At 43.9% G+C, this 143,544-nt stretch overlaps 4 protein-coding genes and 1 long non-coding RNA gene across 8 annotated transcripts in view; 3 read left to right on the forward strand and 2 right to left on the reverse strand.

The window, feature by feature from the left end:
• Nucleotides 1-32,458: 32,458 nt before the first annotated feature.
• Nucleotides 32,459-36,324, reverse strand: LOC107310358 (cytochrome b-c1 complex subunit 7). The gene is made up of 4 exons (XM_015855911.2): nucleotides 36,220-36,324; nucleotides 35,160-35,231; nucleotides 33,808-33,974; nucleotides 32,459-32,691 (listed from the first exon to the last, which is right to left on the reverse strand). The coding sequence occupies exons 1-4, from the start codon at nucleotides 36,236-36,238 to the stop codon at nucleotides 32,614-32,616; spliced, it is 336 nt and encodes a 111-aa protein (XP_015711397.1). The 5' UTR covers nucleotides 36,239-36,324; the 3' UTR covers nucleotides 32,459-32,613.
• Nucleotides 36,325-36,421: 97 nt separating this feature from the next.
• On the reverse strand, nucleotides 36,422-50,219 carry MTERF3 (mitochondrial transcription termination factor 3). Its single transcript, XM_015855910.1, has 7 exons — nucleotides 49,774-50,219; nucleotides 47,678-47,830; nucleotides 46,509-46,698; nucleotides 41,674-41,821; nucleotides 40,380-40,451; nucleotides 38,004-38,165; nucleotides 36,422-36,681 (listed from the first exon to the last, which is right to left on the reverse strand). The coding sequence occupies exons 1-7, from the start codon at nucleotides 50,066-50,068 to the stop codon at nucleotides 36,487-36,489; spliced, it is 1,215 nt and encodes a 404-aa protein (XP_015711396.1). The 5' UTR covers nucleotides 50,069-50,219; the 3' UTR covers nucleotides 36,422-36,486.
• Nucleotides 50,220-50,322: 103 nt separating this feature from the next.
• Nucleotides 50,323-77,082, forward strand: PTDSS1 (phosphatidylserine synthase 1). Of its 2 annotated transcripts, none has more exons than XM_015855908.2 (13): nucleotides 50,323-50,604; nucleotides 55,554-55,645; nucleotides 57,074-57,118; nucleotides 59,122-59,246; nucleotides 60,526-60,684; nucleotides 64,269-64,420; nucleotides 65,874-66,015; nucleotides 67,089-67,201; nucleotides 68,056-68,121; nucleotides 70,834-70,933; nucleotides 71,905-71,973; nucleotides 72,477-72,546; nucleotides 73,780-77,082. In XM_015855908.2, exons 1-13 carry the CDS (start codon nucleotides 50,426-50,428, stop codon nucleotides 73,890-73,892), a joined length of 1,425 nt encoding a protein of 474 aa, XP_015711394.1. In that variant the 5' UTR covers nucleotides 50,323-50,425; the 3' UTR covers nucleotides 73,893-77,082. The 2 variants fall into 2 exon arrangements, with proteins under 2 accessions (XP_015711394.1, XP_015711395.1); XM_015855909.1 differs by having other exon boundaries at nucleotides 50,341-50,604; nucleotides 73,783-77,081.
• Nucleotides 77,083-79,149: 2,067 nt separating this feature from the next.
• Nucleotides 79,150-98,113, forward strand: LOC107310399. Of its 3 annotated transcripts, XR_001553581.2 has the most exons (4): nucleotides 79,150-84,161; nucleotides 91,968-92,117; nucleotides 94,765-95,175; nucleotides 95,541-98,113. It is a non-coding gene; the product is annotated as an uncharacterized LOC107310399 (long non-coding RNA). The 3 variants fall into 3 exon arrangements; XR_004306271.1 differs by lacking the exon at nucleotides 91,968-92,117; XR_004306272.1 differs by lacking the exon at nucleotides 91,968-92,117 and having other exon boundaries at nucleotides 95,580-98,113.
• Nucleotides 98,114-121,336: 23,223 nt separating this feature from the next.
• Nucleotides 121,337-143,544, forward strand: part of SDC2 (syndecan 2) — a 52,174-nt gene continuing 29,966 nt past the window's right edge. Inside the window, exon 1 of the mRNA XM_015855925.2 lies at nucleotides 121,337-121,660. Within this exon, the coding sequence (XP_015711411.1) occupies nucleotides 121,601-121,660 (60 nt within the window). The 5' untranslated portion in view covers nucleotides 121,337-121,600. The remainder of the gene's footprint in view (nucleotides 121,661-143,544) is intronic.

The raw sequence follows: 143,544 nt of genomic DNA on the forward strand, positions 1-143,544 counted from the left end.
ACCGCCTTCGAGAAGAATTTTCTCATTCCTAATTCTCTTTCAAACCGTATTTGAACTCTCAAACCAAAAGCACGTTGGCAGTTTAAGGACCTTTCACAGACGGTAACGTGGAAACGGGCGCATCCATCCCGCTGGGGCTGCGGGTGTTCCCCGGGCGCTGCCGATCCCCGCGGGCCGGGCTCTGTGCTCCCGCATGGGTATTTTGCCGGCTCTCGGCTCACCCCACCGAACGGGCGGCATCGTCTCCGCTTTCTCTTAAGCGGTAATCTCTCTCCCGGTGAGATTTCAATATTTCGTTCCCTTCTCTATCGAGTAACCGGGAGAGACAGCATCTTCCTCGGATCTAACGCTGCCAAAGCCTCGAGAAACGAAAGGAGGGTTTCTTCCATTCCCCCTCCGACTGCAATGTACCTTTGCTCCCCGCTTTCCCGGCCCCTCTCCGGAACGGCCGCCTCCGTTGTACGACGCCCCCCCCCGCCCCGCTGCCCTCCCGCCGGGCTCCGGGGATGCGCCGGGCGGAGAGCGGCCGTACGGGGACTGCTAAGTGCCGCAAGGAGCCGTGAGAGCCGTGCCCTTCCCCTCCACCGTTTGCGGCTGTTTCGCTATGAGAAACCTACGAGAAATCATCGTGCTCCCCCCTCTCTCTCAAATAATAATAATAATAAATAATTGTAGAGATAGAGATATATAGATGTTCGCAATTCGGAATCCCGGAGTTCGGAGCTAAGAGAAGGAGCAAAGGGGACGATTCGAAGCAGATTTCTGAACGTTGTAAGAGTAAGAGCCGGGAACTCAAAACACACAGAGCTGCCTTCAACCAACGAGGGCTGGGACGGCCCCTTACGCCCAGAAGCACGCAGGGGCTCCCGGCTTCACTTTGCAGCGCTGGGATCGCAGGGAAACGAGCGCTTCGCCGGCAACAGCTCCTTTTTTATTGTTGTTTTTCTATTTCTGTTTTTATTTCTTTCTTTATTTGTTTGTTTATAGGTAGGACTGAAGAGCGAGGATGGAAATGAGATCAACGAGGCTCTCCGTGCCCGAGCCCGCAACCGGGTTTGGACTCCTCGGGCTACGTGCAGCCGGTGGAACTGAGCAGCCCTGGAGCGGTGAGCTCTCTTTCCTCTCTCTAAATAAAAGACATTTAAAAACCAACAACAACATAAAAACCCCAAAAACTAAAAATAAACCCACAGACCCTTTCAGTCTCACCGGAGGGAATCCTGGATTTAAAATAATAATGATAAAAAAATAATAATAATTAAAAATAATTAAAAAGGGAGAGAGAAATTAAGAACCGAGCAAACGACCGCTCGTAAGACGCGGATCGAAAGGGGCCACGGGGCAGCTTTGCCCCCCCCCCCCTCATCTCCTCCCTTCCAGTCCCTTCGGGGCGAGGATTCCCGCGGAGGAAAATAGGGGGGGGGGGGGGGGGGAAGAAAAAGAGAAGAATCCTCTCCCGAAATCAGTGTTTTTCACAAAGTTTGCTCTCGTAGCGGCTTTGGAGACGTTCTGCCCCCTCCCCAGCCCCGAGCACGCCCTGCTACCTCTGCTCCGCTTCGGCAGAGCGGTAGCAGCACGGCCGAGCCGGGCCGGGCCGGGCCGGGCCGATCCGGGCCGCTCTCTCCTTCCCCCGGCTCTCTGCTCTGTTTGGAAGCGGCTGCCGCAGCGCTCTCCGGCCGTCTGGTCTGCATTAGTGTTTTTATAAGGGGCTCAAACAAATCGAATACAAGGTCACCAAATAATTAACAGTTGTGAATTCCCTCCTTCCCCATTAAAATGCTTCCCCGCTTATATTTCATTTTCCTCTTGCCAACGACAACACCGCCTGGGCAAAGGCGCTGCGCAGATTGCGGTGCGCTGCAGCTCTCGGTCCACCCAGAAAGCCGCTGTTTTGCATAAACACTCCGCACGGGCGAACTGCGAGCGGGATTTGCTCTCTCCTTTCTGCCGCCGATTGCAGCTCCCGAGCGGGTCTCTCCGCTTCCTCCCACCCCCCGACAGCAGCGGTAAAACACCGCACATCGGACCCTCCCCCCCACCCCCTCCCCATCTCCCGTCCCCATCAGCTGCGCACGAAAAGCGGACGAACGAACTGGGGAGAACGAGACAATTTCGCCCTATTCCCCTTTTCCGTTTCCCCCGCTGCGGGAGCCTTTAGGACACACGCACGAAGCCCCGTAGCCCGCCCTATGGCACCCGCTCCCTTCGGGGCACCCCCAGAACTGCCCTCCTCTTCCCCTCGTTCTGTTTTCGGTTCGCCCCGAGCTTTTCGGGGTTCGCTGTTCGCAGCCGCCTCTTCCCTTTATTTCTGCCCTGCCCGGTTCAGTCCCGCAGCCCCTAATTGTACAGCGGAGTGGCAGTGCTGGGGGTCCCGGGGCCAACGAGAGCACCATCTGCGTTTTAATGAGTTACTTCATGTGCCAACAGCAATTTTCCTACATTCAGAGAGGTCCTGTCTGATCTTGCGACCGTAACAAAGGGGGTGGGGGGGGGGAATCGCGGAGTTTTTCCCGTCTTTCTGCGCTCTTTACACTGAAAACACACACACTGATATATATATGTAACGCAGCGGAGCGGCTTTCCTCCCTCCCGATGCAGCCTGAAAGGGATCCTGTGAGCTTCGGGAGGAAGGAAAGAAAGGAAGAGGAGCCGAGGGCTCCCTCGGTGCCCCCCAGCAGCGGGGGCGACGCTGCGATGTCCCGCGGTGCCCCACTCCCGTGCAGCCCCAGCGGCTCCGTCCCCGCGCAGCGCTGCGCGGCCGCTCCGTCGGTGAAGCGCAGCCCGTCCGTCTAATTGGGTCAATTTGGGCGGCTCTGCCGTCTGCAAATGAATGGAGAGAACCTTCCCCCCGCTTCCCCCGAGCAAAGGCCGTTCATCAGCAGCAGCGCTCCAATTAAGCGGGCTGGGAGCGCACGGGGAGGTGGGCAGGAACGCGGCTCCCACTTCAGAGGAACGGAAGCTCTCTTGAAGTTTTTGGTGATGTGCCATTGGCTGGTCCGCTTCATTATGGGAGACCAGACAATATTCGCTATGTTATGACATGAACACTCAATTAGATCACTGAGTTGAAATACTCCAATCAGTGGCTTGATGCTAAGCAACCCTCGGAAGGTCCAGCAGAAGGTCACAGCCCGTGACACATCAAATCAAAATCAATGGGGAAAAGTGAAGCTTTTCCTTCATCAGAGCAGGACTTCTGGTAGAGAATCGCCTCTATCGGAGCAGATTCTCTCGTGCAGCGCAACGAGCTGAGGTTGTTACATTATCTTTCTTCTGGCGAGGACGATCCCGAGCGTGGCTCCATCCCCACCAGCCCCCAGATTTTCTTCTGGGGAAGCGGCTGAGGTCGTTTTTAGGGCTGAACTTCGAAAACAGCGCGCCTAGAGAGCCTCCCCCCGCACGAACCCTTCCTACAACGGCGCAAAAAACCGCTCCCATCGGGGAGGGCGGAAAGCAAAACCCTTCGTTCCCCTCCGTCCATCGGAAGCACCGCGGCACTGCAGCCCCCGACGGCGCCCCGAGCACTGAGTGGGACGGTGGGACGGGGGGAGAAGGAGAGAACGCGCGACCTTCGTTAGGAACCACCGAGTTAGTTTGCAATCAACAAGGATAATGTAATAATAATAAAACCCTAATAAATAAGGAGAGGCATTTTGAGGGAAGGGAGTTTCTCTTTCCTACAGATCCGCACTCCATCTCCTCCCTCGAGCTATAAAGCAACGAGGGAAAAGTGAAGTGGGGACCCCGCAGGTGGTGGAGAGTTCCCGGGAATCCCGCTGTAACATTGCTGCCCGCAGGGAGAGGGGATACCAACCAGACCCCGCCGCCCACCCCGTCCTACCTGCGTCCCTCCCGGCCCCGGAATGGATGGGGCGGCTCCCGCGACCGGGAGTTATAAAGGGCTCGAGTGCGGCACCGAGCCACGCTCCGTCGAGGCACGTCGGGGCGCGGCGGTACCCGAGCTCCGGAGGCTCAGGAACGACGGTGTCCCTGCCCTGTCCGGTCGGGCCGGACCTTTCCAGGTGACCCAGACGGCGCAGCCCCACGCGCAGCGAGTGTGTGCCCTCGGTCAGTTCGAGCTTTCTATTTGCCTTCCAGCCGAAGCGATAAGAGAGATTCTTTCTCTCAGGCGGAAATAAAGCAGAAGAGCGGTGTTTCCGAGGCTGCACTTCCACCCGAGCTGCTCTTGCAGAGCGGGGGTTGCATTTCCCCACTCAGTGAGGGCTCGGAAGAGCCACGAGTGTTTCCCGCACCACCACCTACGGCCGCCGCAGCGCAGCTTTGCTATGAAAAAACACAACGCGATGCGCCGATAACCACCAGATCCACCTTTCTGCGCCCCGAAGGGATATAAGAAAGAAAAAGAATTAAAGAAAGAAAAGGAAAGGAAAAAAGAAACAGTGAGCGGAGCGGCTCCGGCTCCGCGGATCGGCAGCTCTGCGGACGGGGCTCCAGCCACGGGGTGCGACGGGACGGGCGGGGGCACAGCACCTACCTTGTCCTCTGTCTACGAAACTCGTGATGGTGTTGGCCGACTTGGAGGACTGAAAGAAGCTGGCGTTGATACCCAGTTTCTCGGCGACGGAGTAGGTCCTGAAGAGGGACAGCATGTACTCGTGGGGCTCCGCCCGCGGGGGCGTCCGGCCCCCGGGTTGTGCCCCCTGCCGCGGCCGGCTCTCCCGGGGGGATCGCGGAGCCCTGCGGCCCCGCCCGCCCTTGGCCAGCTCTGCGGCTGCGGGGAGGGAAGCCGGGCGGCAGCAAGGTAAATCCCAGAGGAGGCCGGCGAGCAAGGCGGCGGAGAGCAGGGCCCGGCGCGCATTCATAGCGATCGCGGTGGGGCGGCGGCGGCCCGACGTGAGGCTCCGGCGGCGGCCCGACGTGCGGCGGGGACTGCGCGGCGGAGCGGCGCGGAACGGGGACTGCACCCGGGCGGGCCCGGCCCGGAGCAGCCCGCCCCGCCCCGCCGCCGCCCGGACCGCCCCGCCGCGGACCGCCCCGCGGGGCGGGCTGGGTGCCCGCGACGGCCGGGGGCGGCGGGGGATCGGCCGGGACGAGGAGTGCGGTTGTGCCCTTCGCTCCTCATGGATGGGAGCAGCGAGTCGGGGTCTGGGGTATCGGGTGTGGCTGCGCTCAGACAACACTCATGGGCTCGGTCCTATTGCCGTGGTTATGTTCTCAGAAGCAGTTTGTCACAAATGAGGGTCTCTCAAGGAGATGTAACCCACGAGTAGGCAGCTCCAAGACAGGGCTCAAGCTCTTGGAGCAAAGGGAAAGTGCATGCGTGACGAGCTGCGTGCTGTTGTCTTTGCCTTAGAATTGACCTCAAAGGGAACAACCCCAGGAAGAGCGTGGTGCTGGCCTGTGGGCTGGGAAAGGTGCTGGCATATTGGCGGCACCTGGGGAGATCAACAGAGCAAGCAGGGTGCAGCAGGCCCCTGTGCCATCAGAAGGACTCACCCATCCCTTTGCTTTTGGGTTCTCAGAGAGATTCATCCCACAACGTAAGACTTGCCTTCCAAATGGTTGCATCCAGCTGCAGAGCTCCGAGCTATAGACAAAGTGGACAGATTGGCATTATTGCATCCATACTGCTCGCCCACTTCTCAACCTCCTTCTTGTCATCCTCTCCAAACCACTGCACTCTTGCTGCCTGCAACCCCATCCCTACTCATCTGCTCCACCGCATCATTGCCATCTGTCCCACACTGAGCTTTCTGCTCTCCTCATCTTCTCCTGCTGTCTTCCATTCCCCACTTCTTCTCACCTATCTGCCTCAGTTCTGTCACTGGTTGATTTTCCCCTCCTTCCAGTGGAAGATACTGTAGCCCCAAGGACACGTGTATTTAGCAGCAAATGCTCAGTCTATAGCAAATAAAGGGAACGTGTAATAATAAATAAAAACAACTTGATGTACCTGACCACTCTCCTCTATCAGCAGCAGTACTTCATGGGCCACATCATCTTACCTTGGACTTTCTTTTTCTCACTGCTTCTCATTTTCCACCCAGGGATGGCAGCTTGTGCTCTGGCACTGCTCCCAGAGCAGGACACGCACACAGTGTGGGGTGAGGCACAGGGGGCAGGCACCTGTCCCTGTAGGTCCCAATTTGCCATGGGGACCTCAGTGTCATCACTGGACAGATCCTGGGAAGGGTGCCAGGGGAGATGGGGACAGCATCGGGATCTCCACAGCCAATGAGAAGCTCAGGTTTCAAGTTCCTGAGACGTATCCACCAAGAATCAAATTGGTGTCGGGGGCAGGGGCTCACTGGGGCTAGCAAGGGCTGGCCCTTGGCTTGGCTGCTTTATAGTAGGATAGATGTACTGTGAGATGATGGCAGATAAATTGTGAAGAAATCAGGGTACAAAAGAGTATCAATAGCAGTGCAGAAATGAAGCAACGGTTCTGTAGAATCAATTCCTGCACTGCTCCATCCTGTTTTTTTCACCCCCTTTTATTTATTGTCCTTTAGCTCCTCATGCCTTTTCCCTGTCTTCCCATCCTCCCTCCAACCATTCCCCTTCTTTTCATCCTCTGTTCCTTGCTCTGGGACCCTCGCACCTCCCTTCCCATCAGCTCCACTTCTCTGCTGCCTCACTTTTGTTTCCTCTGCTCCTCTCTGCTGTTCCCATCCTTTCCGCCCCTCACTTTGCATTTTGGCTGTTTTTTCTGGCTGTGACCCAGTTCCTTCCGGAGCCTTATCGCTCCTCTTTTTGTTTCCTTCTGCCCCCTTGGTGCCCTTTCCGCTCTTTCCACGCTCCTGGCTGCTATCTCCCATCAGTTGCCCAGCTCCAGTTTCTTCTCTGCCAACCAACTTCTGCCCAACCCGAGCCCCCAAGGCTCTTTCTTTTCTCTGGTGCTGCATTTCATTGTCCTATTTTCCCTTTTCTGATATTGTTCCATTCCCACATCCCCTCCTTGTGGTCCCCTTGTGCTGCACGGCTCCCGCCCCACTGCATCACAGGGTCCCCTACAGCTCCCCGGGTGCCCAGCCCTTCCTGTCTTTGTGCTCACTGCTGTCTCTCCATTCCCTGTTTGTTCTCTGTGTTTCCCCCCACCGGCCTCCTCTCCTCCCAGGGGAAGGTGGTTTCATACTAACTCAAAGCTGCAGGGGTCGAGTGGTCCCGAGAGCCACCTTCATTGCTCTGACTTTATTCCTACCTGCACTACTGCTGCCCGTGCTGCTCTTTGGTTTATGGCACCATCAGGCCCCGCTGCTCAGGGTGTCCTATTGACATCACTGAAGACAATGCCATTGTTCAGGAGCATGCAGTTAATTGTCCTGACAGTGAGCTAAGTGCATGGCGGACTGAGAGCACACAGTGGGAGCGGGGCTCCGGGCTCTGCTGGGGGCCGGGATGTGGCCAGTGCCCGACGTCTGGATGTGGGATGGTGTGGGGCAGATGGGGGCACCGGGCCTGGAGAGCAGAGCCAGTGGCATGCGGTGGCCCCAGGGCTCAGTGCACAGCACAGTGGCTGCAGCGGCACAATGAGCGGTGGAGTAACAGCAGCAGCCGGAGAAGAATAATGGCATTTTTTAAACAGATTTCCTTTCCGGTTTTCTCAACAATAAAAGTTGGCCACTGTTCAGTTTATAATTGCATTATAGATCTTGTGTAACCGTTTTCTATTCGATATACTTCTCTCCGAACAGAAGAGATGGGGTGAAGCCCTCCAAACTGTAGTTTTATGAAGAGCTTCCCCTGTTCCTTTGCACCAGAAGACACCACTTTCACACATCCCAAGTTTTTTTGCTTCCTGTCAGTTTGTTCTTCTTGGAAAATAAAAATAAAACTGAAATACCAAAAGCAACATTTGAAAAGCAGGAGCTAATTACAAGCAAAGGTAAATTTCTTTTGCCCTTGGAAAGTCAACGGAGATTTCTCTTGCTATAGTCATAAACTGAGCAGCAATGCTCGGGGTCGGTGCTAGAGGCTGAAATTCAGCCCTGCACAAGTGGTGCCCTGATCAGTACTCAGTGCATCTCTGCTTTGTGGGCTTTTGTGAGAGCAGCGTTTGCATAGAGATGTGTGGATGGCGTTGGAGCTGATCCATTTGGATCCCTCTTACTCCCTATGAATATTATTTTTTGACCGAGAGGCTGTGGTTTATTCTGACATGAACAATCCATGAACTATCCACCACATATTTTTATTTCTATACAGTAAAATCCACCTCTACCAGGATGACCAGCAAACCTACCCAGGTGAAAGATGTGCTCTTTGCCCCTCCACCATAAAGAGCTGTTCTGGAATCACATGGTGAGGATGCAGGGATTCCTATGGGCACAGAGTGGGTGCAATGTTTCCATGTGGTCCCCGTGTGTTTCATTGGTCCTGGCCAGCCCCAACGTGTAAATGGGATTCCTCTTCCAGAGACCCAGAGCTGAGGCATTGGACTCCCATTGCTTTCAGCTAAAACATATTGAACACCTCTGCTTCCTTGTGGCAGTGCTGCTGCTCAATGCCCTGCACTTGCAGGGCTATTTGCACTGCATGGGATCACAGTGCGGTTAGGGCTTGCTGGGGACCTCATGATGTGGGACTGCCATAGAGCTGCTCCTTTTACTTCTGCTTCTGAGTTGGTATTTTACAAGAAAAGCTGCGGAAGGAACAGGGTAACCCATCATAACGCTGCTGCTCTTTACAGCTCTTTATTTTGCCACAAAGCAGTGGCAGCGGCGTTTCTCTGCAAGCTCTCTGCATTTCTACCCTAGATTGGAACCACATTGTCTCTCACTCTCAGTTAACAGTGTAATATCTGGACACGAGGAAGGGAGCAGCTCCTGCCTTCCTGGAGCATCCAAACAGATCCCAGAGTCGGGAACCAAATTGCGGCATGAGAAAGCGAGGGTGTTTGTAGCATCGGAGCGGTCCTCACTGCACTCGATCTGGGGCAGAAAATGAAAATGCTATAGGAAATTGTCTTTCCTGTTTAGGATCAGATTTGTTTTCGAGAAATTACTGCTAACTTTGTAAACATTAAAATAGAAGCAATAAAGATGTGAAATTTCACACAGGGGATCTACAATGTTTGTATAATTATAAGCATATGGTTCCTTTACATGAGGTCTCTGTTAGACTTTTATTTACTGCTGCTTTGGGAAAACAGAGGTTCTCAAATTCACTGTTTATTTACATGTATAGGGAATGTCACAATCCCCATTAACCTGTCATAATCCGTAGTTCTGTTTCGGAGCTCCAGCTCTATAAACTCAACCACCGCTTTTATGATGGTTTCTGATTTCTCGGTGGTGCCATTAGCTCAGAGCATCCCTGTTCCATTCTGTTGTGCCACCGCCGTGGGATGTATGCGATGCCATTGCAGTGCCCAGGCAGAGCCAGCTGCCACTGCCAGGGGCATAAAGGAAAAGCTTTGGTGCAGCTCCGTCTCGCTGAGGAGCTCAGTGGTACTCGCAGTCATTGTTTGCTTTCAGTCTGACTTTCTGCTAAGCCACGAACACAGCCCAGAGGAGATCGGCACTTCTGCTTTGGTGCTGAGTGCCCGCAGCTCCGAATGCTGCGGGACACAAAAGGAGCTCAGCCTCCATTTGTGGGCTGAGTTATGCTATTTGTTGTCTTTAATGCTCAGTGGCCATATGTCCAAGACTGCTCTTTGTCTCCGTGCAATGTGTGCAGTAACATATGAGCAGCAGCTTCTGATCTTAGGAAAAAAAAGGGAAATAGTTGACAGAGATGTATTGGACTTTTTCATTCTACACTGGGATACTTACAGGTTTGATAAATTGGATTTAACTCTGCATGTGTGTGTTCTTTATTTCATTATTTTTTGTTGGTGAACACCCAGCCGAGGCTCCCGGCACTGGCTGCAGAATGATGCTCAGTGCCATGCAAAATCCCAGCCACAGTTTTGCCTGCAGATTAATGTGGACATAGAGCAAAGTCCTGTCTTAAAAACAGATGAGGGACTCTTTGTGAAGAAACACATCACTGCAGTTTGACTGAACAGCACAAGGGGGTTTCTTTGCATCCTTTTATTTCACAGTCCCTTACTCACTCCTCTGATTTCCGCTGCTCCACTTTCATCACTTCAGCCATGTGCAGACACACTGAGGAGTGCAGCAGCTGGGTTCTCTCTCAGGCCCTGCCCATAGTGGGGACTTAGAGCTGCCCAGTTACCACTCTGTTACCAGGACAAGTTGCTTTGCCCTGTGGATGTTGGAATGCAGGTGAGTAGCTGAAGATGGGAAGATGGGAACCAGCTCCAGCCACAACCACACAGCAACCATAATTTCCTTGAATCTTTCCTTTTGCTGTTTCTGCCCCATCACTTGGTGAAAACGAACAGCCCCACCCAAGGTGTAGGAGGGAGCCCTTGGGGAGCATGTCTTCACAGAGCAGAATCCCCATCAAGTCAGTGGCAACAGCAGGGGGTGATACTATCCCTGAGCTGGGGGACAGGGGCAGGCATAGACGAAACAAGCCCTGTGCTACTGACAGCTGTTATGGGAATTCAGTTTCTTTCTCTGTTTCTTTTTTTTTGTTGGACTCCATCTCACAAACATACTCATATGCTGAGAAGGTTGCCCTTCCCTTCCCTTCCCTTCCCTTCCCTTCCCTTCCCTTCCCTTCCCTTCCCTTCCCTTCCCTTCCCTTCCCTTCCCTTCCTTCCCTTCCCTTCCCTTCCCTTCCCTTCCCTTCCCTTCCCTTCCCTTCCCTTCCCTTCCTTCCTTCCCTTCCCTTCCCTTCCCTTCCTTCCCTTCCCTTCCTTCCCTCCCTTCCCTTCCCTTCCCTTCCCTTCCCTTCCCTTCCCTTCCCTTGGATCCATTCTGCCCATTGAGGCTGTTCCATCCCAAGCCAGTCCTGGCATCCTTGTTCCTCCTCCTTCCCAAATTATCTCTGTTATTTTGCAGAGTAAAAGAGTATTAAACAAGTAGTAAGATGTTATCATTAGAAGCTTCCTATTAAACTATTACTATAAATACTGGCACAGGGAGGACACGGCTTCCTCAAGCTCCACACATTAACAGCTGATGTTTCCTTAAACACTGTCCGCAAAGCATGTTGGCTGACCCCAATGTTTATCAGTGCTCCTTCACAAACCCAGACCCATTTATTTTAAGTTACTCCCATATTTAGTGCAGTAGTACATTACCTTCTACATAAAACTGCCCGTTAACTGGGTTCCCCAAATGATTTTCAATATTACAAAAGCAAAAGGATGAAACTGAAGACAACTGAGGCTCAGTAGGAAGCTCTCACACAGCAGCACTCAGCAAGCCCCTCTGCCCCATAGTGTGTCCTGGTGCCTTTTGCAGTTTAATTATCATTTTGAGATGCTGAGCTGCTCTGCTGCTTTGCACGGGGATGACACAAACACGGGACTCCCATCTGTAGGAGCTCTCTGTGTGCCATGCAGCCCACAGGCAGTGGCCACGTGTGTGTCTGGGGATCAGTTCTGGGCTCCACGTTGTAGAAAAGGAGCAGGCACGTTGTGACTGCTAAGAACAGGCTGTCCGAAAGGTGTTTTATTAACTGAAGCCGGGGGAGAAAATGAAACTGAAAAGAATACGACCGCATATTAAACTACACGAAGTGGTCGTGACAACTGGGGATCTCTGTATTGTAAAACTTTAACAGCTGGATGCAATCAATGGGGATTTTCCTTTTTTTTTCTTCTTCTTTTTTTTCTTACTTTCTTTTTTGGTTAAGCTTCGGAAAGAAAAAGGGAAAACAAGAAAGCTTCGTCATACCCAAGCAAGCTGGTGGTGCGGCTCAGCATTCTGTGCTCACCAGCAGCAGCTGTCATTGCTGCCCTATAAACCCCATCCCTCCCACACCCTCCCCACACTGTCCCATCCTGGGGCAGCAATCTTGCAGCAGGAGGTGTTCAATATCCAGCAAGCAGCGCTGTTAGAGACGGAAACCAGAGGGATGTGAGATACAACTGATATTCTCCAGTGGGAGCACCAGTTTCAGATCATACCGAATAATTAAAGAACATCATATATGGTTTTTTTGTTTGTTTGTTTGCTTGCTTTTTGCCTCAGATTTTATTAACTATAATTTAAGCCTAAACTCCCATTGCAAATCCCACAGTATTTCTTCAACAACAGAACTTGATTCAGAGGCAATGAAAACTCGTGGCTGCTCGACTGGGCATCTTCTACTTTGTCAGCTGTAACCACAGCACAGACCTAACTGCATTTCTTTTGGTCCAGCACCACTTCCATCGTGTTGATGTCAACTCTTCCTTTGAGGTAACTTAAGGGATATTTTGCTGTCTGAGATTTATCAGACTGTAGAAAAGAAGTAATGGGATTTTGACAAAAACAAAACAAAACACATATGTTTAGAACACAAGGCCAGGATTGTGTATAGCTTACTGGAATCGTATCCCTTGATAGCTCCATTGAGGTCTCTCTTATTCAGTCAGGGAGTAATGGGACATTATTCAGCACAAGGAAATTTGATGGCTCTCAGTCTGACTCGTATGGAGCTACTCGGGCAGCTTTACAAGCCTCTGCTTCCTCTGTTTGTCATTATTTCTGTGTCTGTTACAATGCAAACCAAACCAGGACTTCTTACTCGATACGCTGAAGGTTGCATTTCAATGTTTGTTTATCAAAATAACTTCACTTCTCATTTACTGATTCCTTGTGAAACCTACCACAGCATGAATACATCAGTGAAAAATCTGCTGCTCGCTTTATCTTCTGCCCATCCAAATCCAACTTGTTCCTGAAGGCAGTTCCCAGAGCAGAGCTTTGCTTCTGGGCAGACTCCAAAAACCCAATCAGGAGGAGCATGGAACACTGTGATCCTGTATCAGGGTTGGGGTGACACCAGAGGGAGCACCAGAGGTTGCCTTAGCAAACAGAGATAAGAATCCCGGAAGCTTTCCAGTTCTGCCTTTCTATTCCTTTTTGAGGTTATCCCCATTCTTGTGTTCCACATTTCTCCACCAAAAGTCATGTGGAAATGCCTGTGGAATACCCAGAACTGGCAGATGGAGGTCGGGAAGGGTCACAGGCTGCCCTTCACTGATTTACCTGGGGAGAGAGAAGGCAGCTCTGTGCCCTGGAGAAGCGTTCTCCTTTAGTGAGGCACTGGAACAGAGAGGTTACCAGAGAGGTGGTGGATGTCTTATCTTTGGAGACACCCAAGGTCAGGCTGGATGGGGCTCTAAGCAGCCTGCTCTAGCTGTAGGTGTTCCTGCTCACTGCAGAGGAGTTGAGCCAGATGGTCTTTAAGGGTCCCTTCCAAATCAGACGATTCTCTGATGATTCTGTGAAAATGCCTGTCAGAAAGTGAAGTGTTGGGATGGAAATCTGCTCTTTGGATTTGGAAAACCGTGTCTGAACAGAGATGGACTTTTGGGTTGGGGACTTGTTATGTATCAAATGTCCCTCAGCTAGAAGGGTGTTGCTGCTGGGTGGCACAGTGACAATGCTGCAGAGTGAAGAGCTGTGAGCCTCCAGTACAACAGGGATTATCGGAGGGGAGAGCCAAGTGACTTGTGCAGCATAAGTGGCCAGCACAAAGCCCCAGGCAGAGAGGAGGCTTCTCCTTCGACTCCAGGACAAACCCCAGCCCTCAAATCTCACGGGAAAAATCACTGCAAGCCACCTAGATCTGACTTACAGACCCCAAGGGGGTGGGTTTCCATAAGGGAATATCTTCGGCTGAAAACAAGAATGATGTTCCAACGTGATGCAAATGCCGGGAGCCCCACGGTCACCCGTGGGATGCGGCCGGGCACAGCGCAGGAGCTCGGAGCCAATTCATCCCCTGTACCCGGGACGGCAGCGACACCTCGCGGCCAAGCCTTTTTATTTTTATTTAATTTCATTGAATTCCATTTTGTATCTATTAAATTTTAAAGTTTACTTTTATTTATTTGTGTTTTTACCGTTACTGTTTCCTTCCTTCCTTCTTTCCTTCGACCAGGATCATTTCTGTGCTCAGAGCAGCGCATTCAGCTTTTTGCACTGCAAGGACAAACCTGCAACAACACCAGGGATGCGAAGCAGCTGCAAAGCACACCAGGGGTGAAGAAACATGAAGGCAATTGGAGAAGCAGTGGGTATCTGGCCTGGAAATCCCAAATGCCATCTCATGGTATGGGGAATGATGAAATTAAGGCTTTTCCCATAATAACAGAGAGAGGAAAAATAGGGCTTTGTAAAACTGAAGTTGTTTTTGTATGCTTAGCATGAAACATAGATTCATGAAGAGTCTGGGTACAAGCGGCTCAGAATTAAGCAGCCTTATGAGGAATGGCAAAGGGAATGGGAATCATTCAGTCTGGAGAAGAGGAGCCTCGAGGGAGACCTTATTGCTCTTTACAGCCACTTGAAAGGAGGCTGTAATGATGTGGGGGTTGGCCTTTTCTCCCAGGTGAAAGCAATAGGATGAGAGAATGGTCTTAAGTTGTGCCAGGGGAGGTTTGTGTTGAATATTAGAAAAATTTCTTCTCAGAATTAGTGGTGAAGCACTGCAATAGGCTGTCCAAGGAGGAGGTGGAGACACCACCCCTAGAGGTGTTTGAGAAAGCTGTGGATGTGGCACTGGAGGTCATGGTTAGTGGGCATGGTGGGTGAGGATGAGTCAGTGATTGGACTAGATTATCTCAATGGTCATTTGAACCCTCACAATTCTCTGATTCTATGAATGTACCAGCCCATGGGTGCTGTCACCCTGCCCAAGGCTGCTGACCCCAGATGGATCTGTAACACACTCAGAGCTGGCCCCCATGTCCACACAGCTGCAGCTCCATGGGTACAGTGTCTGACCGGCCAAGAGATGACACACATTGCATTGCACCTCTGCTTGCCCAGCGGGGACATGTGTGCCTGAGGGATATGTCTCTGAGCCCCACGGTTCTGCACTTTCTGCTCTTTGGAAGGATTTATTCTCGATGCAGAAGGTCCCTTCCGTTATTTCCCTCCGCTAGCATTCACGTTCATTTTGTCCTTTCAGCTTGCAGATAAATGTAGCAATCTGCTTTCCATTTTCACAGTGTGTTTTACCCACAAACTTAATCTTCTCGTCAGATGTTGAGAGCTGCAGACGCACTTGGAGAGCTCTCAGCCCACATGCGCTGCCCCAGACCACACCTTTTCCTTGAGGAATTCCCAGGCTTTCAACTCGAGACTGTGATCTCGGTAAGCTCTAGTCTGTGATATCTGAATATTTGCAATGCTTCTCATTGTTCAGGGTTTAGTGACGGCCAAGTGCATGGGGCAGCTTGCCATCCTCTAGCAAAACAGCTCCAGGACCCTTCCGGCAGCACTCCTTCATCTCTGGGGTCCTCACTGTCTCCCTGTCCCATGACCCACGTCCCCAGGAGTATGCTGATGGTGGGCATTCCCAAGAACCCCAGGGAGCCGTGCTGCTGTCCCCCCTGGAGTAATCTGCAGCAAGGTGTTTGCCTTCAACATGCTCATTCTGCACTTGAGACAGTCCTGAAATGGTGCCTGGAGCCCTCAGTGCTTCCACAACCTTGGTGAGAGGCAAGGCAGGGCCTGGGAGTTCCAGTGAAGGAAAGAAGCCCACGGTACATAAATAAGATTTAAGACTAATGGAGCTGTAAGAACAATAATTGCAGAGCTACATGCTGGTAAATTTTTATCACACAATAATACATATGGCACCAGCAAAGAGAGTCTCTGATTTCTTTGCTTAAGCATATAAAGTACCACACATTTATAAAAGCACCATTCCTATTCTGTTATGCTGTTCGGAATGTGTTTGAAAAGCACATTAAAGTGTGGGGAAGTGTCCAAAAAAGTTGGATTGGTCTGTTTTATGACTGACAGGAAAGGCCAAGCAATTATCTGAACTCCTGATGGGACAATTTTGTTCAGATGTAGTTTGGGGTCAGGAGGCAAAGATTTCAACAGAGAGAGTTCTCCAGATTATGAAACTTACAATGTGTCCAAAACAAGGTCTGAAGCTGATTAGACCTAAGTATTCAAAAGGAAATGATTTACATGACAGCACCAAATGTATTGTCTGCTCCATGAGATCGGACCCAGCAGTGCTGAGATAACTCATTTGTGAAACAGGGCTTGTGGACACGGCAAGGAGACTCTTCTTAGTTTATTTCTTTCATGGCAGTGCTTTGTGTGGAATTAGTGTATGAATCTTCATCGTCGAGCAGGTGAAAATACAGCTGGTATAACTCAGCAGGACCCCACCAGCCAGACTTGTGTTCTTAGGCACAGAAGTGGGGATGTGGTTTCCAGGCAGGCTTAGAGGTGGAATTCTCATGCTATTTCCCAGTGCTCAGAATGAGACATTTTTGGACCTTTTGGTCCCATTCTGAAGTAACTTGCATGGACAAATAGTGGGTTCATGGATTTCCCTTCTCCCTAAGATGGCAAAACAAGCGTGGTTGTGGTTGGCACGTGCTGCTTGCCATGGCCAGAAGGGGCACATTGGGAACACCCACATTTTGCTCCAGTGCCCAGCCAGAGGATGGAGTGGGATCTCTCACCTCCAGGCTGCCTCTTCTTCATCACCCGGAAGGTGCAACCTGTCTTCTTAAGAAAAGATCACATCAAACATATTAATATATACATTTACATATAATATATGTATGTATATATGTAGTTTTCCTGCATTTTTTCCTCTTCCTTCATTTTCCTATGACTTTGTATTTAGCATTCTGATGGACAGAGCAGTCTATTTCTGTTTTATCCTCAGCGTGATGAAATTCTGTTGTTTATTTCCATGCCTTTCTCAGTTTTCACTTCACCTTCCGGTATGCATGGTATATTTATCTGTGAAACACCGAGAACGGGTATTTTATAATTGAAACAGGTTCACTTTTGTGAGCTTTCTCCTTCCAGGTGAGATCCCTTTCTCACACCTTCTTAAAGGGCTTTGCAAAGGTCCCTTATGCTTTTAGTGAAGCGGGCTTGGTTTCTCTGCAGGATTTATGACGAGTCACAACTTAATCACGGAAGGAGAAAGATTCATTTTTCATGCAGCTTGTACAGCATCATCACCTGGGAGACTCAGCACTAGTAAATCTTGCTGGCATGCTGTGAAGGGTGATCCCAGATTTTCAGAGGCTCCCCAAATGCAAATTGAAGGGATACACTGCTTTATGTCTCCTTCCAAGCCCGAAAGAAATATGTTTGTGAAATAAGCCCGCTATATGGTGATTTAATCTGTGGCAGATGTGCCCAGCAGTGCTGACATCATCCCGAAGCAGGTCCTTCTTCCTCCCCCCACGCTCCCACCCAGCTTTACAGGAAAGATGCGGAACGTAAAGGGATTTATCAGGTGTCTCACCATAAATGTGCTTTATATCCCAAAGTGCCTTAGTGAGCTGGTCCTCCTAGGTAAAAACAGCTGTTAGCTCAAAGTTGGGACAGATAAACAGAAAGAAAGGCTGCATGGGAAAGAAAGAATTTCCAGCAATCATGTATGTTATGGAGAGGTGGAATAAAATCCAATATGCATCTCATTTGTCTCTAAGCATGTGTTTTCTTTAGTTGTCAGAACCGTAGGTGAGTTCAGATGAAAGTGAATGAATGCTGAGCTGGATTTACCAGCGAGCAGCAAAGAGACCTTCTCTGGCTCTGGCTGGTGATCCATGGAGTCCCATCCATTCAGTCATCGCCGCTCTGCTGAGACAGCCAGAAAAGCAGGAATGTGTGTCACCTCCTGCAGTGGTTTTGGTTCTCTCCTCTTCTGTTGCACATGGAAAACAACCACACTATACTGCACTCACAGGAGAGAAGCTAGGCCATTCATTGATACAATATGGATGCAATACAGTGATTTAACAAAGTTTAACTGTAACTAACGCAGTGACACAACAAGATTCTTGATGGCTGGACACACTGGATTACTTACCACTTAGAGGGTAGTGGTACAGTAGGCCCTCCTGTTGAGTCACAAAGTACAGAGCAGATCCTCTTGCTTTCTAAACTCCTTGAACCATGGAGGTAAGGAGCCTAGGTGTGGCTGGATCCACTCCTAGTCCCAGACTTGGTCAATGGTTTATGTCTAAGGGATTGTATGTGCACAGTCAACATAAGATACAATCTTAGTGAAGATAATAAAGCTTACAATCAATCAAAGACATGATCCCAGGGTGTCTAACAAAGACTGAAATAATTAGTTGTTTACCAAGGATCTGTATCAGCAAGATGTCTTGATGTCTTGATGTAAGGAATCACTGCACAGATGTAATTTCCACCTGCTGCTAAATTCATACAGCCTTCATTAACACCTGCAATCATGCCTAAGGCAGGCATTGGTTGTAGAGGTTTGTTCTCCCTGCCTCTTGTCCTGACACTGGGCACTACTGAACAGAACCTGGCTCTGTCTGCTTCCTTCTGTCCCTTCATCACAGACATTGATGAGGTTCCCCAGAGCTCCATCTCCTCCGTGCTGAGCAGGTCCAGCTCTCTCTTCCTCTCCCTCTAGGCCTTGCAGCATCTTGGTGGCCTTCTGTTGAGCTCTCACCTGTATGTCCAAATCTTTCTTCCTATTGGGAAGCATGCTGGAAATTTTGCAGTCTTTTATGTTGTTGTCCCACAGACAAAAATTCAGGGATCCCAGCACGGGGCAGTTCTCTAGCCTGGATATATGAGGTCACGTGCAAGGGCAGTGTGTGGGTACTCGCTATCCCGTACATGCTCCCATCCATAGAATGGAAAACACCTGAACTTTCACCACCCAAACCCCACAGCTGTGTGAAAACATTTTTCCTGCAGTGCTTGCTATTTTTGCTCTTGAAGCCTGCAGCCAGCAGTGAGTACAGCATGTGCCAGAGACACGAGATGACTGAGGGAGGGAAGTGCAGGAGGACCAGCTCTGTTGGTGGGTACCAAACCCAACCTCTTTGGGATTCCTTGGGTTTCAGGAGAGTGAGGAGCTGTGCTGACCAGGCTGAGGGCAGAGTTTATGTAGATGTGACAGAAATATGTGAATTTTCAGAAGGGAAAAGAAAAAAGGATAAATAAAAAGGAAGGATAAAATTAATCGTTACTGTAGCCTTTTAGGACTTGGCTTTGTGCAAATCATTTCAAGCCACTGCCATTGCTAGGCAGGTCGGTGGGCCAAATCCGATGATAAATACAAACCTTAGAGATCGTTATTCCCTCTTTGGGCTTTAACTGATGAAAAGCTCTGTTCTGTTTGGCTGGGCTGCACTCCAAAGCCTGGTGACCACCCCGCTGCAGCAAAATGCTGAATTAGAGTATTCTCAGAAACCAAAAACATCGCTGGAGCTTTTACTGATAGGAAAAAGATAATGTCCACTGTGTGTCTTTCTCTGATCTTTTGTGTCCCGTTTTCTTCCAGGCTTGGAAACCCTCTGGCACTGTGGCCCCTCCGGCACAATGGGGCTTCATCCTGGCTCAGCATTAGTTAGGATACAACTCTCTGCTTTTTGAAAGCATCTGCCAAAACCTGGGTTGAGAGCAGAGTCTTCATGGGTGTTAACAGTGAGGGCTGGACTTTGGTTAAACTTATGTTTTACTTCCACAGGTTTTAATTTGGGGCATGAGCTGAGTGTAATTTCAGAGCCAACATTAACAATGAGCCAACATTAACTTGTAGGCTTAATGTTCAGCTCCACCTCGCTTCTGTTTTTACGTGGGAATGAGTATTTCAGGACAAAAAGAAACCCAAGTCCCTCCAACACATCCACCTCCACTGTAGTAGGTGAAACTTGCTTTCCACAAGAATTCCCAAGCACATTATGGCAAATTTCCCCAAACCTGCTGCAGCTGTGCTGGCTGCCGGCCAGTGAACTGAAGGCAGCGTGGAATTGAATATCAAGGTGCAATATACATAGCCCAGAGCTACCAGCACAAATGGCTCTGCCCGAGGTCTGGCGGCAGCTGTGGTCATGGCAGTAGAGAGCATGGGGACAGGGTGAGGCATCTGTAGCAGAGACAGGGACACTGCTGATGTGGGCAGTATGTTCCAGGACATCCTGTCCAGGGCTTGGCTGCACTTGGACTTGAGCACCCTCCAGCGTCAGGAATTGCTTAGGGCAATGAGAACGTATATCAAAAACTGTTTGTTTGCCTCTTACCCTGTGAGGAATGAAAAAACGTTGACCTGGAACAGGTCAGTGCTTGTGTCTGGGGAGCACAGGCAGCCTTCTCTCATGCCTTTGCTTCTTCTCTGTGATACCCAGCACCAGGCTGAGAGGCCATGGGCACCAGCTGGAGCTCTCTCTGAGCATCAGGCAGCACTGCTGTGTTGTACAGTGCTGCAGCACTGGTGTGGGCTGCCCAGAGGCTGTGGGGTCTCCTCCTTGGAGAGAAGGTGCCTGGCCCTGGGCCTGGGCCCCCTGCTCTGGGTGTTGCTGCTGGACCATGGGTGAGCCAGGGGGGTCCAGAGGGCCCTGTCAGTCTCAGTCTGCCTGGGATCCCAGGATTCTCCACCAAGGAAGGTTTCTGTGAACATTACTTCTCTGTAACAGCAACCCCTCTTGGCCTCAGCAAAACAATGTCTCAATTTTCTCTCTTCTCTACAAGGACTGCATGGAAACATTAATCCTTCCTTTACCTGTGAATGCTTTTTTACCTTGACATGGCAACAGTTCCACATCCCTCATCTTTCCCAGGGCTGTAGGTGCTGCTGCTCCCACTTGGCAGCTGCCTGAAGTGTTGGAGTTCAGTTTGGAGGGGGCTGTCAATGAGCCCAGGTGCCCACTAGTGAAGAAGGAACACCAACAAGAAACACTGAATTTTTAAGAGTTTCCAGATATCAGTCACAGGGAATCTCAATACCCAGACTTATTCCTTGAACAGTCTGGACAGCACTTCCCATAGCGGAGCCAAGGTAGATTGGGTTGGGGAGGACAAAGCAGGTGGTCGTGCAACACCTTGACCATAGCAGGACATTGAATCTGTCCCCTGTCACGTTCCTGTAAGGACAGCTGAGGAAATGCAGGCCAGATGAAGTCATTAGTCAGTGGGTGCACAAATGATCAAAAAACATGCTGAACTTATCACAGTTCACCATCGAACTGAAAATTCTTTTTTAATGGGGTCACCCAGGGTCTGTCCAGGGCCTGTTTCTATTTGATATTTTCATTGGTAACTCGGATAATGGAATAAAGTATGCTTATAAAATCTGCCCATCACACTAAGCCAGGAGGATTGTGAGCGTACTGGGGCCCAGGATTAAAATTCAAAATAGCAATGAAAAATCTGAGAGGTTTTCCAGAATCAACAAATGGAACTAAATAGAGACATGTGCAAAGAGCAAAGGGGTCAAAAGGGCTCCTATTGAAACGGAGATAACTGACCAGATGGCAGAGGAACCTGGGAGATGCTGTGGAGCCAGCGCAGATCAGAGACCACATGGCACCCCTGGGTGTGCTCAGGGGGGTGGGAAAGGTGAGAGATGGGGGTTCTGTCACGGAGGGGATGTTGCAGTTTGAGCACTGTGTCTAGCAAAGTGCACCAGCTTTAGAGAATGATGTAAACAATATAGAAAGTCTCAAGAGACCAACAGAGATGTTAAGGGTTTATAAAATCTGATCTGTGACAAGAGATTGAAAGAACTTGGGGTTGTTTGTCTAGAGAAGATGGGGAAGGCAGAAGGGAGTGGGATACTGGCCTTCAGAAATAACCATAAAGAGGAAGAGTTGCCTTGAGCTGCCTGACAGTGGGACAAAGTAGTTTTAATTGGAAGCAGGGGAGATGTAGGTTAGATACGAGGACAAACTTCTCAGCTACAATCAAAGATAAGCTCAGAAGCAGGTAGCCTATATGGGTTGGGGGAGCACAGCCATTATGCCTTTTTAAGAACAGATGAGGCAAAGATCTGTTGGCGATGGTCTGTGACAGCCCATCTCACACCAGGGATCAAACCACCTCATCCTATATTGATGGGATTGCTTTGTTTTCCCCACCGCTATTTTTTGGAGTTTTGCAGGAGCTGAGGGAGCTGTGCCTCTGCTTTTTGGGATGCAAGCAGATGTGGCAGGAGGAGACTGCAAACACCTCTCTGGGGCATGAGCAGCCCGAGCGCATGGTGCTGGTACTGCATGCACCTTTTCCACATCTTTGCCTTTGCTTGCAGAGCAAGCACTCATTTAACTTCCATCTGCCCTCGGGTTTCCTTGTTCAATGGGGTGCTTAAAACATTTCCCAAGGTACTTGTGGGCTGAGTTGAAGTTCTGCTCTGATGCCTCATTCCGGAACAGTACAAGCAGGTTTACTGCTTGGAGAGGCCCTCTGGAGCCAGCCAACTCCATGGTAGAATTATAGAATCATGGAATTATTTGTGTTGGAAGGGATAATTAAAGGTCATCTTGTCCAGCTCCCCTGCAGTGAACAGGGACACCTACAGCTAGGTCAGGTTGTTTAGGGACCCATCCAGCCTGACCCCAAATTTCTCCAGGGGTGGGGCACACACTTCCTCTCTGGTTAACCTGTTCCGATGTTTCACCACACATTTGTGAAAAAAAAATTATCCAATCTAAAGCTCCCTCTTTTAGTTTGAAACAATTTCCCCTTTCCCTATCACATTCTCTACTAAAGTGTCTGTCCCTATCTTTCTTATAGCCCCCCTTTAGATACTGAAAGGCTGCCTTCAGGTCTCCTGAGATTCTCTTCTCCATGCTGAACAGCCCCAGCTCTCTCATCCTATCCTCACAGGAGGTGTTCCATCCCTCAGACAGTTTTAGTGGCTCTCTTCTTGACACGCTCCAACAGGTCCATGTCTCTCCTGTAGTGAGGACTCTCCATCTGGACACAGAACTCCAGGTAAGGCTTCACCAGAACAGAGCAGAGGGGCAGGATCATCTCCCTCACCCTGCTGGCCACACTTCTTTTGATGCAGCCCAGGATATGGTTGGCTCTCTGGGCTGTGAGGGTAAGTTGCTGCTTCATGTCCAGCTCACCACCCTTCAGTAGCCCCATGTCCTTTTTGGCAGGGCTGTGCTCCATCCTTACATCCCCCAGCTTGTATTGATAATGGGTTGCTCCAACTCAGGAACCAGAAATTGCACTTGGATTTGTTGAACCTCATGAGATTCACCTTGGCCCACTGCTCAAGCCTCTCTGGGTCTGGGTGGCATCCCACCCCTCTGGTGTGTCAGCAGCACTATACAGCTTGATGTCATCCATAGACTTGCTGAAGGTGCACTTGGTCCCACTATTGATGTAAATGATGCAGATACTAAAGAGCATTGGTCCCGGTACTGACCACTAGGGAACACCACTCTTCACTCATCTCCACCCACACATGGAGCCACTGACCATCTGTGGACATGAGGTTACAAACTGAGTCAGTCTCCACAATGCTGTTCCTACATGAAGTGCCAAAAAATACCATACCTAAGCTTCAAATGGCAAAGGTAACCATACTACTTTGTACATCAGAACAACTGCTTACTGGGAACTCATTGTCTTTCTACTTCTCTGCTGTGAGACAGCCTGTGATAAAATGTGGTATGAAAAGCACATAGTTAAATAATAAGTGCAATCTGCTTGCTATTACAGATCCTGCTGAGTCATGAATCAGTACCTTTTCTCTACGACAGTCTTGGATTATTCAAGCATATAGGGCTGTGTTCTAGGAAACAGTAAAAATTGTCTCCTCAATGATAAATAATTGTTTCATCTTTAGAAGCACTTGTTATCACCTTCTCATATCGAGTATTTTTAGAACTAGCAAAGTATCTTCTTTTCAGCTCTCTGGAGACATCTGCTCTCCATATGACTGCCTTGCCGCTGCTCCCACAGCCTGTTTCTGAGAAGGAGACTCCTGATATGACAGACTGGAATTATTTCCAGCTCCTCGAACCGTACACTGGTTCCTGACTCATGTAATTGAGCTTAACATATTCTACACGACTCTGTATTTTTTAATCCCTCTCAACAAGGAATTTTGTGTCACATTGCTTCTGTTGTCAACAAGCTGCCCTTGGAGCACTGAGGCTGGTGTGGTGATGAGCCCACCTAGCTTACATCATCTCTTTGAGCCCTTCTGGTCCCCTGCCAAAGCCCATGGGATGTGACAAGGGGCCACCATCCCAATGGTGTGGCTGCTGGCCCAGCGCAGCCCCCATTAAAAGCCCCATTTCTGTGTCCCGTATCAGAAAATCAGGGCCACACCATGGCCACACAGTTGCTTTGGTGGTTTCCAAACCTTATTCTGTACAACAAAGTTTTGTTCTGCGATGATGGAGTGGGAACTGCTTTTTTTTTGTTGGTTTGGCAGTGGATGTTGGAGTACGGATCAAGAGCTAAAAGATAATCACTTGGGTTTGTGTGTTGTGTGCATATCTATAGTTACCTCTTATTCCCCGCTGCACCCTGACACGTGAGCGCACTGCCTGATCTCACACTATAAAACACATGCTCTGTTTGAATATGTTTCCTCATGTCTTATTGCAGGAGCTGTCAGTGTGAATCTTTATGGAAGTTGTTAGAGTAAAAAGAGACACAAAGCTTTGTCGAGTGATGCACTCAGCTCAACAGAATGACATTATGAATACCAGAGGGGAAAAGCCCCACAGATGATATTTTAAGAGCAATACCTTTATAACAACATAGTGGTCAGCGCTGAAGATTAATACCTTTCACTCTTGATGTTTGCATAGAATTATAGAATCATAGAATTACCCAGGCTGGAAAAGACCTTGAAGATCATCAAGTCCAACCAAACTATTAATATATCAAAATATATTTTAATATTGTTCTTGATTATAAATAAGAGAAGTCAATTATATTGGCACATATGTGCCACATACAAAATTCCTGGAGAAAAGCACTCTGGGTTCCACTGACAAAACTAGGGACAAAGTAAAACATCAAACCAGGGGGAAAAACACCAAGTTTCTGCTATATTTTTGGTTAGAGAGAAACTCCTCTGTCTTTTTATCTGCTAACTATGAGATATGAAATACAGATTGATTCTTGCTAATTAAAATAATGTGCACTTACTTGCTCCTTTGAGTTGGTTCAGAGGTCTGTGCTTTATGGCTATGCAAATAAACTCTACATATGAAGCAGCATATAGGGCGAATACAGTAAGCATGAAACTGCTTGGCATTTGCATAGGAGACAATTTCTGCAGCTAAACAATATTAAACACATTAGTAATTCATTGCATCATTAAGGACCTGAAGGACAGAGATATGTCAAGTTCAGTGTGCTGCTTTGTCTCAGTGCTTCCTACATCCTGGGTTAGAGCGGGACAATTCAACAGCATGTTCTCCAGCACTGAGCCACTGCCAACATTTTCTTAATGGGATTAAGTTGCGCCTTGTTACTGTAGAAAGACATATTTTAAGTGTGCTTGGCCGTTCATTTGGAGGATTCTTTTTAGGTCAACTGTTACCCTACATTTGTGAACAGCAAAGTCATTACTCACCAAAATTTTCACCTTGAATTTATCCAATTAATGATAGAAGTATTAATTGCCACTGACTGCCCAAGTAGATGCTGGGACCAAGTCATTCTTGGGCCATGATGCAGGTGGCAGTCACAGCTACAATAGCTCAAACATGCTGAAAACACTTCTGTTTGCTTCATCTTCAGCTAGGAACAACACCTGGGCAGAAGTGCCCAGCTCAAGAGTCAGTGAAGATTATGCTGGGGACTTTCAGTTTGGATATCAGGAAAAAATGTCTTTTTTGGGCATGGTGGGGTTAGGTTGGCAGCTGGAATAGATGATCTTAGAGGTATTTTCCAATCTTAATGATTCTACGATTCTATCATGGACACAAAGTCTTCCTGGAGGCTTGTGAGCCATCACAAAATGTCCCCTACAATATATTTTGAGAATGAAGGACTCTCTAGGAATATATCAAGAATGAGAATCCACATGTTTTGGTTCTTGCGATTGTTCAGTAGTGGAAGTGCTTCACTTGCTTAAACATGAATTTATTAAAGACTTAATTATGATCTTGTTTCACAGCTATATAATTCCGCTGCTATTAAGTTATCCCGAAGGACTTTTAAACACAATAAATGAATGCGGAAAAAAAAAATTAGGAGGATTGCCAAAATGTGGCTGGGGAGAGCATTCGTGCATTTGATTTTGATGTAGAAGGTGGAACACGCCTAATTCTCCTCTCTTGAAGGGTGGTTTCCAAACCAGGAGTGAGTATGTAACAGCTACACTGGTGAAAGGGATGGGAAAGTTAAGACAAAATCTTACCTCAAAGATGGAAGTTTTCTATCTTTGTAGTTATATTCAAAAAGTCTTTCCAGATCTGTGGACCGAGCACTAGCATTGCAACCTGTAATCAAGCAGGGTCACACAGATACTGCTTACAATGGGGCCAGGACAACATTAACAATCTCTGCATCCCTGACAATGGCTGCATCAATTCCAATGCAAAGGGCACTATTGGTAGAATTAGAACAAATTTATGGCAAAAATTAAAACATTTATATTTTAACATCTCCAGACTTTATTAGGTGTTCTTTATACAGTCATCTGGTATGTTTAAAGAGTGAGCAATCATATAAAAGGAAATATGGTCATAACTGATTGAAGTAATAAAACCCTGAAACTAAATAACATCTCATAACTCATTACACAGCATATATTAGATTTCATTACATCAGTATATGACTTAGTAGTAAATTCTCCTGTTGGTCATAAACCTCTAAAGTGTTGTCATCCTGAAAAATGAAATTAAAAAAAGGGAAGAAGACAATGCCAGGATGCTTTGGTGGTGATCGTACTGTTGTGGAACAGCCCCACCTGCTGTTGGGGTGAAGAAGCTTTCATGAGCCATGGGTGATGCTGGGGCGTTTGGCAAAGACCTGAAAGAACCTGGTCACCAAATGTGTTACTTGCAGAAACAGCACTGCTGGGTCCTCCTATCCTCCTCATTCTTGCTAAGGGGTACTTACCAACACTTGGCCAACCGAGTCCTAAGGGCTCCCCAGGACACTAGGGGAGAGGCCTTCTAAGGCCTGAGCACAGCCCATACAGCTGGCGCCTTGCCACAAGGCCTTCTGTGCCCATATCCCCCCCTCCACACCCCTTTAACAGCTTATAATTACACCAAGCAACCGGTCAGCAATCGTGCTGCCTGCAACATCTGGGAGATCTTAAGGCCGATCCCAGTCCAAGCGGCACTGATGTAATTGTTTTGCTGGGTGAAGGATGATAACTCTCCCCACGTGTGTTTATACTCCTTCAAAATAATCCAATGGTTTTTTTGAAGATCACTTATGTCAACACGTGCTTTATTGTGTCTTATGTGTTGTTGAAGTGCTGGGTGGAAGCAGCTGGGAGAGAAGTCCCCTTTCAAAGCATACCTTCTCTTGTTCTTCTCGAAACAGTTTGTTGGATCACTGTAAAGCAGAGAGGCTTTAACGGCTGTTGTGGAGGTGTCCAGGCACACAGCAGATCCGTGGGGTTATAGACATGGATTAAAAGCTAAGTATAAAAATGAATCAAAGAAATCCCCCAAAGCTCTAGGAGTGGAGAGGACTACTCCCCTCCTTTCCACAAAGTTCGCAACCAGTTAAGAATGAGGCTATGCAAAGCCAGGTGCTCCATACCCCAAACCTGTACTGAATCCAGCCCTAGGGAGCAGCCGCAGACTTTCAGGCTCTCCAGCAGGAGCTGCTGCTCCAGCAGAAGCTGTCCTCAGGGCATGGACAGCAGATGGGGCAGGTAACGATGCTCTCTGGATCAAGCCAGGTGAACCTGGGCTGCTACATATAGGCTTTAAACTACAGATAGGAAACATCTGTCATAATTGTATGACCAGCCCTATAATGGGAACAGCAGTCTTTCCTTAAGACAGCTGTACTTCTGAATGAAATATGCTTTGTTAGATTTTTCCACAGAATTTTTTATTCTTTATTTTGTAGGGGAAAAAAAAAAAGAAAATGAACAAAACCAAAAAGCCCACCCATCAATGCTGTCAGTGCAGACTCAGGTTCCGATTTTGCCCTTCTACAGCCTAAGTAGCCTTAGGCAGGGACAAGTGCCATAATAAAGCTCCAAAATGCTGATCTCACTCTCTGGTAACTCAGGTTCTGCAATGCACAGAGCAGAGCTGAGCCAAACCTCACCTGGCAGCAGAATGCACTTTGCTTTTTATCAGAACCACTTTCACACTCCCGCAACAGTCTCATTAGCCCTAATAGGCAAGCTCCAAACATCAGCGCAGCCCTGCCTTTGCACTGATGGAAAATTAAAGGAGTTTCCTTCCATATTCTTCAGTGTGAGAGCTCAGCTGAGAATCTTTCAGGATTTGGAGAAATTTTAGCTAATTGAGGTAAACCAAACATACCTAGCTGCTTTTATGACTCTTTCAGAACAGTATCTTTTTAAGCTAATACTCCACTGGGGAGCACAACTCGCAGACAAAAGCCCTCTGAAGTGCCTTGAAGAGATCTGAGCTCTGGGCTCTGAACTTTGCTGCTTATAAACAATCATTTCAATCTGCCAGGCCACAGCGGGAGTATGAGGCTTCATAAAGGGGCTTAGGTGTTGTAACACTGAACGCATCAGCATTTTGCTGGGTGTCTCGCTATCCAGCCTCCCCACGCAATCCAGAAGACTTAAGACACAAAGAACCAGATCTGCACAAGCCAGCAGGGAACCACTTTAGGAAACGCTGAAGAAAGCACAGCCCAGCTGTGCTGAAGTACCTCTTTCTGATCAGGTTTCAAACCCCAGATCCCTTCCCAAAGTAGGGACTGAAGCAGCACACGCTCATAAAACAGTAATGGCAATTATAACACTCACTTAGGCCTTGGAAGAGAAAGACCTAGGTCTCCTCTTACACTGCAGAGATGTGAATATCCACTCCCAGCCCCAGGCTGTGACTATTGGGATGTCCTCTGGAAGCCCTTCTGCTTTTCATGAGAAGAAGAAGATGGGGTTGGACCAGGGGAAATAGATACTTGGTTATGTCTGGGCACTTTGGCAACAGCACAAGGACAGCTTGGGCCCCTCTCCCAACTCAGTTCAATGAAAGGTATGTATTTTCAGAGAAGAAAAGACTGGAGCCTCAGTGAGCACCATGAACTATGGGGGCAGGGGGCAAAGCTAAAACACACGGGTGCCACCTTCTCTAGCAGCATTCAAAACTTTTCATGAAGGAATAGAGCCCATTGCCTGCCAGCATAAATTAGCTTTGAATCGCTAGTGAGTAGAAGGTATTGATGTGGTCTTCTCAAGGCTTGCTCTGAGAACACCCACACTGCCAGCTAAATAGAAGAGTATGTGATTTCTGGCATCCCAGGCTGTTTTTTGACCAGCCTCTCACCTGGTCCAGCACTGAGGTCTTGGACAAGCCAAGAACTGTTTGACACTGAAGCATTTACAAAACTACACCGGAGGAAACCTGCACCTCTGCATGACTTGCAGTAGAATTTGGGAAACTGAGCTTTGGGATCAGGCCTAGTTCTCCAAGGGCACATAGATCCTAACCCAAACTGTTTGTTTACCACAGATATAGTCGCCTAAGTACTTTCCAGATCTGTCCTTTGGGGACTTAGACTGGCTGGAAAAAAAGAGGCTAAGAAGTGAAGTCACTCAGGGCACCAAAGTCAGCTGCATACCCAGAGGGCCTCCCAGTTCCATCTCTGGCCTTCCCCCAGAGCACTGGTGGTGCAGGTTGCATTTGCCTTCTGTGGGTTGCACAGGCAGCCCTTCCCACAGCTGGAGCTCCAGACCATGAAAGCAAAGGTGCAACAGCATCGTGGTGAAATCCTAAAGATAATCTTTGACTTCTGCTGTCTAGAGAGAGAAAACGCTTCAAGTAGGAATGTGTTTACCATATTAATCCTAAAACAGTTCCATTATAATGACAAGCGTGATGTTTCATCAAAATTCTTATGAGATTTATATCTGCTGTAGCTCTCCTTTGGATGGGAGTTGGATGTAAAACAAGCATATGTTTCTTGTTACAGAGCTGCAAAAAAATATCCATTGTTTCTTGGTTGGCTGATTGAAAATTTAAAGAAATCAGTCTGCCATAACAAATGAGATCTCCACAAAGTGGAATCTTATATTTCACTGTGTATTTAATAAGGGAATTTAAATGATGTAAAGGTTCACTGAAAAACAATTAAAATAATTGAAGCTACAACCGTCATCAAATGGCAGGATTAACAACATTAAGGAAGATTCTCTTAATTTGATGTTTAGATGCGCCCAAAAATGTGAATTCAAACTGAGAAAAATATTCCTGTTTATGGAATCTGTACAGACCTTACATCCAGAAAGCTACATCAGTGAAGATCAAGGTTTCAAAGTCAAGTTTAGATGCTGCCAGTCAAGGTGCTGCTGCCTTTTATATTGTATGACTTAAAATTACAAGTTCTTTCATGGGAGAAGGGCACTACAGAGGGACCTGGATACACTGGACCGATGGGCCAAAGCAAACTGTATGAGTATCAGTAGGGCCAAGTATCACATCCTGCATTTTGGTCACAACAACCCCAGGCAACCCTACAGGCTTGGGGAGGTGTGGCTGGAAAGCTGCCTGATGGAAATGGGCCTTGGTGTGCTGATGGACAATCAGCTGAACATGAGCCCGCAGTGTGCCCAGGTGGCCAAGAAGCATCCTGGCTTGTATCAGGAATGGTGTGGTGAGCAGGACTAGGGAAGTCATCCTGCCCCTGTACTCGGCATTGGTGAGGCTTCACCTCGAGTACTGTGTTCAGTTTTGGGCAACTCAGTACAAAACAGACATTTAGGAGCTGCAGCAGGTCCAAAGAAGAGCAACAAGGCTTGTGAAGGGCTTAGAGAATATGGTCTACCTAGGAGAGACCAAAGGAACTGGGGCTGTTTAGTCTGGGGAAAAGGAGGCTGAGGGGAGACATGATTGCTCTCTTCCAATACCTGAAAGGTGCTTACAGTGAGAGCAGGGTTGGTCTCTTCTCACTGGTGACAGGATGAGGGGAAATGGCCTCAAGTTGCATTACATTTGTATTACATGGAGATTATTGATATTATAATCATGTCTTTAATCTTTACAATTTCATTCTTCCCCATCCCAGGCGTCTTTAATGAAGAAGTTAAGGATTCAAAAATAGGAATCACACTGGGGTACTTCAATACAATGCTGCTTTTACTTGACTCTGACTCTTAAAATGTTAAATACGAATGTTAAGAAGTCAGGGATTTTGGCTGTTATGTCAATTGGAGCATGGATGCTTTGCACTCTGTTCAAAGCTCAGCCTACTTTCAAATGCCTCGTGTCAACAAAACCCTTTTTTCCACCCCATTCTTTTAAAAAGCTTTTGAATCACGTTAACCTTAGATCAAAACTAGGATCAAACAGATACTAACTTATTAATAAAAGTTCCCAAAAATGCATCATCGAATGATGTATGTTTCAATGATCAGGTTTTAAGACAGGAGATGAAAGAAACCTCACATTCTTAATGTAATCTATTTGCAAAGTTTTTAAGGGACATTGGTGATACGGAGATTTTCACACCATTTTGTTTTTACCATGTCAGGTGTGAAATATTGGGATAAATATTTCACCCAGGAATGGCTGTGTCCATTATGGAGATTGTGTTGTGGAATCTCCTTCTCTGGAGATATCTGAGAACCATCTGAACACCTACCTCGTGTGTTCTGCTGTAGGGAATCTGCTACAGCAGAGGGGTTGGACTCAATGATACTTAGAGGTCCCTTCCAACCCCCACAGCCCTGTGATTCTGTGATTCTAGAGATGCAAGCAATGAAAGCATGAACATTAAGATTAGTTAGCATCATGAGCAGCAAAGCTAGAAGCCAGGATCCTGGATTAGAATGGATTTTTGCATTTGTCAGACATAACAAAAAAGACACTTTGTTACTATCACACAAGATTGCGTGTAATAACACAAAACAGGCATCAAATTAACACAGCCATTAAACTCAGGGCCTTCAGCCAGCAAGAGCTGGTATTTCCAGATACACCTGAATCATTCCTGTGTTTAAGCACAGCCTGAATTACACACATCTCTAATGTTAAGTCTGCTAGCACAACTGTTTAAAATATTTGATGCCACTTATTGTAAGCAATATCCTCTAGGCTAATAAAAAATAGAAATGGGAAGTTAATTATACTGCAGAAAGCACATTAGCATAGCACTTCTATCATTTATAAGAATATCATAAGCTGAAATGAGACAGATACTAAGATTTATATGAAAATCATCTTTTATGCTTTAGCATCACATACAGTATAAAAAGCTAGAGAAATATTCCTCGATTTTATGGTTAAGGAACCATTTCCATTTGTCACTACTGCAACACAACACAAGCACTGGCCCTGTATTCTCACCTCCGGGGAGAAGAGATGAAAGAAATAGCACCTCCTTTTTTAAGCTAACAACTTAACCAGCAATTCTGGGTGTTCCCTTCCTAACCCTCCAACTACAGGAAACAGCTGTACTATGAAAGGAGTAAGAATCAAGAAGCTGGAATAAAGTCTACATACCATTAAGCTAATGTGTAATGTATATGCTCATAGGAAAGATCTGAATGTTAGCTTGCTAACATTTTTAAAGAAGTCTTCCCAAGAGATTTTATACTTTGACATGTTTATTTTAGTTGGACGAACAGACTCAGTGAACAAGCTGAAACAAGTATTCCTTCAGCCTTACATGCTCTTCCCTGAAGACTCGAATAACCAAACTTTTAGAAAGATGTGGCTGTTTGCATGAAGTAGTTCAATAGTTATTTCTTGTTCCATGCTTCTCTTTCAAGTCGTTCACGAATTACTTCTTTTAGGTACGGTTCAAGATAAGGCTTATCCTGAAAAAAAGAAAAAAAACCACATTTCAATATGCTTGTATTTAAAAGGGAGGCCCAGAAATGACTCAAACCATTCCTGCAGATCACCTCTCTCTCATTCTTTCTCAGACCTGACTAAAAAGCAATCTATGGAGTGGAAGAGATTGGGGGTTAAAAAAGGAAAAAAGGGAAAAAAAGAATCACATTACTCATTCTGAAATGAGAGACTTAGTATCTGCCAAGTCTTGTCAGGTCTGCAAGACAAATTCCCTAATGTAACCACTTCTAATTCCTAATGCCTCAACAGCATTATCAAATAAAATGATGCTTTCAGCTTCAGAAATAACACGGAGTTGTTTTTGTTTTTTCTTGTTTTGCTTTTTTGACAGGTATCCAAATGAGCAAGATCCACTTTAATTTCATCAGGTCCGCGTAAAATAATATTTGCACGAAAGAAACTTATTTTCTACTTAAGCTTTAAAGAGCACTGCAAACAGATTCAATAGGACACCTGTGTTCAGTGTGACTGTGTTCAGTTGCTAATCAAACTGCTGTTCAATCAACACATGCAATCAAATAGTCAATGCAGCAAAATATGACCAATAACACAAGGAACAGCTTCTGCTTCTAGGAGGAAATTAAAGCTCTTGTGTTATCTTCCAGTCCAAAGTTTAGTGGCAAGATTCCTCTCTGCCCTATACTTGGAGAAAGATGAAATGGACAAACCTGTGAGTTCTCCACAGCAAAGAAACATTCTAGCTACAGCCAAAAAGGCAGATTTTGTTTGATTTGGTTGTCATACTACAAGTAAGACGCTTATTATAATAAAAAGGTTGCTTAAGGGTAATCTAAGCTGTGAGGTAAGGAAATATTTCATCTGAAGACAAGAGTTCTATAGTTTTGAGCTGTAGTTTAAGCTTTTGTCATCTTGAATAAAGCATCTGAATTTCCATTAAGATCCAGACTTTTAATCAGAATATCAACACAATGTTATTCAAAGGTATTTTATAGAACACACACTGATTTACTTATTTTAAATAACATGTAAGCATGCACCTCTTCATAGAGATTCCATGTCCCCAAACCTGATCACAGTCCTGGCATTAAGAGCTATTTGAGAACACTCAGCACACTCACCTCTTCATATTTTACCCACTGTTCTTTCGGAAGGATCCGATGTTTCAAGCTTAAATCAAGTGCTCTCTTTATGCGAAACATTCTTTCATTGTAAAGATCCTCTGGAAGTCTTTTCAGTGCTTCTTTTACATCTTCATCTTCATACAACGTATCATCTCGCATTAATCCTGTATCAAAAATATTTTCACAGTATCACTGAATAGATGCTCCTAAATAAGACTCAAGACCTAACAAAGATGTTCTTTAATTTGGGCATAACACTTCAAATGCAAAAATATAAGGAAAAAACCCAGACAAATCTATGAGAAACACTAATTCCTCATAGAGAATAGAACTGTGAATATTTACTTTCACGTATTTGCTTTTGCTCCTTTGCCTAAGAAAGAATATGGAAAATGGATGTTTGATTCTATGTGTTTCATCAGATATACAGATCTGAGCGTGGATTTCTGCTCTATTTTATATCCTTGCATTTCAGATGGCAGTCTATGTATGAGATTTAAAAGCTGAATCTATCACGATCAGTCACAGCACAGATGCTGAAACAAGCTCCGTAATAACAATGGACAAATTAAGTACGATACTATCAATTTCTTGTAATCTCCTTTACTTATAGGAACATCACTTTTACAGTTACTTGACCATAAATTAGGCTAGAGACTAAATCCTTTTTTGCAGATTGAACACTTTGCACAAATATCCCAGTTAGACTGACTGCTATTAGCATCAATCTCTTCATTTTTAGTGGTAGCATTTGGGAAGCTAATAAGGTTAGCAAATAGCAATGCATGCAATTGACTTTGTAGGAAAAAAAAGAATCAGTCTTTCAGAATTGTTTTCCAGAAGTGACTTCAACAGCTCCAGCCTGACTTTAACTGTTAAGAGGCATTTCACAGAAAAGGAAAGGAAATACAGAAATAAAGGAAGTCATTTTTTTCTAACTTATTTCCACAAATAAATGTAGCAGCTAATACTGATAAAACAACACATCAAAATGCTTACACTGACCGGTTACCAACCATAACCACAGAATCACAGAATGACCTGGGTTGGAAGGGACCGCAAGGATCATGTAGTTCCAACCCCCCTGCCTGGCAGGGCCACCAAACATACACATTTACTAGATCAGGTTGCCCAGGGCCCCGTCCAACCTGGCCTTGAACACCTCCAAGGACGGGGCATCCACAACCTCCCTGGGCAGCCTGTTCCAGGGCCTAACCACTCTCCTAGTGAAGAACTTCCCCCTAACATCCAACCTAAATCTTCCCTCTTTTAACTTAAAACCATTTCCCCATGTCCTGCTATGAGGATTGTTATATTTGAAAAGCTTTAAGGCCCAGTGAAGTACTTACCGTATTTGTTGAATCCAGCTGCATTATAGTACCACTTTCGAAGCCTGTCCATCAGGCGGCCACCTCCTGAAACTAAAAACAACTGTCATCAGTTGGAGAAAAGCATAAAATTCAGCATCCCACACCACTACAAAGGCATGCAAATATGTGTCAACCTCTTTCAGAAGCAGTAAGGCACCACTTGAACTTATAGCTCAAGCTCCACTACTCTTAACTGAGCTAAGAGCAGTGCTCTGCTATCAGGCTTTTCTAATCAGTTATCACACCTCATACTCCCAAGCTTTAGGACCTGAGAATCACAGAATCACACATAATTGTAGGGGTTGGAAGGGATCTCTGGAGATCATCAAGTCCAACCCCCCTGCCAAAGCAGGCTCCCTACATCATGTCACACAGGTAGACGTCCAGGTGGGTCTTGAATATCTCCAGAGAAGGAGACTCCACCATCTCCCTGGGCAGCCTGTTCCAGTGCTCCGTCACCCTCACTGTAAAGAAGTTATTGCGCACATTCGTGCAGAACTTCCTATGCTGTACTTTCAACCCATTACCCCTAGTCCTATCCCCACGCACTACTGAAAAGAGACCAGCCTCACCACTATGGCTCCCACACCTCAGGTATTTATAAACATGGATCAAGTCCCTTCTCAGCCTTCTTTTCTTAAGGCTACACAGACCCAGTTCCCTAAGTCTCTCCTCATAGGGGAAATGCTCCAGGCCCTCCCCTAGAAGAAGAAGAAACATCACTAAGGGACAGAGAGCAACGCCAGCACTCGGGCAGGACAAAGGAGCCCGAGGCCTTACAGAAAGCTCCTTCCTATCGCCTCCGAGCCCCTCAGCCCCACAGAGGCCCGAGCTGAAGGACAAGCTCAGGGAAGGTAGGGACAGAGGTCGCAAAGAGACGACACAAGCCAAGGACACACGGCGCCCAACGCGTCCCTAACACCCCACCCCGGCCTGCAGCCCCTCCACAGCCGCGGGAAGGACGACAGGACGAAGACAAGCCCGATGTGAAGAGCCCTGCGCCGCAGCCGCCCCCATCGCGAACCCCCCGTCTCCTCACCCGTTGCCCTCGCCGCCATCTTGACCTCGGCGCGGCGCACTGCCTGCTGGGGGACGCTGCGTCAATGGCGGCGCAGCGCTGGCGCATGCGCAGAAGGCGCGGCGTGAACGGGGCGGTGATGGGGGCAGGCCTTTACTTATGAAACACCCGTAGGATGTAATTAATTCTTAGACAATAAGGAAGTTGAGACCTTGAAAGGAAGCAGTTTTTAAAAATGTTTATTTTTTCTTTTAACTTGTTTCTATTCCTTTCAACGTGTGTTAAGAATTAAATCGTTTTTAAGAATTTTTCAAAGTCCTGCATAGACGTTTTGGCAATCTCTGTACAAAACACCTCATCAGGTAAAGACACGAGCTGGTCCAGAGAGATGTAGCTGGGTTGTGTTGGGTCATACTGGGCTCTTCCCAAGAATATAAGAAACATGTGTCTCTCTTTGATTCGTAACAGCCTTGAGTTGAAAACCTAAGAAAGGAAGAAAGAAAGAACCCTAAAATCACAGAAGAGAATCTTTTAAGTAGTCTAAATTTCAGACTCAGATGGATCTAAAATAAAACATTCTTCAGACAAACTGGTGCAAGAAAACACATAATTTACATCTTTCCTCGTTGATTTTGTCAACCATCACGTAGTTTGTATCTATATGCAAATGATTTAAATTCTAGATAACTGTTTCAATATTACATACTGAAATACATAAACCAGGGAAATCAGTGATATAACTCTCCAGCATGATACTTAGTATGCTTATTTAAGTTAGCTATATGGTATAATTTGTGCAATCACAATCACAGCCAAAGTGAAGACAGGGAGTCAAAGGGACATGGCCAAGCTCTTCCCAGTGGTCTGTGGGGACAGGACAAGGGGAAATGGCCATTAACTGGAGCATAGAAGCATCATATTTTTAGTATTAGAGAAGCAGTAACAGATGGAGATAAGCATGCACTTGAGAATGCACTAATGGCCATAATATATAGAAACTGAATTGCCCTAGCCCTGTCCTGAAACTCCTGACTTTTGAGGATGGGAGAGAGAAGATGGCTGCTGTTTTGGCTTCCCAAAAACATGGAATGGAAGAAACTCTCCGCTTTCTCTTCCAAACAAAAGGAACAAAAATAACAAGGTGAAGAACCACAAAGCCACAACAACATAACTGAGAAAGTAGTGAACAAGGCTTGTGATCACGTACAGGTCAAGTAAAACAAAAGCGAGATTCAAACTGGAGATACAGCAAGCATCAGTGTTAGGTAATGGTAGATGTAGCTCATAATAAGATAAGTAATCAAAATCCAGAAGAGAAGTCATATTTTGCCCCATACAACTTATGCTTTTTAGTCAATACACAACAATAGTTGACTTGCCAATAGAAGTTAACTCAATTAGAGTAAAAGTCACATATAAATAGAGTATGTCCTGCATACAGTGAGCCTCCACTTTCATCAAACCAGTAGTTCAGAAAACATACATTTGAGAAATCCTTGAGAAACCTTGTCTTCTCTTGCACAGCAACATCTGTCTTGAAGACATCAACCCAGGGAGGTGGTTGAATCACCATCCCTGGATGTGTTTAAGAGCTGTTTGGATGTGGGTGCTCAGGGATATGATTTAGCAGAGGATTGTTAGAGTTAGGGTACTGGTTAGGCTGCGGTTTGACTTGATGATCTTCAAAGTCTTTTCCAACCTTGGTAATTCTATGATTCTATGGTTTGTTACAAAAAGGTGTGAAAATGATGGTGAAATGAATTAGACCGTGCAAATAGCACCTACAGTTTAGGTTAACATCTCACCTGAGGAAAGCGAGTAAGCATGTTGTGGGGAATGCCCATTATGTTGTGCAGGTAGTCAAATGTCCGTCTGAGTCTCTTTTTACTCGCTGTTAAAATCTTGGGGGTTTTAAATGCAATCTGCTGAATTTCATTACGTTGAAAACCAAACTCAACCAGACAAACCTGAAAAAGAGAATAACATTCTAAAGTCAGATACAACAAAGTTAGCTTGTTTTAACATGCCGGTGAAATAAACCAATGTAAAATTATTCTATGTTTTACTACACAGAAATATGAATGCAATCCATAATAATCTAGTCCTTTGAAGTCAGGGAGTGTGAACTGTTTATCACCCTGAATTAAAGTATAATTTGTTTATGGAGCATTCTTGAAATTTAGATCACTGTGTGAATGCTACCTACTTTTCAGTTTGTCTGAGATGTGAACCAAAAAACACTTGTATCTCAGAACGCATGGCAGTTACAAGCATAAAAATTATCCCCTGAGAGTTTTTCATCACTTCCAATACCAGACTTCCAAAAGAGCTTTTTCATTGTGGAGCTGTTGAATCCAGTAAAACACAGTAATCAAAGTGACTACTTTTGTTTATGTGTTATTTCTTTTGCTAATGTATTCAAGTCATATTTCTTTTTATATTAGGGACTATAATTTCAATTCTAAACTGAAGTCTACTGAAAGAGCTGTGCAGAACATGCACTTTGTTCAGTTCATTTTGCAGTTGGTTCACATCTAAAGTAAGATGTCTTTTTCAAAGCCTGCCTTGACTTTAATTATCATTCCTCAACAGGAAAATAAAACACATTTTTTCAATAAAGCTGTGAGAATTTCTCCCAGCATGCAGGCAGCAAGCAGTTCAGAGTTGTTGATAAAGGAGTTTAGCATCCAAGCATCTCATAATTCAGCCACTTCTTCTATCCAAATGTGACATTTACAAGGAGCTTGCTTTCAATCATGAAGTTTTTATGCTTGCCAGTCAACATAAAGCAGACTTTGAAATCCAACTCAGGTTTGTCTTCACAGCTGGCAAAAAGATGATGCTTTTTGTTTGTCCAGTTTGGTGTGACAACACTAAAGCTCTTTTCCAGGACTCCCTGGCAAATGCAGAGTGAAGGGTCTGGAATCTGGGTTTTGAAAATACCTTTTAAGATACTTTTGGCAATTGCTTCCAAAGATGACTGAAATCAGGTCTTCCAACTCCTGATTCTTTTTGATCTGCTTTATAAATATTTGCCTATCATAGAAAAACTAACCAAGTAAGACAGCATTCACATATGAAGAGACGTATTTGCACTACAGAGGTGTTTTCCACAGATCTGAGTTGGCAGGGGAAGCTTATTACATTAAGAATTACAACTCAAACTATGACCTGGTGTTAAACCAATGGAGAAACCAACTCCACTGCAGAGTTAGTTCTGGAATGGAATGCTACACTTTACGCTTCCTTGTAGGTAGACAAAAGATAGTTACCAAGAACTGAAAGTCTCAAAAAACGCATTCATTGTAATATATTGACTTCCCAGCCTGTGGAAACAATGTTCATTAAAAAGAAAGCACTATTAATTGGAACAGTCTGCTACTTTCCAGTCTCCACCCTTGCCACACACACATTTCAGATTGCAAGACTCCCAGCGCTTAATGGCTTCAGAGTGGTGAGTCCATCTGAAAAATTACATATTTTAATTCATAGTTATGCATTATAGGAGAATGGGATTTCTCAAATTGTTAGACTGCATCATGCTGTTTGGCCTAGCCAGCTTTACAGCACAGTAATTAAACCAATACATAGTTCCATTTTCAAAGGGGAAAGGAGTCCCTGTGGGTTTAAAGTTATTTACCCAACAGTTGTTAATAATGACCATCTGCTATCAGACAATAGGTGTCAAATGCACATTTTGGCACACTAGCTACCTGCCAAGAGGAAAATAATCAAAACCACATTTCTTCCTCCTAAATCTTCATAAACAAAATGAGTTAGCAAAAACCCATCGTAATTAAGAAGAAAATAAGAAAAAAAACCCCACAACCAAAGACCTAAAAAGCCCAAGGAACAAACTCTATTTTTCACTCGTTGTAAAGGAATGGGCAACAATTTGTGTCATCGGCTAGCAACTTTTGGCAGGACGGGAGTCAGATGAAGTTTCTAACCTACATCAGAATAGAAGACAGAACAAGACATTGCTCCAAGTATGCTGCATGCTTGCAAACCATAGAGGAAAAGAAGCTGTTTGACAAAACGCTCAATTATTTTCTGTCTCTCCCAAAACTATTTCATGGAACTCTTTTTGTACAGGATTCTTCTCCAGGGAATTTTATTTTCAATCAACTCCTAAGCTATGTGGATAGGGAATATGCTTTCACATCTACTAATAAGCTTACCTGAAGATTCTCTTTTACGGGCTCTAATTTGCCAGTCAGCAGCCTAGGAAAACGAATTACCAGATCCTTTGTCTGCAATTAGGAAAAACCCACAGACAAAAGAAAGATTGTTAATGACAGCATGCCTACAAACCTATCCACGAAGGGAAAAACTTCATTTTGCAATTAGAAAAGAAATGAACTTTCGCTTACATTTCATCAAAACTCTAATACAAAAATGAGTAAATTCTTTGCATTTTGATAAATTAAATCCTCATGCAAAATTAAATGTCACGTTCATTTGGATAACAAAAAATATACCACTACAAAACAGACTGGAAGACACAGTAGCAGCATTCCCCAGGAGAAAGCATACTGAAGAGCCCTTTCTCTCTCTCTGTGCCTGAGTTGTTTCTCTTGTTAAGCAAAACACTACCCGATAGAGGCTATTAATAGAATTTTTCAGCTGCAGTACTTTATCTGTCTACTTTAGGATCTACTAACACCATTGTATTATGGAAACACAAGAAGTTTCTCCACACTTCCTGAGTCATGGGATGACTTGTAATCTGCCCCAAGTACAAGGCAGGGACTAAACTCTTTTCTACATACATCTCTTACCTGAAGCCTGGAAAGGCCAAGAACAGGCACTGTGACAGCTATGACTGTTTAGCTAAAGAAGCCAACAGCAGAACACGAGATTCCACTTGAAAGTTGACATTTATTGCAATCACCAGTTGCTGCAGGAAACAACTAATGCTGCCCACTCATTCTAGGAAGCTTAAAATACTAGTTCTTGTCAAAATCCCGAAGCACGGTGCTAAAGCTTCTAAATAGTAGTAGTAGTGCTCTCAGAAGCGGTCTCAAAGATTACTCTTGGTAATCTGAGCACATGACAGTGTTTAGTTTGATTTGTATTTGGAGAATAGACTATTTTTTGCTGTTAAGTATGTTGCAGTTACAGAAAAGAGAGAATCTGCTCAAAAGTTATAAAGCTGCATGCAGTTTTCAGCAAAGCATTCCGTTCTGTGAATCACCGCAAGTAATAGAACTGCGTACACACATGCTTGTTTGACAATATCCAACCAGCAGATCACCTTCAAGCACTGTATGATTAAAGTCTTCAGGATTTTTGGAATATTAGATGTCCTATTACCTTTTTAGAAGGCTAAAATCACATTATTAGTCCTGTAATTCTCTGCATTACATGGGCAATGTCACTAAGCTTTGTGATGACAAACCTAAGTATTCATGTTTTAAGGCTGTAGAGATGTCACTGACAAGGTACTTAAAGACTTCAGAGTAAAGTTTTTACCTTTTTTACACTGAGGCCAAGTTCATTTTTGAAGAAACCCAGCCTGTTATCCAATCTTTCCACTGAAAACAACAGCAAATATGGAGCTCTTGAGACCATCTGAGTAATTTCTGCATTACCAAATTTTTTTGATTTTAGGTAAGCCACTCTAGAAACAGAACAAAAACAAAATAAAATCCAGTGATGAAAATTTTATTGCCTCCATTTATTCTGCACTTGTTTAAATTCCTCAGTGATATCTTGTAAACGGACAGATGTTCTATCATTAACATGCAACTCTGCCAAAAATAATTAGAAGGAAATCTGCAGTTATGATAAAAGCAAAATACCATCCCTCCCAATTAATTAGAAGTTAAATAAACCTCAGAGCAGAATGTCAATACTGAAGACAGATTTTAATTCCTTCCAGATGTACTTAAGCAGATAACTATGTTAACCTACATTTAACTACCAGCCTGCCTCCTAGATTACAAACACATTAATAGATCATCATAGGACACAGACAAGAAGATATACACAGCTTGTTGCTATTTTAATGAATTCCATTTCTACTGCTGAAAGAACAGAGTAATATACCTCATGCATCTCCGTTTTGCCAATAACATTGCAGAAGAAATATCACACAACGCCACCTATAAAGACACTGTCCAGAGACATTCCTAAATCAGCTGTTCTGTTACAATAGGTCCCCACTTTCAGTCACTGGTCCAAGTATTTTAGTTACAAAACATCTGCTTGTCAGAAAGGTGAAGGAACTGACTAAAGCTTTTATATTTATCAGAACTGTCTTTCTTTCCAACTCAGATTATTTTTTTCCTAACTTCATTGAGTTTGATGCACAGAGTACACTTGGAGGCCTGTAACTAGCCATGATCCCCAGGGATCAGTACTTGGCCTGGTCTTGTTCAACCTCTTTATCAATGACCTGGATGAAGGGATAGAGTCCACCCTCAGCAAGTTTGCTGATGATACAAAGCTGGGAGGAGTGGCTGACACACTGGAAGGCTGTGCTGCCATTCAGCAAGACCTGGATAGACTGGTGAGCTGCGCAGGGCGGAACATGATTATGTATAAGAAGAGCAAGTGTAAAGTCTTGCACATGGAGATGAATAACCACATGCAGTACAGGCTATGGGCTGACCTGCTGGAGGAGCTCTGCAGAGAAGGACCTGGACATTAAGGTGAACATCAGAAGCCAGCAGTGTGCCCTTGTGGCCAAGGCCAATGGTATCCTGGGATGCATTTTTAATGTGGCCAGCAGATCAAGAGAGATGATCCTCCCCCTCTGTTCTGCCCTGGTGAGGTCACATTTAGAACACTGTGTCCAGTTCTGGGCTCCCCAGTTTGAAAAAGACAGGGATCTCCTAGAAGGAGTTCAGCAGAGGGACACAAAAATGATAAAGGGCTTGGAGCATCTCCTGTAAGAAGAAAGGCTGGGTAACCTGGGTTTGTTCAGCCTAGGGAAAGACTGAAAAGAGATCTGATTAATGTTTATAAATATCTAAAGGGAAGCGGGAGGCAAATGGATGAACACTTGGTGAAGGGGCATAGCCAGCCCTGAGCACAGGTGGAAGCAACTCACTTGTCTGGCCAGAAGGGGGAGATCCTGGGTCCACCCCTCCATAACAACCTTTAAGGGATGGCAGCTGCAAGGGAAATATCTCTATTTGGAGACTGCCACCTTTGAAGTGCTGCATGAGCCCTGATCCTTTGAGAGGGATAAAGGATTTCTTCTTTATTACTAGATTGTGACATCTACCTTTCCTGGGTGATCCAAAATTATATATGCTATTGCCTATCCTTACATCACCATTTACAAAGAACCATTTAAAGAGGTCTGCTTTGAATACAGACATTCAGAAATGTCAGGAATTGTTGTTAGATGAAAATTAGTTATATAAGAACTGATTTGATTTGACAGCAATTGAGATACTGTCTAGACTGCAGAATGTTCTGCAGAAGCAGATATTCAGCAAATGATGCTTCCTCTTGGAGTAGGACAAGAAGAGGCTGTATTAAATCTTTTTGAGAGAAGAAGTAAAAATACCTTCCAGTCACTATATCCCTTTCTACAAAGTTTCAGAAATTAGATCACAATGTGCCAAAAATCTCTACAGAACAGACATAAGAACAAGCTCCAGAGAACCAAATCTTCCTAAGGAGGCATCTCAACTCAAAGGGTAGCAGCCTTGTCTCCAGGCACTACTGACACTGCTGGCTACAGCACCTTCAGAGACAAAAAGAGAAGACAAGGGAGAGAAATACAGGACACAAAAATAGAGGCTTATTCCTTCATAGTTGATCTCATTTTTTTTTGGATGCTGCAGGTTGGCTGTGCTGTACTTCTTCTGTTCTGTTTTTCAAGGCTATGTCTGTCAAGCATCTTAAAAACATAGCTAAGTAAGCAGTCAAAATACCCAACAAACTTCTGGTCGTTCTGACTCTTCTCCTTATATTTTCTGTTAACAAGTCATTAAGATTCACACTTGAAGCACTTCTGTGCTACCTGGAAAAGCAAGAATTTTAAAAGGGGGATAGCAAGATAGTAATCAGCTGACTGTAGAAAACAGTCCATTAAATAACAGTAATTTAATCTGAGCAAGGTTAAAGATAACTTCGTGCGAATTGGCACTAAAGTTAGCCCTCATTCTTACTGCAGGGGTCAGCAGTTCTATGTAGCATGTTAACAGTTTTAAGTCATCATTAACAATACCCTAAAAACAAAGCATCTGGTGCAGCTGCAGAGCAGACACTGATTTGCAACTGTCAAATTATTATGAATTATGGAATGTTCTGACTTTTACAGTGTTTATCCGAAGTCAAATGCCAAATCTATGAAAATTTGTGTTTTGTTTCCTGGCAGTGTGGAATCCATAGCAATAAAACATTCCAGAGTGATGTAACGGATACCATGTCCATCTGCGATGGAGTGTTTATATAAAGGTGATACTCAGCTTTCAAAAGACAGCTGAGACAAGTTCAGCCTCTGCAGAACACTTACCTTAATGTTAGCAGAAAGGCATTCATCAATGCCAATCTGAGATGGACTTACAGGAAAAAAAATAATCAAGCTGTAGAATATGTATAAGAAATTGGCTTGCTCTGTTCAGCCTCAATCTCCCAGACTGACACAGAACAGTCACTGAAAAACAACTCTAAGTTCACAGGTGCGTTACAGAGTTTACTATAGCAAAACCTACTCTCTTCTGGAAACATAAGCAACTCAGACAATCAAGACTACTGCTGGAAATGAGCTAGGTTAGTTTTGCCTGCTGTTTCTAAAAGGCCACTTACTGAATAAGCAAATGGAAGAACAGAAGAAAAAAAGAAAAAAGTCAAGTCTATGCCAGTATACCTGTTTCCATAAAGATGTACTGTCGGAGTTCAGTCTTGGAAAGCTATTGCATAATCCAAGCAGACAGAGGTTTTTAAAGTAATACTAAATACTAGGATATTTTGAGTTCTTTACAAAGCAAAAAATGCATGTATGTGAGTGTTCAATTAATGCAAGCCTCCTTGAGGTACTTTTGACATTCAGTGTCCACCTCCTGTAGTTTTTCTGGTCTATAATCAATACACCTAATGAAAGTATAGATCAGAAGAATTAAATCACTCCATTTCAGAATCTAACTCCCACTAAAGATTGGCAACAAGCAAATACAGCTGAATAAAGAAAGCTAGAATCTCTATGGCTACAAGATAGATCAGTATAGTTTGGTGCTGGTACCTTGAATGCTTCATAATTTAATGGTATCCCACCTGTAAACATTTGGAAGGAAGCAGTAAAACAAAAGAATAAAGAGAAACTGTTTCTATCCATAAACCAGCAAGGAGAAATACTGGAACACATTTACAAGTCATCACATCAGCACTGTGGCAAGGAACTTTTGCACAAAAATATATGGGCAAAACCTATATTCAAATGCTTTGGATAAATGAAGAACTAAGAACTCTTTTTTTAAGGAAAAAAATATATTGCTATGTATTATCTTAAATATCTTTAGTATTTTTAATTTGGTATGTTTAATTTTAGGAAGGATTTTGTTTAAAAGTGAAGTGTTTCCTGTCATAGATAGAAATGACATCTTTAAAGTTCTAGGAACAATACTCCAAAGTTAACAATCCCAACTGTATGAGACTTCTGTGAATGTATATTCACAGTTACCACCGTTATGTCATATCTCTAGAACTGACCAGACAAATAATTGTTAATGAAATAATTACTGATAAAGAGGATGTTCCACTGTTGGCAGAGAACAGGTAGAACTATTAAACAGCTTGGTTCAAACAACACTAAAACCAACAAAATTGGTAGTCACAGTTATAACTTCCAACACAAATCCTATCACTTTTCAAATCATGCCTCTGGAGAAAAAGGAGTATATACATGCATTTATCTTATTTCTTTAGTGCTTACTTTCAGTCAAGTAGCTATTATATTCAGAATACAGTGTCTTCTGGAGCCTATGTAATCAAGGGGCAGTCTCCGTGGTAAGTAAATTCCAAGTTGCTACTAAAAGAGACAGTCTTTTCTGTTTATTCTCCTTTCTGAAGTATGCGTCTCATCGTTTTATGGAGATATGGCTTTACATCTTTTTAAGTCAGACTGAAAACTTAAGCAGTTAAATTTGATATGATGGTCAGTTTTCAAATGGATCAGAGTGTTGACTTGATTTTTGACACCACCACCGTGTGTTAATACTGACTGATGGGAAAGGAACGTGGAGCCAGGAGCTGAATATAAGTGGCAGCAGCACACGTTCAGACAAGCTTAAGCCAATTGGGAAACTTCAACCCTAGGGCCTCAGCACCCTGTTGATACTTTAAAGGCATACCTGGTTTCTAGAGCTTCCACATCTTCACCAAGGATGTATGGATTTTTGGTCAGGAATGGTCCCAGTTGATTGTCTTCTATACCCACATCCTTCAGAAACAGAAGTATTTTAGTTATATCTTTTTCAAAGTCCAAGGTCAGTAAGAGTTGACCTGCCTTCTGACGTTTCTCCACTTGAGATAAGTCAACTCCTACAACAAATAAAATGAGAGACCGTTATAGTTAAACACAGATCTGTTTTCCTATAAGTGTTTCAGAAAGTCACGCTGAAGCTTCTAAGGAGTAATATGTTTTATTTTATGCTCCTCTTGATTAGCATACCTTGCTCAACACACTAAGATTGTATATTATGGAAATGTTCCAGATAAAACAAGCAGATTGTTTTCAGACTCTTTCTAAAGGGAGACATCTCCAGTGAATCCCACATGTGAGAAATGGAGCATGCTAGTATGTATCACATGCAGAGACCTGTCTTGTTGCACAGAAATATGTACAAGGAACTAATTCCATTACACAAGGAAAGGGGACAATTTCGCAGTGAAGTGCCTCTGGTGTGTGACTCACACATAGCAAATTCTTATTGGACAGGGCCAGATTTCTCCCTCTCAAATACGTTTTTACCAACCTTTTTCTAGGATTCCTTAAACTTTGTGAAACAAGGAAGGCAGCAGCAACCACGAATCCACTATTCTTTTTGCACAGTTCAAATGCTTTTTGATCAAAGGAAGGTGCTCTCTCTCCTTTCCTTTTCAGTCTACTGTGTCCCAGTTCCATGGTTCTGCATAGCAACCATTCTCCTTCCTTCTTAGGATGGAGAGCTGCAGTAACTTTCCCAGCAAAGTAAAATATCCTTACCCAGGCAAAAATAAAAGATCAATGGAGTTAGGCAAGTTACAGAAAAAGCTCCCTATTTCCACAAGCTCTGGGAGACACATTAAAGAACAGCCTTGTTTTCAATTAATAAAGCATTGCAGTAAGTCATGCAGGTGACTACCTGTCTTTTTCCATTCACCCTGCATAATATCTTACTGCCCTTCTTACTGGTCATCGTTTCTACAGCCTGAAATTTTCAAGTTTACAAAGCTACCAATTAGATCAAAATACAAACCTGCATGCAGAACCTCCAAAGCTCCAGGCACACAGAAAACATGTAAACCAAATCACACATACCTAAATGGACAAGCTTGGTCAGGGTTTCTGAGTGATCAACATAATCTCGAAGTGTGGAAGACTGAGGGGGAAGAATTGGATCAGCAATGATCTTCACAGCTTCTTCCTCAGAAATCTCCTCCAAAGCAGATGAAGGTGGAACATCATCCCAGTCTTAGAAATAAATACAGAAGATAAAGTGATTGACAAAACCACTCCCCTCAAATGCTATGGAGATCTCCTCAAATCCATTTCAAAATGCAAGAACATCTTGCTAGAAATGAACAGCTCATCTACTGTTATTTAAAAGCACATGCAAAAAGACTCTGCTCCCAGTTTTTGCCTCTGTGACATTTCCTTGTCACTGTCCATCAGATCTTGCTCATAAGGCTAAATCTGAGCCAAACGCCCAGCAAGGCTGCCATCAGCCTCCCAGCTTCATCACTGTAGACAACAGATCATATCACATTACTGAAAAAGGCTTCTTGTCTTCCCAGATGCATTTTTGCCTGATCACATCCAGACCAAAAGCTACTGGAACAATTATTTTTAATTACCTGGTAGGTCCATTGTCTTCTGAATACAGTACTTGAACTGCAGTTGTTTTTAACTTTCAAGGTATTTCACAGCCAACTCCAGTTGTGTGACCATGTCTTACCCATTACAAATGGCTGCTGACTACCACCACCTCTGACAGCTAAAGAATTTGAGCTAAGAAGAGTTGCATAGACTAATTCAACTGTTTTAACTCTTGCCCCTTTAAAGCCTGAGCAAGAAAAGCACAATAAAACATTTTCAGCAACACTTACATCTTAAATAATAAGAGCTCACCAGAAGTCAATATGGATATGATGCATTTCCTTTCAGGATCAATATAGACTACGATTCATTCTCATACCACAGATGCACTTTTTTTTTTTCCCCGCTTCAAAGTTTTTTAAACTTCTTATCATGAAACAGATCTCAAATTAATAAATCATAATAAAAAAAAAATAAGCTGTGTCTTTCTCATTACATACTGCCAACTGGGCATGTTGCTCCACATACTTGCACAACAGTAAATGTGCCTGCAGATCAAAATCTGGCACATAAACAAGCTGTGCTGCAGGTGCAGAGACATATAAGGTGGCTGATCTGGCAGATCTGCTGCTGCACTTTTTCTACAACCAGCTGCACAAACACACAGGTCTCAATTGCAGCTCTGAGCCACCGCAAAAATAAGCTCCGTAGGATCCAAGCTGTCTGGGCTCAAAGCTGAATCTGAACATATAAGACTGCCTTATAACTCCACATCACGTTTCCTCAGCATACCGGTGTTATTTTCAGATAACAGTATTTTTTTTTTATGTCCTCACTCACATATGAATATAAAAAAAGAGCCACTCTGCAAACATTTAGCAGAGAGAAGTGAGGCAGACAACATCAAGGAGATCCATTTCCCTCAGGAGACAATTTGACAACCATTTCTCATTATAGCAGCTCTTCACTTTGCTGTCTCCTGTTGCCTACCCTGGAACAACCCTTAGTGCTGTGTGAATTGTTTTGGGCTGGTTTCCCCCATCCCACAGCAGATAGTTATGAAAACAAAACGTGTTCAAGGACCTGTTCCAGCCCAGCACATTACAACTTGATTTGGATTAGCTCTATCTTTGGATTTTGGGTTTATATGCAATGGAGCTACAGCAGGGATTCTACGTTAGTCATGGGGTTAAAACCAAATGAAGGCAAGAAAGTCAGCTAAATGTGAGGGCTGCTCTGAAAGTAATGCCTCCTATTTTATTCTGTTGGCCTGCAATGTCAGAGGTGGATGTTGGTGGTACAGCAGGAAATGCTGCACCTTCCCACAGGCATTTTGGTACATTTTGTTGCCATGTGACAGATGGCAGCAGAGAGGCAGTCAGACAAAACTGCATCAGACGAAGTGGGATGAAGCAAAGATGCATCACTGAATTCCTCCACATGAGAAAAAAAGTGGCACCCAATGACATTTACTGATGCTGAATGCTGATAGAGACCAGACAGCAGATGTGAACAAAGTGTGGAATGGACTTCAGTTAAGAAGAAAACAAGAAGTGCCAATAGCAACACTGAACTCAAGTCTCCCTGAGGCCTCTTACCTTCATACAGCTTGGCTGTGCTCAGGTCAGAGACTGTCTCTGGTGCTTGCTCCTGCTTTACCGCTACAGGCAAACTGCTTCTGGGAGCGCAGGCCTCACCCTTGGCACGGCAGGGCTGAGCACGGCAGGGCTGAGCACAGCGTCCTACAGCCACGTTCAGCCTCCACGGTGGAAGCCTGAGGCCGGAGAGCAGCGCAGGCAGCGGGGCCGCCCCACAGCTGCGGCTCCTCGGGCCTAGTAAGCCGGAGGCCGTCAGCCAGCCGCAGCGGGCGGCCTGCCGCACCCACACGGCCATCAACCACCTCCGTGGAGCCGAAGAGACAGAGGGAGCAAAGCGGACGCCACGCTGACCTCACCCACAGGGCATCACCAGCACCACGCTCACAACCACCATACACCAAAGAGCGCAGGCGCTCGGGCGAGACCACTCTGGAGCGGGGAGAGGGGCGGCAGAGAAGGAAAGGGCCGCCCCAGCGCTTCCACGAGGAGCCGGCTCTGCTCCGCCCACCCCCCCGCCTTCTCCGGTCTCGTGGGTGAGCAGCAGCGCTGGGTCCGCCCCTCGGCGCGGCGGGCGCGGCGGTTCTTCCCCTCGGCGGCGGCGGCGTCGCCGGGCTCGGGCGGGTCGGGCCGAGCCGAGGGGAAGGGGGTCGAGATGGCGGCGTGCGTGGGGAGCCGGACTCTGAGCAAGGACGACGTGAATTACCGCCTGCACTTCCGCATGATCAACGAGCAGCAGGTGGAGGACATCACGCTGGAGTTCTTCTACCGGCCGCACACCATCACCCTCCTTAGCTTCACCATCCTCAGCCTAATGGCTTTCGCCTTCACCAGGTGCGGGTGCCCCCTCCCCTCTCACGTCCCCGGGGTGAGGGGGAAGGAGAGGGGGTCCCCGCGGGGTGAGGGTGGGCGGGGTGCACGGTGCGCGGTGTTCTGAGGGAGCCCTACGGAGAGACCCTCCTTTAGGGGGACCGTCCTTTGCTGCTGCCCCTCCCTGGGCTTGTCCGCCGTCTTGTGGCTCCCTTTACGACTAAAGATGCATGTGTGTCTTGAGCAGTAGCCAAAAAATGGCTTTCCTTAGGCTATCAAGGAGCTCAGGAATGACATCACCCAAGTAGATAATTTACCAAGTGTGCAGCGGGCAGAAGCGGCTGCTTTGTGCAGTCATTTTAGTGTAACTTTATCTGAGGGTAACCACACGTTGACTTAGGCCCCTGTCCTTTCTCCACCATAGGGAAAGCTCTGTGGGCTTCACTGCTGCACTCATTTGTGGTAATAAAGCTGAGAGTGGGCACAGGTAACTCCAGGAGCCCCATTTGTGAGCAAAGGGTGTAGCAGTGCCTTCTGTGGGGTACACTGAGCTGCTTTTTAGGTTGTGTGTGTGTTTTATTCCTTCTGTTGAGTGGATCTGGTAACATGATGGTGTTATGATCCTTCTCTAAGTGATGTCATGCAGCCTCTGATAGAATCATTAATGTTTGGAAAGGCTGCTAAGATCATCTAGTCTAACCATCAACTCATTACCGCCATGTCCACTAAACCACGTCACTCAATAGCACAGAGTCATTGAGGCTGGAAAAGATTAAACACTGATTCCTGTGAGGTTCTAACTAAACTGATGTGTTGTGTTCTGGACTCATCAATGCCTTAGTGCTGTGATACGTATTTAATCCTAAATCGCTGTAGCCTTGTTGATTATACTGTGCCTCTGACAGTGGAACATCATTATTTATCCCTAGGGTTGTGATACAGTTTGGTGTGTAATCTGTATTACTCTAAAGATTCAAATGGATAGGTTATATGGGCTGCAAAAGTAGTGATCAAGACTGGGCTGAGCTGAGAAAATAGCATGAAGAGTAAAAGGGTGTAGCAGCACATGGCCTTGAGTGTGTGTTTTCCTGTTGCTTTTTATATATGGCCCCAATGAAGGTGTTCTTGATGAACAGACCCCCTGTTCTACTCAGGTGGCAAGATCTTAGCTGAGGGTGACTGTCTCCATCTGATAAATCATTCTGTTGTAGGGCAGATTTAGGTCAAATTGATCTAATTTAAGTCAAAATTATGAGTTATTGGCAAATTCTCATCCAAATGTCATCTGTAGGATTAATGGAATTGATCACTCGCCCCTGGGAGAAGAAAGGTCTTTTACCTTTAATTCTTCCAAGTGGAGGATGAGTCAGCCAGCAAGCTCAGAACTACGACTCCTTCAAGGCCCTGGGAATGCTGCTTTAATATTGTGGTTGTTACTTTTTCCCCAAGAGGGTTGCTAGCTTTTATTTCTGCTTGTCTTGGTAGCTTTCTAACTGACTTCGGTTTCATTTTCTTCTCTCTGTCTGCCTTTCTTCTCTTCTCACTTCCTGTGTCTAAGTACCTATCAACTTCTCTTTTAACTCCTCTTCTCCTCAGGTTGTGAGAGTTACTCTTTATCCTTTGCTTTCTTTTATGTTTCTTTTTTCCACCCTTTCTGTCCTAGGAGTTCTCTAAATGGGGGTGATACCAAAGCGCTGCCTCTGTTGCCTTATTTGGTGTGCTACCCAAACCATATGTTCTCATTGAGAAGCTGAGGTGGAGAGGGAATAGTCCCCGACATGCTGTCAGTGTGTGCTCCCAGCTCTTGTCTTCCTACTCCCACCAGCTTACTGTGTCAGTCTGCAGTGACTGTGTTTGGATTTCTACCTCATGGGTTCTAAACATTGTGCACAGATGTGACAGATTCTTCTTTGCTTCCTCTGTGCTATCAGTTGTTTCTTAGTGCTCCTGGTCAATTATGTTAAGCAAGGGATTTTCCACGATACATTCATCTTCAGTAAATTATTTTTGTTTTCAGGAACTACAGGGCAGGCAGAGGAAATTCTGCTTCCCTTGAAGCCTCTCTTGCCTCTTCTGTAATTGCTCAGTGCCAGGAATATGGGAGGGTTCAGATCAAATTAGAAAATGCTTTTCCCTTGGATGCAACAAGCCATAACGTGGGATCTCCCTTGGGATCAATGAGAGTAAGATGATACTTTCTTTGAGCTGACAATTGATGGTGAAACTCTGTTTCAGACAGCAGTAACTCTGGTATCAGTAATCGTAAATCAGAGAAAGAAGTGTGTTTTTAGCTTCTCCATTTTAAAGTGTGGAGCAGTGGGTTGTCTGTTTTTAAAGCACATCCTTCTAGTGCTTCTGACAATGGCTGCAGCTGCCTTGCTTGTTTCCTGCTGAATGAGCCAGACAGCGGCTCCTCTGCTTCCAGGCTGCACCCCAGAGCAGAGGAGTGGAGTGGCTCTAGCTTTCCTTGTTCTTTTCCTCCCTTGAGAAGGGAAATGGTGGCCCTGCAGGAGGGCATATTGCTGCCGGAGGAAGGACTGAGGGAGGTGACAGACTGGCAGCTTCTAGCACGAATGCATGGTTTTATAGGAACAGGAGCAAGACCCGTGAGGGTGTTGAACTGTAGTTATTCACATCCCTTTGATGAAACTGGATTATTATGCATTTAGGTGCATTTTTGGAAGACTCGTTTTTTTCCTCCCACATGCTCTAAATTTAGTGCTTTAACTACTTTTATCTCAGTGCAGCGTCCTCCTTTTTTTTCCTTTTGTGATGCAGTAACTAATTTATGTTTCTGTAACGTGTTACTGTATTGCAGTGCTCTGGAACTGGGAGAAGATCAAGAGAGAGGAAAAGGTTGTGCAGTTATGATACACTTTGGGGTTTTTTTTATTATCTCTGCAGAAAGCATCAGTCTTGAAAAATGCATTTGACAAGTGGGTTTAAGCTGTAAGAATTCTCTTCTGTCCTCCCACACAAGCCTCATCTGTGCTGCGTGGATGCCTATATTTCAAAGTCAGCATCAAAGTTCCTAAGGCGAAGCGAAGAGATGATTTAGCACATTTTCCTGATTGCAGCTTGTTGTGATTGCCTCTTTCCTCTGACAGTTATTTTGCTTCTCTGTTTCTTTTGGTGCTCCCCAAAATAACTCTTCCAGGAGAGTGCTGTAATTCTTAACTAGCACACAGCAGTGAGTCTCCTTTCTTCACTAGGAGAGTGGTTAGGCCCTGGAACAGGCTGCCCAGGGAGGTTGTGGATGCCCCGTCCTTGGAGGTGTTCAAGACCAGGTTGGACGGGGCCCTGGGCAACCTGATCTAGTAAATGTGTATGTTTGGTGGCCCTGCCAGGCAGGGGTGTTGGAACTACATGATCCTTGAGGTCCCTTCCAACCCGGGTCATTCTGGGATTCTGTGTGATTCTCCTGCTGATGCCTGCTTTGACCTGCTTCTGGTAAGAGGATGGGGGTATCTATCCCTTCTCAGAGGTAACTCCAACTAAAATAAAATGCTTCTATCGCTCACTTGGAACGAGGAGTGGTTTAATGCTGCATGCAACATCTTGTTGGCATTCCTTCCCCCCCAGATCAATAAGATTAGAACAGCTTCCCTGGAACTGAGTGATACTCTGAATGCTGATAAGCAGAGGTGAGGGCCTTGAAGTGAGAATCTATTGATGCAATCATAGTGTCCTTCAGTTCTTAGCTGGCTGCACTGAACTGTGTGGTGATGTGACTTCAATAACTTCCGATCTCTTCAGAAAATAACAAGGAATCCCCCCACTTGATGACACCAGTAACAGCATGTGAGTGTGTGTTATTTGTGTATGTTAAAGCAGGAATATGGCTTCGTCTGAGCTGTTGAAATCTGGGGCTCCACCTGAAGTGCTGTGGGTAACACAAGGCTTTTGGGGTTACTGAGGAAGCCAGAGTTAAGGCCAGGAGTGTAGGATTCAGCCTGTGCAGTGTGGCTGCAGGACTGACTGGTGGTCCGCTGTTTTGAGAGAAATGTTGTATGGAATCCCAAAGGCCTGCAGAGGAACCATTCATGTTTAATGTTCTTTTTCCTGCCATACAGATGAACTAACGCAGTGCTTAAGTGCCTGGTGATGGTGAGGGTCTGCTATGGAGCTGTTAAGGTGCAGTTCTGAGGGAAAGGAAAATAATCTGACAATGTGAGAGTACATAAAATTGTCAAGATGGTAAAACTTGGAGTAGTAGTAGCTGATACATTGTAAAATAATACTTCATATATTACTAGTAATGTGCTTATTACTGTAGTAGGAAGTTTTTTGGTGATTATTGAAGTCTGCAAGAGTCTGACTGCTGATGAGATTTGGGTATGTTTTCTGGTCATCTTGGCTGCTCTTTGCCTTTGATTTTTTACCAGCTTGAAAAGAAAGAACAGCTCAGTCAAGCATGCCTTGTTATTCCAAGCTGAATTCTTAGATCTCTCTTCTGGCCATAATAAAACAGTAGCACAAGAGTTACCTGGTATTTCATTCAGAGCTATGGCTTAATAGATCATAAAGCAGGTTGGTATTTTCCTCTGGTTCTTTTAAGTTCAATTGTGTCACTGTTATACACAGTACGTTACCTCACACAGCATGGAAACTATTCTGTGGGCTTTCTCCTGCCCCAGCACAGGGATTCTCTGGGCTGTGAGTAGGATACGGCAACCTGGGGCAGTAGAATATTAAAGGCTTACTGCAATAATTAATTGCCCTGTCCTGGCACTTGCACCAGGTATTTGTCATTGGGAACAGAGGTAGTTGCAGAGACCATGAAAACAGGGATAGCCAGAAGAGCAATGAAAGTCACTCAGTGCAATTCCTATCTTGACTTGGTACATAACCAGCATGCTTAATTCTTGTACTTTGTTCTATGTAATCTCCATTTAAATAATGATATATTCAGTGTCTTTCAACTTCAACCTTAAAATGACACGTTAACACTTTGATGCTCTCTGTCTCTTCAGGGATGATTCTGTCCCAGAGGAAAATATTTGGAGGGGTATCCTCTCTGTGATTTTCTTCTTTCTAATCATCAGTGTTCTAGCTTTTCCCAATGGTGAGTAAGGTTCATACATCGCTTTTTGCAACATGTAGATTTCTCTTTATTGTCACTATATTTGTTTTGGTTGAAATACCTCTTTAAAACTTCTGAATTCCTTTATATTACAGAACAGTCTAAAAATGGGTTGCAGTCACTCTAAGGAAAGATAAGTTATTTATAGTTTGTCTTTATCTAACGAGGAAGTCAGGGTTTCAGAATCAGTGTCTGTATTTGCAGGTGCACAGTTCTAGCTCAGAGCTGTTAAGTAGTAATGATGCCAGATACTGAAAAAATGCATTAATTGAATTTACTTTTGCTTTTAACAGTGTCATTCTATACATTCTTAGAGACAAAGCACAGTACATTAATCACCTAGCGATAGTTAGGAGCCATGTAAATCATATTACAATGCAAAACCACAGTTGTTCAGTGGAAATTAAAGTCAGATGAACATTCTGGTAATTGTGATGGGAGCAGAAAGTGCAAAAGGGGAAAATCATTTGGGCGACAATCCAGTGGAGGAAATAACATCTTTCCTGATTTGATTTATTTATAATTTTTGCTTATTGCTCTCTGCAAGAGAATCATTATTGCATCAGCTCCAAAGAATCTCAGGGGTGGCAGCATCCAGAAATAAGCCAACAGTGATTGTGTTCATGACTGTTCTGTACTTCAGGGTTGGAATGTGTTTTTCTTGTGTTTGAACCTCATTAATTGATGGTTTTCACAAAGTAATCCCCAAAAAACTGAATGTCAGAGGAAAATGAATGTCATGCTTCTAACTGTGAAAAAGCAATCCACAGCATGTACTGAAAATTCAGCCACTTCTTGTGACCTGAATGTGTAATTCATGTCAAAGTGGAAATGTCTAAACCAGTCTTACCTCTTCTGCTTTTTGGGCTCAGAGGTTTTTGATCTAATAAAGTCAGTGTAATCACTGTCTCTAAAGTAAATAATAGTGACACTAGTAAAGAACACGAGTGTCTTAAATCCTATTAGATGTCTGAAATTTAGTTTGCAAGTTTTTTGTATGCCTGTTCGCTAATGTTTTGTGGTCATTAGAAGGCTGAGCACCAATTTTCTTTGCTAATGCGCAAAAAATTGTGTTTGGTTACTTCAGTGATAGCGAGCCATGTGTCAGCTGTGGTCTGGAATCCAGATCAGGAGATTCTTAGCTGAGATAAAGTATAAGCAAATAATATATTACTGTTAAAATAACTGAACACTTAGTCCTACTAATTATCAGTGTCTTGTCCCTCTCAGTTCTGCTGCTACCATTTTTTCTTAATTATACAGCAAGGATCCCCAAACGTTATGGTATGTTACACACCTTAATGGAGAATTTCTCAGTGCTTGTGCCAAATCTTCTTGTGAGAGCTCAGAAACAGATTATGTGGCACTTATTGGCTATGTTGTAATAGGCTTTTTGTTTACTGTCCACAGGACCTTTTACACGCCCCCACCCTGCGATATGGCGAATGGTTTTTGGTAAGTTTACCTTCATAATTCATATGGTGCTTCTGTGGGATTGAAGGCCCCCACCCTTCCCCCCAGATGAGCTGAATAGGTTTGTCATGAAAAATAATTGTGCATGACACTTCTGTGAATAACTCTTCTTTCCCACTTCTGAGCAATTACTGATAATCTGTTCTTAATTATGTTGGGAAATGTCAGTGGAGTTTCTGTGTCAAGATGGTATAAATTAAATCATCAACATTCCTTCTAATTCTTTGTTTTAATCCAGTTTTGTCCTAATTCCGTTCCCTCTCTGTAGCACCATTTCTTCCCACTCTAAAAAGCTTCTGTAACTACTGTATGAGCTGGTTGACTTCTGACTAAATCCAGTTCAGCAGGGCACTTCTTTTCATTATCTACAGTGTTTATTTTTTTGCAGGGATTATGAATGCATCTCTCTCATGTCACTTTGCGCAGCTAAAAATAAGTAGCTTCCAAAATTGGTTGATTACTCATCTGTTGACATTGAGGGGTACTGCTGATGAGATAGCACTCCTTAACGAATCCTGATCCTGTTGGGGGAAACACAGGTCCTGCTGCTTCCTTCTGAGCAAGTATAAAGAACATTCTCAGTTAGAGCCCCTGTACTCCTGGCAGAAAAACTGCTAAGTACTGGAATAGGTTCCCCAGGGAGGTGGTTGAATCACCATCCCTGGTTGTGTTTAAGAGCTGTTTGGATGTGGGTGCTCAGGGATATGATTTAGCAGAGGATTGTTAGAGTTAGGGTACTATGGTTAGGCTGCGGTTGGACTTGATGATCTTCAAGGTCTTTTCCAACCTGGGTGATTCTATGATTCTAATTCTGTCATTCAGGAGCAGCATTTTCCCCTCTGTAATTCTGCTTCTACTGGCTTGAGGTCTCACACCTGTGCAGTATATGAAAAGCAGGAGTTGCATGCCCTCTATATTTCAGAATGTATCCCACCTGCAAGCCACATTCCTTCCAGTAGCTGGGCATCTGTGTACATGTTCTGTTTTTAGGATATATGTATATATATACACACGCATATGTGTATACTCCTGCAGAGTATACTGCAGAGGGCAGTATATACTTCCTGTACACACATGTACACTTGAATGGAACTACTTCTCTAGCATACTCTAGTTATAAAATATATATATATATATATATATATTTGCCTAAGTATTGCTATAATTTGTTTTAGTTGGAAGATATTAAGTTTACTCGTGTTAATTTTTCTGCCTTCCATGACATTGCAGGACACAAGTAAGTTTGAGTATTAGACTATAGAACTAGTGGTAGTGTTTATGTGGTCTTAGATGTCTGTGAACTTGTGAATAATGTAAAGATGTGTTGCCAGAAACAGCTTTGTCTACCCACACACCTACGCAGGACTCTTTTTAACTTCTTACAAGCTTTTATTCTTTTAATAAAGCTGTATTTTGGCATTGGGAAGAAAGTGGAGTTTGTCCCAAATGTGTTAGTGTTTCATGATGTATAATGGTGTAAAAACATCATTATCCTTACCTTGAAAGGTTTGAAACAGTGAGTTTTCCAACTTACAAAACTAATTGTGCCAATAAGCTGGTTCATGTTTGTAGCTACTCTGTGCACAGCTCAGAATTGCCAAGTGGGATTAATAAATTGATCTTTGTGTTGGAAAAAAAACCAAAAATCCTGTGATCCTAATCTGCCATTTACTGCAGAGCTCTCTGATCACAGACTTGTGCTACTCATGCTGAAACTATCTAGACTGAATCTTTTTTGGCTGGGTTTATACAGTTGAATGTATATTATATAATGTGAAACAGGAGGTGATAAGAAAGAAAGCCCGAGTGCTCAAACATTACCACCTGACTTGTCCGTTAGGTTTTTGGGTGTGTAACTGCTGTGTGTAGAAAACTTATTTGTGCAAACCAGGCACACATTGAGTATCACTTGCAAGGCAGCTTTTTGGTCTCTGTGTCCCAAGGAGTTTTATGTGTGTGATTCTAAAGCAGAGTCTTTTTTGCAGGTCTCAGTGTGCTGTATTTTCTGTTCCTGGTGTTCGTGCTCTTCCTTAACTTTGAGCAGGTGAAAGCAGTCATGTACTGGTTGGATCCTAATCTTCGATATGCCACAAGGGAAGCAGATATTATGGTATGTATCCTTGGCGTCTTGTTGGACACTTTGGCTACTTAGGTGTGTTTTACCTGGGTGGGAAAGAATGCATCTTTATTTGCTAACATAACTGCACAAATTTGCATTGCAAAAGAGGGTGTGAACATTTGAGTACCAAAAGAGAGTTATTTTAGGGAGAAGCAAGAGTTGTCAGTTTACCCTTTTCTGTCACATCGATTTACTCCTCCTGAGCAGCGTCTCTCTTTGCTCTCTGTTTTTCTGCACCATGCACATCTGGTATTATGTGGTCTTGCCTCAAGATTAAGCAAGTAAACTGATACTCTTATGTAGTAAGTTGCTATTTGCCAATAGCAGTTACCACACATTAATGCAGCTGCAAAACTGCCCTGTAACATGTAAGAAAGAATGGTATTATTTACAGTGCACTTACCTTATGTTAGTTGATTGATAGTGAGGGCTGCATATAAGCTCCTTCTGTGGAAAACTGAATGCTTCTGATGTTGCACCTCAGTTAATCTGCATTATGTACTGTGCAGCTGTAAGATCTGGAGCCTGACTGTGACTTTGGTTTGCAGGATTATGTGGTGGTGGTGGTGAGGCATGGACAGCTTGCTGCTGGGGTACTGAGAGGGCACATTCCTAAATGCAACGTGAGCATGGTTGTTAGTGACGTTGCTGAGCAACAAAAGGGAGCTGACATGTAGAGTGTGTTCATAAGCCAGGCTCACCTGGTGCTCCTGTCACTTGAGTTAGAAATAGATTTGGGTCAGAGGAGGACTAGTGTTAGTATTGTTGCCAAATTACTGTACAGCGGGTTTTCTGACTGTAGTGGCAAAAACATGATGCTGTACTATTGATCCTGATGTGATCACTTAAAGTTTTTGTGTGAGCTCATCTGAGACAGGGCAGTTATAAGATCACTTTCTTGTTGTTTTTTATCCCTTCAGCCCTATGACGGGACCTTCTCAATATGAATATGTTCTTGGAAACTGAGTGAGGAAAGTAAGACAAAAAGATGTCCAAGTGAATATTGGGATGAGTATCTCAACATCTCAAACCAGTGAGAATTAGCAATCATTAGTTCTCTTGCTTCAAATTGGAGCTGCGTGGTAATACTGAGTCTTAACACTACAAGCTTTCTCACAGAGTTTAGGAGATAAAAGGGATCAAAGATAAAATTATCTTTACAATTTCAGGCATGTTGCACTGGATAGAAATTATTTACTTCATTCTAACGTCTTTGCATTTGCCTATTCATTGAAGGCTTTTTGTTTGTTTTTTATTCTGTCTTTAACAGGAGTATGCTGTGAACTGCCATGTTATCACTTGGGAGAGAATCCTCAGCCACTTTGATATATTTGCTTTTGGGCATTTCTGGGGCTGGGCAATGAAAGCTTTACTGATCCGCAGCTATGGCCTGTGCTGGACTATCAGCATCACCTGGGAGCTTACTGAGGTAGGTCACTCATTTATCTCAAGTATGAGAAAATGTGTAGGACTTTAATTGTTCTGGGGGGAAACATGACTGTTACTAGAAGGACAACTTACTAGTCCTCAGTATACATTCATATTTTAAGCCTTATCAACTAGATGCCAGCAAATATTGCAGTTGCAACTGGGCTCTAGGTAAGTTGGGCAGATGATGGCTTTCTATTACCTAAAAGGAGACTTAGTATTACCTGAAATGAGGGAAATCTCAGACAGTATATTGGTGCCATCTACTCTTTCTTTTTCTGCTGTTATAGGAGCCAACACTCTTGTGACTTCAGGTGTTGGTTTGTATATTCTGATTTAGAACATATATTCCCCTTTTCACCTTGCGGTATCTACCGTCTTTATCCCCTTGCTCCAAATATAACAATATTTAAACATTTTGTACAGTTGTGAATACTGTACAGCAAAAAGGAGTTCCAGGATCCCCAGTGAAAGTGAGAGACCCATGAGAAGAAGTCTGTATGGAATGGCAGGACATAATGCAGTGTGACATTTTCTGTCATGAGGCTTGAGAGCACAGCCACTCATTTTCTTACATCATACTCCAAAGCCTCGATTATTCATCTTCACTGACAAAAACGTAGTTTTTCTGGACCAGGATCTAAACTAGTTCACACCTATTATAGAACCATGTACCATGATCTGAGGTACCACACACGTTTTTGTTTGTTTGTTATCCAGCTTTACAGCAGTTCTCCCAAGCATGTGCTTAAGCATGTTGTCTTTTGACACCTTTAAATCCTATTTTGGTGTAAAAGTGTTGTGATACCTGAGTTAATCATTAGACTATTGCTTGGATTGCTGGTCCTTCCTGTTAAATTTGTTTTGAGAATTCAAATTGATTGATAGTTTCTTGTTTCTTCAAGTATTATCTAGTTAGCATGTTACCTAGAGGTCGATTGATAGAATGTGTTACCTAAAATGTATGGATTTGTTCCAATGAAAAACGAGTTTAATTTCATGATGTGGACGATTCAGAACAAAAATAGAAAAGCCCAGTTTTAATCAGCTTTGGAAACAACACAGTTTAAAATGTCACACTTAAAGCACTAAATAAAGATGTAAACACTTGAATTTAATCTTTTAAAATCTGTTTTCTATAGAGGGCATTTATAATTCAGAAATGTAGATAAGGATCTGGTTGTCTAACTTTAAACTTCAGGTTTGAAAATGTTGATGTCATGAGTTCCTTTTCAAAGAAATGGTTTTGTTCTGTAGCATTTGATGATGTTTCTTAAGTCATTTTGAAGCTGTTTAAGGTCAGAGTACCCAGCCACAAAGAATAGCTTTGATAATTATTTTACTTATTATTATTTTTTTTTCCTCTGGAAAAGAAGTTTAAATTAGGGTTTGTTTCTCACACTCTTATTGTTCAGTCACACAAACCATTATCTTCAATTTGACACCACGTGAGGTGTCTTGTATTCCCTGTTGTTGAAAGGTGGATCATTGGATCAAACAATGTGTTGGGTGAGGTTCAACAAATAGAAGAGTTATCACCACCCAAATGGATTTTTAATGAATTAGTTAATTCAGAAGAGTCACTAGAAACCTTTAGAAGTTCTCAGGGCAGTTACATGGGGATTTAGCTGTGCATCTCCCATTAGCATTAATGGTTTTCAGCTGGCTCCCCGTCCTGAAATGGGACACTTGGCTCATGCTGCTGTCTATCAGATTAAAGTTGGGATTCAAGCAGTCCTTGATCTCTTGTTCTGGGAAAGCAGCAAGCACTTCAGAAACTGGCTGGCTGACACCTGTGGTTTGTTTTTTCACTGCCTCACTATCTGTAACTTCTGGTGTCTTTGGCTGGTTTATTGCACATGGAGATTCATAGCCTAGTGCCCCTTTCATGTTAAATCTACTTGAAACACGGAGGGGAAGCTGTTTGTAGCAAGATAACGAGCAATCTTGTATTGCTTGATTCCTGCGGGGGAAAACTCCAGATTTCTTTTCTACAGGTTGAAATTCATGTGGCTTTGACAGTGAAGGTACACTTCAGAAAGACTTTCAAAGGAAGGGACACTGTCAGTGCTGGTCACTGTAATTTTTATCAATTGACTTCTGTTTGTTCTTGCTGTATACAGAGAACATTCTTCATGTTCTTTTTCACATATTGGATATTTGGGAGGGGGTATCTTATTCTACATTTATCAGCCAAAGATACTCTATTACAAAATCATACCAATAATCTTCCACAGGTGCATAAATCATGTCTATTTGTTAACTCGTTAACTGACAAAATGTGCCATGTTTATGGGAGGGTTATTTAGCTTACATAGTTTGTTAAGCATCTCTGTGTGTATTCCAAGGGGAACTGCTTGACATAAGGATGTCTTGGTTTCCAGTCCACAAGTAGATATTTTCAGTCTCTAATTCTTGGGTTGGTGTGATTTTATTTTTTTAAATTGTTATTATTATTATTACATGAACTAAATAATACAATTATTTCTTTCAAATGAGAATGGGAAGAAGTGAATCCATTGCTGGCTCACATTAATTTATGCTTATATCTTGACTTAACTGTGGCCATCTGGCCAGTTGTCCTTCACTCTACCAAAAGCTTAAAGTTACCCAGTGTATCTGCAGATACCGTTAATTGCCTCACTGATATTTCACTGTGGTCTTCAGTTAAGCTGTTGATTTACTTCAGAGGGAAGCCACTTGCTAAAGAACTACATCATTCGTACGTGTTCCAGGGAAAGCCTAAATATGTTTTGATATATCCCCATCCCAGCAGCTTTTCAGTATGATGTTGGCTGGTTTTGCCCTATTTTCCAGTATCTTAATAGTATCTTCACAGTTAGTGCTTATCAGAGACTGACTAGGAAGAGGGACCTAAATACCCTCTCAATTGGTTTTAGCCATTCTGGATCAAGTATTACAGCAAAGCGTGTATTGTCTGATTTATTGGTGAATTCTAAATCTTCTCATGGTCATTAAATTTCCAAAAAAATACTGAAAGGAAGAATTCTGAAGTGTTTACATTAGAAGAAGTTTTAAGTCTTAAATTCCAAAAAATATTTTTATATATTTTTTAATATTTCCAGTAAATACATTTTAAAATAGATCCATTCTACTTACTGCAACTTACTGCTTGTTACAAACATACTGCTTCAAATAACAGCAAAGAAAAATGCTCTTTCCTTTTTTTTTTTTTTTTTAAGCACAAAACACCTGTTTTAGTAAAAGAAAAAAACGCGGCAACTCCAAGTAGTAGTTTTGCTTGCTTCATTTCATTTCTGTAAGTATTCTGTGTATGTTCTTTGCGGCTGAAAGCTGAACGCTGTCCTTATATCCAACACAGCCCTGTATACAACATAGTCCCAACAGGGAATGGGGAGAAGGACCTCTGTGATCTTATCTAGACTTACTCAAGGCGTTCTAATGTTAATGGAAGGACTCCCATAAATTTTCAGTGTCTGTGGCTCATGTCCTTGAGGTATGACAAATATGAAAAAGCCAATCTTTTAAAATGTGTTCCTGAGAATGAATTTATATGACTTCTGTGCTGTTCCTCACCCAAAATCTTTTTGCTGTATTCTGTAGCTCTTCTTCATGCATCTTCTGCCTAATTTTGCTGAATGCTGGTGGGATCAAGTCATATTGGACATCCTGCTTTGTAACGGGGGTGGCATCTGGTTGGGCATGGTAGTTTGTCGTTTCTTGGAGATGAGGACCTATCACTGGGCAAGCTTCAAGTAGGTCTAAATTAAAGCTTGATTAAATGTTGTTAGTTTAATATTAAACTTTGGGAAGTGAGCTGTCTTGAAATATGCATGTAGTATTGAGATAGCACATGCAGACTGCATGTTAACAGTGCTGTAAATTGAAGTGTTAAAAATCTATCTAATTACTGTTCCTATAGAGCATATATTCTTAAAATATGATTATGTGTATATAATTTTCCTTTGCAATATAAGTTACAGGCATTAATCCTGAGTTTAAAAAATATTTACTTACATTTTCAGTTAATTATTTATACCAATAAAACTTTGAAGAAGACAGTGAACACAACAAGTTGAACTTTTCTTTGTATACACTAACACTACACTGGTGCTTATCTTTATAAGACATTAGTCTGGCAGCATTAGTTATCTGTGCAGAAGAGAGATCAGGCTGATTAAACTTATGCTTTGAATTGCCTTACCCTGCTATTGACCTTGTAAAATAAATCAAGTTGCAAAATAAAGACCTTTTTGCACATGGCAGCTCATGGCCCAGTAAGTTTCAGTTCTTATCTCTCCCAGGTTTGCTTTCTTCCATAGTTTTCGCCCTTCCTTCACCTTCTTCCCTGCCAGTAAGTGGCAAGCACAGTTATCTGTACGTTACCAAAAGCATAAATGAGACTAGTTTAAATAAAATGGATTGCCAAAAACCAATGCCTTGAGTTTCTATTGGAGAAGGAAAAGGAGCTTGAGCTCAGACTTCCAGTTCCTTTCCCTATGAGGGCTTTCTGTCCGGCTTTCTTCCCTCGCAAATATATACATAGTTCTGAGAGCCAACCTTTAGTCTCAATTCAGTTTTCCCAAATTTTGAAAGAATGCTGAGTTTCGAGTTCACTGCGAATTAAAACAGTAGAATATCTTTGGCAGAACTATTTTTTTTCTTAAAATTCCCAGTCCCTTTGGTGCTGTTACTTAACTTGATGTTATCAAAAGCAAAAACTGTAACATCTGTCAGATGAACCTCCATTTACATCCCCTTTCAAAAAGAAATCTAAAGATCCTCTAGCTTGTAACAGTGCTATTGCACTTCTTACCAGAAGATTCCCTTGCTTCAAATATGAGACCTGGAAGGGTTGTTTGTGCTGTAAGTGCGCTATGTCCAAACCTGTGGAGCCAGCCTCTTATATATGCATAATGAATAACAAATCTGATCTCTTTGAAGGACAGATACCTATGAGTTCTGGAAAAAAAGAGGCATTGGGTAGAAGAATAGGCTATAAGGATAAATATCCTCTAGATTTTCCTGGGCAATTGCAGAACTATCGTGATTGTTTCTTTTTCCCTCGCAGAGAGAATGATAGGTGAATTTTGCTTTTAGACTCAATCTTGAGAAGGGCAGCCTTTTATAGCAGAATGGCTATTGCTTTTTTTTTCTTTTCTTCCTCACATCTTCCTTGTTTTAACTCCAGCCATTCTCTTTTTCTAGGGATATTCACACGACCACAGGGAAAATCAAAAGGGCTGTATTACAGTTCACCCCAGCCAGCTGGACCTATGTTCGCTGGTTTGACCCTAAGTCTTCATTTCAAAGAGTGGCTGGAATCTATCTTTTCATGATCATTTGGCAGGTAAGAAATAAGTTCTGTGAAATCAAAGCTGCCATCAGCTCAGTTACTTATTGGCTGTGTTTGGTTAGAAGATACTCTAATGCAATGCATGTCTGTCATTGAAACACACGATTAAATGAATTGATCATACAGAATGGGTCAGGCCATTATTCACAAGAGTTACATGATAGTTCAGGAGCATAATTACAGAATCTCTAGGAAAAAAGAAGTTACAGGTTTTTTCACTGAGTGTCAGATTTCTCTTTGCAACTGATACAGTTTTAAAAACTCCTATCTTTTGTCTTTTTCTTTCTTCCACGTTGAATATTAGATGGTTCTCTGGTACCCAGAATTCTGGCTGTGATCCAGCAAGACTCCCTAATATGTCCCAGGTGCTTGAGCATGTAGTCATGCAAATGCCAACAGACTTCACTAAGACCACATTTTTAATTTATCACATTTAGTTTTTGAAATGGAATAAGAAGTGTTTAGTGTGTTTAAAAAAAAACAAAACAAAACTCAAAACAATAGATACGATATCTTCTGTCTCTCTTACAAATTAGTCTTAATCATTCCTATCTGATTTAGAGTAGGAATGGTTCCAGAAGACATCTGCAGTGGACCTTAGCATGTCATCTCTTAACAAGTTTCAGGAAAGAGACCAAATACTTTCTTAGAGGTGTCTAGAAGAGAATTCTGTGTTTTATTTGTACATTTTTATTTGTACATTGAGCACTGGAACAGGCTGCCCAGGGAGGTGGTGGAGTCTCCTTCTCTGGAGATATTCAAGACCTGTCTGGACGCCTACCTGTGCAACGTGGTGTAGGGAGCCTGCTTTGGCAGGGGGGTTGGACTTGATGATCTCTAGAGGTCCCTTCCAATCCTGTTCCCTACCATCCTGTGATTCTGTGATTCCTTATTTGTCTTAGGCTCTGTATAAATTCTCAGCCTAACAAGTATGCTTAGAGTGGAGCGTAAACAGTTTTTCTTCTGTTTTAGTTAACATGTTAATCTATGTACATTTTTTTTGTTGGTAAATCATTAGAAGTTATGCAAGATGAAAACTGTTAACTGACTTTTTGTTTTTGTTTTAGCTGACTGAGTTGAACACGTTCTTTTTGAAACATATCTTTGTTTTCCAAGCGAGTCACCCGTTAAGCTGGGGGAGGATTCTCTTCATAGGAATCATTACAGCACCTACTGTAAGGTAATTTTGTTGCCATGGTATTTCTTCTTACCTTAAGAGTAGCGTAATTTACAGGGGCCTAAGAACTGCGTGTAATCTGTGAATAACAACAGTGTTACCTTATTCAGAATGGCATAACAATGTATAAGCACTGTAAACAAGTGTAGAAACATTAACCTCCTTTTAGTCTTGTGTTCACTTTGTCCTCGTAATTTTTTTTTTTCCTGTGACACTGCTGAAGATAAAATTCACTCAGTTTTGAAGATAGGGTCAAACAATTTCGTATTCATGAGTAAAATGTTGTTACCTTTGACAATTACATAGCGGACATACATTGCTTTATTCATAAAATACAGTGATTTTTATAGCTGGTAATCTCAGGAGTTACATGCAGAGATTTTGCACTGCTAATTAAATCACCTTAGGCATCCTGTAAGCTCCTGTGTAAGTGGTTTTATTCAGGTATTTTAGTACACTTCATAGTCTATAGAAGTCTTAAACAACCAAGAAACTGTGAAAAAGTAAGGGGTTTTCTAATTCTTCTGAGGCTATTGTGTGTTGCACAAAGGAAATGGAGATTCAGTGGAGAAGCAGGAGGCAAATTTGTAGCTTTACTCACCTAGTTCAGGTAATTTCCCACTCCTTGCTCTCAGAATTGTTTTCTGTGTTATTTCAAGCCATTTGATCTGTGTGATAATCTCTGCTGCTGCAATTGAAGCCGTCTGGTAGATATCCAGGTTGATTGCATGTGAATTCAAGCATCTGCACTTCATTTTCAGTACAGATCCACTTGAAATATAAACTACTTTTCTAAATGTAAATGTTCTGGGAACTTTTAACATCACTGAAGAATTTTCTTATGTTTTCCTTCTCAGGCAATACTATGCATACCTCACTGATACACAGTGCAAGAGGGTGGGAACTCAGTGCTGGGTATTCGGGTAAGCGTTCTTGATGCAATCAAAACTTAAAATTGGACAGGTGTTAAGCATGATTCCAGCACAGATACAGGTTTTTGGTATAGCCAGTGTCTGTCCCCTATTCTTTTAGTGTAAAGGATAAAGTTTCTGCACCTACTGCCTTCTTGTCATTAGAGTAACGCTCACCTGACTGTCAAGGTGGACATTGCGTCTGCTTGAGTAATTGCAATAAAAGATGGTCAAACAAGCCACGGTTGTCAAAAATACCTGTGCTGTTCTTTGAGAGAATACTCTGAACAATAGTTACCCTGTGATTTTTTTTCCTGTCTCTTGGAGACCTTTAAATAAAGCATTGGCAAGATTGCTCCTTGTGAGAGCTTCCTTCTCCAGATGGCTTGACAAGAGTGGACCCTTCTTGAAACCAGAAGTGTATGCTGTTGTTGCATTGTGACAGCTTAATGTAAATAAGTAACACATGAATGTCTGGTTTGGTCTCTAATTTGGAAACCTACAAATTGGCAAGCATAAGAAATCCTAAACTAAGTCTTGTGAAATACACACACACACACACATATATGTATATATATTTTAAGAAACTAACCAAAAAGCTCTTTTCTGATTACATTGATTGTAAATTAAAACAGCTATTTTATTATCATTATGGAGATTACTTTGTCTTCCGTTGTCTGAACCATTTTTGTGCTTCATAGAAGAAGCTGTTGCTGTTTTAAATTAGAATAGCACATCAGTGATCCATAAAATGTTCGGACCTTATTTAGAGACAGTGCTTTGGCAAAGTCTTTCTCACCTTTGCTGTTAGTCTCAGTGTTTCAGAAAGTGTTGAGTTAGCAGGTAGGTTTTCAGGTGCACCACCATAAGCAATATCCCTTTTGCAACAGTTAATTGAGATGAGAGCAGAACGTGCTGAAATTTCATCAAAGGGATTTGTAATCTTGTTTTAAATGTACTATGGAGAATGTGTCACTGGTCTCCTTGAGTTTGGATGAACCTAAGTACCGATTTCGTTCACTGAATTACCATCTTCCTCAATGGACCTATTACTGTGTTCAGCTCATGATCATAACTTCCACTGGATTTTCAAAAGGTAGTAATGTTCTGTTCTTGTTTAGTTTTATTACTGCTCTGTAGGAGTCTGTAATATTTTCTGTATGCCTCTACTTACCTGCAGAGGATTCTCCTCCTTGGAACACGCTTATCAATGCTTGGATTGATAAAGAGAGATTATAACATACATAACCCCTAAAAGCATTTTTCTTGGTAATTGTTGCAGCTTAATGACCTGGTAATTGTATAGACGGTGCTTTAGTACTGAAGATAACTCATCAATTATACAGTTAATATGACTATTTAATTTACAATTAGAACCAAACAAATGTGCTTTGTTTGTGCATAAGCATCTTGCTAGTTCATTTGATGTTTACCTACTAGTTCAGATATTTCAATTTAAATAAGACATCTTACTATAATATGGAACAAATCATTCCAATACATACATACATATCAGTCCCTAAAAGACTTTCTCGACAACAGGTGGTAATCTCAGAGTCTTGTAGAAGACATGTTTTAAACTGTTTGGGGGGAGCTTAAAAGTTCTGTGCTATTAAGAAAGCAATATGAATAGATGTGAATTTAATCCTTTGTAAGATAAAGGAAAATATGATTCTGAATTCTTACTTTCTCTCTTCTGAAAATCATTAAGGAGGGTGGTAAGCATATCAACCTTGATTTAAAACTCTTCCTGAGCAAATTAGTGTAATGTGTCAGAAAAGGTGTTACTTTCACAATGTTTTGATCACATTTAGCTGCTGCAGTTCATGTTAGATGGTTCAAAAACAGCTGTAATGCATTATTTGCAATTTATTAATGAGTATCAGGACCGTGTCCGCAATGTCAGTGACCAAATCATACAAATATCTTTCCTCCTCTTTCATGGAGGGACGGACCTGTGTGCTGTTGGCTGTTCTTGGCAGCTGACTGGCTTGGATCCACAGCCCTCTTATTACATACCACATGCTAGACAAGACTCCATAGCTCTGAGCCTCAAAAATGTAATTATCTGGTGATGGGAGAGACCTGGATACACTTGTTTTGATTCTTAATAATGCCAGGTAGGGAAGTAAATATTGCAGTCTTCATCATAAATCCTCCGGTGCTGTAGTGTGGACCTGGCTTTACACAGAAACCAGAATAAATACGCAGGTTCTCAGAGAACATCTAATACTCTCCACTGTTATTTTTCTCATTAAGATCCATCTGAAGTGAGCAAAATAGTCTAATTGGAATTGTAGCAAATTTGTGTCAAGAAATATCTGAAGCAGTTTTGCTTCACAAAACAGAGAGTCTGTTGGTTGTTCAGCATGGAAAAGACTTTTTATCTGATGAGGGCTGAAGCATAGTGGTTGGTATAAATAGAAATTCTCTGCTATTAGCATATGCTCCTGCTTGCTCCTTGTGCAAGCAGAGTGTTGTGGAGTTTTGGACTGCTAGATGATCATTTTTTATAGGCTGTTTACACAGAAGGAAAGAGAAGAATAAAAAAGAGATTTCCCAGAGTCTCCCAGTTAATATTGTCATAGAGGAGCTGTGTGTTCACTAGAGTTTGGGTGTTGTTTAGAGCTGGCAGTCCTGAGTCTGGGTTGTCAATGAGTGAAATCTTTATTATTATTGTTATTATTATTTATAATCCTTCCTCTCTCTTTCCTTTACCCACAGGGTTATTGCTTTCCTTGAAGCTATCGTGTGCATAAAATTTGGACAGGATCTTTTCTCCAAAACACAAATACTGTATGTTGTGTTTTGGCTTCTCTGTGTGGTAAGTGAGACATCTTTTATGAAACATAAGGCATAGTGAAAGCATCAGAAGCACCTAAACTGGCAGCAGGGGGTCACTGTGGGGAAATGCAACTAAGGAGTTTTGTGCGCATCCTAGGAAAAGCAAATGCAAAGTCATTGAGAACACATCTTGAAGGGGCTAGAATAACTTATATCCCACAGTTCTCAACAGAGCATAATGTAGCCACTGTAATGATACTTACCAATGAGATGAACTCTAGTTTGAGAGCTTCTTATCTTTATGAGAGAAAATGGCAGTTCAATTTAAGATAATTTTGGAGATGATTCCAATGGTGCCCTTTGGAAAGGAGCAGGAGTTAATGACTAGCATTAATGAGTAATGTGTGTTTCACACTGAGGTCTTGCAACTGCATAAACCCTACCTTATCAGGCAAATTCTGCCTTCAGTACTTCCTTGTGATTAGTGCAAATGCAGCATGAGATGCCCATTTTATAATATATGCTAGTCATGCCAACCTTGTAAATCCCATCTCAAACATATTATTAGTTGTCATTGAAAAATAGACAATAAACACTTGTCCATTTAGAAGGGAAATTTGCAGCTTTGAACAGGTGGTAGGGAGCTGGAATTGATTTTCTGTTATTTAGCATGATGATCTTATTGCAAAAACTTCAGAAGAGTAGAACTAAATTGCTGCCCAGATCAGAACACTGCAAAAGCAAACTGAAAGGCAGCATGAAGGACAGTGCACGGAGAAGGAGAATTCTTTTCTCCCAGACTTATTGCTCCTGGTACATACCTACAAGTGTCTGTCAACTGCCTGATTATGGTGACTGTACCAAGTCATGTATGTGAGTCATTTCTATGTACGTATTCTCATGGTCGTGGCAGTCTCCAGCTGTGGAATGTCCTGGAACTCAAAGATCTTGAACTAGCAAAGAATTTAGGGAAGAAAAAAATAACTTATTTTTTCTCCTTTCTTGTTTTAGGCTTTTACAACTTTCCTGTGTTTATATGGCATGGTTTGGTACGCAGAATACTATGGCCACCGAGAAAAGGTACTTCTTGTTTTATACCTAATTAGATGTTAGATTTTTTTTTTTTAATTTATTTTTTTTTTTTTTACCAGAGCTGACATACATGGGGGAGAGGAGGTTGGTCCAGAGTCTGAAGTCAATAGAAAGCACTCTAAGTTCAGGGAGCCTTGAACAGATCCCAGATCATACTGTGGTTTCTAAAGGAAAGTCCTCTTAGTCTCTCAAAATTAAGCTGTGATTTTGTCAAAGAATTCAGGGATGAGTAGTTCATTAACATTCACACTGTACAGGTGGTACACTAGGGGAATATTAAGAACACATGATTTCACAACAGATTACCTGCCAATTAGTGAGTTGTATCATCTTTTTTGTGCCTCTTAACTAGGAAGGGTAGGTACAGGCTGTATCAGGATTTATCAGGAGGTCTGCCATGGTATGGATTTGTGAGTCTGGCTGTGAGCTCGAGAAGCACTGATTTCAATAACCAGCATCCTAATGACACGTGTCCCTCTTGTTTTTCACAGACCTTATCAGAAAGTGAAGACAGCCCATACAGTCCAGATGCTTCCTGGCTTCATTCTAAATTCAGTAAAGGTATTGCCACTTTTGCATGTGTATTCTCAATGTGGTAGCATTAATGCTTAGCATTAGGAAATGAAACTTGGAGACAAATGGGCTTCCTTCATGAGCCTACAGGAGCTATGAAGATGAATTATCTACAAAGATATTTGGTTTTACTGCCCTTTTTCTTCCAGTTCATTGCAAATGTATGAAGTAGTTTCATTTTTCTGCTGCTATTCTAAATCATTGTTGTAGTTTTAGGAATTTATTTCATAACTGTTCTGAATGAGTTTTCTACCTGAACATTGCATGTTTGATTTTAAACATGTGATTGTTGGTAATGCTGTTATTTTTACTTATTAAGTCAGTCAAGAGCTTGGCCAGGAGCTTATGTTCTTGTCATAAACAGCTTTCTCTGTACTAAGCAAAGACAACCCATTTTGCTGACACCTTTTCCCTACCCTACAGCCCAGTTACGTTACTTAACTCCTTGTTTTACTCATTATTGTGGGCATATTGGAAAAAAAATAAATCAGACTTCACATCTGGAAGTTGCTCGTCAAAGCTTATGTTCCACTTGTGCTTGTAACATTAAAATACCTATGCATCATATGTAGCAGTAATTGATAAGCACCCACATCAGAGCTTCTTTTTACATATGCTATTATGCGACTTTTCTAGATGCTGATATTAACTTATTTGCAGTTTTGTGAAGTTGTGAGTTTTTATTTGGAGTTAAATTGCTTGCAGTTAAAAAGTCTCTCTCACGTTGCAGGACAAATCTAGCCAAGCAGTTATATATTTTCTAACTTCATCTGTTTCTTCATTAACTGCAAACTTCAGCCTCTTTCATGTTTCAGTCCCTGTTGTCTACTTTTGCTTTTTCAGTCACACATGGGCTGTCATATGAAAGACTGGAAACAAGGAATGTTCTCGCAAAGAATCTATGACTTCATAGCTCTCAGTTTCTGACAGTACAATAACAGCAATAACAGTGTGAAGATCTATACTGTTGATGTCATTTAAAATAGATGATGTTGCACTGCTGTATTTTGTTATAGAAAACTGAAATTTCTTTTAGGATGAGGAATTTTGCAGAAATCTTTAAGATTTGCTTTAGTAGGCCACTAGATGGAGTACAAGTACCAGCCAGTTTGTATTAGCTTGAGTTATTCCATACTATTCCACACTAGATCTAGAAAGCTTTATTGTCTTTCAGGCAGGAACTTACTAATGCCAAATAGTCAAAAAGTATTTATTTCTCAGCAGGTGCTGACAACAGTCCACCAAAACACCCAGTCAATAGCGAAAGCCATTCATCTCGAAGGAGGAATCGACACTCCCGGTCAAAAGTGACAAATGGAATTGGCAAGAAATAAGAAAGGCGTCTGAAGATGTTCTACCGTGATATGACAAAGAAATTCAGATTTGGCTCTGAGTTTCCAAGTGGAAGATTGATTTTAGTTTTTAAAGAAGTTGTTGAAGATAAGGATGGTCAAGACGGAGCCACCAGTGTAGTGCAAATCATTGCCTGTTGAGACTTGCCATTCACTGATTTAAATCTAGTTTCTTCAGCATGTGGTAACAAAAGCTAACGAAGAGTATGCTGGAAAGAATATAATCTTGTCATAACAGGTACACCCTGTTTTGCGTTCAGGTGTTGCAGGTTTTTAGTATCTTAGTTGAGGACGTAAACACAAAGGTTAGTAAGCTGATAATCAGTTTGCATGGTCCATGGGACTGTTTTATTTCACTGTGTTTTTGTTTTTGTTGTTGTCTGAAAGAATATGCAATCCTTTGACTAAAAGCAACTGCCAGTCTTTCTCAGTCTCACAACTTTTCTATACAGGAGTCAGTAAATGTTTTGAATTTCTGTACTCCTATCCAGCTGCTTGCTTTTATTTAAAGGCTCTCCACACTTGGTGACAGCGTTTTACCAGCTAAGAAATGGGTCCAGATTTCTTGTAAAGGATGTGAAATTGACCTTCAAATATGACTTTTTGGTTCTGTGTTGTCCTGCTTGATTGTTACATGCTTTTATTTTGTCAGGCTTTGTTAAATACTTACATAAAACCTATTGCAAAGTAGGGAGGGCAGGCCATGCCTCTTACACTGTTATGTCATTTAGTTGTTTTGACCGCAGTACTTAGCTTTGCATTTTCAAGTCATTCTTTCAGCTGTGTCACCTTGTGCTCAGTGTTTCTTTCTACTCTCTTTTTATTTGCCTCTGCCTCAGCTGGAACCAAGAAATCCCAGCTTCTTCAAACCAATAGCAGAAACTGCTTTGGAGGCTCTGATGTACTGCCAGGCCTGATGATAAGGCAGGTTTTCTGCTGAAGTTGAGTTGCTTACCGCTTCTATAAATAATGATTTGCGAAGACTCTGTAGCCTTTGGTATCTGAGAGGTAGCATGATATTACTGTGATATACCACACTGATTTGGTATTTTCTATCATGCAGTCAGATACCCAGCAACAAAAGGACTCTTTCATGCAGGTGTTGGTTTTTTTTTGGCTTGTTTGTTGTGAAGCCTTAGTTCTGATGTCTAGCAAAGTGGATAACGTGCCATTTGTGAACAGAGATTAAGTCAAGAGGTAAACAATCGCGAACAATCTATTCCTGTATTAAATTATCAGAATGGTTTTGTGCCGATTTGATTTTGGGATTCATGGAGTTCATAGAAGTAGATAGCTTAAGTAAGGCTAATACCTATTGGTTATTAATCTGCAAAGAGACTGGGGTTTTCTTGTTCCCTGATTAAGTTACCACAGTTTGCCGCAGAGTAAATACTGAAGAAAACGCAGCAAAGACTTTATACAAGTGTATGATACTGTAAATAGGAAAAAAAAGTATCCTGTGTAAGCCATGAATTGCTATGTGCCACAAATTGTCATTTTCAATGCACTTAACTGTGTTGCTGCTGAATTCCTTGGAGGCCCTTCGTTCCCCTCCCTTTTTCAATCAAAGCAATTGTACAACTTCAGAGGTAACGTAGAAGCTGCTATTTAATGGTCGATACGGTAACATTAAATGTTACATGAGAAAAATGATAAGGAGACTTCAAAGCTTTCCTGAAAGTACTTGGTTGTCATTCACTTCCATGTATTGTCTTTATTCGTGGTGTGCTGCATATTGATGAATGTATTTGTAGATTTCTTTGGATATTTGGACTTGTTACTATTTTATTTTATTTTTTTTATTAATAAGTCAGTCTGTGTATGACTGCAGAGTGGCATTGTACGTTTTCTGTCGATTCAATACCAAAGCAAGAGGTTGGAAGTCTGATGGCTTGGATACATTAAGTGCTGTGGTTTTGAAAGGTGAGAGCATGCCTTGTACTTGCAAGGTGCATACACACCAACTGTGTGTACAAGGCCTTGCATGTGCACACAGGTGCTGAAGTACACTATCTAGTTGCCTGTGGGGATGAGCACGCGCTTTGTAATTGCAGACCTGGTGCTTACACTCCTGAACTGCACCCTAAAAAATATGAAAAAGGCAAATACAAAGTGTTATCCTGGTGGAAGCTGGTTCTTTATGCTGTTACAGCAGCGCTGGCCTAGAAGAAATGTTGCGTAACATCACCTTTTTAATATTTCCTGTGATTTTTCTGTTTGGTTGGCTGAGTTTTCTTTGCTCCTTAAAAGAGGGAGGGCTACGGTGAGCATAAACTTAAGTCAGCTCTTCAAATGCTGCTTGGAAAATTACATTTCCTGTCCTCTGTTAACAGTTCTGGCTGGAATTCACACATGTTCTCACAGGTCCTCTACTGACTGACAACTGTATTTTCAGCCCTGTCATCTCTGGGGATGAGCTTTGTGCTATCTCACGTTGGAAAGGTGCTTTTGATCACCATTATAAACTTGAAGTGATCCCGGTTTTATCATTTAGTATGCTCTGCTGAATTTGGAGTGTGTGACACCTACAATGGCAAATCATTGAGCTGTTTAGCAACAAGCATCCATGTATGAATTCTGCTGCTTGAACAGTGCATTGAAATAGTCACAGATGCACTGTTCTGTTTTCAACTGCTGGTTCTGCCTCACTTTCTCATTCTTTCTTTCTTGCTTCTGATGTTGTTTCCTTTCTCTGTCCTCTGGTGATCTCCCCTGCTGCTAATGAGAGCTGAATTGGCCTTCTGGAGGCTGTCCATTCCTGCTGTCAGCCATTGAAGGGGGGGTAATTTGGGGCAGCATGGCATAAGCAGAGGGTGTTAGCATGAACTTTATGTGGTTGACTAAATGAAAATGAAGAGTTTTAAGATGCAGGCATGAAGAAAACCAGTGTTAGTTTGGAGTACTTGATTCAAGTGCTAAAGTTGCTGTATAGATTATACACAGCATCTAACTAACTTTCTGAAGTGTGAGTTTGACCAGTGCTTCTGTTACTCTTCTGTGAAGATGATAATTTGATGTTCCAGCTGTTAAAACTTTGAGTATTTTTTACCATGTTATCACAAGAGGACACAAATGTTACCGTGTATTTAATGGTTTTGAATGGAATTGCTCTGTATTGATTGCAAAGTATTGTATTTTGCAATGACTCAGTAAATCAACCCATGTCACTCTATGTGTGTGCTTGTCTGTGCCTGTAAGGCATAGGAAAAAAGTTATATACTACCTTCAGAAGTTACTTGGAGACCTTATAGCTCTCTATAACTTCCTGAAGGGAGGTTGTAGTGAGCTGGGGGTTGGCCTCTTCTCTCATGTAATCAGTGATAGAACTAGAGGTAATGGTTTTAAGCTGCGCCAGGGGAGATTCAGGCTGGACATTAGGAAGTATTACTTCTCAGAAAGGGTAGTCAGGCATTGGAATGCACTGCACAGGGAGGTGGTGGAGTCACTGACCATGGGAGTGTTCAAGAAATGGCTGGATGTTGTGTTGAGGAATATGATTTAGCCGGGAAGTATTGGTAATGGTTGGACTAGATGATCTTCTAGGTCTTTTCCAACCTTGATAATTCTGTGATTCTGTACTACGCTATTGTATGCTATTTCCTGCTGACAGTTATAGCAGTTCCTCAGCAGCTTAAGATTTTGCTGTGATTTATCGTTTCCACGCAGCAAATCTGATAGTATGAATGGTTCGATGTCTTCTGGGGCTTCTGTATTTTACAGGATGAGTCTTGTCTTAAATTTAGTTAGTCTTTAGGAATTTGTTTTACTATTGGATGGGAGAACCAAGTTACAAAATGGGCTCAAGAATCACTTGATTACACTTACAGCATCACCCAGAGGCTGCGATGCAGGTTAATGCAGCTTCTCAGCAAAACATACCAAGTTTCCTTATATTTAAAAGACGAGCCCAAAGCACGGTCACTTTTGAAAGGCTTTCAGAATGTTTGCTAACAAATTTTATTTCCAGCTCCTTCCTACATCTTTCATTTGGATTATATCTTCTTCTGATTCTATCATCTCTCAGGCTGGAATTGCTGTCTCATGTTTGGACTTTGCCTGTCTCACAAAGACACAATCCTGCTGCTCTCAGTGGTCTGATTTGTTTCATGGTAAGGCCAAGCGAGCTTTTACTTCAATTCAGGGAAGGAAAAAAGTCTGGGAAAGAATGTAAAATGTAAACATTGAATTCCTATAATCAGCAACGATGTAAGTGCCAGACTATACTGAGCAGACACATGGGTTTAATTTTCATGGCTTTTGTGGCTCTCAGCTCTCAGATGATCGTGGAATAACTGGATAGTTTAATTTATTTTTTATTTTTGGAGTAGGGGAATTTATAGCGGTAGCATTCTTATGGATGTAACCCAAAATATGTCCTGCGATTATCGTGCTTTCTAATTCTGTACATTGGTGGTTCTTGCTGAAGAAAAAATAGTGCATTAAATGCCTGAGAGTACGTATGTATACATCGAGTTCATCTGGTAGATACGTCCCTTGGAAATACTCAGGCCCTGGTGCAGCACAGTCTCTGTGTCTGTACATGAGAACATCCGAACAACGTGCGCTGCAACAGGCGTTAATCTGCATCGCAGCCTCTGGGTGATGCTGTAACACAAACACGCAGACAAACCTATCTGGGTTTTCAGACGTTGCTTCTAATTTGGGGCCACTAACTTTAGCCACCCTGGCTCAGTTTTAAAGACTTTGTAACTTCTGTTAACTTCAATTATGTGTGCCGTACATGCAGGCCTGCAAATTGCCCATGTTGTCAAACTTGCTGTGGGGCAGCCAAAGCAAAATCAAGTCAAATGAGTAGCTTTGAGGAGGCTTTTAATTAAAACATGGAATGATAGCTGTTGTCTTCAGAGGAGAAGGAAGAGAAAGACTTCTATTTTGGTTGCTACCAAATGCACAGGCTACCAATTTGTACCTTTCCTGTTTGAAGGCAGCGCTGCTCCTCCAGAATGTCTCTGGGCTGAAGCTCTGGGCAGGGTTCTTCTGGCTCTCCTCCTATGCCCGCTGCCCTTTGTGCAGGGCTGTGGGTCAGGACAGGGCGACCGCTGTTTGGTCCTTGCTCCCAGGAGCAGGGCAGCTCCAGCCCACAGGCTCCAGTGCTGCATGCTCGCCTGCCCTTCATCCCATTGCAGTGCAGCCACAGGCTCATATCCTTGAATTTCTCCTTCTCTTGAGATATTCAAGACCCACCTGGACGCCTACCTGTGTGACGTGGTGTGGGGAGCCTGCTTTGGCAGGGGGGTTGGACTCAATGATCTCTAGAGGTCCCTTCCAACCCCTACAGTTCTGTGATTCTGTGCCTGATCAGACGAGCCTATCCCTCATCCATGCAGCAATTGGCAGCGATGATCATTGATTCTGTCTGCTTTTCTTCTTGCACCACTTTGAAATGGAAGCATTTTCTTTTGAACAGTGCATAGAATACAGCAACGTCCATGGGGTGGTCAGCGAGTGTGTGCTAAAGGTTAGAAACGAGGACAAAGGGTAAGTGCCTTGTGTGCGTTTCCTCAGGAAGCTGAAGACAAAGACTGGGGTAAGATTCCAGATCGTCGGTTCCCATGCCGTAACCACAGAATTATCATGGGACTTGCTTAAAAAAATGCGTTTCTGTAGTAAATCCAAGACCGTTATCCACACTTCTTAATCCCTAAAAATGAAAACATACTGTGTGATATAAAAAGGAAACAGAAGGAAGGTGACGCTACTCCCACCCTATTAATATATTCTGGTGTTCGGTTTGTTTTCCTGGGTTACTTCAATTTACCCACGTTTCCCAATGAGTTTTCATGACCAATGCCTTGACTGTTGATTTAAAACTGCTGTTGACTGAAGGTAGGTAAACATGTGTGGGGCAAAGTGGAGCTTCACACTGCAGGTTTTGTTACGATTGCAGTCGTTGCTCTCTGGCTGCTCTGTGCTTTTGCTGTGCACAGTCATGCTGGAGCACAGTGCTTCCTACCAGCTCTGTGTTTATCTGACTGATTCTTCCGGTTGCATACATTTGTCTTTCCAAGCAATGAAGCAGGCAAGTAATTTGTGTTCCTCATAGCTCACCAGGTGATGTTGGTTGGATCAGGGCTGCAGAACAGGCATCACACAGAGGCTTGGAGCGAGGTTCTCGTGCTGGTTTTGAATTGGAGCCCATTTCAGAGTGAAATCTTTGCCTCCTGAAAGAATAAAGCTTGTTGTTTGCCCCCGCACCTCCCTGTTTTCCATGTACCTTAGCATAGATTCCAGGAGGATTTTCTACATGCCCTTCCCTGGCACAGAGGTGAGGCTAACAGGTCAGCAGCTCCCTGGGTCATTCTTTCTACCCTTCTTAAAAATGGGTGTTAATCACGTTCTACCAGTCACCAGGCAAAGCTTCATTTTCCAGTGAGTGACAGAGGACAGTGGTGTCCCAGTGTGGATCAGTTTCAGCCTCTGATCTCCTGTTCCATTCACAGAGGCCTTAATCTGTGCAAGGGGAGGTTCAGGTTGGATAACAGGAAAAATCTCATCTCAGGAAGAATGGTGAGGCATTGGAATGGGCTGCCCAGGGAAGTGGAGTAGTCACTGTGTTCAAGGAACATGTAGCACTGAGGGACATGTTAGTAGGCAGGATGGGGCTGGGCTGATGGATGCAGTAGCTGGTCTTAGGGAGTTTTCCAGTCTTAACGATTATGTGATTTAATTATTTTTTGTTCATCTCCCTCAGGAGGAGCTGGAGGTTCAGATTCATCTCCCCTTGACACAACTGACAGAAGTGCAGGGTTGCCATGGGCTTCCTTGGCAGTCAATAATGAGTAATGATCAAAGAGCAAGGCAAATTGCAGATGGTTTAATCACTTTCTAGAGCTGCAGCTGACCTCAGATAGAGGTGCATAGCAGGTGTGTGGCTACACCAGGCCTCTAATAAACAGCACCTCTTGGACATGCCTGGATGGAAGGGATGGCTACCAGTCTTTGTCCCACGCTGCTCCATCAGTGAGCCAGCCATCTCTTTTCCCTAATAGTCATCAGTGTGCTGCTGTTCTCCAAACGCTCTGGAGAGCCCTTGGCATACGTTGTCCTTCTTTCTTCCCTGAACTCTCCCCAGGTGTAATTCATATTCCCTAAAGCTTCCAGCTTTAGGAACCCCCTACAGCTGTTAGAAGAGGCTTAAACAATCTCAGTAGGAAGCAGAGAACTTTATCATAGCTAAGTAGGATGAGTACACACGTAATCCCCCTTACAAAGCCACTTGCCTTCCAACTCTAATGCATAAAAATTAGGAAAGGATTGGATCAATGTTATTTTTCTCGTATCTAATTCGAGAACAATAGAGCACATTAAGTAATTAAAATGTTCACCTGTAAGGTGCTTAAAAGCAAAGCTGCTGGCAGATATATAATTAGCTGCAGTTAGCTGCTTGCTTATTTACTTCAGATAATTTATCTAGTGTGGGGTCTTTTGGCTTGGAGCTTCATTTAGAAAATGCTGTTGCATAAGGTAATGCAGCAGAATAGGTGGGGGTTACAATTAAAAAGGTACAAAAATTATAGTTTATTAAGCCAACATACATGCTAAGTTAGGGCATTTCAAGTCCTCTTTATAGTGCCATCTACAGGTGTTGGCAATTAATCTCTTATCAGAACTACAGTCCCTAACAGGCTGTGTAAAATCACCCCAAATGGTGCTATTTTATTGTGTTATTGTTGGGGCTGTTTTTGCACTTTGTTTAGCTCTCTCTCCATGAGCTGCTGGCATCACCACTTGGAAGTAAGGCCTGTTCTTTTTGCTTCTTTTTCCTCATGGGTCTTTAAAATCCAACTACAATGGGAAAGCAGACCTTGGGGGAACTATCTGCAGTTTGTCTATTGCTCTGATGCTGTCTGTGAATGAGGGACTCAGCCAAAGAACCCACAAACAGTGTTTGTGGTCTGGATAAGACTTATGGGAGGCTGTGAGATAAAGACTGACATTGGGGCAGAGGGAGAAATATCCCTTGTTATCGTATTGTTGTTTTCCAAGTGTTGCAGAGGAAGTGAGCTTTTACAGTGTAAAATGCCTCATCCCTGAAATGATAAGTAGTGCCTACATATATCAGCTGCTGGGATCTGCAGCTCTTGCTGGGTTGCCTTTGAAGGTTTGGGGGCTGCTCTGCTCTGGATGCCTCAGGGAACCTCCCCACCTCTCCCATCTTGATAGCTGATCTCAGCTACGCCCCTGGGTCCGTACGTGTTTGTATTCTGACTGCGATAAAGAACAGTGGTTTTTGCACGGTATAAATGATTGTACTTCACTGTAGGTCTTGAGTTCAACAGCCACAGGAGACTGAGCCTGTCAGCAAGTGAGCCCTGCCTGAGTTTTTCTTTCTTAGCTAAGTGTTGATTCCGTTGCTCCCAACAAATGCATCTCAATATAGAAATCGTGTGTGAGGTGACACTTTCCCTGCCCTATGGAATATTTTTCTCTGCCTGTATTTAGAGTGTTTCTTGGGGTCTGATGAGCAAACTTTTCCATAGCAGTTCTTTTGCTGAACCTGGGACTGCCCCATCCCTTCCAGATTACCATGTGCTTCTAATGACAACTTGATGCTCCATGGTCTTACCCAGCATACAACAAAGTGTGGGCAGCTGCTGGTATGCAAAAGATTTCCAAAGATAGTGGGGTTTTACCAAAGCTGAATCCTTCCAACAGGTGGGATCTGCTCCTCCCACAGCTGTCCCTGCTGGGCTGCTGCTGCTTTTCCCAGGTGACGGACAGATGAGCACATGGAGCCTTCAAACTTGACTTGGCCAACGCTAAAGGGCTGGGTAAGCCCAGCTCAGCGCACTTGAAGTCAGCAGCTCCAGAGAAATGCCTATGTGAAAGTTCAGTGTACAACAGGAACTTTAAGCCACACGTCCCGATAAGAAACTAGGAACCTCAAGAAACAGACTAGGAAATGAGAACAAAAGGTAGCAATTGTGTTTATCACTCAAAGGATCTGCCTCGCCCTCTGACTTCACCCTTCCCATAGAGCTGGGTCACCCTAACCTAGTTTTCAGATGACAGCTCTGGAGTTCGTAGAAATATGGTGAAGCTCCACTAAGGAAGAGCTTTCTCCAGATCATGGTGCTTTTCTTTACAGTCCCCCATTACCAAAACCAGCAGCTGTGGGTTATGTGGGCACCACAGCTGGGGAAAGCTAATTCTCCTTGCAGGCAGGGATAAAGGTTAGCTCAGCTGTGCAAGCTGATTTAAATTCAGCTGCACGTGGCCACAGATTACACCTTTTGTTCCTGACAAATACGAACACGATATTTGCTCTGCAAATTCACCGTTTCTCATGTACCATCGTTCCCCTCGCTGTTCATCTCGGAGATGCAGAGTTTTGCTTGGCAGGAGGACAGCGCAGAGGGTGGTCGGGCTGAGTGGGAAGCAGCACCTCCTAGGATGAATGTGGGGTTTCCTCTTTTCCCCTGAATTCTTGTGCAGCTTCTAATATCTTGGTGAGATGCAAACAGCAAAAATAATAAAAGTCTTCTAAGCTACTGAGAGCAAAGGGAAGAAGACATGCTCTAGTGAGAGCAGGAACAGGACTATGGTGGATACAGCCAGTGACAGAAGGCTTGTTGGAGCCCTTTTCCAGCTTGGAAATTGGATTCAGCTAAGGGAGCTGTCAGGGCTCCCAGCTGTTTTCCAAAAGCACAGTGTTATTTTTTTAGCTGCCCTCCCCATCCCACATCATCTTTGCTCTGGATGTAAAGGCACGCAGTCTCATAGAACTGAATCATAGAACGGCCTGCATTGGAAAGGACCTCAAGGGTCATCAGGTTCCAACCCCCTTGCCACAGCTGCTTGATTTCTTGCCTACCTGGGGGAAATACTGGCGATAGGTGGACAGTCGAACTGGATGATCTTAGAGGTCTTTCCAACCTTGGTGATTCTGTGATTCTATGACTTCACTCAATGGATGATTCTCATCAAGGAGCGCCCATTGTGAGCAGCGTGTCACAGAAGCAACCTGTGGTGCCCTACAAGGGCTGTCAGACACGCAGGAGCATCTCTGCTCAGGTACCGATCCGGATTTACCTCTGCCTAACAGAGCAGGTAGACATTGCTTCGAAAGAAGTCATGAAGAATTTGTGAAGGATTTCAAAAAACAATTACTATTTTATTAATTATCAGCTATGTTCTGTGACAGCTAAGAAACGACTGCATAATGTGGTCAGGCAGAGGGTTGTGAGAAGTTTCTGCTTGAGCTTGGGAAATAATGGGAACTCTCTCCAGGTGAGTGTTTTATGTAGTAATATCAGAAAATGCACATGCTTATAGTGTAGTGAATGTTTGCAGGTCATTTCTCTAACTCTATGAGCCGAGAAAATAACAAGAAATGAATTAGGAAATATGATGCAGGTGACCACAGAGCTGTTTCAAGGCTATTCTTCAGCCTGTTTCCTTCTGCACAAAAGGGCTGACTTCACGTCCTGCCCATTCCAAAACTCATCACGTTCAACACAGGACAAAACCATGTGCACAGAGCTGGGGAACACAGGAGAAATGGAAAAGCTTTTCCAGAAGTTGGCAGTTGACAACAGGCTCTTGAAAAATGATTTGCTTGCATTCAGTGATACTTCTTCTGCACTCCAGACAGGCCTCTTCTAGGAGGCTGTTAGGTTTACTGTGGTTGAACCAACTGAAATTCCAGCCAGGGAAAAGTTTCTTATGTTTCTTCCTTTACCCGCTGGATTTCTACCAGCATAACACTATTGATCTTAGGGCTCAGCCTGAAGCAGGCCCAGCTGATGGTTATGGCTGGCTGCTGTCTTTGACCAGGAAGCCAAGGGGCTGGGAGTCAGGGGTGCCCACTCCAAGCTGGGATTTGATGATGGGCAGAAAATTGCCTGGGTAAGGAAGCAGTGGTGCTTCCTTATCAGAAAGCAGTTTTTAATGAGTTCCTAGCTTATTCAGGAGATAGTTACTGATATCAACAGCTGGTTACAAAACTTATTCATGGCGTCACAGAATGATATGAACTGCAAAAACTTTAAAATCATCTAGTCCAACCCCTCTGCCATAAGCAGCCACTAGATGAGGGTGCTCAAAACCCCATAAAACCCACCTTTGAACAGATCCAATGATATGATCCATAACAAACCTGGGCAATCTGTTCCAGAGCTGCCAGGTTAAACACAGACCCAGCTCAGGCTGCTGCTGATGTCCTGGCCTTGGTGCAGCATGTAACATGGGGCTACGCAAGGCTGGCTTGGGGTCCTCATGCCACAGAGGCACTTGCATGTACTGCAGACTCTTCACTGATGATTAGATAATAGGAATTGCCCATTTACTTTCATTTCAATTGTGCGTGACTGGATCAAAGGATGTAAGCTCTCTCTGCTTCAATTACGTATTTTGGTTTAATGTAGTCCAGATGGCTATTTCATCTCAGCTTTTATATTTATTCACGGCCTTTCTATTTAACTTCCCTAAAACAAATACTCACTCGTAGGCGTGTGTTAATTCAGGGGTGGGAACTGCCTCAATCAATATGTTGAGGTGAAGTTCCTATACCACAATAGGTCCTATGTCCTATGTACATAATTTCTGTTTTTATTACCCCATTGCAAGCCTCAAATATATGACCAATGTCTTTAAAGAGTTTACTTTGATTTTTTTCTCAAATTTAAGTAAATTACAGTTTTCTTCATCATTAGATTTACAATATGCAGATATTCTTTCTTTGACTTTTTGGTTACACCCTTCTGCAAAGTCTGGGTGAATGCTACTAAAGCAAATACCCAAAATGTTAGCAGTGGTACAGTACATCGCCTCTGACTGTTGCTTGGGTGCCAAGCAGAAGGTATGATTTGCTGCTGTTTTTTTGTGCAATTCTGCAACCAGCATGTGAACAAGAAGAGAAAGAAGAAAGCTTGAGAGGCCAACAGATTAAATGCTGATACTTTTCAGCTTCCAGCCACATCATTGTCAAAGCTGATGCTTCCAGATGTGTGCTGTGTGTCGGTGTGGATGTTTCTGTGGGGACCTGAAGGCAGCACAGAGAGAGCCTGGGACCTGGAGGGAGTTGGGGTTCAAGCTGTAGGATTGCAGAGGGGGAGCTGGAAGTGGGGAGCAGGAAGGAGCATTTTGATCCTTCTGGTATTTGATTTGGGCTTTTAGTTCTTGTTTGGCTAACAGGATTGCAATTCCTCTTGGTGCACTTCAACTAAGAACATCTGAAACTCAGCTGCAGCCAGACAACAGACTTTCATTTCATGTAATCTGATTTTAGCTCCAGTGATTAGCCGTTCTGTTGTCAGCAGCAAAATCTAATTGTCATTGTAGTTTCTCTTTTGGAGCCAGTACGTGCAAACGACTTACAAACAGGGTTTCATCTCACCCCTTTTCTTCTTGTGTAATATCTCCCTAGATGTTAGCAAACAGGAATGTGCAGGGCAGAGTAATTTCAGACTGAGGTGTGAGGAAGCTGGTAGCAATCACTTGCCAGTTCTTCTGTTGCATTAAATGGGCATGGCGAGCTTTCTTTTAGTATTCTGAGTATTAATAATGGCCTGAAAAACTGATATCTATATACATCTTCTAGCATCCTTAATATGAATATACCCTTCATGAGGCATGTGGCACTAGGAGTCCCATAACCAAATCCTAAATAGGGTTTTTAGACCTGAGTAAGAGTGACTCCTCCAAAGATCAGCCTGAAACTGAGGCTAGATGGGTTGTTCCTCTTCTGACCAAATTTTGTTGCAAGTTGTCTTTTGTTTGTGAAATAATTTCCTCCAGAGGTTGCCTTAAAAAAAGATAAGGGTTTTCATTGGATCTTTCCCTTTCCTGCTAAACCCATTAAATCACGGATCCAGATGGTTTTCTTAAACACGAGTCCTACACCTGGGAGGAAACGGAGGTGGCAAAGAGTGGTGTGAGCAGAAGCTTTCTTGGGACATGGGATACCTCTGCTGATGTCACATGTGTGTGACAGCATTTAAGCAGCAGCCTTTGGCATCTCTTTCCATGGGGTTCCCTTTGGGATACCTTGCACACTTCCAGCCTAGCAAAAAGTTAGAAGTCACACCCAGTTCATGCTTCAAAGAAAACCCTCCAAAAATCCCACACATGAGAAAACATGCACTTTCCAGTGAAATGACCTTTGACTAACTGGAAAAGCAGGAACAGTACACGGTCATCCTCTATGCAATGGCATAAAAGTTTGCCTGCATGAATTAAAGTCCACCTGTTTGTCAATATTTCTGCAGTTGTGCCCTCGGGATTTCTAGGGCACACATGTGCTTGTTTATCCCAAGCTCAGGCCATGCCATCCGCCTCAGACAAGCACGTGCTGCTTGATGCTGCCAATAAGTGAGGAGGACAGTACTCAATGTGCTGGACCCCATGAGCCTGATGGAATGTCTAGATGGCTAAACCACTCTTGCCCTACTGATAACATGCCTGAATGAGGCATCATCTTTGCTCATGACCTTGTGAGTAAGCCTGGAGTTTTGAGCATTTGGACTTGACCCAAGCTGGAACCTCCATGGTTGGCCCATCCAATGTTTTCCTCATCAGCTGATTTAAAAGTTTTGCATGTGGGTGGGAGTCCACACATGGCCTGTAGCCAAAGGGAAGACAGGAGATTGTTTCACTCCAAAGTCTACATTGGAGAAGGACTGAGCAAGGTCTCAGATGTAACTGCAAGTTATAACTTGGCTTCAGAGTTATGATGTATGCACTCTGGGCAGTACAAATACTCTGTGGTTTTAAGAAAAACTGTTAATTTGTTGATCTTCTGGGTAAACAATAAAAGCACATGTTAAAAAAATCTGACCACAAAATTGATGGTCAGAATTTCTGTCCCTTGAATATAACATCTTTGTGAGCACATTTTCCAGCTCCCTTCCCAGGCTTACCCAGTGCCAGCCACCCAGTGCTTTAGAGGGTGTGGGTTCATCTGGAGTAAGCTGCACAGGAGGACAGCCAGCATTTTGGTTACCCTCATGAGGCTCTGTATTGACAGCTGGAACCTTCTGCAATTACTTGAATTATATCTATCTGACACATGCACACAGTGATTGCATAGAAATTTAAGAACAGTTGATGGTGCTGAAAAGGGGAGCCAGGTTTCTTGCTGCTTGCTCTTATGCGTGCTATCCTGGATTCACTTTCCTTTATTGCTATGGTTTTCCTTCCTCTCTCTAACCTCAGCCCCATAGGCCATCTTCAGTCAGATTACTGACAACTGATTTAATCGGTCTTATGAGGCTGTACTTTGAGAGGCTTTCATGGAATAACGTGAGATAGTTGGTGCTGGCAACCATTCATAACATGCCTCACTTCATTTTCCTCTTCTATTAATTTTTGTAGTGTTGAGGAATGGTGCTCATCTTCGTAAGTGAATTGGTTTCGGACAGAAACAGGATGCTGCACAGTTTGGAGAGTGATTTTGCAATTGCTTTTAATAAATGTCACTGTGCAGCTAGATGGGAATTTAACTCACAGTGTGTGGTGTTGGAAAGCAAGAAGCCACCAGTCCTGCACTTGGCTTGGCTGATCGGGCTGTGACTCAGTTCTTCTGTGTAGGTTGTTTGAAACACGGGGTACTGGGGAACAGACCCATGGTGGGCAGCTTCACTTGGGGCAGGTATGGTTCCCTTGGCATACTGCTGGCTGGGGAGAGCTATTTGTGTGGGCTGGTGCACAGTTAGTGGTGTCACCAGCTCTTCTGACATGAGATCAGTCAGAATAATAAGTTTAGCAGAAGGAAGTGACCTTGTGGAAAGAGGAGTACATGGGGAGCTCTGAGTAAAAGACACATGACTACTGAGGAGCGTGATTGCTTCTAAATTGTGAATCAAATGGAAGTGGTCTCTACACTTTCTTTCTTTGGTGGTACTTGTAGGCAGTAGTTATAGAGCAGCACTTGAGTTTTATCTCTGGAAATGTGTTGTAGATCACAGGAAATTGCTATGTCTAAATAAGTGGGCTTATTAACTAAATAGGATATCTATCAAGACCAGACTCTTTGTGATCACATTTCCCATTACATTCCAGTAACTGTTTGAAACTTGGGCAAAAATCCCCAAAACCCAAATAGATCCAGAGTTGTTCCTGACTTCAGCACGGCTGTGTAAGCACACAAAGGCGGATCCTGTGGTGGGTCTAAAGCACTGACTCACACAGAATCCCTGGTAGATATCTCCCACAGGTTTCACCGCACAGGATCTTGGTGTTTCACCGAATTTTGAATTGCAACTCTCCTACTTTCTTGCCATTTTCTTACTCCCCTTACCTCATTACCAACCTTAAATTCACACTGTGGATCTAATTGCTCCCCACGCATTGGGATGTGGCACTTTCAGTGTGCCAGAAGCTGCTGTAGCTGAGCATGCTCGCTTCTGAGTGCCCACTGAAATTATTTGACTCACCTTGGAAACACTGCAGGTAATGGCAGAACTGTGCTAATGTTTCTGTGTGGGGAAAACGAATCCCACAGAAATAGGCACAAGAGGCTGGTAATAGCAGCTGCTGCCCACAAGATATTAGACAAATCTCACTCTGAAAAACTATTGTTTTAAAGCCGTTTGATTCATTGGTTCCCTCCTTGGCAATGTAAAAGAAGATGAGAAAAATGCACCAGGAATAGAACAGCACTAGAAAATACTCAAGTTTGGGAATACGAGGAAATGTTTTGCGGTAGTGAGTAAGGATTGACTAAATGCTATCATGAAGGGTTGAGAGCGGTACTGCATTTCTGTAGCTCTGCGGAGTGCTCCAGGAATTGACTAGTCAATGCTGCCCATAGTTCTCTGGGAACACATGCACCAATAGGTAAACATGGAGCAAACAGCTTCAGGAGCCTGGGGTCTTGAAAATAGGATCAACAATTCCCATTACCACTGGAAATGTTTCAGTGGTGATTGGTGGTGATTTACAGCCAGCCAATGACTGAGGCACCTGCAATTTTTTCTGCTATTACTTTTAATTCCAGGTTTATGGTAGGAAGTCTTTTCTGATCCCTAAGTGCCTGAATTCCTATCCATTACCTGTGCCTTCATAGTCACCCTGTTTGCCCCATCAAATATCCCAGTCCAATCTGACAGTGTTCTGTAAAGTGAACTGTTCTAAGCCACTTCTGTGTTCTGTATCAGCACCATTTCTCAAAATACACACACAAAAGCCAGTTCCTCAGTATGACCTTTCTACCTGAATTATCCTCTAATCTCTTAATTCCCAATTAATACTTTCTCATTATCTATTTCTTCTTCTTTACTTTCCTCACTGAGATCCCCTCTTTCCCATTTCAACTAATAATTTCCCTTTTGTTCTCCCATCAATCGGTTCATTGAAGTCTGGGTCGATGAGATCTATGATCTGTAAAAATTCAATCGTCCACAAGATCAGCTCCTTATTAAAGAAAAATCTACAATTTTAACCCATTTCCCATTAGCTCCACAGTCATGATTACTTTTCCCTGCAAAATATGATTTAAATTGTGTAGAGCCTTCTGGAACCTGACTTTATAGGAGTTACAGAAATAGTCTGGGAATTGCCTAGATTGATTTTCTCTCTGGTCCCTTGTAAGATATTAGGCTCTTGTTCTCTTTGTTCTTAAGCCATACAGTACTATTCCTGAGCTGAGAGATTTACTACAACCTGTCAGTATCAAGCCTTCACTTTCACAGAGGGGATCTTGGAGGAAAACTTGAGCAGACAGAGCTCTCCATGCACTGCTTTTCCCCTTGACAGGGCAGGATTTGATGATAATACAGGTGGCCAAATGATGAAGAAGGTGGATTGATTGGGACTGGGTCTTGGAGGGGAAGTCTATGCCCTGTAGATAGATAGAGCAAGATAGAGCAGCCTCAGTGAAGGGGAAATGTCATGACTATCAGATGGCACAGGGTCAGCTAAAGGCTCCAGACTGCCTTTGAGCAGTTGAGCTCTTGCTTGCTTTTTTGGGCTAAGCCATGTAAAAGATCAGTGCACTCAGCTCTGCACCATCTTCATTCAGCACCAGGCCAGAAAAGGCAACTGAACCTTGTGCCGCGAGCAGGAGGCATCCCTGAACAGCCAAATGAGAGCAAGGCTGGCTCTGCCAGGAGGAAATGAGTTTAGGTTTTCAAGACAGCACTAGCAGGTCACTCATTCTCTGAGGAAAGGAGTTTTGATGTGTAGCTCTCTCTCTGACCGATTAAGAAGCAAGGTTAATGAGTGCAGTCTTGCCCAAAGGCTGTTGACCGTGGCCTGAGAGGCTCTGCAGCCCAGAAGCACAGTTCAAGGATGGACCCAGGAGAACCTGGTCAGTGTCCATGTTCCACCCTGTGAACCTCTCCAGAGTCAGCATCTTTATAAAGAGCCAGTTTTTGACGCTGATTTCAAAGGAATTGTGAATCACTTGTTACTTGGTATTACAGCCATGTTACGCTTGAAGGCAGAAGTGCCCACAAGGGTTGTTCAAAAGCTATTTTTACTTCTGCAAACAAAGAAGCCCTTGATACCAAACAAGTGACTATGTCCCCTAAGTATGCCTGCTTGTCTAAATATGGAGATATTAGTAAGCATTTATTTTCATTGTCCGAAAAAGGAGGAATTACTGTTTCCTTTCTTTTTTTTCTTTTTCTTTTTTTTTTTTTTTTAATGTTAATGGAGAGCTTTTTAGCCCTTTGGACAAGGGCACTTTTTTTGTTTTCCCAAGAAATAAGACTCTTCTATCTGTGCACAATATTGGCCTTGCTTCCACAACAGAAATATTCTTCCAGGATATTTTGATTATGTCCCCTGGGAGGACATCATCATCAGCTGTTTTCCAGATGTTTTCGTCTTTCTTAATCATCCTTTCTCACTGGCTGTGAGATCTGATTCAAAACCAAAGAATGTCATCCCATCCGGCATAGCTCTTCTCAGTCCCCAGGAAGTGTTTATTTTTGCAGCGTATATACGTGAATTTAATTAGAAGATGAAGTGAAATAAATCTATTCAGAGCATAGTTATATACATGACACTCCACTGGCAGCCTAGATCTTCCAGCATTACCAGTAGGAGATAAATGACGAGGAGAATTTATCTCTCACATGTTCTCCTCATCAGGTTGAACTCTACAAGTCTACCCTGGAGAATGCCAAGTGTCCTTTTTGAAACCTTTGGAGTCACGGCACCTTGCAGAATCATAAGAACAGCACGCTGTAACCATCTCCATCAATGGCATGGAGAAAATGAAGAGCGGGACAGGCACACATGGTACTAACCTTCACTTCTCTCTCAGCCTCCAGCTGCTTTCAGACAGCTATTGAGACAGAAGAAGAAATTCTTCCAGGATTTCCCCCTCATTACCATGCTCAGTTCCCCTGAGTCCTTCCAGCAACTATGTGCTTCCCAGCCATGACGCCCTCAGACACTGCTGCCTCTTGCTGGTCTTAGACATGGCACTGAGGGACAAGGTTAGTGGGCATGGTGGTTGATGGCTTGATGACTGGATTAGAAGATCTTAGTGGTCGTTCCCAGCCTCAATGATTTTATGATTCTGTGATTCAGCATGATCACCACATTGTAACAGATATCTGTTAAACCTCCCCAACACATGCATCTCCTTTCCACACAGGGAATCATCCACTTCTTCTCCTGCTCCCTGCTTGGCTCCTGTTCCTTATTTGCCATCACATTTGCTTGCGTCTACACCAAAGCTCTCCTTGGTCATGAGGGGAAAGGTCTGCACCATGACACAGTATTTGGACAAACTATGGAGTTCTGCAGTAGTACTTTCTATTTTCTTCCTACTTGCCTGAAAGAGTTCAAATTTACTTTTTGCACACTATCAAAAACTGAGTGGAAATTTTCAGAGGACTATTTGTCATAACCACAGAACAGAAAGTTCCTCAGCAGGAGGAGTAGCTCAGAACCCATGATTTGTTTTGTTTTTTTCTTTATTTGGTTTGGGTTTTTTTTGTGTGAAATTAAGATTTTTCTTCCCTTTTTCATTTCTATGAATCTATCTACACTAAATTCTACCCACCATTTTAATGACAAAATCATCCAGTTTATTCAGGCCCTTCTGCCAGAGCAGGGGGCCCAGTCCCATGGCCAGGCAGCTTCTGAACATCCCCAGGGAGGAGACCCCACAGCTTGTGGGCAACCTGTGCCAGTGCTCTGGCACCGCATGGCACAGCAGTGCTGCCTGGTGCCCTGAGGGAGCCCCTGTGCTCCTGTTTGTACCCATGGCCTCTTGTTCTGGCACTGGACACAACTGAAAGTCATATTATGTTTCTTCTCTTACGACCAAGTCTTTGGTTTCCCTAAGATCCTGCTGAGGAGTTTCATCAGAAGCATTTGATTGAGGAGCCCTGGCAAGGCAGTATTGATTCTCTGTATCTATTGGGAGATTATTCCACTAGATCCATGATGCAAGAGCATGCCTTTACTCCAGGCACTTGATTTTATGTTTTTAGGCTGAAATTCTCCATCAAAATGTCTGATTTCCCTGCTGACCCATACTCCAAATTGTCATCTATTTCTGCATGTAATAGAGGTCAACCGCTCCTTAATCAAAACAGTACCTTCTCCTTCCATTTCATACTGTGTAATAATAACCTGTGTATTCCTGCTCTTAAAAGTTAGTTGGCTGTGCATATCTCAGTGGGATTATGCAGGACCTCGTCTGATGAGAATGGGCCTCCAAAATCCCACTGAAAGCCTAACATACAGCCAGCAGCCATCCTGAGCAACCCAGACAGCACCTGAAGCACACTCGCAGCATTATGGGATGTATGCTCTGACCAGCTAAACAAAATGAATGAGAATTTTTGAGAAAATAAATAGTTCTATTTCTGAAAAAAATCATAATTTACAGTAATTTCTATAATAACCTCAAGAATTTCTTTTCATTGTCTATACAACAATCCTTCAGGAATCCTTGTCCTAAGACATATTGAGGTTGAGTTTCTCTTGTTTTCTTTCCTAATATATATGTATTTAATGGGTATCGCATGTTAGGCTAGCAACCTTGAGAGTTTGGTCACTCCTACAAATGCAGATGAAGGAAAAACTCTGTCAGAAGTTTCTACATATTTTACTCTGGACTTTCCTATTTATCAGCCCCCTTGGGATGTGCAGTTTTGGGAAGAAGGATGTGGTGTGGCCCTGTGGCTTCAAAGAGCCTGAGACTGCATGAGGTGTCCCCTGGCCTGAGTGAGTCTCTCCCGTCCATTCCTCCAGACTTGCTGGTGGGCAGATCAGTCACAAGTCAGACTGGGGTCACAGTGCTGCAGGCGTCCTGGGGTGAGATGAGGAAAGTGAAACTCCTGGGCAGCGGAGCTGGCTGTGAAATTCATTCCTGCTGGGGTGTTCACAGTGTACATGTTTGCTCAGGTTTCTCTTCTTCCTTCTTTTCCTTAGCCACATTAGACACAAGTGAATATCTTTCCAAGGATCATTACTAGACTGTTTTAAGAACACACATTTTCAACATTTCACCCTCCCCTCTCATCCCATTGTCTCCTTCCCCTGAAATACAGGCTGCCAGCCAGCTGGGACACTGGGCCTTGTTTATATGTAACCTCAGCATATACACAGAATCACAGAATCAGGAAATCATCTAGGCTGCAAAACAACTTCAAGGTCACCAAATCCAGCTATCAACCTGATCTACTGAGCCCTTTTATTAAACAATGTCCCTTAGTGCCACATCCATATATTTCTTAAAGACCTTCGGGGATGGGGACAACACCGTGTCCTTGAACAACCCATTCCATTGTTTGACCACTGTGAAGAAATTCTTCCTAATATCCAATGCAAATCTTCCTTAGTACAACCTGAGACAGTTTCCTCATGCTTCTTTGCTTCCGCACAAAAGCTGGGTCTGACCCTACCCATTTGTTCTCTCCTTCCCCAGGACAGAACCAGAAAGGAGAAAAGAGCATCAGCACCAAAAGAAAACTGGGCAGAATATTCATTTTCCTTGTAAGATTAGTCATGTCTGCCATTTATTTTTTAAACCAGTCTATTACCATTGTGGAAGGAGAAGCCCATGGGTATGGATTGTATAAGAGAGTGAGAAGAGTGTGAACACAACAGTTTGACATGGATCCACCTCCAGTGGCCTCCAGTGGTCCTGCAGGGTCTGAGTTGAAAGTCTTTCTGACATCAATACCATGAAGCCATCTGGGCACCTGTTAGCTTACTGCCTCCTTTCAGCCTCAGTTAGAGGAAGATGGAACCACAAACCACAGGAAGAAAACACACACACTGGAGATTGGAATGGAAATTGTCCATTTTTTGGCTTTTTCAAAGGAAGTGTATGCAGGTGAGCACAGACTGGAATGCATTTTATGATCTGTTGACATTTGGTTATTCAAGTGCAGAAGAGGTAAGGCAAAAAACTCGCTGTACATTTAATACCGTTATCCATTAGAAAGTACAGACTGTTTATTTCAGTGCTACCTCTTTCTGATTTATAACTCCCGTGTAAACTCTATGCAGGCTTTATAGAATAGAGCAATGCCAGGTTCAAGGATTAAGATCTTTACCATACATTTCCATTAATAAAACCTTTGTATTTGCCAGAAGCAGCTTCTAGTTTGTTTTCATAAAAAGGAAGCACTGTGAACTTCTCCATGGAGTTTTCACTTATGATCTTCCTCATTTCATTTCTCCTTAATCTTAAAATAGACTGCTTCAGCTGAAAGCTGGTGGTTCCACTTTGTACAGGGAAAGCAGAGCAGAACAGTGTGAGATGAAATGTGGGAGCTGGTCCAGAATGATGCAATGAAGAAAGCGTCTTCAGCTGCAAATGTGGAAGTAGCCAAGATGTGCAAACCACCTCTCTCCTTCAAGCTGGAATGAAAATGGAACTGAAAATATCATTTCTGAGAGGCATGAGCAATAGCCTCAGGACCTGCTGTAAAAAAAGGAAGTTGTTTAAATATACAAAGTTTGCATTAGGAGCTGTTGGAAGGCACATGAGCAGAAATTACTTGCTGATCATGTCATGCATTTTTAGAGGTTCTCCTCATTTATCCCCGTTACATATGTGCTCACTGGTTCTTTCACTTGGAAGAGCTGCTTAGCCCACAGAGATCCATGTTTCACCATGCATGCATTGTAAAACTGCTATAGGAAGAGCGTTCAGCGAAGAGTTAATGGCTTCCTTAGAAGGATAATACAGTTAACAGTGGAGAGGATGTACAGCTAAATATGGCCCTTATAAAACTTAGCAGATAGCATTAAAAAACAGACGTGCAGGAAGTGTCTAGTTCCTATTAGAACTGATTGTACACAGTTGCATGGGAAGAAATAAATTTAGTGTACAGAATTTTACATCACATCCTTTGAAAGCAGTGAAATTCTCTGGGGTCCACAACTCTGTGCATCTGGTCCGCATGCACATAACATACACACACAAACAATTAACTGGTGTGCAAGGTCTTTAAAGGAAAATACACATCTAAAAGTTAGCGCCTGCATATGCTGAAGTAAATGGCAATGTTGTGACTGGCTGCAACGGTCCCAGATTGGGTTGCACCCAAATCTATAAGTGAGATCCTCCTCCTCCTGATACTGCACTCTCCTGGGGGAGCTCCATGTGTATGTGAAGAAGGGAGAAATCCATTCCTGTGCTCTGTGTGTTAGAAAAGCCTCCTCATTCTTTTATTTGGCCTAATTCTTATTTCAGAAATAAGACAAGAGCTACTTAAAGAATTTCCATTGATCAGTAGATCATTTGTTATGAGCAGAAAATTGGATTTACTCTTACTCAAGTTGACTGATTTGATGGGATTCTACATGTTTATTTTGGGGATATTTTCAGGAAAAAAATATCTGGAGCCAGAATTATCTAGCATTAAATAGATGCTGCTCACAGGAGCCTGAAAAACCTTTCACAACTGTGTTTGAAATGACTTTTTTATTCATTTGCAAGGACATCAAAGAATCACTTTGCCTCTAGTCTCAGTCCTGCCGCTGGCAGGTATTGCCAAGGAAGTGACCCAGACAGCATAGAGACAAATCTGTGCTGAAGTGCAAGGTAAAAATGCCTACCAGCAGAAAGAGCTGGACTCTGAGTATGTTTCTGGACTCAAACCCAGGGCTTTTGTTCCCAGAAGACTCACTTCCCATCGGTACACAGTGAAGCTTCAAGCCTGTGCAGTGAGGATGTCCCAGCTGGGCTCAAGGCCTGAGGAGGGGGAAGGCTCCAGGCCTCTTTCAGATGGGAGACTGAGCTGTTCTTCAGTCCCCAGTGGGGGCAAGAGTCATGCCTGGTTCCTCACAATGCCCTGTGGCCTCTGAGAACTGAGACAGCAAAAGAATAATGTTCAGAACAAAATATCCTTGAAAGCTGTTGGGTTGTAGCACCCTAGAAGAATCTCCATCCTTTGGCGTCTAGTCCATAATAAGGGGAAAAGCTAAAAATGCAGATTGACAGATCAAAGCAGCAGCCACCATACATACCATGGACGAGTCCTTAGACAGCTTATCTCCTGTATTGACATATCACCATATACTAGGAAGCAAACCAGGGTGCCCGGTCCATCTGGATTCTCAGCACCAGCAAGAAAGACAAAAGTGAATAGAATCACTATGGCAAAAAAGAAGGTATGGAAGATGAAGATTTCCAATACAGAATCTGGGTTTTATGTTGTGTTTTTCTTGCTACAGATGGCCTTGTGTGGAATATGGCAGCTATCCTGCTGTGTTGGAAGAATTAAGTTCAATTTAAATGTCTGGATTTCCAGTCTACAGGTTTTGTAGGAAACAAGCAAGCAGTTTAATGGAAGAAATAAGCAGAAAACTCTCTGCTGTGCACTGTATTTACAAATCATTTTTTGGTCATTTGATATTTAATTGAATTTTATTCTTGCATCAAGAAAATTGAGACCAAAAGTGAAATTAAATGACTGATACTGGCCAATATGCACTGCTGGGGCAGAACAATTTTTTTTCTCTGATGAAAGGTACCTATTTCAGCTACTTTGGCAGCTCCGCGGTTCATCTGCCAGCATGCAGGGTTGTTTCCATTGGCATCTGCCGGCTTTGGATAAGGTTTGCACAGCAAATCCCCCATCCACAGCAGGGCACGGGCAGGCAGGTCTTTACAATGAGGTTACTTTGCAACTCCAGGAGCACACTATGTAATGAGAATTCAAAGCAGCAGCAGAACATTATTGAACAGCACGCCAAACATGCTGCTATTACTTACCATCTGGTAAAAGTTAAATTTCATTAATAAATATTATTATTATTTACTGTGGATTTCAGGAGCCTGTGAGAGCTGCAGGACAATCTACCCAAGCAGCAGCAAGTTCCTTGATGTTCTTCATAATGGCCTTTTTACAAAGTCTACATAATTTTCCTGTTAAGTACTATCCAAGCAACAAATCTGTTCAGAACAGGAATCTATATTTCATTTTGTACAGTGTTTCTTAGAGAATTCATCAGCTGAATTTATCTGGTGAGCACAGATCATGAGATTAAAAGGATGACACACCCCCCCCACACACTACACCAGCTAACCCACTTTGCTTTGTGTGACATCAATAGGTTAGCAATGTTGCTTTTAACCACTGACAGCAGCATCAAGCTTCTAATGGGCATGTTTGTTGTCACAACTGGTAATTCCCATCACCAAACTAAAGGCATGGATTCCCCAGCATGTCTTTTCACATCCTTTTTCCAACTGTGCCAGAGTACTTGGGCTAACAACCACCTACTTGTGGCTCCAGCATAGTTTATTCTGAACTGGGGGGATGCATTTATGTCTGTACATACATGTATGAATTCAGGCTTGTAGTAAAGGTGTTGCTTTGAAACTATTCACACCAACAGGATGGACACGGACCTGCTTCTGTTGAGTCTGACTTGTAATTACCCAGTGGGGTAGTTCCAGCTGCTGCACAACAGAGCAACAAGTGCCTGTGTGGTTCCTGTAGGGGTATCATCATCCAGCCTTCCTTCCCTAAGCAGTAAACCACTAGCACTGCTGTTAACAAAGAGAAGTATGATCACACACACAAAAAAACACCTTGTCATTCACTCTATTTGCCCAAGATGTCAGTGAGGGCTCAGGAGTTTCTTGTCTCTTCCATCTGCATTTCCAATGAGAATCAGTCTCCTGGTCCAGTGGCAGGGTGTAGCTGCCCAAGAGCTTGGCTGTGCTGCTGCCCTCTGCAGTCCCTGATCTGAGCCTGAACCAGTGAGGATCCCCTGTTGTCATCAGGAAGATTGATCATCAGCTCAGTTCTGCAGTGTCACATTGCAGCAGTTCTCAAACACAATGAGACCAGTGGCCACAACTGTCTCTGAAGTCTTCAGGAGCAGAGTGATTGTCTCAGCAGTTTTTTTTTTTCTCTCTCAGGGTATGGAGAATTTTAGACATAGGATCATAAGAGTTGGAAAAGACCACTAAAGTCATTCAGCCCAACCATCAACTCATCCCCATTGTGCCCACTAACCATGTCCCTCAGTGCCACATCTCCCATTTCCTGAATGCCTCCAGGGATGGTGACTCCATTACTTCTCTGGACGGTTCTTTCCAAGGCCTCACCACACTTCTGCAGAATAAATGTTTCCTAATATCCAACCTGAATCTCCTGTGGCACGACTTAAGGCGACTATCTCTCACCCTATTGCTGTTACTTGGGAGAAGGGTCTTACCCCCACCTCACCACAGCCTCCTTTCAGCAGAGAGCAATTAGGTCTCCCCTGAGCCTCCTCTTCTCCAGACTGAACAATCCCAGTTCCCTCAGCCCTTCCTCACAAGATTTGTGCATCAGATTCCTTACAGCTTCATTGCACTTCTCTGGACACACTCCAAGGCATCAATGTCCTACTTGTGTTCACCCAGGCTGACATCCTCATACAGTAAAGTGAATTCCATGATCACCCTGAGCAGGGTATCCTTTGCCAAAGGTCTTGCTTGCCACAAGTTAAACCTGGGGCTTCCAACCTGATAATATCTTCAGTACTCAAGATGTCTAAATAAAGATGATGAGGATCAGAAAAGACAGAGGTAGATTTTTATATTTATACTAAACACTGAATAAAGAAATTAAAATTTTCAAAGCTGACAGTATGTTTTCTTTCACTCAGTTTTATGTTCTAGAAGTGTGAGATGTTGAGACTCTGCAGGTACACCACCACACTACTGAAACACCACCACTCAAGAGCCACTATCCCACATCCCTATCTGCAGTAGTGATGGATCAGGGGGAATCTTCCAGGAGATACTCATGTTACTTGCAGTGAGGCAGCCTGACAACTCGCATCATCCCCTAAGAGCAAACCCTAGGGCTGCGGGTCTGAATGACCCCTAGGCAAGTTTTGCATGACCTCAGTGATGCACTCCTCAGAGTACATCTCCAAGAGAAGAGTTCTCTGTCAAGGTGTCCACCAAGGTTTTCCTATGGCCATTCATCTAGACCCAGGGCAACTACCCTCTTTCTTTAGCATGCAGTCACTGTTATCAGGCTAACTATCTAACATATCTAACTGCAGAGATGGACTATACTTATTACTGAGCTGGCAAAGCTGTGGGTCCCCAAAATACCTGTTAGAGAGCAGTTTCGCTAAGAGCAATCTCATTATAGCCAGGCCTTGGCTATACCTTCGACACCCACACTTGGCCAGGAGGTGATAGGTGGTGTACTGCCCTGAAAGATCACAGGGAGGGCTGATAAACTGTGCCCGTGACCACCCATAAACCAGCCACAAGGGAGAGGGAAGATATTGAATAGAGCAGTTGTTACTAAGGCACTATAAAGCAATCTGTGCACCTGAGCACACCTGTGGAATGGGCTGAGGAGAAGGAGAAGGTCCTGAACCCATCACAACACATCAGGAGGAAGATAGTAGGAAAAAGAGGTGTAAGGTACAGCCCAAGCTAATTGCGGTAAGGGTGGCATCCACCCTTAACTGTGGGTCAACCCTAGCCCTGATTTTCTCAAAACAGGCTTAACAATGATTAACTTTGGGCTGGATGAGGAAAAAATAAATGTTAACTAACAACCTTGATTTCCTAGTGCACACAACACCAGTTTTTTTTTTGTTTTTTTTTTTTTATGTTGGCTCCTCTTGCCTTTTCCTATTTGCCTGGGAAACACCGACCCCATTCATTGCCCTTTTTCTTCAGCTTTATACCAAGGAAATGACAGAAAATCTGGAGTGATGAATCAGGGATGCAAAGCAAAGCCTATGACCCGCAAGCATCAGTCAGTATGCAGCCATGCTGATGGAGCTGCAGATCCTTTTTCTTCCTCTTACCTTATGAATTAATTTGCCATCATGTCAGTCCAATTGTAACTAAACTGGCTTCTTTTCTTCCGCTTTTTATGATGCACTCTGCAGTGCTATGCTTAGCCTGAAGGTTTCAAATGGCATGTAAATGGATATTGCCCTGCAAGCTGCATTCTGCCGTACAATCACAACCGTCTCCTAAGTCTTAAAAGCCAGAGCATGATGTGAATTATAGGCTTTTCTTCTCCGTGTGGGGCTCATAGCTTATAGTCCCAAATTACATTTTGTCAGCCTGTTAACAAAGCAAGATAGAAGACCATTAAAAATAAGCTGCCGTTATGTAAGTGTTCACGAGTGTCTAAATATTAATGTCAGGACTCCGTATTATGGAAGTGCTCTAAATAATCCTTTTTAGCCTTTTCAGTTTAATCTTTATTCATATTTTATCCATTAGTTACCTTTAAATAGCATGGTTCTTTTGATAACTAAGAGGCTGTGAATAACACTCGCTGAAATTACAATATCCCTGTCTTTCAGTGCCACAGTCAAAAATGACTGTATTGCTGGGGCCACACTGTCTTTGGTATTTCAATTGCAAATGAACTGTGCAACCTGCAGCAGTTTAAACAAAATAATGCAAACATCCTGGTGCCCACCTCCTTCCTCCATCCACCATCTGCAGCAGTACCGAAATCTCAGCCCACTGCTATTGTCAGCGCTGAACTCACACCACCATAACACTCCCTGTTATTTACTGGTTTCCAACATTTACCTCCAAAATGCTACCTTGATGATGTCAAGGTGATGAGATAAAATGATAAAAAAGCAGGAACTAAAAGCTTCCATGCTGTGCTTCACTAGCTGCTGCTGTCCACAACCCATCTATTGTGTCAGGGAATTGTAGGGGTTGGATGGAGGCCACAGTAATGTTCTCTGTGTTTGCTGCAATATCCAGTGGCAGGAGAGGAGATATTCATTTATTTTATTTGCTCTCAGTATGGTACGATCCCTGCCTTACCAGGGCTTTCATCTAGAAAGCACACAAGCAGTAGTGGAATGCAAGGAGTTTGCACATGAAGAAATAAATGACCTCAGGTGATCATTTGTCATGTCATGGCAGAAGGCTACAACATCTGCTGTAGCCCAGAAGCTGCATCTCCTCCAGTCTTTACTGGTCATCACACTGGTTAGCATGTGACAACAGCTCTGGCACGACTGGTGGCATCAGCATGCAAAGTGTGTGTCCACTGCAGAGGGTTCTCCCCTCCACCAGGATGGACTACTCAAGGTTTGGGTAAGACAAGAATGAATTTCACAAATATCCAAGCCTTCTGTGTCTCAGCAAAGGCAGTGAGAAGACAATTGCATCAATATTTTGTTGATGAATGCCTGTATCATCTGGTCACAAAGTTCTGAGATCCAATTCCAGAACGCTCCAATGACGGTTCTTTAGGCTGAGATTGCGCTTACTTAAATAAAAAGAGCCAAGCAAGAGGGGTTGGAATATCATGAGAAGGAGGATTGTTCCAGTTCATCTCACTCCACCAGGCTGCCCAGAGAGCTGTGTGTGCCCCATCCCTGGAAGCATCCAAGGCCAGTGTGGATGAGGCCCTGGGCAGACTGAGCTGGTGGATGGCAACCAGCTCACAGCAGGGGGCTGATACTGGGTGATCTTTAAGGTACGCTCCAAACCAAGCCATTCTATGATTCTGTGATTCTATGATCACCACTGTTTGGAGGCACAGTCATTGTCTTGTCTCCCATTGTCATGGGAATACAGCACATCCAGAGGAGGACTCACCTTGTGAAGGAATTCCTCATCATTAGATTTATGAACAAGGGTATTTTCTATGACAAGACGCAGTCTTGGGATACCATGTTGAAAGCTTTGCTGTTACAACCAGGTTTCTGAGGAAGTAGGGATAACATTATATGCTGATGAGAAAGTCCTCCGCACTGGTGCTAAATGATTCACAGGGTCACGCTGGAGCGCGCTGTAGAAATAGCTGCTGGTAAGGGAGAGCATCCCAAACTGTGGCCTACAAAGCAAATCCTACTGCGTGAATCATGTGGGAGTCATTCTCTCCCATTGCTTCCAGCTGCTATATTGCTCAAAATGTTACTAAAAATACAACTGTTACTTAATATAATCCTTATATGTAGCTTTTCTGCAACATAATCTTGCAAGTTGTATGGGGAAATCCTCCCACTCATGCGACAAAAATATGTGATTACTCTTCAGTATCTGGGTTTGTCAGGGGATGCATACATTTCCCCTACTTTAAACAAATTCTTCATCAATTGCTCAAAGGAATGTGATTTTTAGATGACCAAAGAAATGGAAGAAGCCCCAGAGGCGCACTGCCAACATCATAGAGGAGGGGTCGTTGCTCCCAGCTAAAGCACCTCATATTGACATCCCCCTGTTTTGAGGAACACACACGTGGACTGATGCTTTTATTTTTCTTTCAGGGCTTCAGTTGATGGTAATAACTTTAAATGAGAACATAAAATTTCACTCCTATTATCCAAGCTCTCTGGAGCATCGCATCATCTTGAATTATAGTAGAAATAAGTAATTAGGTACAATCACAGTGTCTAAATGTTATTTGATTTTGAACACTGACTTCCAGGAAATCAATGATAAATAAAAATTTAGTTCTCTGAATCTTTATGCCTGGGATTACAAGCTATAAACAGAGGGACCAAGGGTACCAAGGGAGCATCCAGAGGTTTTGCATTGCAGCAAGCAGCGCTAAATATTTCTTTAAGCTTTAAAGAGGACTTGCAAAGTGATCTATTTTCACAGCAAAAGCACAGAAACCATCAGTGTTTGCAGTATTTGCACACGAGCTGTATTTTCTTTTATACTTGTGCACCCACACACACACCCATGCAAACATGCACACACACGGGAGGCTGGATAAATGTAAGAGAAACCTACAGTTTTGATTTATTTAAGAGAAACCTACAGTTTTGATTTATTTAACACCCTCTGTTCCATTCACTATAAACTGTGGACTGATATTACTGACATTTTGACAGCAGCTGGACAACTGTTGATGCCTACAAAAATCCGGTGGAAGTTTGATGAACTGTAGAGCAAATGTGTGTTCACAGCAGAAATGCATTGTTTTCTGCATGCCATTCTCTCCTCTTCTCTTTAAAATACTTCAGCCATCTAATCTGGGATCAGGAATGACACCATGTCACTTAAATTGCCAATCACACAGAACACGTAATGAGCAGTGAGTAGCTGAAACAAAACAGTTGGAGCACAACCGGTAATCTGAAAATCATCTGTCCAAGCAAGTCGGTGCCTACTTATGAATAACAAATGCATTTTAAGAAATTGGTGCAGGCTCATGAATTGATTTGCTAACCACAAACCGGGACAGAGTATTTACAGCCCCAAGCAACAGCCATCATTATGGGAGAAGAACCAGGCTATAGCACCTTGGAGATGCTTCTGAGGGTGTCTTTTGTGCTCCCTCTGAGCTGTTAAATCTCTCAGATTGTGCGATGATTGTGGTTCTTTCCTGTGATGCTCTGATCTCTTCCTGGCCACAAGAGAGCACCTGTCCCAGAGAAAACGGCTGTGAGGTAGCCAATGAACACAGGTTTCAACACAGCTGAAAGCAGGGACAGATGCTGCTTGCTCTGTGCTTTGGGTTGTTTCCAGCACTGGACTGGAAGTTTGCTGGCAAATGTTGGCAAAAGTTGCCTGTGACCTCTGCAGGAGGCACAGGGAGGGATAGAGTTATGCAGGGAGGGTTCAGAAATGCATTTGTGCAAGGCAGAGTTACTGCCCTTGTGAGGTCTGTGGTTCTGTAGCAGCAGAACCTCTCCCTTTCTTATCACCATTTCTTATACTCATCCTGCAAGAAGCATACATGAAGAAGCATGGAGTAGTTACGTTTTCCATCAGTGTTGTATGCCATTCATCAGTTGGACTCAATGATCCTAGCAGGTCCCTTCCAACTTGGGATACTTTCTGATTCCGGGATTCTGCGATTGCATGCCAGAAATAGGCTTTAGTTCTTTGTTGGCTTCCAGTCCACATTAACAAAACACAGCAAAAGCAATTGCTGAGCAAAGACAGAACTGGAGAGAGCTGAGGAGAGAGGAGAGACTGAAAAATGAATGGCACCTCTGAGCTGCTGCTCAGCCTGAGCATGGGCTGCATGGCACCTCTGGGACCTTACAAAGCAACACCACTGACCAGGAGGGACATATTTTCCACCTTCCTAACAGAAAAAAAAAGAAAAAGAAAGCTATTTTCTCTTTGAAATCCTTGGAAGCTCTGCTAGAATAAACTCTCTAATCCTGTTTGAACAAATGTGATTTTATATTCTCAGTGTTTGCTTTGAGTTGCGTTTCAAACCCCCATAGCCACTCACTTGGAAAAATGTTTGTGGCTCAAACGTAGTGAACAGCAAAAAAAAACAACCCCACAAACACTGTTTACTTCTCCGACTGAATTAAAAGCATTTTATTTAAAGTGTTTACAAGATTTTCTACCCGTAACAACAATTCACTGCAACATCGGAGCAGCACTTTTAGGGCTTTTTGAAATTACTGCCCAGTAATCATTGTAATTTGATTATGTTACGAAGACTGTTTAAAAAAATCAGGAAATTGGGTTTCTCTTTGCTAAAATGAAAACAGGTTGTAGGGAAGAGATACTCGGGCTCTGAGTGCTGCAAGAGCAGCTTCTGCAAATAGCCAGATGTTCCCATGTGGTGCACTGGGCAGAACGAAGGGTTTCAGAGTAGGATGGCAGCGTGATGTGCAGCCATAGACTGTCCTCGGGCAAAGGGATGGAACTCCAGTGCCCTTTTGGAAGGCACAGGGCAGTGAGTGCCATCCTCTCTGAGCTCAGTGCGTGGAAGCAGCTAGCGCCAATGGCTCAGTGAGCACGTTTGCAGTTTGTCACTTCAGGATTCATCACGCTGTGCATGTGCCTGGCAATCCGCAATCCACTCGGGATAAAGGTTCTCCTTGAAAGTTTGGAATGACTGAACCGTCCCACACCTTGAGTGCACCCTCTCTTCTGCCCTGTCTGAACACAGGATCCACCTGAAATCAAAACTCCTGTGGAGTAAGTCCCAGTGAAGTTGGCTTTGCATTGTGTTTTTCATGCTTGGGGTTTGTAAAACTGCAGTATAAATTCTTCAGCATGCAATCATCTCACATGGGTAGTTGGGTGCAGCAGCCATGATGGCTTTGGATGTGTATTGCAGCTCATAGAATGGTCAGAAGGAATTTGGCAACGTTGTCTGGGTTACACATTCACTCCTCTCTTTTCAGGAATGCTGTGGGATTGATCTTTGACCCAGAGGGCGGCACAGAGGCGGCCTTTGCCTCTGACCTCTCTTCCTCTGAGCTGCCCTGTGAGGTCTGTATGACATCCTCCTAGTCTGACAGCAGGGGAGTGGGGGGTTCATAACATCATAGAATCATTAAGGTTGGAAAAGACTGCTAAGATCATCCAGTCCAACTGTGAATCCATCCCCACCATGCCCACATCCCTCAGGGCCACATCTCCACATTTTATGAACACCTTCAGAGACAGCTACTTCATCACCACCCTGGGCAGCCACTTCCAATGCCTCACCACTCTTTCTGAGAAGAATTTTTTCTTAACATCCAACCTGATGCCCTCTGGAAGGCACGCAGGGCCTAGTCTCAATAACAGAGAGGGCAGGAGCATATTACCTGAGCAGGAGCACCACTGAAATCCATACAGCAATAGCCATCCTCCCCTGGGATAGCTGTGACCAGGGACTGCCTGGCCACTCCTCTGTACCTTCCTTGCTGGTGCCTACTCCCACAAGAAGCCAAACCCTTCCCATCTCCAGGTGGGAACATCTGCAGGAAAACCTCTAGGTTTTCTGTCCATTTCTGGCTCCCAGTGATGTTTACCACTTTCATTAGTCTTAGTTCCTACCTGTTTGTCCCTCACTATCGGGAAAATTTCTGAGAAGATCATATAGATGGGAGCCTCCACCTACAAGGCTGTAACTCTGATGGAAATCCTCTAAACTGTTTTGAGGTCCCAAGGGTATTTTTTTTGAGCATTCCTACGTTTTCAGCAGCACATTCTGGATTAATCTCAGGTTTCCATTAAAAAGGCATACACCTTATCTAGTACACTGTCATTATTCAGTACATCCTTTTAATGTTCTTCAAAGAGTTGTTCCAGATTGGAAACAAAAAATTTGAAGCACAGTGGGCAGATATATCCTTTCAGAATTTCACCAGAGAGTTGTATCATGGTCTTGTTATTTTTCTTTATTCCTGTTTGATGCTGTTATGACCATAAAACCAATTAAACTGTTGTGGGAGGTAGGAAGGCAGTGAGGACACCCCAAAAGTGCTGGACCTGAGCCTTTGCTGCTGGCTCTGTATTGTACTGGACTATGGCTCCACAATGCCTTAGATGTCTCACCTGATGTCTCACAGAGAGATGGAGGTGTGTGGGGCTGCTCTTAGATCTCACTGTGAAGGAATAAAGCATCATCTTGTGGTGCCCACAGGATCATATATTCCCAGGATGGATGAAATTGGCAGGGACCTCTAGAGCCACCTGTACCAACCCCTGCTTCACCAGAGACACCCAGAGGAGGGGTCCAGGCCCATGTCCAGGCAGCTTCTGAAGAGACCTCAAAGACCTTAGGAGACCTCAAAGCCCCTGGGCAGATTGTGCAAGGGCTCCAGCACCCACATAATTAAGAGAACTTCTGGAGCTGAATGTCATTCTGCCAATGACAGGCAGAAATTCAGGATTGTGGGGTCTTTTTAGGCAAGAAAGACCCATATTAATCTGCATGGAGATGGACATCTGATCTTGTAGGTCCTTTCCAACCCTGTGATTCTATGATTCTATGATCCCTCAGGCACTTTTCTGGCCCAAAGTGGTTGTTGCACTGCAAGTCAGAACACATGATAATTCCCATAAAGCTTCCTATTCATGTGGTGCTGGAACACCAAGGCAACAAATTGGATTTAGTCTCTTAACAACGTTTATTTAGATTTTCTCTAGTCATGGATCTGAGGGTTCAGGAGACCATAAACCTTTTTTACTCTCTGGCTCTTGAAAAGAAAGAGTTGAATCTCCAGATATCATGGGAAAGAAATGGGTGACTTTGGATTGTGCCCTGCTCACAAGGAATGCTGGAGATCATGTTCCCTTTGAAGAACTAGGCAGGGATCTCAGGCAGGGATGTCATCTCTCCTGGCCTTTGAGTACTCCTGGGCTAAAGAACAGGGACTGTAAAGACGTAGAATTAGCTGCTGAAAAAGAACCTGTCTTTTTATATATCTATAACAAGCACTATTTTCCAAAAATTTTTATGAGAAGCAAAGGATATTCTGCAAAATCCACTCTGTGACTATCGGGGCTTGAAGACACAGTACTCTAAGCTGCTGAAAAAGGATCAAAGCTCTCAGCAATGGATTTATCAAAATGCTTGAGTGAACTTTTCTGAATGTGAAGTGGAATTGGTATCCTTGATAATAAGGATTCTTACCATGTTAAATAATAATGTAGGATTTTGAAGCAACTAAACTCCTACAGCCTGATACTGTCACTGTACTTTTCATCTCAAGAAATTTCGGGGACTAAAACAGTTAAAGATTTATTTCATTGTGTGCTTCCGAAGGAAAAGCCATGTTAGAAAACAAGGACTGGAGCTGTGGCAGATGGTGCTATTCTGGAGAAGAAATTAGTGTTTAATAAAGATTATAACAGCGTGAACCAGATGTTCACCTCACATTTTATCTTTGAAAAGATTTGGGAGAGTGCCAGAGAGATACATATGTGCATCACAGATCTTGAAAGAGTACACAACTGGATCCCCTGGGACTCGTTAAGGGAGGAGTCACTTTTGGGGAGCTATCAAACTTAACTACAGAGAGCAATGAAGCTGTGACTAAACATCTCCTCGGAACTCCCCTTCGCTTTTCACATGGCCAGAACTCTGGCAGAACAAGGGTGGCAGTTACCCATCTTTCCAATGAAAACGGTGACCCTAGTTGGATTGCACCATGTAGGAATCTTCTGGAAAATAATAGATGACTCAGTACCGAAAGCTTGCAATGAGATGCTGCTCTCATCAGGCTTTGCCTAGCCACACATGTGGTGCCATTCCTCAGCCCAGTGCGAGCCCTGCACGCAGTCATGAGGTGATGCTTTGGTGTGGCTGCCTGCAGAAGCACAGCTGTGTCAGTACTGCTCAGGTACCGGTCTAGCCTCTGCTCTCCTAGGGCTGGCTGCTCTAAGAGGGACTTCACTGCATGATGGAAAGAGATCACACCACTGTGAACTTCAGCAGGCACAGTATGTGGTCTCTTAATTTTTAGGGGGAGGCTCATTCCCAAAAGATCGTGTGCAGTAAGTACTGATGCTGGCATCAGTGTTACTGTAATCAGAGCAGGTGCCTACTGCAGGATTTGTTACCACCTCCTATGTTATGGTAGAAACCACATATCTATGTATCTACAGAACCTCTGAGCTCCCGCTACCCTCCCTTAGTACCCAAACACACTCTCTACAAAGGATGTTCACAATACGTGAGGCACATTAGAGGAGTGCATATCTTACTATAGCCCATGGTGAATTTAGTTGCTAGGATCTTTTTCTGTGCATGGCATGTGTACTTCAGAGCACTGCTGGGAGATTCAGTGCCACAGCCATTTCTGCTGTCAGAGCTCAAGGTGGGGTATCAGAGGAACCTGTTCTGTATAAACACAAAAATGGCACTAATTAATGGGATTTTAATAAAGAAGACTAGATAGCTATGCAGACATAAACTGTTTTAGAACTGATTTACATCAATTTGCTTGCTATTAGTCAGTTGTAAATCAATTAAATGTGTCCACAAGGAGGCTCTGATTGGTACAAAAAGCAAGGCCAATTCGCAGACTGCCTGTACTCACACTTCAAGGTCTCCTCCTCACAGTGGGGTGAGGCTCTGTCCTGTAAACAGCATTCTTATCTTTTCCACTGTACTGTTTCTTGAGGCTCAAATGCAAAACTGAACTACTACTGTACAGCTGTGTAGTAGATGCTTTAGCTTTAAAAATCTCCCACCAGATTCATGCTAAACTGCCTTACCTTGCAATTACTGCAGGTGAGGAGCTCACGGAGATGATTATGAACATCAATGGAACTCAGCTGATGCGAGGTTACATATTTAACTCCATTTTCTTCTGGAGCCCTCAAACTAAAGTAAAGGTTATTCTCACTGACAGCATCTTTTGTGTACGCAAAAGTGCAGGAGAACTCATTAAGGACTTTGTTCTGCTCTGAAATTCTTAGGAGTCACGCCAAAACCCCTGGGCTGCTAAAAGTGTCCTTCAAGATCTGGAAGTTAATGATTTTAAAATGTTCATTACAGAAAAGAAGAAAGAAGGAACCATTGTAAATGTCATCCTATCACATTGGTGAAGAATTTGGAAGGGAAAGAAAGACTTTCTTTTTCAACATGAAGACATTTGTGTGGTTTTCCACTACGGAAGCACTGCAGCTTGTGCTGTCAAAATAACTGTACTTCTGTAAAGAATTTCTGAAGAATATTTATGAGCAAAACCAGCTGAGATTTCTGAAGTGAGGGCCACATCAGCCAGCACCAGCAGGCAGAGTCCTCCAGCACAGCAAATGAATGCGGGCTCATTGTTGACCAAGGCTCAGCCAGCTCTGCACCTGGAAGTCAGCAACATCACCTACCTAACCCATCAGCATCTATCTGTTCATGGGACAGATTGGCAGAGAACTAGGTGGGACAGAAGCAACAATTTCCCTCGTGCCTTGAGAGCTGTTGTAACTTTTCAAGCAATGCCTGAGTGGATGATTTTAACAGCAGGGTGTTCACAATTTTCTTGGCCTCAGAAGGCTGCTTCCATTTCCTTTGTCCCAGGTTCTGCACTGACGAGCTCCAACGCTGTCCAAGGTCCATTGCACATTAAGAGGCTGGCATGGCCGGATCTTGCAAGCATGCATGGGCAGTCACCCCCAGAGCAATCCCAGCAATACACACATGGAAATGCTCAAGGGAGTTCTGTTGCTCATATGGGTTATCACTTAAAAACAGGGCCTTTATAATAATGTTTATGACTGCGCTTACTGCCCCACATAAAAAAAGAGGGGAAGGAAGAAAGAACCCACCACCTTGGCCAAAGTGCAGGCGATGATCCCCATTGCAGTGCATGTTACTCTTTTTTCTCCCCACTGCTCGCACCCTTCTCCCTCCCTCCTATCCTCCCATTTCCTTCCGCTGCTACAAAGCCCTTCAAAGATCAAAGTCATCATTGACCATGAGTTTGCACAATGTTTCTGCTTTGACACTGGCTGGGAGCCAGCTGGCATGTGTTAAAAACCATCATCAGAATCTGTTTAATTACTGTTCCCAATGCAGTATTTTAACAAAACACTGGAATGGACACAGTTCCAGCAAGCTGATGCCCAGTGATCGGACATTGCAGAAGTGCAGATATGACTTTGATGTTGGCTGCTAATTCTTTCTTTTTCTTTTTTTTTTTTTTTTTATAATTTCATATTGTTAATCCACTATTTGGCCTGCTTTGAAAAGATACCTTTGCAAATGCAGTAAAAACATATCTCTGAAATCTTCCTCAATTTAATACGAATACCTTAATATAGGAGACCATACGGAGATTCATATTGAAGGTATTCTACTCCAAAAGGATGCTTCCTCTGCTAGGACTCCCTGCATCTGTGACCTGCTGCTGAAGAGGGGCACTCTCCCAGCCAGCCATGGAGAAGAGAGTTAGCAGGGCTGATGATATAAACCCATACCGTCTAACTTCTGGACCTGTCAAAACCTTTGGATGTCTCACACCTCTGGATTATTCTCTAGACTATAACTGTGTGTCCATGCTGCCTCTGGAGAGCACACCTAGCACAGATCAGGCCTTGTGCCCCAGGTATCCAGCAGCTCTCCTCATTGAAGACTTCATGCCCTGCAGCTCTCTTATGTTGGTACACATTTCCCTGCCACCCACAGTCTTAACCAGTCCTAACACTTAACTACTCTACTGCAAGACATCAACCAATACTTCTACCTCCCTCGAATCATGTGGCAGGACACCTGTGGGTCATTCCACACTTTGTGCCTAAGACTTTGCACCTCCATTGACTGTCCACATGCATCTGCGTCCTCCTGCAAGTCAGGGAACCACAGTCAGTTCCACAGAGGATGGCCTCTGGTACCTTTAGTGACTGTGAATAATCCATTTGAGCTCCTGCCACAAGTTCCAAAGTGTGAGCAGCACACAATGATGCCAAGGACATAACCTGAACCTTCTCCCACTTTAAGTGGCTGGATTTGACACTGTCAAAACTCAAACAACAGTGACAGGAAAAAGCCAGGATGTAGGGGACACTCAAGAGGACATTCCCCTTTGCACAGATCCTGGGACACCATATCACAGGACAGTGCTGCACACAGGCCATGTGTTAGAAAAGTATTCTCCTGGTCACGGGAGGGGGATATACAACACTGCTTAATCTCAGCTCATATGAAAAACATGTCCTCTTGTCCTGCTTCCCATACCACATCACAAAGCCTGACACAGGCCTCAGTCCCATGACCCCCAAGTGTTTTGCCATAAGAGAAAGTAGGGGAGATGTTCTTCAAGGCCTTCATGACACTGGGCTGGACACTAATCAGCACATAGGGTTCCCAGCAGGATGTAGGACATACAGTGGCCAAGTCACGTGGTGCTGTGTCCTAAAACAAGGTTGTGTTTGCACTCCTTGCTTACAACTGCCCTGTCTTGTGAGATTTCCTGCACTTCAATGGTGTTTTCAGATAGGAAGACCGCACATGATGCCGTCGCATTGGTGTTTAACTGCTCTTCTTGCAAGCCTGGTTTGACCTAAGACAAGAGTTGGGAATGGAGGGGAGGAAAGGGAGACAGGCTGGGCAGGAAGCAGAGTCCAGTGAACTTTCACAAACCTTAAACAACGGCACTTGGCCAGGATTCAGCATGTAAGACGGACCAAGGTTCAGGGTGATTTATTCTATCTGGAATCGTTTCGCATCTCTGGATGTAACGTGTGGGCTTGGCTCTCTCCCTTACAGAAAGTAAGCCTTCTGACTCAGGCTTTCAAAGTGATAATTCATTTATCTATAGCACAGCATTTGCCTTCTCTGCATTCACAAATTTGGAACTAATTCCCTATACGACATAGCATTTAATGAGTTTGTCTCCTGAGTTCTGCAAAGCATTTAAAATCCTTTTGATGGCATTTTCTCTTTAGTAATTAATGTCTTATCAGTGAATTTTGCGGAGAACAATGGCCTGATTCTCCTCCGATGCCATTTTACATCTCCGTAGCTTCACTGACTGCAAATGAATTACTCCTACTTTGCATAGTGTGAGAGGAGAATTAAGACCTTAAGCCTACCACTATTTAATCACATGCTTTGAACTCATTTTCTCTCATTCAGAATTTGTCCTTTGCTTGCAGCACTGCATAATTTCCATTTTACTATCATTAGGAAGCTGGTCATTATCGAGAATGTCTGTGTACCAGCCTTTGATTTCTGAAACCCCAGCTGAGGAGTGCTCCAGCCTCCCATGGAAGCTGATCAGGGGAAGCCCTCACACCATGGTCTGATGGTTGTAGGTGGTGGCTCTTCCCCTCACTTAGGTGTCTGACAGCAATATGAGCACTGAAGGACACTTCTGATTATTTCACTTCATCCCTATTAAGTAACCTCTTTTAGATATCTGATGGTTTTCCAGGTATGTGCACACACATAAAAAAAAGAAAAACCTGAAACATGAAAAAGAAGCTCTTTCACTGACATAAAAAGTCCAGCTGCATTTTCTCTTAGAAACAGTCAGACTCTCCTTGTACTGCAGACTAATTTGTTTTGATGCTCACAGGATGTATATCCTGAGATTGGAATAATTATGCTGAAACAAGCATGACCTGGACACATCTTTGTTTTGTTTTTTTGGCTCTCGGTCCTGTTCCATCAGGAGAAGGTAAAAACAACAGCAACAGACTGAGAAACAGAAATGCAAAAAACCCCACCAAAAACAACAAACAGATGTGATGAAACTTGACATAGATGCCTGCTTCCAACTGGAATATGTTTATGCTGTACATACACACACATTTATGCATTTGTATGTGACCTGTAAAGCTGGTAGCAGTAACTACTGATTCCTCAATTACATACAAATCTGGACTAATTTTAACATGCTCGGTATATGATATGGGAAAGTTGTGCAGTATCTGCTTACTCACAAAAGTTAGGAGGTAAGAAGTGGTGATAGTTAATGCCAATGACCTTTACTCATCTAGGTAAGGATTTCCAGGGACAGACAGAAGAAATCTGTTATACAAAGCGTGACATATTGCATGTTATATTTTAAGAGAAACATTAAGAAAACATTTGCTATAAGAAGTACAAAGCAAAGTACTCAGAGTTGAGAAACATCTGAAATAAGGTTGTCCTTGCAGCTAATGCCTTCTGATACCATCTGTAATTACAGTTTTCTTTGTCATTGCCTCCATTGCTTTCAACTTCTGTATCAAAAAACTGCACGGATCTTCCTGGCAGCATCACCTCTTGCAGCACAGCCCATTATTTATGTCAAGTAGCCCACGCAGAGTGCTGAGACATCTTCCTGTAGCTATTTGCAGAGAGTAGAGAAACATGGATCCTTACCATCAGTGGTGTCGTTTTCAGGTCTGGAAGAGAACTCAGCTGCCTGATGACAGGCAGTTTCTACCTGCTCTTTGGTAGGGTCATCTCCATCTCACTCTTCTCCTGCCTGTTCCTGGACACTCTGGGAATCACCCACACGCTCTGCCACCTCTGCCTGGTGCCATCCTCTTCCAGCCCAACCCCTTGGTGCAGGCACCCACTTGTGCTCACACCTTCCTCTGCTCTCAATCTCCTGTTTTCACAATGCTGCTCCCTTCCCTCCTCAGTCTCTCATAACCACCATCCCTCTCCATCTTCCTCTGCGAGTAAGCCCAGATCCCTTCTCATCCTCATTGCTGCAGGAAGCATACACAGCAGACCTTGTCTCTCCTGAGCTGGGAGGAAGTCTACAGCAAGCTCTTTTATTTGGAGACCAACCACAGAGACATTTCTGCGGTTCTCAGCCGGAATGCGGCCAGCAGAGATGGGATTTTTAGATGTCTGAATTTAACAAGTCTCTACCAAACATGTACAAACTGCAAAGACAGTTACACTTACTCGTGGTCCAGACTGGGGAACAATTTCCCAAACGTGTTGAAAAGCAAATTTCTCTTGTTTGGTTGACTCCTCCTGCCAAAATTTTGCTCTTTGCTTCTGTGTATGGAGGTAAAACATCTCCTCAAAGCAATGCTTCTAAGACTTTGGCTTTACATAGACAAAATAACATACTTTCTCCTAACCTTGCTCTTGGATACAGATGAGCTATTCTAGATAAAACTTTCAAAACAAAAATAAAACAAAACATAAGAAATCAGCTGGAGGCTGATAGCCAGCATAGGAAATTTCAGTTTGATGCATTATGCTTTGGCAAATGTATAAGCAACTGACAACAAGATATAATAACGAAAAAAGTGTTGGGCAATCTCTGCACCTATAATTCATAACTCCTACACATTTTAAGATAATGGAAATTACTCATGTTCATCAGGAGTTAAATGGATGCCTCTGTTATTACTTGGATTATTCGGTGAGCGACGGCAGCCAAATGTATGTCTAACTGACTTTCATTAACTTCAGCAATATACCTGGCAGAATTAAAATCTACTCCGATTCAGCCCTTCCATATTTTTCTCCTGCTGGGCCACATACAAACCTTAACTATGATATGATCTTCTGGTATAATAAACTAAATCAACAATGCATTTCATTTGCAGGGATTGTCATGTAGGCAATGCTTCCAAGTATGCAAATGTCTCTAGGAAATATTGAGCCATGGCTCTAAATGAAACTTTCAGAGATAAAGAATTATCTCTTCAATTTTAAAGGTACTTTTTGTACTAATAAAATAGAAAGCATAATAGCCTTGGCTAGAATGGCAGAATGGTGAATTTTAACCTTTTCAGGAGGCCAGCACAGACTGACACTGAAGTCTTTACGGCAGTGAACATCCAAACCCAAGGTTAGGAAATTAGCATTTTGTGTCAAAGTCTCCTACTTTGTGGAGACCCTCGCTGTCAGTATTGCACCAGTCACTTTGCTCTTGTTGTTTGGTAGGCATCCCTCCTCCATAGCAGCCAGACACTTGAGGCACGTGCTTTCTGTTTAAAAAACAGAAAATTCAGAGATTTGCTGAACAGCAGGGACTTAGACATATTCCAGGAGTGCAGCCAAATCTGAGCATTAAAACCTGACCAGGTCACCTTTGAATCAGGACGAATGGTTAGTTTGGGCGTCATCCTCTACATGAGTGTCAGAACATCCTGAATGTGAATCTTCCAGAAAACCTGTTAACATCCTCCCCATCACATAGGAGACTGTCTCAGTATCCTGCCTGCCTCACCTGAAGCCTTTGCCTTCCCAGTGCTGGTTTTCCTCAGCATCTCTTTGTACCCACTACCACTTGTCCCAAAACAACAAACACAAACCAGGCTATCCTTGACTTGCTTTTACTCTACCCATAATTTTCTGCGAGGCTGTTGCTTGTGCCCTGATGACAATACCAGCATTTTTTTACCTTTTGTTTTATTTTGTTATGGAGGGAAGGAACTCATGGCCTTCACTATTCATTTCCATTCTTAACACTCTCGTTTTCCATGAAAAAGAACCAAAAAAGTTAGGTTTGTTGGAAGTTTTTGGTTGCCGCATGGCTCAGTTGCAGGCCACGTTCAGTCTGTCCGCAGTGTTTGTACAAAACACAGCATGCAGTCTTTGTGCACAACCCCTGCCCTCCCACGGCAGACACAACAAGTGCTGGGTACTCAGCAGTGGCCTTAGCTCCTACCATGCTATCAGGGAGGGCCCGGTTCTGTGCAGACACATTTTGTATTTTGTATCTAACCAAAATAAAAAGAATAAAAAATAAATAACCAGCATCTATCTGTGATACAGAAGCTGCACAACAGAAGAGCCTTTGAATCAAAGAGAAACAAAGATGTCCCCGGGCAGTTTGAGGATGCTTAGAAGAGGTACCCTGGAACAAGAGCCTGTTGGAGAAGGTTGCCTGTTCATACATTGCAGTGTTAAGCACCGACACAGGAAAGAACCATTTAATGGCATGTTAACAAAATTACTGCCACCCCTCCTGAGATTCAAAAGACTGCTCTTTAAATGGCCCCACAAACAACAGTCCCACTCTACGACATCCCTGAATTCAGGTTATAATATGGGAACTAACTTGAGTGCACTTGCAAATATTTGGTGAGATATTCTCATAGAAGAGTTGGGCAGTTTTATTGTTGTAAAATTAGAAGCATAAAATTCCTTATTTTGGGGATGTAATAATGAATCTCACACTGGCCTGTCCCACTGATGAATTTTAACAATTTTATTTCAGATTGCTGCTGGCTTAGGATCAAGCAGATTCAGCATCACCCGCTCTGTTTTATATGTCTCATTTATTCCTTTTCACAGGTTTGGCTCCTCTTTGAATAGGTTATGTGAGAACATTTGTCACCTCCTCTGACCTTTGAACGTGATGCCAAGACTGTCCCACCCCAGAAAAAAATCACTCGTACCATACAGGCTAGCTCCAGCCAGTATCACCTCACCCTCTCCTCATCGCAGTGAGGGGCTTTCGCCTCACTGGGCCACACTTTGTGTTATTAGCTGAATCTTAACAAGAAACAGCACGATGGGAAGCTCTCCACAGGCAGCTCTCTCACCTTACCCCTAGTGGTGGGTTATGTCCTGAAGGACACAGCCATGCGGAACTGGAGGCTCAGGAAACGCTTGGGAACTTGTTAAACACAATTCTCCCTAACTGCGACTCAGTAGCCATAGCTTGAGGTCTTCTCAAGGTTTCTAGACTTGATTTTGCACAGTTCCCACCTCTTTCCAACCACAATTCTTCCCTAAAATGTCAGTAACCAGAGGGTACATTCTTCTAAAAGTGTCCTGCAAAGCATTTTCTGTGCTCCACAGCGCTGCTGGCCTTAGAAATGCTTGTATTTGTGTGAAGTTGCTCTGTGCTCTGACCAGCCAGTGCACAGGAAGGCAGGCCACACACCCAGGTGATGAACTTCTCCCTGGGAGAGACCCTGAGCCGAATTTTCATGTTGCACAGATATGTGGGTTATAGCTCAGGCTTTTCTGTGGTTTATAACCACACTGCTCATGCTAGGTCCTTCCAGCAGATGACGTTTCATAAAAACTACTGTTTGGTGAATCATAGAACATCCCAAGTTGGAAAGGACCCACAGGGATCATTGAGTCCAGCTCCCAGCTCCACACAGGACCACCCCACATTCCAACCCAGTGTCTGAGCTGTGTCCAAATGCTCCCTGAGCTCTGGCACTGGGGGCCGTGCCCACCACCCTCTGGTGCAGACCCTGTCCCTCACCCCCAGCTGCCCCTCCCCTGATGCAGCTCCATGCCATTCCTCAGGCCCTGTCACTGTCACACAGAGCAGAGCTCAAGAGGAGCTGCAGCCGCCGTCAGGCCTCCCCTCAGCTCCTCTGCTCTGGGCTGCACAAACACAAGGACCTCGCTGGCTACCTTCTCACTGTAGTTCTTATTACATCATTCCTTTGGGTTAAAAACATTTTGTTTCAGCTTCATGCTGGGCCTCCCACTTGCCTCTATCTCTGTAAACACAGGGTGACAAGAGATGCAGGTGCCAGGGCCTTGGGCTGTATTATCACAGCCATTTTCCATGGGGCTGCAGACTGTAGGGAGGCAACAATTGGTCTCAAGAAAACTTTCTGTTATTTCTGTGAACTACAGGGGTCATCCTTCCCTTCCCTTTTTTCCCTTTCCCCTTTTCCCTTCCTTTCTCCCCATGTCCATTTCTATGAGTCCAAATTATCCGTCCAACTTCTGGCCTTCAGCCCTGCTCCTTCTAGTATCAGTACGTGGGCCCAGCCATGTTCTTGGCATCAGAGGACATTCCCCTGCACCTGAGGCTGTGTGCAGGTCTTTGCAGATGTTGCAGACCTTCACTCCAAATCTTTCATTGACACCAACTACGTGGACCCCTGCTGTCCATACAGAGGCCATTAGGCACTGTTGTCTTTGCCTGAGGAACACCTTCCCTTAGCTGGATGTGGATAACATTTTGTCTTTGATATATTCTACTGAGTACATAAATCCCTGATAATCATGGATTGTAACAAGGAAAAAAAAAAAAAAAAAAAAAGAAAAGGTGAGCTAGGTTTATTTATTGAAGACATGTGCCTGCAAGGTCTGAAAGCTACAATCTGTAGTAAATCACCTACCCCTTGGTGTTTGTCAAGCCTTAGGATGCTGCCTTTTATGTTATTTGTTTCAAACACTCCGGTTTTATGCTATTAAGGAACCTGCCAGCCCAGGGAATGCTATTTCTGGTTCCTGCTTTGACACTGGGCAAACTGCAGCTTCTCTACATCTGCCATCCCTGCAGATAGGGGTGCCTGTAGGACCCCATGAGATCCTGCAGGTTTGGACCAACCTGAGTTTTCCTCCCTTTTTTTCCCTGTGCTTCAGCCTCTCTCATCAAGACATGATGCATGCAACAGTTGCTCAGTTTGTTAGGTTGCAATCCAACCACCCGTCAAAGAAGAGAATACACAGAACTGGCCCTAAATATTTGCAACGGCCTTTGAAGGAGAAGGAATCTATTAAACAACCTGTTTGTGCATGACGCCTGCCAGGAGTAGACCATTGAAAATCTGCTGAGATTTCAGCAGTGAATGCAGCCTAAAAATCAATGACACGGCATGTCTGGGAGGTAGGTCTGGAAATAGCATGGCCAGCGCTGCTGAGAAGTATCACGTTCCTGGCAGTGGGAACACTCAGGACGTGGCCACCTGCCCCATGGGGACATGAGTCCCGCTGCTCCCCAGGACACAGCCGTATCACCGGCATGTGTGGGGTGCCTTTGTCTGGGAGAGGCTGGGAAGACGACAGACTGCGTGTGCTTAATTAACCACCTTTGGTTTTGTTTTTCTGTTTCCATAGCAGGGACTGGAGGCAGATGGGATCTCAGCACCACTCAAAGGCCAATGCAGGTAAGGCGATGGGCATGGAGAAGCACCTGCACTGGGATCCTCATGCTTCTTGCTTCCATGGGGTCCTCTGAGTGGGACAGGCTTGTCTAAGAGTGATCATTATGGTCCTTGTGACTACCTTAGTTTGGCTATAAACACAGCCTGAAGCTCAGAATTGAATCAAATGCAGTTGGTTGTAATCAAGAGCAATATTTCACCTTCCTGTGTCCAGTGACTGATGTAACACATGGATACGCTTGGCAGTGGAAACGCACTGGCACAGGTACCCGAGTCAGAACGATGCTCCTAAGCTCTGCAATACTACCACTTTCCCTGCATGATAAACACCATGGGCCAGTCCCAGCAAGACCTCTTGGCTTCGCTTCTGGAGTGCGCATCCTTGGTGCTGTCAATATTTGTTTTGAAGACATTCTTCCTGGCTCCATGTATGAGACACAAATCACAGCCACTCTCTTATTTCCTAAAAGTTTCAGGTCTTCTGAGAAAAGTCTGGGAAAAAAAGCAAACCAAAATGAGCTGCCATTTTGGCACCCATGAGCCTCATCCTTTTTGTTTCCCAGCACCTGATTGCTGCCTTCTAGGTAACTGGGGGAGGATGTGAGAGGCAGCGCGGCTCGGTCCGGCGGTTGAGGACACAGAGCAGAGGGAAGAATTCCCTTGAAATAAATAAATAACTATATGATAAAAAAGCAAGCAAGCAAACAAACAAACAAAAAACAGCAGAGGGAGACTTTCCAGGTCCCTGCTTCTATCCGGGTCCAGCCCTCTCATGTTTTCCACTGGGGGGGAGGACGGCAGAGTAGAGGATAGAGAGGGGGCGGTGGTTATTTTTTTTGGTGGAGGGGAAGGTGGAAAGTTGCTTGAATTTGCGAGGGGCGAGAGCCGGCGGCGGAGACGCGCCGCCTCCTTCCACTGGCTGGGGGAGCTGCCAATCTGTGTTGTAATCCTGCAGGAATTTCTGCGGGGTTTAACTGGGAGCCGCGCTGCCGCTGCCGCGCACACGGGGCGGAGGGCGGGAGGGAAGGAAGGAAGGAGAGGAGCGGGCGGCGAAGAAGAAGAAGAAGAAGGAGGAGGAGGAGGAGGAGAAGGTAGCAGCAGCAGCAGCAGCAGCAGCAGCAGCAGCAGCAGCAGCAGCCGGGCAGCGTTGTGCCGCCGGGCAGCGTTGTGCCGCCGGGCAGCGCGGAGCTGAACGCCGACAGCAGCGGAGCGGAACGGGCCGGAGGGCGCCCGCGGCCCTGCCCCGCGCCCCCGGGCGCTGCCGAGCGCAGCGGCCCCGCTTTCTCCTTTGTGCCCGGCCACAGGCGGCCGCCGCGCCGGCTCCTCGGGAAGAATGCGGTGCGTGTGGCTCGCGCTCACCCTCAGCTTCGTGGCCTGCGCCTCCGGGCAGCCGGTGAGTGAGCGAGCGGCAGGGCGGGGGGACGGGACAAGGACGGGACGGGGGCGGCCACCTGGGCTCCGTCCGCAGCGCTGCCCCCGAGGAATGTCCTCGATAGGAGCAGTGGGAGCGCCCCTCCAGACCCGACTTCACCGCGACGCCCCGACCCGAGGAGGTGCGGGTCCGCGTCCCCCCGGCGGCGCCTTCCCCCTGTTCCCCGCGGCTCGACAGGCTGCTACGGAGGGCACCTAATGAGTTAATTGGCCGTGGCTATGCGGCTCGGTACGCGCCCCATGACCCTCGCTTCCCCGCGGGGTGCGCGCCCATCCCGGCTGCCCTCCCCGCCCGGGCTGGCTGCGGATAATGCCGCTGTTTACGCTTCTCGCAGCCACAAGTGTCTCCTCTGAGCGGGGAACTCTGCTTAATGCAATTAACTCCGTTGTCGGGATTTGTACCTCCCGAAAAGCCGCTCCTCTGCGCAGCGCTCCCGCCCCGCGCTGCGGGCGGATCGGGAGAGGATTCGGGCTTCGCCGGCGGCGCTTCGGGACGGTGCCGGGGCGGAGGGGGATGGAGGAGGAGGAGGGAGCCGAGAAAAGAACGCGGTTACAGCGTTGGGACAAATATTAGGAAATAATAAATGGAGGTTTCAGTCCGAAATTAAAATACCGTGACAATTTAATCCAATTAAAATGAGCTGCTCCACTGAACTAAATAATGTCACCGGCTCGGGTTCGCTTTTGAAGTTGCCTGGCTATTGTATAAATAAGCCCCGTCGCAGCTTTCGTGCGGTCCGCCTCATCATTAGTGATTCCGAAGGATACAATTGCAAAACGCTTTTCTTGAGGGCTAATTAAGACCGAGTTGTGTCGAGCCCGGACTCCCGTTCCCGCTATGCGCGCTCCCCCTTGCTGTATGTTTTAGTTTCATAGGAACGCTACTGTTACGAAGTTCTCTGATGGCGGAGTAACTGCAACTGCCACAGTCATTAGTTAAGTATTAAGTTGGATGGTTTTGCCTTGGGATGAGCAGGCTCCTGCGGCTGGAACGGGGGGAGCCGTGCTGCCGGCCCTGAGCAGCGCCCTGACTGCTGCCAGAAAGTTGTGGGCAGATGGGAGAGGTGAAGGGAGGTGGATTTTTCTCCCCCCTCCTTTTTTCCTCTTTGGCGGCAGCTACGAGGTCCTTTAAGGAGGAGTTTTGTAGACTGGTGTCTGGGAAAAGACGGATGCTAAATCTTGTCTGTGCAGAACGCTGTCCTGGTCCTAAGTTGGATTTTATCTGGATGCTTACAACAACCCTGCAAGCTTTTGGAGTACTGACAAATGGTTTTAGCTCCTAAGTTCTTTTCCTTTGTTTGATTCTTGAAGAAGTATGTCCTGTGTTTGCTTCGTGTAACTACCAAGCCCCGCTATTTACTGGGGTGGACCCCGTTGGTGTTAATCACGTTAAAAACATACTGGGAATGTAGTAGGGAGCTGCGTGTCTGTGTGCCCTGGTGTTGGCTCTTGTGCTGCAGATGTACTGTGGTGTGCGGTGTCAGCTTGGCATCAGGATGCAGAGGGTGCCGGGCAGCTGTACCCTGTTGTGCCTGGCTGCAGGAGGTGGCAAGTGCCCACATCAGAGCTGGCAGATGGCACTGGGCTCACAGGGTACTTCGCTGTGCAGGGGGAGATGCTGGATATCAGTGGGGTCTGGTAACATCAGCAGATGTGAAGGCACTTTGAGACTCACCCAGGCTTGGGTGAATTGTGGAAAAGGTGTTCTTTCTGGTTCCCTTTTAGGAGAGGGAAAGAGAGTGATGTGAAAGTGCTGGAAAAAGAAAAGGCCAGCTCTCTAAGTGTGAGTCAGGTGTGTCTTTTATGAGGTTGGGTTCAGTCTTGATGATAGCAGGAGTCAACGCTTGCTGATTTTAATAGCAACAGAGAGCAGTGCCAAGTATCTCACTGTCCTTGTCAGTTCCCATTCTGCCGAGGCTGATAAACCTTTCTGCTTCTTTCTGCTCCTCATCAGTAGGACTAATGGCTTTCCAGGGCTTGTGTGATGCTCTGATCCTCTCCGCAAGCCAAGGTGGGTGCAGGGAAGACTTGCTGGCAAACAGGTTTCTGTGTGTGCTGCACTGTAATCCTGCTGCTCTCACAAATGGGAGAACAGTCGTGGCTCTCCTCCTGTGTAGTGGTGTATCTTGAGTCAAAGGACTCTGCTTCATGCCAACTCCCCAGCACTGTGTGCGTAGTGTTCTTTAAAATAGAGCACTGCAGCACCAACATCAACTATGTGGTCTGTCTGTTCCTTTTGTAAGCATCTAAGCACTGGATTGTTGACATATACGCTATTATTGAAGGATTACTTGGGTAATAATTTGTGTATTTTTGAGAAATATTTAATATTTTGGAAGCACGGTGCTGTAATTTTTTCTGCATTTGTTTCTAATCATTACTTTGCTTTTGGAATCTGGAAAATGGATCCCATGTTGGAGAGGGTGAATGTTTGTTTTGGTTTTCAAACACGCAGCTTGGTTTTGGGGATGGTAATTACAGGAGGAGAGAAAACTGCTGAAGAGATGGCTGATGTTTCAGATTTACATTCTGTGAGTGTCTCTCCTAAGCACGTTTAAATGTGCATTGCCAAGTAAATTCCAAAGAAAGATAGGAAACTTTTAAGTCTTGATTTATTTCCACCCTTCCTCAGCTCACGTGGGCTGCTGCTTCTCTGCAGGAGTGAGGAAGATCTTCCCGTGGCTGGCAGCACCTGGAACTAGCCACTGCTACTGGCCACTGCTCCCATTGCCCTGGCTCTGTTTTGGGGGCCTGGCAGCAGCCCCCATGTGCTGGAAGCTTGGGAGGGCTTCAGCTTCTGCCTCTGCCCTCAGGTTTTGCTATTGCGGTGCTGCAGTTAACTCGCTGCTGGAAGAATCCCTTTATCTGGATGTTCTCAGGAGTCCCTTTCTGGGAATAGGTTTCCCTCCCAGGTTAGCTTATCTTTTAAAAATTAAAGAACAGATGATTCTTGACCCGAGATCAAACACTGAAGCAATTTCTCTTTTTAATATCTTAGCCCCGAGGTCTGCATTGGAACTGACTTAATATTCAGGCCTAAAGTGCAGGGAAGTTTTCTCTGCATTTTTTTCTAGATCCCTATCAGGGAAGAAGATGAGCGTCTTCAAGGACAAGTCAGGACAAATAGTTCCCAGTTTGCAGTTGGGTGCTGGGGTTGTGGTTCCTAGGCAGGTGATACCTCTGTGGTAGGTTTGTGGCAATTGCTGCAGCTATGGGATAGAGATGGTGGGCTGGAAATAACGAGCCACAAACCTGGGGTTTACTTGACGTTTTGATGGATCTGAGTCTACGTGGTCATAATCTGAAGTACGGTTTTAGGATGATCAGATGAAGGTTTGATTGCTTGGCCAGCAGAGGTCCAAGCTGTGCAGAGTCCTACCTCAAATATGCTGTCATGATCTAATGCTTCCAGAGAGGACGGAGGAGAGCTGCCTGCTGCCCTTGCAGGGAACGTGGCTGCGTTTGGGCCAGGAGCCCCAGGCTTGGCAAAGAGCTCATCCATCACGCAGCAGACGAGCTCCCTGAGGAGCAGCCAGCCGCCTGCAGAGCCCTCTGTTTGCACTGCTCTTCATGGCCAGTTGTCTTTATAAAATGTCAAGCCGAGGCATATGGATGGCATTTATTAATTGCATTATCTCACCAAATTGACTTTTGCCATTGACCAGTTTAAACATTTTCCTTATGGCAAAGAACTACAGGCTTTAGTAAGGCTCAGAGGCTGAACAAAGGACTCTTGTCTACTTACGGAGAAGTGCTCCTTTGTCATCTGAAGAGATCTGACTGACCAGGATTTTTAACAGAAATGTTGTGTTTGAGAATGGAAAGCTTATTCTAGGCCTCATGCAAGACCCTGCTTGAATGTAGGGCATAAATATGCCCTCTGTGTTGCTGCATTTGAGAGAGGATGCACAAGTAATGAGCAAGCAATTTGGTCCACGTTCAAGTTGCTGTACTTTCAGCACTGCAGCAAGCATGAGAAAATTTACTTTAGGCTGTTCTGTGAAAGGACTGTCATTTGGTTATCTGCAGTTCATGCTCACAAGATGACAGTGAACTGCTATCTGCAATCTCTTCAGGACTAGTAATTTATTCATAGGTTACATGGCACCACTCAGTGATTTGGGAACAAGATTTCTCTTGCTCACATTTGAAATATAATTTGCAATCTCCCGAGTAAAGACTGCATTAGTGTTTGACCCTGTAATAATGACAGTTCTCCGTATGTATGTTGTTTTCTTGATTAGCTCAGCCCTGAGGGATGCTTTCAAAAGCATACTGGATATTGGGGTGGAAATACAAAAGATGTGTAGTTCTGCAATGTACCGGAAAACTAACTGCAAGAGGAAAAAATAGTGTGTAACAGCCGTTTACAACAAGTACTCTTATGCTGAACAGATGATTCTTGACGGTGTCTCAAGCTGGGTGCTCATTTAAAGTGAAATAATGATTAACAAGGAGTTGGGGAATCTGCAAGACTTGGCCTAGTCTGTAGATAGGCTGCTTTAGTGTGTTGGTAAAGTGCTTGACTGAAGTCTGAGCTGGATGCTACACCTAAAACCACTGTTCTTAGTTTGCATCTGAACAGCTTCTTCAGAATTCTCCCATCTAAGCTAGACTGTTTTGTTCCCAAAGTGAACTGATTTTTCTGAAGGTTCAAATAAAAACCTGTTTCTCAGTGGTTGCGTTGTGAGGGTGAAGATAAATACATACTTTATGCTCCCATTAAACATAGGATGAAAGGACTTACTAAAGGTCAAACAGCCTTTCGTATGTACAGGAACTGAATCACAATGTTCAGAAGTACCACAGTGATTAACAACCAGAATGCTGTTGTCTGGATTTAAATATTATGTTGTCAGACGTGTTGCTCCTGCTTGATTAAATGTAATAAAGCATAATTTTCTCTAGAGGTGCTTCCACATTGATGGAGGTTGCATGTCACCTTTCAAAGCAGTGTGAAGTGGCCCATCCTTATTTTCTGCACAGTATTTCAGAAGCGTGAATGTGAATGGTCTCACAGAGCTGCAGGAGGTGGCGCAGTGTGGGAGGTTCAGTGCTCCTCAGGGGGCGGCTGGGTGCATGGCTGGAGTGGCTTCCAGACTAAGGATGTCTTGAGAGAGAAGTGATAATGTGCTTGCTGGCAGTGAACTAATAACCTAACTAGGCCTTTCATCTCTTCTGCCCTATCTCACATCCTCTTCATGTCCTGCAGTAACTCAGTAGAAGTAAGCTCTCCTCTTTCTCTAGGCTAAGATGCATTAATCCCAGTTGTGTCTCTGTGGGTTTTGGTGACCCTGGGGTACCTGGCTGGAACTAACAGCTGTGCCCAGCCAAACACCATGCTCTGGGTCTCTTTCAGTTTTAAAAGCTGAATTCTGTTTGCCTTTCATACTGGGGTCTGAAGGAAAGGGCTGATAGTGGTTAGGTGTATTTAATATGAGAGTACAGCTGTCCAGGAGGCTGATTCTTAGAATCGTAGAGTCACAGAATCACAAGGTTGGAAAAGACCTACAAAATCATCTAGTCCAACCATCTTCCTATCATCATTGCTACCAGTAAGCTACTAAACTATATCTCAAAGCAGATATTTCTTCATTTGCTGGGTTAAACTATTCTTGCTCGCTCTGGATGCAGAGATCTCAGAATCAGTGCATCACTTAAACTGATTACTGGGTGAAAGCCTCCACAAAGCCTTTCCCTTCAGATCACTTTCGAGTATTGTGCAGTTCTCCATTCACATATATGGTCACGGAAGTGTGACATTGATGGTGTTCTTATAACTTAAAATGAAAACTTGCAAGGAAAGCAAACTGGAAAGGTGAAGCTAGTTCCAAGTAATGGAATTGCACCATCGCTGGGACATGCAAAAAGTCAAACTTCCATTGAATTTAAATTTGTGATGTTGCATAAATAAAAATAGGTATGGCTCGGTTCTATAAATAATAATAAAGTATGATTCCTGCAGCAGGGATTTGCATAAGATAATGTTGCTGAGGAGCAGGATTCTGAGTTTTCTGCATTGCAGAACACCCCCTGGCTGTGGAGCTATGTCCCCTTCCAGCATGGAGCCCACAGGTGCTGGGTGCTTGCACAAGCCACTGGTGGCAGTGCAACCACATTACTGTGAGGCTTTGTGTGGCAAGGAGATGGTGTGTCCATGAACAGAGCATGGGGAGTTGGTTATGTTAGCAACTGGCTCTTCTAAGTCTCATTGGTGAGAAGGTGAGAAGCTCTCAAGAACTGCTGGGGCAGCATGCAGTTAGGAGACTAATGCTTTAGGATTACTGGTGGCTAAAGCATTTGCAGCATGTGGAACTCGTAAATCTCTTCATGGAAGAACAGTACTGGAGGTATAAATGAAGTTGCCTTTTGTATCTCCTAAGTTCTTCTCATTGATGGGGTTTCTTGTAGTTTTCCAGTCATGTTCTCTTCAATTATTTTCCATCTGTGAAGAACAACTTTTTGAATGGAACAGCTGTGATGGTACAGAATGAAACTTCTTGCAGTACATTTGAAATCAAGTGTCCATAAAGGCTGAATTACACAGAGCACTTCTGCACTGATCTCTCTGTAGCTGTTGCCTCTCGAGCTTGGAAACTGTGTGAAACTTTGTGTGCAGATCTTTATCCTGTGTAGGTCTCTGCTTTATGTGTATCCTCATGTTAGGTGCTTCTGTGTGTGTGTGTGTGTCTCCTGTTATGAAAGGCAATATGTTTTTCAAACGTCAGGAAGGAAATGCCCTGCAGAACATGCAAAGTGTTAAACAAACAGAACAGAATTGCCCTCAAAATATTTAAAATTCTTTTGTGCTGGTACCAGGCTGGGAAGAGCGGCTTCTCTAACCTTATTTATCAGGGGGAAAAAACCCACAACCTTAAACACAAGGTGGTCTTTATGTATTGCATATATACTTTTTTTCTTCTTGTTTCTTGATTTTGTATTAAGTTTTCCTAGCTTTTGACCAAAACTTTGCTGCGTGCTTCTGCCTGCTGCATGGAACTGTGGCTGAGGTTGCCAGAGCGTTTGGCCGTGGATGGGAGGTGGCTGAAGAAATCCTGTGGCAAAGCAGGAGATGCTCTTCTGGGAGCAGCTGTGGTTGTCCTCACAGCACAGTACAGAGCATCCCTAGGGATACAGGGGGACTGATGAGATGAGGGTGTATTAAAAAGACATACTGATGTAATCTAACGGCTGTATCTCTGTTGAATCACACTTGGAAAACCCACTGCAGCTTAATGACTTGAATGCACAGGGCTTGAGGGTGAGGAAGGTAGGTCCTACAGGCGCCTCTTAAATAGAAATACTTCTGTAAGGCACCCAGTTGCAGTTGTTACTTGAAGAGATGGCACATTAAGGTTGGGGGTGACTGACAATGGCCCTGTTCCTATTGCGTATTGGAAATGCTTTGCCCCTGTGTTCAACCCAAGCAGCCATGTGGAACCAAATAGTAGGGCTGTGTTTGGCACTGCAAGGGGAGGATCCTTGTGCCTTTGTTGAGGCTCAGGCTTTGTCATAAATAGTGTTTCTGTGGGGTGAGGAGGCCCGTGACACTGTGCTGAGCCTCACTGGGCAGGGAGAAATTCTGAGCTCCAGCTAACATAAGAGCGTCGGGTACTGTTAATAGTATTGCTGTGCTGGAAATGTCATCCCTTGTCTGCTTTGTTACTGTAGGGCATTAGAAAGGGGAAATGACCTTTTTCCTTTTTGTTCCTGTTCTTACTGCGATTCAAAACCTTGAAAAGCTTATTCTACCCTTGGCTGGTCTGGGATTTTGTGATTTCGCTAATGCCGCTTTCCTGAGCGTATCTTTTCCACTTAACAGGGAGTTAGTGACCTGCAATTCTGATGGAGGTCTCTTCTGGCGCATACCTGTAATTGGCCTTCAGCTTGACGGCATAAAAACTGTTCTACACTAAAAACCAGTCCAGCTTAATAGAAATGAAGGTTTTCTGAAATGTTTTTGAGAGCCGTGTATCTTGGCTATAGGTTAGAGAAGTCTTCCAGCCTTGTGAATATTTATTAATGCTGCCATAATTATGTGTCTATAGCACCTATCTGTAACACACAGATAGGACACTCAGTGCTACTTCTTTGCCATACACTTCTTGCTGTTTCGCATAAACTCAGAGGATTTAATAACTGATTTAAACGTGTAGAAGTATTTCACTTGAGTAACTCCAGGGAGACTGAGGAGAAAATTTCTTCTGATAAACACTTCCAGTCTCAACAAAAGCAGATAGGATCCGTCTTGGTGGAGATTGTGGCTGTGCTGTGGCTGGGCCTGGCACGGTTCCTATAAAGCTCACGTGGCGTTCCTGTATTTGTGATCAGAGATGAATGTCTGAAGAGAGGATTAGCAAGAATGTTGCTTTGGATTTCTCTGTGGCTTTCTGTAGATGCACATGCAAAGCTGACCTCTCTCTTGTTATTTAGTGCAGCTTGCACAACTGGAAGACCTTAGAGGAGTCGAGCAGGCAGCTGTGCCAGCTGTGCAATTAATGGTGACACCTAACAGGAGCGCAGTGGAAAGCAATAGGTTGTTTCTGTGTATCTTAACAACCCTCCCAACAGCTGGGCTTGCTAGAGTGAGCTCAGTGAGCTGTGAAATTTAAAAGCAGGAAAGGAAAAAAAGGAACAGGCTGAGCTTCTAAAGATTTTCTTACCACTGGGTTTGTTGCACTGTTGAGCATAGATGTAGGTGACTCTGAAGTTACTGCTGTGTTTGTATATTTCTTGTTTTATTCCTTGAAACTTTTGGTCTTTGGGCTGTAAAGATGAGCAAGGAAGGGCTGTATAATTGTATTTATACCTAATTTTTGTGTCCAGGGCAGTTCTTCAGTCTTTGCCCTCCCAACATGGCTGTTGGAGCGTGCTCTAAGTGGGGATAGCCCTGAGCTCCTTAGGAGCAGGAGATGGTGTGGAGCTGGGTGTGTGGAGCTCTAGCTTGGCACTTGCCAGCATCGCTCATTACTGTGACACTAATCACCTCCTATACGTGCAGATGCAGAGTGTTTAATTAAGAGTACGTGCGGGGGGAAATCATAATTCCTCAATCTATGTGGAATTACGTGGTTGTCATATTTGAAATGTGTGACCATTGGTTACAAAGGATGTTTTCTGGAAGTGCTGTAGATCTGGTGGCATATGTCAGGGACTGGAAAATGTAGGCTATTTATAATTATCCACAGGTGGAGAGGGAGGCAGCAATGCACAGCGCTAGTAATAATTATCATCAGTGTGGAAGTTCATCTCTTAAGCCGCTGGTTCTAACGCACTACAAAGTATTTGATCTGGAATCTGGCACAGCCTTCAAGTGGAGCTGTTCAAAGGAGTCCTGACCTAATTTTGCTGAGGAAGTGTGCGAGCCTTCCTCATTCTGCTAATTTCTTGCAGAAGGTTTTAATGATAAAGTCTTCCTATCCTACATGTGCACATATTTTACCGCAGAGCATTTGAATAAAAGAAGCCATTACCAGCCAGGTGGTAAATATAGCACACAGCTTAGCAGAAATGACCTTCAATTAAACAGAGGCGGTCCCTTCTACCACACCACGCAGTTGTCATTTAAATTGTTTTAAGCCTATTTTTGCCGAGTCTTTTTGTGAATAATTGGAAAGCCTGAAGCACAGCGCTTGGCTCTGTGTGTGAGGGGAGACTCGGTGCTTGTGCTGAACTCCTGTTTCAGTCAGCACTTCAAAAATGGGAAGTGAGTTACAAATGTTTGCTCTCCTTTTCAGGGAAACATATAATTAAATTATAAGACCTTGTCCACTGAGCTATGTAGTTTTATTTTTATTTTTTTCCATTATGGGGTATAGCACAAATGCTTTGACTTTCCTCTGGAGAAATCAAAGCAGATGCAATGACATTATGTCTTAATGGGCTTTCATCTTCAAAAGAAAATGGGGGGGAGGGGACAAAAAGTCCTGTTATTCAGCAATGTACAATAGTGGTAGGGAGAGTTCAAATAGGTGTTCCTCATTACTGACTCTGTAGGTGTGGGCTGTTTTTATTGTAAGATAAAACACAAACAAAACAACCTCAACCGTGGGCTTTTAAGTTCTGTCTAACCTGTCACTCGTTCATTTTCTTGTGCCATTATCACTGCAGTGTTGTTGTAAGACTACTGCTTTCCTACCAAAAATGCAGCTTTTTGTTCAGTATGGTTTTCTCACTTGTGCTAATGGCATTTCTGAGCAGTGCTGTGCAGCATGCAGTAACTGTAGTGCGCTTAATTGTAATTTGTCTTAAGTTCTTTGCTCTATTTCTCCAGTCTCTTAAGTCTTCAGTCTCTTAAGCTTCCAGTCTCATTAGACTGATCTTTTTTTTTTTTTTTTCATTATATTTTTCCCCTTCTCTGCTACTTTAGTGCTGCCAAGTCAGCCAGGTAATGGCTAGTCCTGGCACAGCTCTCTGGTCTCATGTTGCAAGCATGGGATCCGAGAGCTGGAGACGAGGCACGTGAAGAGCTGGAGACAAGGCACGTGAAGAACTGGGTCTGCTCTGGTTGCTTGCCCACCATCAGGTGGCTTTCTGCCTGCTTTGCTGTGGGTGGTGATGGGAAGGAGGAGCATGTGGGGGGTTGGGGTTACAGCGATGCAGAGCATCCCAACCAGGCTGAAAAGCAAGGAGGTAGTAGTGTGGGGTGGGAATCCACCTCTGCTTGCTCAGCCCTGTCTGACAGCACAGCACGCATGAGACAAGTGTTTGAGCAGACGTGGATGATGTGAGCAAGGTATCCCTCATCCGCTCTGCTTTTTGGAAAGTGAGTGTGCGGAGCCAAACTCTGCAGCTTGGCGTTCATCGCTGCCCTTTGGGCTTTCTTGGAAGCCGTGCAGCTCTCCTCTTGCATGGGCAGGATGGGCCAGCAGGTGCAGCAAGCTGCTGGAGCCACTGCTCTCTTGGGACCGCAGCGTTGCTGCAGGGCACACTGGTGCACAAGCAGCAGTTGGCTGCTGGAGCAATCCATAACTGCGTCACCCAAGCAGAAGGGAGTGCGCCGGAGCTGGGATTAGTTGGAGAAGTGAGATGTGTCCGGTTACAAGGGAACTATAATCAAGGTGACAGCTGCTTTCCCTATACTATATTGAAACTAAATATCCCAAACCCTTAGATAAAGCCCCTACGCTCTTACTCTTTCCACAAGTTGTTGGAACACTTAGCGCTGTTCACTAATTAAGTATTGGAAGGGCAAACTCTTTCCGTGGTTACCAAAGGGGAAAAATGAGCATCACTATCCCTGGACCGGGAGCACAGATGGATGTGTACCCTATTTACACTTGTCCTTAAGTGTTTATACCAGAACTTCCTGATCATGGGGTTGATCTCCCAACACCAGAAAGTATAAATCCTGCCCTGCTTGGTGTACAACAGTGTTATTTAAAATAAATATTTATGCTTGTCCTTAAATGACCATTTCTTTCTTTGGCTACTTAACCTGGCAAACCTCATCAGAACTCAGGAATGAAAAGCAGGAGGTGCCACCTGAAATAGCATCAGTGTGCTCCTGGGGAGAAGTGTGCTCGAGGAATGGGCCCTGAGAGTCCACCCTTGGCTCTATTTATATCTTCTGCCTAATAATACCTGCTGAATATTTTTAAACAAAATGGTGCCTGTGGGTGTCTTACCCACAGGAAAATACAAAAATACCTTTCCAGGTTTGGGGGGCTGTAATGAAGGGAATGTTTGTGTGGGGAGAAGCTTTATGTGATAGGGTAAGATAAATGGAGACCACATGAAATTATTAGTTTTGAGCTTTATAATGGGGTTGTGACTTAGGTTTTAGGAATGATCCTTTGATACAAAGCCTTCTCTTAATAGGTTCTTCAGAGAAAACAAGTCCTAGGCTTTTATGGTTTTGGAGGGGGTGGAAGGGGTGGCCAGCATAGTGTCCATAAGCTATGTTTTCTTCAAGGACTCTTCCCAGGCCCCTGCAGAGGGCCCATCAGAACAGCATAAGAGAGAGGGGGCTTTTAGCTGGGGAGCCTGAGTCTGTGTAGTCAATGGGCTGAGAGATCTAAAAGTCATTGAAGGAAAAGCCAAGGCTCTGAAAAAAATCAACTTTATGAAATGTAACTCCCAAAAGTATGATAAAATGTGCTAGGAGCTTTGCAGGGTGCATTAAGGGATGGCTGTTCTCAATGGAGGAGGGTGGGTGGTTAGGCCGCGGCCTGCAGGGCTGTGCAGGAGATGGCAGCCCCACCATGAGCTCCCTCACGCAGCCCCTCGGCTGGAAACCTCGCCTTCCCCGGCCACAGAGCCTTCTGCAGCCAGCAAATGGAAAAGCATGTCTGCATCTCACTTCATTTGTGGTCGGTGATGTGAAATATTTCCAGAGTTGGAAGTACATGCTGAGCAGTGCTGATACTCCCATCAGCACAGAGAAATGGGATGGTAGTTAAGGTACAGGAGGAGCACGAGGTTTTCTGGCTGTCAGCTGTTTGGATATTTGAAGCTCCTGCTTTATCCTTTTATCTTCTCTCAATTGCACCCAGCATGGACCAAGGCCATGCTGTGCAGAGCCTGTTGGAAAAGGTGCTTGGTGAAGTGGAGAAACCGCTCAGTAGTTAGGAGGCACAAACATCTGCCAAAGGGCTTTTGTACCTAATGATTTTTACTCGTACAAAGCCTGGAGAAATAGGTACCCTGATTACAAGTATCCTGTGAGCTGTCCTCTTGCTTGAGGAGACAGCTTCTTCCGAGGGAGCAGGAACAAACACCATGGAAATGAAAAGCAGAGGCGGTCGTGTAAGAATCTCTAATATTTTTATTTTTTTTTCCCTCTTTCCATATGTATTTTTAATCCTCTCATACTGGCAGTGGAAGAGGATTCAGAAGGCAGTGTGTTCATTAGGTGTGGGACTTGTGAAGCCTGACCAAAATGAATAGGCTGTGCTGGGCAGTCATTGGATACGTGCTCTGGAAATAACTCCTTCATTTTCTCTTGAGGTTTGAGAGATGAAGGGAACTTTCATTCAGCCTTCCTACTTGTTTAAAATAATACGTTGGCATGCCAAGCAGAGCAGGGTTTGTTTTCTCTGATGCTTGGAGAAGAACCCCATGATTAAGAAACAGGCAGCTTGTGAGTCCTAGTTTGTTTTCTTGTGTATTTGATGCTTGTGTTTGTTGTTTGGCAAGGTATTCACAAAAGTAAAAGCTTATTTTAGGAAAGCTTGTGAAATAGGTGATGCTTTCAGAAAGAACAGCATGACTCTTTTGGCAGCACTGTGGCTAAACAAGTAAATATGTATTTTGGTCAAGAGCCTGATTTTGGATATGTCTATGGACCTGTCCCGCTGTACCCTCCTTGGTGTGCCTGTGATTGCAGGCGGTCTCTGGAACACCACAGATCTTGCATCAAGTATGTTTGTAACTACCCCCCGACCCCCATTTCATGAATTTTAAGACTTTTTAGTTCAGTGTCAAAGGCCTGGATGGCTCCACTGTAAATTCTTTGGATTTACAGTATAATTAGCACAAGTCGGAGCAAAGTGGCCCAGAACTCCAGTGGTGGTTTCTTGGCCCGTTTCTATGGAGGAAGAGAGAACTGAGTAACTGACTTCCCTGCGTTTGTAACCTCTGAACTGAAACTGTTGCTGGCAGAATTTATTTGTGCATTTGTATTTCCAGTGTAGGGGAATCTGTCCTGAACTGCCAAAAAATACTGAACATTCCTTTGCTGAAAATTTGGTAGAGGAGATGGGATCAGTTCCAGCACAGCAGCATTACTCCCTGTGGGTATAGAGGGCACTGGGACAGTCAGACTGAGAGACGGGCAAAGAGGAGAGCCACAGCTTGACCTCACATGCTGAAAACCACCCAGTGACTGCTCATGGCTGAGTGATGTTGCTCCAGGAAAGGTTTGTGGCCCTGCAGGGAGCGGAGGTGTCCCTGCTGCTGAAGCTGTTTGGCAGTGGGCTGCCTTCATGGGAGAAGTGAGGCAGCCTGTCTGTGTGGAGAAGGCACCAACACCACTTCAGGTATCTGAATTGGTGTGAAATTACACAGATAAGGCTGCTCTGTCAATACTTCAGCTCAACATAAGAATTTTCTAGCTCTTACTGGCACATAAGTTACTGCCTTGTTATGTTCGTATATACTTCAAGTACTGGTGTTTTATCTTTGGAAATCTGTGATTCAGAGCTTTCAATGAAGTTTAAGGTTGTGCATCGTGGTGTATATTGTTATAATGCTTCTATTTACGTGATTGAAATTAGGTAACATTATATAAAAGCTATTAAAACTTGGTTAAAGTTCACCTAATAAACACTTACTGGCTGCAAAATATCAGGCACTAATGCCTGATAAGTGAGGGTCTCCAGGAGGCAGCTCCAGCTCGGATGGCATCTCTTCTGTTCCTGTGCAGCTTTGCATTGAGTGACATCCTTCCCACCTGCTGCTTTTTGCCTGAGGTTGGAATTTCCTTCTTTCAGTGCTTGTCACTGTGGCTGGACGGCGATGTGGGGATCTTGCACTCTCCCAGTGCTCAGAAAAAGGCAGTAGTTCTCCAGGACAAATCCTCTTAGAGATGTGAATTCATTTGCCTCGCAGGGAGGGTTGAAGCAGAGCATCTATTCAAGCAGCGCTGTGATTTCTTCATTGGAATTCAGATGGATATTATGCATGTTACAGAGCTCAGTCTCTGCATATATTTTTGCTCTTTAAAGTCTGCTTTTAAATGTCAATATACTCACCTCTGAAGCTTAAACATCCAGAATTGACAGATGCATTTTCAGAACTAGAGGGAATGAGGAAGGCAGTAGTAAAATAAAACTCTCTGGGACCGATTCAGCATCAGTATGCAGTGGATGAGGAGTCCGGGAGTACCACAGATACTGCTTTCTGAGACAGCAAGAGCCACATGAATGTGTGTCGGTTACTTCTGGAACAGAGTGGGCAGGATTTTGTACAGAGCAAGAAGGCAATAATTCAATCACATGCATTATGGCTGTTTGATGGGAAGGGCAAAACTCCGTTTATGTATGGGGGAAAAAATGCAGGACAAGGAGGAATTCAGGAGTTGGTCAGAATGGTGCTGTTTTGCCTATTGAGGAAGAATTGACAAAGTAACAAACTATCCCCTGAGAAGAGTCACTGCAAAATCTGATTGTGCTGCTGGGTTCTTTAAAAAGAAGCAGCAGAAGCAGCAGAAGTTCAATGGGTTTTTCTTGATGCATTATGTGGTGGTTTGCTGCAGTTGGAATTTAGGGCCTTCACTTCTTCAAAACTAAAGTTTGCTGGTGCCCAGCTGTTCAGGGATTTCCATGCATCAGCTTAATCTGTGCCGATCATGGAGCCAGATTTAGTTACTAGCTATATCCTTTTGCCATTTAAAAAGCCATTACTTCTTGGCAATTCTGAATAAAGAACACTGGATACTTTATTAATTTCCTTTTTAGTTCTATGTATGAGGTTTTATTTTTCTTATAAGAGACCACAGCATATGAAACTTTGAGGATTAAAAGTAACTCCGAAGAGTGTAATTACCGCTCAGTTCTCTGCTGCATTACACTTGTTTTGTAAACTGTCGCTGTGCAGCTGAACTTACCCTTTGAATAAAACCTTATGTACCATGAGGGTTAATATTTAAACCAAACCACCTGCTTAAAATTGGCTCCCCATTGCCCCGGTTACATTAAATTAGGATCTACAGTAACAAAGTGAAAAGGTTCTTGTTTTATAGCCTGAGCCACTTTCCCACCCTCAGGCATCAAACTTATTTTGAGTCTCTTGCTTGGAAGAAAATAGAGTTCAGTTTTTAAGCTGCACATGACCGTCTCAGCATGGTGAAAATAGAAACTGGTGCTATCCCAGATGCATAATTCATCCCGTAGCTAGCAGGCATTCATGCAACTCAGTAAATTGTGAGGGCCGCTTCCAGCATGCAGTGCGTGTGGGTGAAGAGGGCAGTGGGGGATGCTGTGCCCTGCTCGGTGCCTTCCCATCGTGTGCTGGGACAGCTCAGCCGCTTCCTTCTGCACTGATGGGAAAGGTGCCTGGAGGACAGGGACTGGACACGGAGACCTTGGCTTTGGTGAAGTAAACATTGACCTTGCATCCATTTAACTTATGGGGAAACTTAACCGAATGTGCTCCCGATGGAATGCAAAGCTATTTGTATATGAACAGGCTGCAGCTTTGCTTGTATCCCTTGGATGAAAATAAATAGCAACAAGCTTTACAAAAAAATGACTGTTTTGAATTTCTATCAGAAGAACAGTTTTGTAGCCTGTGTCACTGCTGTGTGATGTATTTTTTCCTCCTTCCCTCTTTCCCCACAAACAGTATTGTTTGCTTTTCCACTGTTGCATCATTGTTACTAGTTACTGCCTCCAGAGCTGGAAAGCTGGAATCAAGACTGTGTCTGCTACTGAGTATTCCAGAAGCATTACAAAAGTTAGATCATTTTAGTAGCAAACTTTTCCTTGTCTACTTCAAGAGGAAGAGAATTTCTTAATTTCCATGGGGGGGAGAAAAAGCCCAAAACAAAAAACTAAGATACTTCTGCTCTTGATTGAATTTGGGCAAATGTGTGGTAACAGGATAAGGGATGATGCATTTGGACTAGAAGAGGATGGATTTGAACAGGACATTGGGAAGAATGACGGTGGTACTTGCCTGGAGTTCTAACTGCTACATTCCTGGAAGTGTTCAAGATCAGGTTGGATGGGGATTTGAGCAACCTGGTCTGGTGGGATGTTTCTCTGTCCTGCCAACTTAAACCATTCCATGATTCGATGAAATGCCATTGACTTGAGTCAAGTTGGTGGTGCAGTCATCAGAGACCTCATAAATGCTGTAGCTTTGGAGATGTGTCTTTGCTATACATTACCATCTCAGTCTTATGAGTGTGCCCCTAACACCAGCAGTGAGAGTGCAACCTGCTCCAGCCCTCCCACCAGTTGCCCACTGGGGGGTGGGAGGGATGATGCCCTGATATATGCTTAGTACTGTGTGGTCTTAGGATGACATTCACTTCACTGTGGTACATACTGCTGAAGAAGGTGTTTTGCTTGCATAACATTAAATAGCTCTTGATTGGCTCTCTTTAGATTCTTGCAGTGGTTGGCCTTTAAATAGAAGTTGGTAGGACTGTGATAAAATTTATGTTGTGACAGATATGAGCTGGGTTTCAGCTGGGTCTCATGTTAGATATATGCGATAGCTTCCCTGCACCACACCTCATGGTGATGTTCTGGTTAGATGGATTCCATATTATGTTTGCACCTAGTTCGTTTTCCAGGACCTCTTAATTGTGGTAATTGGATGCCAAGTAGATTAGAGGTTTAAAGCATGAGTGCTTACATGTACAGCATTTTGGAATTGCTAATAAGTAAGGGGAAAGGAGTAAATAGACCAAATAATGAAGATAATTTGTATTTTAAAAGCAATCCTTTGCCATATGAATTAAAAAATAAGCAGCCAAAACCACAACAGATCCAATGCAACCCATGACTTAAGCACATTTACCAGGTTGAGTGTGTTGAGCAAGTCCCAGTGGAGTCCCCGGTGGGATTCCATGTTGTGCATGACATGAGATATGGATGAGGGCACCTGACGGAGGTCCAAGCTGTGCTATAGGTTGTGGGCAAGTCCTAATTGAGAAGTGCTGCCAGGGCAGTGGGCCAAAGCTGACCCACGGTGTTCCTTGCAGGGTTTGCTGGCTGTGTTAAAATGCTCTGCTAAGTGATTGCATGGTTTTGGATGTCTTGAACATGCTTTTGGCTGCCGGTTACTCACTTATTTCTTATTGCTCTAGAGAGAGGACAGAATGTACAAAATTCAGTGTAAGCACCAAATGACACAAACACTCTGGGAGCGGTGCTGCTTTGTTCAGAGCTGTATCTGTGCTGTGACGGAAGCAAAACTTGACATGCCCTGTGCTGGGAGGAGCAGCGTGTTAGGCTCAGCTGGGCAGGGGACCTGATAAACAGGGAAGAGGCAGCTGGCTGCCTTGTAAGTTTGTTCTAAGAACCGCTACTTTATTTTTAAAAAATAAATAAATAAAAACTGAATCAGATTCTATAAACAGAAGGTAATTTATGTGCTGTGTTTGTCAGTTTGTTATGAATGCAGTTCCCAGGAGAGAAGCAGATCACTGAAAACAAATGTAGTGCCGTTTCAGTGGAACAGATGAGCAGCTCTAGAGGAGGCTCCTGTAACAAGCTTGTTTTGGTCAGCAGCCCTTCAGAGCGAGAATTCAAGCGGCAGAAGCTTGTAAGTCTGGATAAATTCCTGCCATGCTAACTGGAAGAAAGGGTGTCTAAAGAAAGTCTACTGGAACTGCATTGTAGCACCTGGGTGTTCACCTTCATGGACAACCCAGCGCTAGGCCAAGGTCTAAAGCGTATGGCATGTAGATACTGGTCTAATCATATAGAGATGTGTTGATGGTTATGCTACAGCAGCAGCTAGTTTTGCAGCCTGGGTGACCCTGGTGTGTGCTCTTCATGTGCTGTGAGGTGTGGACATGGCAATTCACACACTCCTTTTCTCTTGAAAGCTGCTTGCTTGGGCCCTGGACTGGGATACCAGCATGACTGTGGCCTATTTACCCCTGTGAGTGCAGTAAAGCTGCGCCCCCCCTGCCCATGGTGAGTTCTGTTCCATTCCAGTCGGTTTGCAGAACCACCCTGGGCTTTGCCAAATCTTTCCCTCTCTGCTCTTAAGGCTGGCAGATGAGTGATTAAAAATAGATCTGGCTGCTAACAGTTTGAATCCCCAGGTGGCTGAATTTCCATGTAATGGAACTCTCACCATAATTTATCTGGTTGGGGTTTATCAGTGATGAAAAGCTGCCTTTGTGCAATCACAGTTTTATTCATCATGTTTTGTTTCTGCAGTTGCTCAGCTTTTATGGCACTCATCTCTGCTAGTAAGTGGCTTTTGCTACTGTGAAATGTGAGGAACTCTAATGAAGAGAAGCTATACGCCTTTATTGCATCTGCCCTTTTACTTCCCTTGTTCATCTCTTACCTTTTCGTACTACTGCAGCCTTTTTGGGAAGCAGATTTCTAACTTGTATTGGTACCAGCAGTTGATAAGACCCATGTTTGTTACTCAAGGTGTGTGAGATCTGCCTGTGTGCTGTTTATGAAGGCAAGATAGCAGGGGGAACTTTTCCTGTCTCCTTTTCCAGTCAGTTTCAGATGTCTCTCGTCTCAGGTACACCAAGGCACTGCAGCTCTAAAAAGGTGTTGAGTGAGTTTGAAAACACATTATCATTTGCATGTAGGTTTCTGCTAGTGTTCCATCTCAGCCTGCCTCACCAGCCTTTTGAAGAACACGGCGAGGAAAGTATAAAATAGTTTATGAAATATTTATACATGGAAACTACCAGTATTTTTACCCTGCATCCATGTTTTTTTACTTTCTTCTTGTAACTTAGCTTAATCTGGTCGCTTCTAGAAAGGGAATACATTATAAAGCTACATTCTTATTCTTTTTATATCTTTTTAATATCCTTTACATATATTCTGTACTGAGTCCTTATGCAAATGTACTTTTTTGACAGCTAACTACCCATGTAATGTTTTTTTGGAGCTGTGAGATACTGAATGAACATTCGTCCTGTTTCATGAAGCATCTTGCCTTTGTTAACATATAATGTTTCTGCAATCCATTAAGCTTTATAAGAGTTTCTTCATCGTGAATGAAAAGAATTGCAGGTATTTCAGGAATCTGTGAATAGCTATTTCATAAAAAAGGGTTAATAAGAGAGGAGCATTTTGTCCTTGGGGTCTGAGTTTCCAGAAGTGGAGCTACTAGTTTAGTGTTAAGTTCTCCTTGCTAAAACTTGGTACTGGATAAAAGAGAGCTGTAGTCTTCTATGAGATTGTGAAGAGAGAAAAACCCAACTCTATGCAGTGTCAGAATATTTCTTGCCACAGCAGTGAGTAAGCATTGATTTTTGTTTTTTGTGTGATTCAGAAGTGACAGCAGTATTAACTTCATTGTAGCCAAGAGTTAGAATAGAGGGAGGGTGGCTGGATAACAAGTCTTATTTGAGCGCCTGTAAAAAGACAGTAAGTAAATTACCTGCAAATCCTATAGTGTGCTACAAGTCCTTCTCTGGTAAGGAGCATTAAATAATTCTGCTTTGGAAAGACATCTCAGAATGCTCATTTTACCTCTTAGGAAAGTAATTCTGCTAGATTTGCTTTTCTCTGTGTAGTACATTGCAGGAGCTGCTGTGAGAGCTCTTCAACCTTAATGCCTTCCTTTTAGGAAGTGGTATTGCTAATGGGAAGTTGTACAGATTAGGTTATATCAGTGCCTGGTTTCTATCGAACAGCTTGGCAGGAATTGCTGCATGCTCTGCTGATAGATTAGGTCCTCTAATGGAGTATCTTTACAAACGCAATCTCAAGTGAGATGGTGTAGGATGACTTCTATTTCATGGCGGTACTTAAGAGGATTGCCTTTACATCATGGGGGCTTATTGTGCTTCGGTTTACTTATGTTTAATTTTTAAGCAAGTATTCCCTTGAGCGATGTACTCAGTTTTACTTAAGCCACATAATAAGGTAAGCATCAGATGAGGATGATTGTTTTACAGCCATGGATTTTCACAGTGTAATTAAAGTTAATGTTTTTCTAAACTTGTTTAGTTTTGTATCTTTTACAATTAGTGTCCAATATAAAAGATAGGTTTGTAGGTTATCGCTGTACTAATTTTCCCCTCCCCCCTAATGTGATTTAATTATTTGGGGGGCAGGAAGCTTTCTGGTCTGGCTTTAATATTTCACCAACCTATAAATTTATAAGAGTATGCCAGAGCCTGAGTTTGGCTAAAGTTCTCTTTTTCCTCTCTTATCAAGAGTGATCAGGAGAGCAGGCTTTCATGGCACAGGGCTGATTCTTACACAGGCAGTCCTGTGCTCGGATGCACTATGGCTTTCATTAGGGATACCAAAGAGAGAATAGTTCTCGGGCAAGACTGCCAATGAAAGAAAGCTTTTTTTCTCCTCTTTTCAGCAGCCTTGGGCTTTTGCCGCTGGGAAAAGTTATCAGAAAATAAGAGTAAGTTTACAGACAGTGCAAATTCTGTATCAGTTTTGAAACTAATATTAATGCCTTTCCAAAATAAGAGAGATGTGGTGTGGTGGTACTGGTTTGAGTTATGTTGTCCCTTCAGCAGGACTTGGGCACATCCTGCCCATATATCTGAAAGGAGCAGAAAGATTCTAGTGATGTCTCAGTTCATTCACAAAGGGGAAATTTTAGGCCTTGAAAATAGAGTTTATTCAGCAAATTTAAACTAAGAGCATTTCATCTGTTTTAAATGACGGAACATGCATGAAGTATGCACCTCGCTAATGGCTTCTAGTTATCTTTTACTGTTGTAGTAACAATCTGCTTCATGTGAAAATCAAGGAGATTTGGAAGTATGGGGAAGTTTTCTATACTAGAGAAAGATCCCCTACAGCCCATGTTCTGACGATCACCAAGCTGTAGTGAAGAGTTCATGTATTGTTTGGTATTGTTTTCTGTTCTTACAAGAGGTTACTTCTAAAAATAACTTAAAAACCCCAGTGGGGATGCCTGTTCCGTAAGGTGTCAGAGCTTTCCAGATGTATGTGAAAGAAATCATACAAGTTGCTTGCATAAAAGTCAGCTGCTCCAGTGTTTTAACTTCATCATAGACCATGAGATTAAATAGGAATTAAAATCTGGTATTTGTCCTTCCTTGGATGTTGTTGTTGGGGGATTTTTTTGGTGCATGGAGCTCTGAAATTGTCCTTTTATCCTCTTTAGAATCATTGCTACAAAGCAAAATGCCTATTTTTAATACAAAAGAGTGCAGTATGAAATATAGTCATGCATTTTTATTTTTTTTTTTACTGC

Source organism: Coturnix japonica, chromosome 2, assembly GCF_001577835.2.
Source record: "Coturnix japonica isolate 7356 chromosome 2, Coturnix japonica 2.1, whole genome shotgun sequence".
Lineage (NCBI taxonomy): Eukaryota > Metazoa > Chordata > Aves > Galliformes > Phasianidae > Coturnix > Coturnix japonica.

Coding starts and splice junctions, on each gene's coding strand:
- LOC107310358 (XM_015855911.2), bottom strand. Junction 33,975..35,159: donor AGCTGGATTCAACAAATACG/GTAAGTACTTCA, acceptor TTTTTGATACAG/GATTAATGCGAGATGATACG. Junction 32,692..33,807: donor AGTGGGTAAAATATGAAGAG/GTGAGTGTGCTG, acceptor TCTTTTTTTCAG/GATAAGCCTTATCTTGAACC.
- MTERF3 (XM_015855910.1), bottom strand. CDS start 50,068: ATGGCCGTGTGGGTGCGGCAGGCCGCCCGCTGCGGCTGGCTGACGGCC. Junction 46,699..47,677: donor GACCAAGCTTGTCCATTTAG/GTATGTGTGATT, acceptor TATTTGTTGTAG/GAGTTGACTTATCTCAAGTG. Junction 40,452..41,673: donor TTGGCCTCAGTGTAAAAAAG/GTAAAAACTTTA, acceptor TCCTAATTGCAG/ACAAAGGATCTGGTAATTCG.
- PTDSS1 (XM_015855908.2), top strand. CDS start 50,426: ATGGCGGCGTGCGTGGGGAGCCGGACTCTGAGCAAGGACGACGTGAAT. Junction 55,646..57,073: donor TGTTCTAGCTTTTCCCAATG/GTGAGTAAGGTT, acceptor TACTGTCCACAG/GACCTTTTACACGCCCCCAC. Junction 72,547..73,779: donor TCATTCTAAATTCAGTAAAG/GTATTGCCACTT, acceptor TTTATTTCTCAG/CAGGTGCTGACAACAGTCCA.